At 55.1% G+C, this 121,896-nt stretch overlaps 7 protein-coding genes across 29 annotated transcripts in view; all 7 read right to left on the bottom strand.

Annotated features, from left to right (window-relative positions):
* Window positions 1-273: 273 nt before the first annotated feature.
* Window positions 274-14,725, bottom strand: RASGRP2 (RAS guanyl releasing protein 2). 4 transcript variants are annotated; one of them, XM_033119242.1, is made up of 17 exons: window positions 14,590-14,725; window positions 11,936-12,083; window positions 11,206-11,308; window positions 10,674-10,736; window positions 10,219-10,350; window positions 9,382-9,532; window positions 9,029-9,202; window positions 8,769-8,885; window positions 7,446-7,727; window positions 6,569-6,646; window positions 6,234-6,356; window positions 5,809-5,924; window positions 2,546-2,687; window positions 2,268-2,304; window positions 1,533-1,709; window positions 627-690; window positions 274-470 (listed from the first exon to the last, which is right to left on the bottom strand). In XM_033119242.1, exons 2-16 carry the CDS (start codon window positions 12,006-12,008, stop codon window positions 632-634), a joined length of 1,827 nt encoding a protein of 608 aa, XP_032975133.1. In that variant the 5' UTR covers window positions 12,009-12,083; window positions 14,590-14,725; the 3' UTR covers window positions 274-470; window positions 627-631. The 4 variants fall into 4 exon arrangements, with proteins under 4 accessions (XP_032975133.1, XP_032975132.1, XP_032975134.1 ...); XM_033119241.1 differs by lacking the exon at window positions 14,590-14,725 and adding an exon at window positions 13,873-14,009; XM_033119243.1 differs by lacking the exon at window positions 14,590-14,725 and adding an exon at window positions 13,433-13,456.
* Window positions 14,726-15,500: 775 nt separating this feature from the next.
* Window positions 15,501-26,890, bottom strand: PYGM (glycogen phosphorylase, muscle associated). Its single transcript, XM_033119240.1, has 20 exons — window positions 26,553-26,890; window positions 25,412-25,513; window positions 25,239-25,317; window positions 25,045-25,148; window positions 24,555-24,686; window positions 22,730-22,841; window positions 22,561-22,643; window positions 22,018-22,161; window positions 21,592-21,684; window positions 21,210-21,356; window positions 20,913-21,076; window positions 20,516-20,630; window positions 19,902-20,003; window positions 19,448-19,595; window positions 19,081-19,139; window positions 18,811-18,952; window positions 18,165-18,372; window positions 16,308-16,442; window positions 16,034-16,100; window positions 15,501-15,916 (listed from the first exon to the last, which is right to left on the bottom strand). The coding sequence occupies exons 1-20, from the start codon at window positions 26,793-26,795 to the stop codon at window positions 15,767-15,769; spliced, it is 2,529 nt and encodes an 842-aa protein (XP_032975131.1). The 5' UTR covers window positions 26,796-26,890; the 3' UTR covers window positions 15,501-15,766.
* Window positions 26,891-30,979: 4,089 nt separating this feature from the next.
* SF1 (splicing factor 1) lies at window positions 30,980-45,136 on the bottom strand. Of its 17 annotated transcripts, none has more exons than XM_033119223.1 (14): window positions 44,717-45,135; window positions 44,378-44,584; window positions 42,962-43,090; window positions 40,184-40,259; window positions 37,002-37,154; window positions 36,729-36,818; window positions 36,187-36,370; window positions 35,977-36,092; window positions 35,767-35,874; window positions 34,461-34,641; window positions 33,926-34,199; window positions 33,539-33,598; window positions 33,255-33,434; window positions 30,984-32,527 (listed from the first exon to the last, which is right to left on the bottom strand). In XM_033119223.1, the coding sequence occupies exons 1-14, from the start codon at window positions 44,745-44,747 to the stop codon at window positions 32,190-32,192; spliced, it is 2,127 nt and encodes a 708-aa protein (XP_032975114.1). In that variant the 5' UTR covers window positions 44,748-45,135; the 3' UTR covers window positions 30,984-32,189. The 17 variants fall into 17 exon arrangements, with proteins under 17 accessions (XP_032975120.1, XP_032975124.1, XP_032975127.1 ...); XM_033119238.1 differs by having other exon boundaries at window positions 30,987-31,888; window positions 32,323-32,527; window positions 44,378-45,136; XM_033119224.1 differs by having other exon boundaries at window positions 30,987-32,527; window positions 33,926-34,178; window positions 44,717-45,136.
* A 2,782-nt stretch (window positions 45,137-47,918) lies between these two features.
* Window positions 47,919-64,121, bottom strand: MAP4K2 (mitogen-activated protein kinase kinase kinase kinase 2). 2 transcript variants are annotated; one of them, XM_033119221.1, is made up of 32 exons: window positions 63,967-64,121; window positions 63,784-63,841; window positions 63,455-63,545; window positions 63,301-63,365; window positions 62,944-62,999; window positions 62,604-62,651; window positions 62,476-62,518; window positions 62,019-62,091; window positions 61,808-61,939; window positions 61,668-61,730; window positions 61,220-61,301; window positions 61,023-61,130; window positions 60,530-60,608; window positions 60,208-60,266; window positions 59,538-59,581; window positions 59,414-59,452; window positions 59,290-59,323; window positions 59,058-59,163; window positions 58,887-58,951; window positions 58,764-58,805; window positions 58,584-58,668; window positions 58,410-58,489; window positions 58,263-58,323; window positions 58,053-58,170; window positions 54,356-54,414; window positions 54,172-54,275; window positions 53,899-54,076; window positions 53,082-53,150; window positions 52,874-52,960; window positions 52,565-52,635; window positions 52,410-52,465; window positions 47,919-52,300 (listed from the first exon to the last, which is right to left on the bottom strand). In XM_033119221.1, exons 1-32 carry the CDS (start codon window positions 64,060-64,062, stop codon window positions 52,213-52,215), a joined length of 2,439 nt encoding a protein of 812 aa, XP_032975112.1. In that variant the 5' UTR covers window positions 64,063-64,121; the 3' UTR covers window positions 47,919-52,212. The 2 variants fall into 2 exon arrangements, with proteins under 2 accessions (XP_032975112.1, XP_032975110.1); XM_033119219.1 differs by having other exon boundaries at window positions 47,921-52,300; window positions 58,887-58,975.
* Window positions 64,122-64,441: 320 nt separating this feature from the next.
* On the bottom strand, window positions 64,442-70,933 carry MEN1 (menin 1). Of its 3 annotated transcripts, none has more exons than XM_033121265.1 (10): window positions 70,780-70,933; window positions 69,937-70,397; window positions 68,775-68,983; window positions 68,443-68,571; window positions 68,111-68,151; window positions 67,945-68,032; window positions 67,172-67,308; window positions 66,616-66,751; window positions 65,966-66,130; window positions 64,442-65,748 (listed from the first exon to the last, which is right to left on the bottom strand). In XM_033121265.1, exons 2-10 carry the CDS (start codon window positions 70,379-70,381, stop codon window positions 65,266-65,268), a joined length of 1,833 nt encoding a protein of 610 aa, XP_032977156.1. In that variant the 5' UTR covers window positions 70,382-70,397; window positions 70,780-70,933; the 3' UTR covers window positions 64,442-65,265. The 3 variants fall into 3 exon arrangements, with proteins under 3 accessions (XP_032977156.1, XP_032977155.1, XP_032977157.1); XM_033121264.1 differs by having other exon boundaries at window positions 70,792-70,928; XM_033121266.1 differs by having other exon boundaries at window positions 70,689-70,918.
* Window positions 70,934-76,994: 6,061 nt separating this feature from the next.
* On the bottom strand, window positions 76,995-96,408 carry CDC42BPG (CDC42 binding protein kinase gamma). Its single transcript, XM_033120627.1, is given in 39 exon segments — window positions 76,995-78,700; window positions 79,807-79,892; window positions 80,012-80,126; window positions 80,245-80,362; window positions 80,508-80,628; window positions 80,751-80,835; window positions 80,917-81,014; window positions 82,113-82,712; window positions 82,834-82,896; window positions 83,839-84,055; window positions 84,833-84,914; window positions 85,011-85,150; window positions 85,229-85,362; window positions 85,645-85,750; window positions 86,064-86,123; window positions 86,204-86,302; window positions 86,383-86,413; window positions 86,415-86,433; window positions 86,728-86,790; window positions 86,793-86,815; window positions 86,901-87,049; window positions 87,279-87,393; window positions 87,486-87,592; window positions 87,820-87,892; window positions 87,972-88,093; window positions 88,222-88,314; window positions 88,610-88,789; window positions 88,894-89,003; window positions 89,290-89,370; window positions 89,464-89,561; window positions 90,484-90,563; window positions 90,988-91,236; window positions 91,362-91,562; window positions 91,807-91,900; window positions 92,402-92,550; window positions 92,839-92,934; window positions 93,308-93,391; window positions 93,472-93,563; window positions 96,144-96,408. Coding segments are annotated over 39 exon segments (4,650 nt in total). The 5' UTR covers window positions 96,304-96,408; the 3' UTR covers window positions 76,995-78,643.
* A 6,665-nt stretch (window positions 96,409-103,073) lies between these two features.
* Window positions 103,074-121,896, bottom strand: part of EHD1 (EH domain containing 1) — a 19,716-nt gene continuing 893 nt past the window's right edge. Inside the window, exons 2-5 of the mRNA XM_033120260.1 lie at window positions 118,235-118,332; window positions 107,464-107,876; window positions 104,683-104,847; window positions 103,074-104,299 (exon numbers count right to left, since the gene is read on the bottom strand). Coding sequence (XP_032976151.1) covers window positions 103,775-104,299; window positions 104,683-104,847; window positions 107,464-107,876; window positions 118,235-118,332 — 1,201 coding nt within the window. The 3' untranslated portion in view covers window positions 103,074-103,774. The remainder of the gene's footprint in view (window positions 104,300-104,682; window positions 104,848-107,463; window positions 107,877-118,234; window positions 118,333-121,896) is intronic.

The raw sequence follows: 121,896 nt of genomic DNA, 5'->3' as shown, positions 1-121,896 counted from the left end.
CCACTGGGCCCAGCAATTCTGGGTGTAAAGACATGGTAGTTTCCAGTTTTAGACCCCCCAAGATTCTGGACTCGAGATTTCAGACCCTCTCCAAGGTGCTTATGTTCCAAGGTTTTCTGGTTCTAAGGTTCTATCCCCCAGGACTCTAGTCCCCACCAAGATTCCAGGGACAGATTCCAGGTCTCCCAAGACTCTCTGACTGCAAAGTTCTAGACTCCAGTCCCTGTAATTACAGCCCACTGCCCCCTCGAGGATTCTAGGCTCTGATGGTTCAGATTCATGACACGGGCCTTTTTATTCCATCTGGGAAATACAAATATTCACAAGAGTCTGTACAACCTTAGGGACACCAGCCCTAGCCCTGCCCTCAGATGCATGCCACCCTCACACCCCGCCCCCTAGCCCCAGGCTCCCTGCTCTGGTCCAGGTCTTTTCTCCAAGTCAGGCATGAGTGCTTGATCCAGTCACAACTGGGAAAAGAAAAACAGAGGTAGTGAGGAAGCTGCCCCCAAAAAGTAGGAGTCCACCTGGCCTGGGCCATTTGGACAGAGCACCCCTTTCCCTGATCCCCCAACTCTCCCACCCCTCAGCGGGGAGGTGCTGGAACAGGCTGGGGGAGGACTCACCGTCATTACAAGTGGATGTCAAACACGCCATCCTCAACCGTCTGTACCTCCTCCTCTCGGATCTCTGCACGGGGCGGGTGGCAGAACCAACTCCTGAATTCCCTTTGCCCTCAGCAACCCTTCCTCCCTCTCACAGGAGGCACTCTGCCCCATCCCAGAAGCAGACCCATCCACCAAAAATCAATTTCATTGGATTACCAAACGGCCCGATTTTTGAGGCTTTTTCTAGGTTTTCGTTTTGCTGCAGCTTTTTCACAGCCACAGATTTGTCAGTGCAGTTTGCTTAAATGTCAATTTTGTGTGTGTTTCATATTTTAGACCCCAGCACTTCTGGAAGGCTCGATGCAAATGGTTTTATCTTTTCTATTTTTGAGAACTTATGCCAGTCCAAACGGTTGTGGTCAACTGCCTTAGACCCCAGTTTAACATAGTTGTTTAGACTGCTCTCAGCAAAATAATCATTTGAGGAATTGTCATTCAGCAAACTGGCGTAAAACCACCAAAGACCCCAAGAAAGCTGCCAGGAGATTTGGGGAGCAAGGAACTTTTCTCAGAACAGCCTCCAGAAGAGCCAAAAAGGAAAGCAAATGACTCACATAACTCCCTCTCCAATCCATTGTCAATCCCCCTAACAAAATAAAAGTCTGACTGGAATCTTGAAGTCTCTTTCATTTTTACTTTTCTTTATATATTAAAGGTTCTCTTCTCCTCAGCCTCTGTGGGTCAAGGGGTCCCTGGCCACCTTCTGGCACCCTTACCTGTCTAACCCCTCTTCATATCCCCACCAAAATAAGAGAATTACAAACTCTGAAATGGTTTCCATCTGGATAAGACTTTGCCACAATGACCCTGCTTCCCTTGCCCCCCTCCCTCCACAGGCCAATACAAAATGAGACCCCCTCTTACCTGGAGGCCGGGAGCCTCGCCTGCCTGGGCGGGGCAGAGAGAAGCTGAAGGCTCGATGGTGGGTGTGTGTGGGTGAGGGTGAGGGAGCAGTCCCCTCCAGACTCACACTCTGGGCCCTGCGCCGGCACTCAACTGACAGACGATCCTTGCACTGCTTGTGGCAGTTCACACCACAGGCTGGAGGAGGCAGATGGGGAACCCAGCCAGGGCCACTGGTCAGAACAACCTCCCTCCCATTCTCCAGGCCTGCCCCTCTCTCCAGCTTCCTTTGCTCCTGAGCAGCTGCCCCACCAAAACAAGAGTCTCCTTCCAAAATGCTCTCCTCATCCTATTTGCCAGTCTATGCCCTTTCCAAAGTTCTTCATTCCTGGGCAGCTGCCTTGCCAAAATTAAAGCCCTCTGCAAGGCTACCCACTTCACATATAATCATCATGCCTCTCTGGCTCCAAGGTACATCACTCCTTTGCAATCACCCCACCAAAATAAGAGTTCCCACCCAGATAGTAACTCTTCCAAAAAAAACCTCAGCCCACAAATATATGGTGATGGAAGGAGAACTGACTCTGGGCAGTGAACTCATAATGTGAAATATAGATGACGTATTACAGAATTGTACACCTGAAATCTATGTAACTTTACTAACAATTGTCACCCCAATAAACTTTAATGAAAATAAAATATAAAATAAAATAAAATTAATAAACTCAGTCCAGTAGCCCTGCCTTTCCATCTCACCTCGGCATTTGAGGCCCTGCTTGTAGATGCCCAGGATCTGAAATAGAGGAGGGGCTGTGCTGGCGGGGAGGGATTTAGAGGTGATGATTCTACTTCTTCCTTTCAAGGGCAGGGACTGGGACTGACCTTCTCTGGGGCCCCCCAGGGTTATGTGCAGAACAGCAAGAGAGGCAGGCGGAATTAATGGCTGAGAAGGCTCTGGCAGGGGCGGGACCAAAAGGGAGGGCTGGGCGGGGTGGGGGTGGGACTGGAGGGGTGTGGCTTGGGCGGGGGCTCACCAGGGCCTTGCAGTGGCGGCAGGCAACCGGGCGCAAGGAGCTGCTCTCCTGGAAGTTGTGTACGAAGCCCATGCGGCCGCCCAGCATGGAGCTGGAGCGCAGGAAGTAGGAGACCATCTCCTCCCTGCTGATGCAGCCATCCCTGTCAGGGTAGGGGGAGCACCTAAGTTTGGGCCCTCCCCACCAACAACCAGCCTAACACATCCCACTGTAAAAACCCGCTGACAAATAAAGGGTCCTCACCACACTCCTGATTTTGGACCCCTGGTGCAGGGAGGAGAAAGAACACTAGACTTGGAGCCAGACAGATACAGTGGTTGCTACTAACTAGTTGTGTGTCTTGGGCAAGTGTCTTCCCCTGGGTTTCCTCCGCGGAAAAATGGAGTTGTAATTCCTGCCCTGCCCACTTCACAGAGTTGGTGTGTAAACTAAAAGGGCTGTGATTATCTTTCCCCCGGGATTATGAGTTCTGTTTCCCAAAGTGAGCTCTGCGGAACACCAGCTGGGAGTCCTGAGAATTCAGAGATAGGTCTCTGCTGACTTGTGGGCCAGGTAAGATTGGGGAAAGCTGCACTCGCCTCACTCTTGCATAATGCTGCCAGAAAGACGCCTGTAATCAGTGTTTGCCACCTTATCCAGGGCTCTACACACAGAATCCTTTTTTCACCTATTCCCATATTATAGGCAAAGAGTGAGCACGAGCTCTGGAGATAAACCTCAATTCAAATGCGGGTGGCACTACTGCCTGGCTGCGTGACCTCTGGCTGCTTAAACTCCCTGCGCCTCAGCTCCCTCCTCTGTAAGTGGGGATAATGGTAATCCCTACACCGCAGGCGGGCTTGTGAGGATTAAATGAGATAGTACACGTGGAGCATTTGCAACAGTATCTGTGTAGCTAATAGGTCCTGGGCTACCGAAAGCTATTTCTGTCAGGGCTGGTCCTTGCTGCAAATTCCCACGCATTTTATCTGGGTCTCCAGGATGTGATCCAGTGTGATCCTTCAAATCAACGGGGCATTGGGACAACTGGCCAGTTTGAGAAGAATACAGTCTGGATTCCTACGTCATACTGTGCATGAAAACGAAATTCCCACTGAATTGAAAACACCAATGTGAAAAACAAAACTTATTATCGAAGTATCTGAAAAGGTATAAGAGAATAGGGGCAAGGGCCTTTTTACATGTAACACAAATCCGAGAAGCCATAAAGGAAAAGACTGACATACTGAGAACACACATTTTTTAAAAAATTTTATATGGGAAAAGACAACATAAATGACAGACTGGGAGAAAATATTTGCAAACATATTCAACAGCAAAGGGTTAATATCCATTAACAGAGATTCTAAAAATCAATGAGAAAAAGACCAACAAACCCAGGGGAATAATGGACAAAGACCATGAACAGGCAATTAACAGAAGAAATATAAGTGGCCAATAAACATATGAAAAGATATCCTACCCCACAAGGATTAAAAAAATGCGAATTTCACCAAGACACCATTTGCCAATTAGGCTGGCAAAATTGTAAAGCTTATTATAGCATCCATTGTTGGCAAGGAAGTTGGGAAATGGGCACTCGTTTGCTGCTGATGGGGGTGCAAGCTGGCACAACCTTGCCTGAGGTCACTTTGGCAGTCTCTCTCCTAATTTAGAATGTGCCCATCGTTTGATCCAATTATCCCACTTCTAGGAATTTCTCCTACAGAAACAGTGGCCTGAGCGCATCGCTACAAAGACGTTCACAGCAGCCTGGTATGTATTAATAGCAAAAAACTGGGAACAGTCTACGTGTCCACCAGCAGGAGAACGGTGAGGTAAATGGCCCAGCCACACCGTGGAATATTCTGCAGCTGGTCTAAAGAACGAGGTAGTTCTGCAGAAATCGGCATGCACGGATGTCTATGATAAAGGTTTCAGTGAAAAACAAAAGCAAAAAAAGCAAGGTGTGCAGTTCCACCAAGACGGGACAAAAACAACAACAACAACAACAACAACAACAATTGAGAACCCTTCTGCTATAAATACCTGGGCGCTGGTTAACCTCTATCAATAATTGCATTACATGCATGGGGGAGTTAGCAAGAAAGAAATGAAAACCCCCAAGTTCCAGGAACAAGAGGGAGCTGCAAGCTGAGGCAGTTAGTTGGGGCTGGACACTGCAGCTGCCCCGGGAGGGGTTGCTGGTCTCTCTCCTGGTGAGCCAGGGGCTGGGTTCTGATACCCAACGAGTGGCCAGGCACAAGGCCTGGGGCCTGCAGGTGGTGGGGAGTTAAGGCTGGGACTCCTGCATGAAGCTGGGGCCTCAAAAGTCTCCAAGAGCTTCATCTTCATGGAAAGTGCAGCCTGGAAAAAAAATTCCCCCACCAACCCAAGGAGATAACTTGGAACTCTGTGTCAACTCTGGGTGGGAAAACAAAGCAACTACAATAAACACCACGGGCAGAGCTGCATGTACACTATAATCCTGTTTGTTTATGACACAGACACAGGCAAACAAAATCAATATTAAATTTGCACATACATGAAAAAAAAAGACTGGAAGGATACACGTACTGCCAAACCAGGAATATTGCTAGTGGGGTCACTGATGGTCACCTCTACCGAGCAGAAAGGAGGAAGGGAAATTTCCACTTCTTGCTTTATATACTTTGTTCACTACAAATCTAGTTTACTACCTGGATTTTTTTTTACCCATAGAATTTTGCAATATGGAAAAAAGCCCAGGTTTTGAAAATATGTATTAACATTAAAAAATAAGTCACCCTGAGATGGACTGTCAATTTTGATTGGAATTTTGTCTGTTCAGCAAAACGGGTATGAACATGGTTGCACATTTAACCTACTTCAGAGAACCAGCTGTTTGTCCAAATTGTCAGCTTGTGAATTGTTGATAAGCAAGTGGTGCTGCTAATTGCAGGCCTTTCTTATCTACTCATTAAAACAGGCTACCCAGGAGTTCAACTTGCCCACACTTTTTGCCAGCTGTGAACTCCACAAATAAAATGGCATTTGTGTAGCAACAGTCCCCAGGCCACAGTCTTTGTAAGATGCAGGTGGAGCTCCCATCTGTCTGAACGAGTGAGGTAACCCTGGGCCAGCCGGCAGCCTCCCCCCACCAAATAAGAGCCCCTCCCCACACTGGCGTCTTCCTCTGCTGAGATCATTCGGTCCAATGGCCCCTGACCTTGCACAGCAGGAAGCTGAAACCCAAGGGGAAGTGAGCCTGCTTTCCCTCTCCCCCAGCCCCCAGGCCTCCTCACTGGTTCTGGTCGAGGTCCCCAAAGGCGCTGAGGTAAGGGAAGTTCCCACGGATGATCTGGAACTCTTCCTGTGAGATGTGGCCATCCCCATCGACGTCAAAGTTCCGGAACACAGACTGGGGGACAGAGAGGTACACACAGGGGCAGGAGAATAGGGGCCCATCAGGCCCATTCTGCCCATACTCCCAGTCCCTGTTATGAGGGGTGTCTCGGATATGGGCGGCCGTCCCTCTCCCCGACCACCTCCCTTTTCCACACTCCCACCCCAAACCCACCCATGCCTTCGGGAGACTGAGTGCTGGCCGTTGAACATGGCACTGGTCATGGCTCCCAAGGTGGTGCCCTGGCAAAACCAGCCCGGATTGACCACTAAAGACCTGTGCCCTGCCCCTCAAGCTCCACAGCTGGCCACCATAGAATCTCACCTCCACCATTTTCTCGATGTGTTCCACCAGGAGTGCTTGATCCAGCTTTGGTTTGGCAGCTGAGGTCCACTCCTCCAGCACTGGGGCCCGGGGAGGTGGGGTGCAGCTTGTGGGGCTGGTTGGCTGTGGGAATGGTCAGGCCTGAGCGAGGGCCAGAGGCGAGGGAGCCCAGGGCCCAGGGAAGCAGAGAGGGGAAGCCCTGGGGATAAGGGAACCTGCACAACAAGTAGCCCCTAAGAGCTCCTCCTGCCCTCACATCCCAGGCTTCTCAGGTGGGGCAGAGGTCGGGGAGGAAGAGGATGGGCAGGGTGAGGAAGCAGGGTTCCCTCCCTCACCGAGGACTTGGAGCGCGGTTCTCTCTGAAGGGACAGCTGGTAGAGCTCATCCTCCGTCTGATATTGATCCAGCGACACCTGCAACACACAGGTCTGATCACACCCACTGGCCCCTGCTGCTCTCAGGAGCCCGCTGCTCTCAGGAGCCCACTGCCCAGAGCTTAAGGTCACAATGGCCACCTAGAGGCCACAGTGCAGCCCCAAGTCCAGTCCAGAAGCTAGACTCGGGACAAAGGCCAGCTTAGAACACACCCCAGCAACCACACACCAGCCTAGCACAGACCAGAACCCCGGCTTGGCCTTAAACCTTGAGCATAATGCACTGCCAAGATCTTAGCCAAGAATCTATGTCAGAACACAGCCAAGAGCTCTGAAATTCACCCCAACCTAAACCCCAATCCGGCAACCAGAACCAGCTCAGACTGCAATCCTGATCCCAGTCCAGAGCTTAGAGACAGCTAAGAATTCACTGCAAACCCAAAACCTAAGCCTCGGCCCCAAGTCTAGAACCTAGTCCAGATCTAGACTACAACGCAACTCTGACCCTAGACCTCAAAACCGAGTCCCAAGCCAAGCCCAGAACCTCAGAGCTCAGGACCTGAGGGTGAAAAAGCTCCCCTACACTCAGAATCCAGAGCTTGGCCCCAAACCTTGAACACAACCCACAGCTAGGAACTCAACTCAGGGCCCAGACCCAGGCTCAAGCCCACCACAGCCCCGTCGGGAGCATAGAACCCAACTCAAAGTTCTTGCCGAACTCTGGAGCCAGGATGGATCTCAGTCTCTTGACCAGAACCGAGCAGCCGAGGCCCAGCCGGCAGCCTTGTGTAACCCCAGGACCAGGTGTGGCTGTCCACTGTGGTACCTGGCCCCTCACCGTGAGCAGGCTCAGCAGGTCAGGGTTGGCCTGCACAGGTGGCCGAAGGCTGGTCACCATGGCTAGCTCCTCCAGGATGCTAAAGAGCTGCTTCATCTTGGCGCCATTAAGTCGGGTCCGGGCAGGGTCCAGCCAGTCAGGTAACGCCAGCTGCAGGGCCACCAGGTCCTTGAGGTGCACACCCAAGATAGGGAAGCGGAAGCCCACACAGGCTGCCAACCGGCGCCGGTAGTTGCCATAGTTGCCAGTGGCCGTCACTAATTCTGTCAGGCCTTCCCAGAGCTGGGGGACAAACGGCAGAAGGTCACACACACACACATCACTGACTCAACCATCCTTCCCCCTCAGCCCTGGAAATGTGGGAGAGGATGAAGATCAGAATCAGGGATGGGTGAAAGGTCAAAATCCTTCCTCACTGTCCCCCAACACTGACTCCCTTAGCCCCTGGGGGTCAGAGTTCATAGGTCATGAGTTCAAGGGAACACCCACTGCCAAACACCACACCTCTACACCAGGTCTGGCCCAGATTATCATCATTTAACGGGAGAAGAAACTGAGGCTCAGGGAGGCAAAGCAGCACAGGAAAATGATCTAGAAAAATGTTCTTAGATATGTCGTTCCTAACAGCCCACAGTGGAAAACCCCAAATGTTCCAAAGTACAGTAGATACATAAATTGGAGAGGGCTTACAATAAAATATTATATGGTAATGGAAATGAACGATTGTCCACATAACAGAATGCAAGAATGAAAGAAGCTATGTGTAAGTAACAGATACAACATGATTCTGTTCCTAGAAAGTTCAAACACAGGCAACAAGAAACCCATTGTTTTGGGATGCGTGCATAGGTGGTAAAGCTATAAAGAAAAGCAAGGTCTTCATTATTACGAAAGTCATGACATTGGTTACCTCTAATGGGAAGGGAGTTATGCTCTAAAGTTCTGGGAGCTTCAGGGGCTGGCAATGTTCTATTTCTTGACCTGGGTGGTGGTTACACAGGCGTTTTCTTTATAATTTTTCTTTAAACCATACATATATTTTATATACTTTTCTATATGTATGTCTCCCATATGTTAAACAAAATAAAAGGAGGAGAAAGCACAAGCTTTGGAGTCAGGCAGACCTGTGAGCCCCCCGCTCTGCCACTTTCGTGTGGAACCTGGGAAAAGCATTGAATCCCTCCGAGCCTCAGTTTCCTCATCTGTCAAATAAGGGCAGGAGTGCCCAGCGCTCACTGCTGGGAGTTTCCAGTGAGGCCAGACCTGGGAAGGCTGGCCCCGAGGCTTGCTAAGGCTGCTCTCCAGAACCCCAGTGCCAGGCACCTTGATAGTCTCGGGGCTGACGTGGCTATGGGTCTCCTTGAGGCGGGAGATAGAGCTGTGGCTCAGGCCCCCGACCACCGCCATCAGCGTGTTGAAGTTCTGCAGCTGCAGCAGCTTCTGGGAGACAAAGGGAGAGGGGGAGGCGGGGTCACTGAGTGGGCTCAGAATTTGGCCCAGCTTTTCTGGAGAGGAGGCAGTTGGTCCATGGAAAGGGGGGACTCGGCCAGACGGACAACTGGGGGCAGAGGAGGGGCAGGTACCTCTGCCACGTGGACGAAGTGTGTTATGACTAGGGCCCGCTGTGGGGCTGTGGGTTTGCTGAGAATCATGAGCTGCACCCACTGCGATACACTGTTGAAGAGGGAGATGAATCGCTCCAGGACAGGATTGTCCACGGTGCAGCCGTGAGTCACGAAACTGTGATAGTCCTGGAACTGGAGGTGAGAGTGGAGTCAGCCCCCTGCAGGCCCCTCTCCTCCCCAGGGCCACTCCTCACCCTCCAGCTGTCCTTTGGTGGTTACACTGAAACCACCCACCCACCCCAGGGACCCGGCCCCTCCTAGAACCTCCTCCCCAACCCAAACTCTACCAGACCAAAGGCCTCGGGCCGCACCAGGATTTTGCAGAATGAGCGATACTCCAGGTAGGTGAGATGTTCCGCCAGCTCCATTGGCTCCAGGTGGTCGAACAACAGGGACATCTTGCGCTTTTTCTGTGCCATGGGGTTCCGCTGGGTCACCTGCCGTTTCCACTTGTACGTAGGGCTGGGGGAGCAGGGGCAGTAAGCCCTTTGCTGGAAAAGCCCCACACTCACGCAGACACACCACGCAAGCTGCCTGAGGACCTCCACGAGGTCCCAGTCCCAGAACTCCTGCCATCTGCCCTCGTCATGTACTCCACACATGATCATGGAAGACGTACTCTGTGCCAGGCGCTAGGGGTACACAGATGAGCAAGACAGGGTTCCTTCCCCCAACCAGCTCACACGCTACTGACAGAGACAGACACAGAAACGAACAATCACCAAACCATGTGGCGTGTGTACAGGTCTTTGCACAAAGTGCCACGGGGGAACAGAGGAAGGAACAAATTCTACCCTGGAAGGGCCGGGACCTCAGAGCCCACAGACACTCCACACCCACACCCGAGCGGAGTGTGACAACAGAGGGACAAGGGGAACAACACGAGCAGATAAGTGGACCCGTGTAGCTGCAGGATGAGGGGCGTGGATGGGCTGGGCTGTGGAAGAGGAGACCACGCTGGCCCAAGAGTGTGAGAGGCCTTAATTCCCAGCTGAGACATTTTGAAGGTGACAGAGAACCACAGAAGACTTTTAAGCAACAGGGTGACATGACTCTCACTCATTCAACAAACATCTACTAAGCGCAGACGGTGTAGGATGCTGAGTGCCTCACCCCCCGCCCCCGCCCCCCGAGTTCCCCCCACACACACGCTCTCGATGTCGATGAGGCTGCTGTGCCTGCGGTTCCCTTCTTGGTCCAGCAGCGCCTTCAGCTCCTTGATCTGCTCAGCCAGCTCATGGTTCAAGTCAAACTCCGCCGGGAACGCTGAGATCCAGTACCTGGAGGAGGCTGGGAGTCACCCCGGCAGCCCTTCCCCCACCATCTCCTGGGGTTGTAGTTCCCCATAAAAGGGGGAAAGAGCCTCAAACCATGGTTCCCTGTCTCCTAGCTCTGTCCTCCCCCACCCCCATTAGGCAGACCCGAAAACCCAAGGAGGGGCTGGCCTGTGACAGCACACCCACCACGGGCAGAGCCTGGGGCAAAGCCACCTGACCACCTGACCAACTCCCAGAACCAGGTCTTTCCACTCCTTCAGGCCAGTGTGAAGCCTGAGAGAAGGGGAACGAGGAGGGAGGAGACAGCGCACCGGAGGAACACTCACCTGACCAGGTGGCATGTTTTCACCTGCAGCGAACTGGAGTTGTCCTTCCGAGATTGTTGGTAGGTGACGGAGAGTTAAGGAAAACCAAAATGCAGCCTAATTCTATACAGTGAGGCAGGGATGGGGTTCTAGGAGAAATGCTGGGGTCGGTCTAGGGCAAAGGCAGAGCTGAAGCTCTGGAAGGGGGTAAAGGAAAGGGTGAGGGGTGAGCTTTGGGAGGGCGTGTGAGTGGGAAGGGGGCTGGGTTCTGGGGGCTGCTGAGAGCAGCCGGGCCTTGGTTCTGGGAGGGAGGCAAGAAGTGGACTGAGCTGGGAGTAGGGACGGACCCTAGACAATAGGGAGGGAGAGGGCAAGGCCTAGGTTGGGGAGAGAGCCGGGTGGAGGATGAGTTTCCAGTGGAGGAAAAGGGTGGAGCCTAGGGCAGGAGGGGCCCACGCTCTAGGAGTGAAGCCCATTCTCGGCCTGGGCTGGGCAGCCGGGCTCGCTCTGGAACTAGGACTGAAGGGCCCCTGGCAAAGCCCGCAAAGGATATATGTGGAGCAGCTTTGCCGCCAGCTGAGAGGAAGGGATGTACCAGGGGTGCATCATAAGGAACATGCGCACCAGCTGCGGGTCCCGCACCTTTCCCGAGTCATCTAACTCCGAGGGGTCAAAGACAAGTCCGTTGACCCTTCGTCGCGCAGCCGTGGTCCCGAAACCCTACCCCGCTGCCCACCTCCTGCTTTCCCAGGACTCCCGAACCAGGAGGCGGATTAGAAAGATGAGGTAGGGTGGGAGAGAAATAAGGCAGGATGGGAGGATCTGGAGGAGGGGACCGTCTGAGTCGGGCCCATGGTCCGGAGGGGAACCAGCTGGGGCGGAAGGAGCCTGGGTTCCCCGGGGTCAAGAATCCAGAGGTCATTTCCTGAGTGCCTGGGGGAAGGAGCACCCCTTCACCAGATAAGCTGCCCCGCATCAGCCGGAAACAGCTCCCAGGCCGGAGACAGAGAGTTCCTCCGGATTCCCCGGGGGAACAGATAATGCTCCTCTTGTGTCAGAGTCTGGGGACCCTGTCCCTGCCTTCAACGCCGGCATACCAGGGAAGAGAAACATTTTATCTGAAGCATGGGGATCTCTCTACGATGAAGAGGAGGCTTTCACTAAAGAGGATGCAGGATGCGGAGCTGGGTGGGTCCAGACCTGAGGCCTGCCCTGGGAGGCGGGGACCCGGGTTCAGGCTCCAGGCTGGGCTCAGACTGGGTCTGTACTCCCGTGCCACTCACCGAAGGCTTCGATGCAGCCGCGGAGCAGCTCTTCCACTGTACAGCCCTTGTCCAGGTCTAGGGTGCCCGCCATAGCTGTCGGCGCGGGTAGGCTGGGTCAAACTGCACTCGGGGAGACACCCACGAGGCTCTGACCGAACCCCTGTCCCTGGAGAAGCAGAGTAAGAGTCTACGGAGGCGCTGGCCAGGGGAGCGGCTGACGGGCTGGAAAGGGGCGGGACGGGCACGCCCCCTACTGGGCAGGGGCGGAGTCGTCGACCGCGGCCACTCCCGGGGTTAAACGGTCTGGCCCGGGATGGTGCAACCCACCAGTTGGGAAACCGACCCGCCGAGAGGCTTCCGGCCCACCCTCGGAGTCGCGGGAGGGCTGAGGGACTCCCCGGGGATGGGGACGAGCCAGGACTCCGGGGGCTAGTTGGTGCCCCAGCCACCCGTAGACCCTCTTCTCCTCGAGCCCTCTTCCCAGAGGCACCTGCAGCACCCAGCAGCTCGGCTCGACGCCCCTCCCGCTTTCCTCCCTCCACAGCCTCCCTTCCCCCGCAGGGTTATTTTGGGAACCCAGAGCCTGAGGGGACCTCGGAGGAATTTCTCTCTGGGATGGGAGGGGGCAGGAACCCAGGCGTCCCGCCCGCTTTGCCCCCTCCCGGGAAGGGGAGGCGGGGCTGTGGCCGCCCCCAGAGGCCTGCCCCTGGGGAGGAGGGCTGGAGTGGAGAGGAACATTCCTGGGGCGGGGGTGGGGGTGGGGTGGGGGGAGCCCGCGGCAGCCGGGAGGCGTCAGCGGGAAGGCTGAGCCTGGGAACCGCGCGCTCCCTAGCCACCTCCTCCGTGAAGGCCCCAGGGGTCCCGGCTCAGCCCTTCCGCAGGCCATCTTCCTCCCCAGCCCGTCCTGTCCCAGGCTCCCATTCTGCACAGTCGAACTGTGAACGCACAAACAGGGGGACCACATTTGGGCACACAGAGTGGGGTGCCCAGAAGGGGGCGCCATTGCCGTAGGGGCTGGAGAGTGCCTATATGACTCCACCAGCAACTCCAGCGCGGGATCCTATGCACCAATGCAGGGACAGACGCTCATTCCATACCCAAGGCCAAGGGACCATAATTGGGTGCAAGATGCCCAGACTCAGACAGACCCAGTACTCAAGCATTCGCCTCTCATCCTCCGTGTCACACACAATGGCACCCACACCCTGCGCACACCTGCGCAAAGGAACCCTCGGGCACACACACCTAGCTCTCTACCCCATAATGCAAACCCATTGATGGGGCCAGCTCCCGGACCCTCTGCTCACTCCCGCCAAGCCAGCCTGGAATTCCTTGGCCACCGCAGCGCTGACATCTGCAAACGTGTGCACACACGCCAGACAGTGCACCTACACGCATGTACACTCCCACACATGCACACACCCTCGTGGGTGCGCACACATGCCCATCCCACCACCACCCCTTCATCCGCGGTCTAGGGCCAGCCCGGCGGCAAAGAGTCCTAACACCCCTTACCCCCGCCGCTGGCAGTGCCTTTGCACCACGGAGAGGTACCCCGCCCCTACACATACTCCTCCCGGCTAGGGAGTGGGGGCGAGGGCTTCTCCACGGAGTTCTCTGGCGGACTTTTCCTAGGAACCAACCAGAGCCATCCCCTGCTGACTCTGCCGCTTCCTTGTTGTGTGACCTTGAGAGTCACTTGGCCTCTAGGAGCCTCAATTTTCTCATCTGTCAAATGGGAGATCCGTGGGGGAAGGTCCCCTGAGACCCAGCTGGCAAGGGCCAAGTGCACCGAGATGTCGCCGCCTCCACCGCGCCTCAGCTCTCTGCAGTTCTCTCCTACCCCCGACCCGGGCTGCAGACTCCCCACCCACCAACCCACTCGCCGCCCTGGGTGGCTCCTAGGACCCAGGCCCTCCTCTGCGCAGCGCCCCGTACGCGCTCCCTCCACTTACTCTTGGGACCCGCGGCAAGGAGCCCGCACCCGGCCGGCCGGCGCCACCTCCGTGCGCTCTTGCCCGCAGGCCTCGCTGCGGCTGCGGCTCCCGCCCGCTCTCCGCGCTGCGGCCCCGCTCCCCGCCGCCCCGCCCCCGCGCCGCGGCCGCCCCCTCCCCTCCCCGCCCCTGCGCGGGGCTCCGCACCGCGGGCTGCGCCAACCCCCACCCGGGCTCCCTCTCGCCCCGCAAGCGGCGGTCCCTGCGGCAGCTTAACCCCTCCCCTGCCGCGCCGCCGGAAGGCCAGGGCCGCGGGCGGGGGGCTGCGCCACTGGCTACGCCGAGAATGGGCGAGCGGAGGTCTGGCCCCGCGGGACGTGGAGGGGGGAACTAAACCAAGGGCCCTTTCCTGCCACCCCAGACGGCCCTGTGCCCCCCGCCCTGCCTGGTGTTGGGCAGAGGAAGCCGGGAGGGGCAGGAAGCGGACTGCGGTGGGGAAGGGGCGCCCCGCCCAGCCCCCGGCCCGGGTTCCTGTTTTCGAGAAAAACCGTTCCCACGGGGCTACCCCGGCGCAGGGCCGGGGCGTCTTCCTGCGGGCAGCGGGGGGCAAAGGCTTAGTGGAGATCAGGGCCATGGAGGCAGAGGGTCCTGTGATAAGTGTGGGGGAGGGGCTAGAGCAAGATGGGAGCATTTTGGGGAGAGGGGCCTGTGGGAAGGGAGGAATGAAAACGCCGCTACCTGGAGACGAGACCTGGATGTCTGGGATGTGGGGAGAGCTCCAGCTCACACAGGCGGGACTGGGGCCCCGGAAGCCTGGCTCCCCAAGGGACCAGATGGAAAGGGACAGCTGCAAACTGCGGGTGGGTTCTCTGCAGCTTGGAAACTGGAGGCCTGGATGCCTGGGTCCCTGCTAGGGAGGAACTTGGGAGGAGCAGCCGGAGGCGGTGGGGGTCCCCACAAGCTGGGCCTAAGGGAGCCAGTAACCGTTTCCGGCCTTTGGGTTCAAACACAGTCACTGTGAAACCACCCACCCCAAACCTGCCTTCCGAGGCTTGCCCCTCCCTGCCTCGGGGCTGGGGAGGCAGGACCTCTCCCACACTTCAATCTTGGTAATGCGAGGCCTAGAAACAGGCCCTTTCTGGTCCCCCGTTTCCCAAAATGAGGCCACGGCCACATTGGCCTAGCTTAGACCACCTATGAAGGTCCCCGGCCCTAACACTCCCCAGACTTTGGACGAAGCAGAGCCACCTGCTTAGAGACCCCTAAACGCCGCAGTGGGGAGGGGCTAGGGGCGGAGTCAAGAAAGCGCCAACCATCCACAGGGCCCGCCCCCTCCTGATCCCGCCCCCGACAGTGGATCCTCGGTAGTCCCGGAGGCCTCGGTCCAAGTCCCGGCTCCCAGCTCCTGTGGGTCCCACCCCGGCGGACGCCCCGCCCCCGGCCAGCCTGGCAGGCCGCTGACCTAGTATGGACACAGCACTGGGAAGAGAGGCGTGGAGGGTGACGCCGGTAAGGGGGCTGAGAGTCCAGGGCCCCGCCCCTACGGGCCGCTCCCTACTACCGAGGGGACGCACCTGCTGCGGGTGGGGCTAAGGCAGCTGCGGTTGCGCTGGCCCAGAGCTAAAAATATTTCCCAACAGAAAGAGGCGTTAAGGGTGCTACCAAGGAGAATCAATTTATTGGCGAGGGGCGCAGTTGATCAGACCCATAAGTAGGAGGGGACAGGAAGCCCGAGGACAGGATGGGAGCGGTGTCCTCAGTCACTCTGGACACTGGGACCTCAAGGCTGGGGGGGAAATGAGGGTTTCAGGAAAAGGCTTAAAGATCTAACTCCAGTATCCCACTCTCTGGATGAGGAACCGGGGCTAAGCGATTGCAAACAGACTCGGGCTGTTTTGCGGTCTGGTCTGGAGGCTCACATCGTCTCATCAGGGGCTGGCAGACGCTGGCGGGTGGGCTCCACGCCCCAGATCTCCCGGGCATACTGCGCAATGGTGCGGTCGCTGGAGAACTTGCCGGAGGTGGCTATGTTCCGGATCACCATCCGCGTCCACTCTCTCGGGTTCTACAGACCAAAAGGGAGCTCTGGACTCACTCTGCCAGTGGGAACCCCCACCTTCTTCCTCATCCCAGCCAGAGCCACCAAAGCCCTGCCAGCCCCCGCCGGCCCAGGACCCTTTACCTTGTACAGGGCACTGACTTTTTCCTGGCATTTAATATAGTCTTCATAATCTGCAAAGACTTTAAACCTGGAGGGGAATGGAAAGGCAGGAAGCTCCATCAGGGGAAGGGCCAAGCCTATCCTTTCCCAGTGGACTTCTGGGGGCCTGGAGAGTGATGCTGCTTCCAAGGGAGCCAGTCCCAACTGCCCAGGACCCCTTTCCAGCCGCCCCACTGTGCCAAGCCCTGTTCAGCCCAGCAGCCCCAGCTGCACCAGCCCTGGGCAGCCAGCTCACCGGTCATGGTGCATGAGCATGTGGACAATGTCCTTGAATAGGTCGGGCTGTTTAGGGGAAAAGAAGCCACTGCTCAGCTGCTCGATGATCTGCCGAAGCTCAGGAATTCGGTCATAGTACTCCTGGGCGTTGTACCTGCAGGGAAGAGCTGTGGTCAGTGCCCAGAAAGGGAATCCTGGCTCCTCCTCCAGAAAAAGTCCTGGAAGTCCTAAGCCGCAGGGTCAGCCTGCATCAGCCCTCCCCACAGCTGCCATTGGAGTTCCTTCTCTGGAGGCTCTCTCCCTTCTCTGCTCGGCTTTTTATCCCCATTAGATGGATGAGGAAACTGAGGCCTGGAGAGGGCAGATAAGAAGTGTCAAAGCCAAGGCCCAAACCAACATGCCACTCCCACATGCCACTGTCTCCTAACTAGTGTGTTTCGTCCGTGAGTGGCTTTCTCCTCCACTATCCCAAGTTCAATCCTGGCCTCACCTTCGGGCTCCAGGAGGAGCCAACAGGTGTATCCTCAGGAATGTCCTTAAACTCAGACTGGGCTTGTAGCTGTGCTTGACACAAGCTTTCCTCCAGTGTTCCACTTTCCAAGGCAGCACAATCCATCCCTCAGCCACCCGGGTTCAAAACCGCCCCCAAGGCCAGTCTCATCTCTTTCCTTCCCTCCCCTCTTCCAACCAGAAACCAAGGCTACTTCCTCAACAATGTCCTTATTCCCTATCCCCAGCACTGGCCTGCTGCAGCATTATGGTGTCACCCCCCACACTGGTCCCCCACCTGCACTTTGTCTCCTCTAGTCCAGTCTCCATCCTACAGCCAAAATTGTTCTTCTGGAACCTAGTGCTGAACATGTTAGACCTTGCTCAAAACATTTCACGTCTCCCTCCTGTCCAAAAGACCAAGTCTGAACTTTCTAGTCAAGCCTCACAGGAGAAAGTCTTTCAATAATTAATGCCAGTTCTCATAAACTGTTGGTGGGGGTGTAAACTAGTACCAACTTCCTGGAAAGCAATTTGGCAATATATGGATCAAGAGCCTTAAGAACTCATACTGTTTGTCTCAGAAATAGTCCCTTCCAATAATTATCTTAAGGAAATAACAAGAGATGTGGACAGAGATGTAAAAGTTGATCATTACAGTAATATTTATGCTAATAGGAGAAATCAACCTCCTTGTCTAACCATATGGAGCTGGTTAAATAAGTTATAGGGTGTCCATAGGGTAGAACACTATACAAACATTTGAAATATTTTTGAAGACTAATGACATGAAAAATGCCTCTCCAATGTTAAATAAGATATCAGGATTCAAAATTGTACACATATTACTCCGAACTTTACTATCCACATGTACATATATATATGTAAACATATGTAGAAAAAAAGAATTGTCCCCTTTCAGTCTCGATAATGAAATATGGATGACAGTTATTTTATTCTCTGTGGTTTTGTATTTTTCCAATTAATGAGCATTACTGCTTTTATGATAAGAGAAATCATGATTTAAAATAAATGTTTAAGAATAGAGTGCCAGAAAAATGTCTCCTCATAATGCCAGAATTTTTGCCATGGCTGCCAGGGAGCTAAGAATTTAATTTTACTTCCAATTCCAGAAATAATATTATCTCTTAGGATTGATATAATATTCTCTTCCTCTTCCCTCAGTTCTGTGTTACTTCTTTCTTTCCCCATTTTATTAACCTTATTCCTCAAGAGTTTTCCAGAATCCCCATGGCATAACTATGGCCTTGTATCGCCTGGACCAGCCTTCCTAGGCACGCCTCTTGCTCCAAGCCCTACCCTCCAGCGACCACACCTTGGTGTGTCCTGCCCACAGACTGAACTTTGGAGCCCTTCCCCCCCATACCCTGTTTGGTCAAGCCTGTCCACGTCATCCACCCGCATGCCGAAGATAAAGAAGTTCTCCTCTCCTGCCTCTTCTGCCATCTCCACGTTGGCCCCGTCCATGGTGCCAATAGTCAGAGCTCCATTGAGCATAAACTTCATGTTGCCAGTGCCTGAGGCCTCAGTGCCCGCAGTGGAGATCTGCTCAGAGAGGTCAGCGGCCGGGATCACTACGGGGTGGCAGCAGAGGGACAAGTTTAGCGCTGGGAAGAGTCCCACCCAAGCTGGGGACTCTGGAGTTAGGCTGGCCCAAGGCATAGCCAGCTTCAGAGTCCCCTCCACCCCAACCCTCCAGTCTTCACCAAATGAGTCTCTCCCTCACCCCACCCCCACCTCTTGCTGATTCTTGAACAGCTGGGGTCTAACGCAGACTCCCCCGACCCTGCTCTATTGTGTGATTTGACGGACACCAACAAGGCCCATCTCCCCTGTAATTTCACCCATCCAGCCAGAAACTCCACCATTCCAGGGACAGCCTGGTGGCTTAAGCATCGCGCTCTCAAGATTCTTCTTTAAAGTGCAAGTACCCCAGGAAGAGGTGACTAACACCTCTTTCGGGCACTGAACTAATCAGAGCCTCTCTACTGTCCCCACTGGCAGCACCCCACCTTTCTCAGCCAGCGAGACTCGGTAGTTCTCCAGGAAGATCACGCGGAGTCGGTCTCCCACCACCGGGTCATGGTTGACCACATCCCCAATGGCCGTGATGAGTTTGATGATCATCTTGGCCATGTGGTACCCAGGGGCAGCCTATGGGGGCAGGGTCTGCAGTCAGCTCCATGGCCCGGCCCCCTACTCCCATCCTGCAACCCAGCCAAGGCTGACCTCAACCCAGATATCAAAGGACCAGAGCAACGGTCTGTGGCCCAGCCTCTCACCTTCCCCCCAATCATCACAGTCCGAGGCACGACAAACTTATTGGGTTCCTTCTTGATGCCTGTGGAGAAAGAGAAGGATGAAGGGAGCTGGGTTTTCTCTCCGGGCAGTAGCTCCTGACCGTACCATCCAGCCAGAGCCCAGGAGGGGAGACAATAGGTCTGACTTGGGTGATCACTTGCTATGTGACCTCAGATCTGTCCGTTCCCCCTCTCTGAGCCTCAGTTTGCCTATCTGTGAAATGGGGATAATTCCATGTCCCAAGAGTTGTCCTGAGGACAATGGAGGTGTTGACCAGGAGGCATGCAATATGCTGCGAGGTGCACGGTGGGAAGAACCAGGAGACAGAGGGGAGTCCCTGCCACTCACGGTTGTACAGGGTGATGATATGGAGGCAGTTGAGGAGCTGGCGTTTGTACTCATGAATCCGCTTCACCTGGACGTCGAAGAGTGAGTTGGGATTGATACGCACTTTGTATTCCTTCTCTAGATACGCAGAGAACTTCAACTTGTTTTCCTGAAGGCAGGGAAGAGGGGAGAGCTCACCAACAGGCCTCAGCCTCAGGAAATCCTACAGTCTCATTTCTTTCCCAGGAAGGTAGAGTACAGAGGGCTCATATGCCGTATTTATCCACTCCTGCATCAGGGCAGACATTGCTAATCAATGTCAGCACCTTTCCAGTGAAGTCTGCTGCTTTCCCACCATGGACTCCACACAACTTCTACCAGTGGACTGAAGTTGCAGGAGAGATGAGCTCTATCGGCCATTGCTGACCCAGACTCCAGGCCTGGCACAGGGGTCCCAGGTTAGGGTGCTCCTCACCTGCTTCACTTTGGCCACATCCCGAATAAAGCTTTCGTCATCTACGTAGGAGAGCAATTTGCGCAGCTGGTCCAGGTCTGAGATGTAGTCTTCCCCGATGCGCTGTGGGAAGAAGCTCTCAGGCCCATGCCCCTCTCTGTCCTCCCTCACAGAGGAGTCCCTTTCCAAGTCAGTCAAACCCCGTTCACTGCAGACAGCTCCTCCTTCTCCAGCTCTGGAAATGTCCATCTTCCTCCCCTCCCGACCTTGAGCTGACCCCGGGAGACCTACTTCCTGGCCTTTTCCTCATACAGGCAATGACCTCGAGCCCTGCTCCCAATCTCTGTCCCCTGCCAGTCTCACTTTAGATGTGACCTATTGATGACATCCTCCATTAGACTGTGAACTCCACCAAGTTGACCTTCCTAGGCAGAGGCTCAATTAGCTCATAGGACATCCTCATGCAAATAGAAAAATGGTTCCCTTCCTCCTGCATGCAAGGCTTGGGGAACAAAGTATAGCAAGGATTTCAGCCCTCACTGGGCACCCTACAGTGAACCAGCCACACAACCATACCCAGCGGATCCCTGCAGTGACCCATGTTGACCCCTACTGGCCAAACAGTGACCTCTTACCTCAGCAATGACCTCTGCCAGCCCAGGGTTACACATAACCAGCCAGCGCCGAGGTGTAATGCCGTTGGTCTTATTCTGGAACTTATGAGGCTCCAGCTCGTAGAAGTCCTTGAAGCTGCAGGATAGAGTTTTGGGGGTCACCACTCACCCCTGTAGGATGAAGGCCTCTTTCTGGAGGTCCCTATCTTGGTTTCTTGATGAAAGGGGCCTGGGGGTGAGGGGTGATGCTGGTATAACGGGTGTCATCTGGGGACTGGACTGGACATCAAGGCTCCGGTGCTTGTTAAAGTGATGCCACCTGAGGAAGTGGTCAGCGGTGCGGAGCAGTGAGGGGACGGGCCTACATGTGACAGAGGTTTGGAGTGGGCGGGGCCCAGCGGGAGGGGCGGGGTCTCACATGGTCTTCTTGAGGATCTCCGAGTGGATGCGAGCGACGCCATTGACAGCGTGCGACCCGGCGATGCATAGGTGGGCCATGTTGATGCGCTTCACAGCACCTTCCTCCACAAGGGACATGCGCCGCAGCCGGTCTATGTCCCCTGGGAACGCGGCTGCCACCCGCTGTGCCGGGAGAGCCGAGAGCTAGGACAAGGACGCAGGAAGCCGGTCCCCAGCCCCATGCCCTCAGAGCTCTGCCCAGAGCCCTCCGCACTAGCGTCTCAGGCCCCACGCTGCCCACGCCTCCTCCGCTCACGTTAAGGAAGCGCTGGTTGATCTCATATATGATCTGGAGGTGCCGCGGCAGCAGCGTCTCCAAGAGGTGCACAGGCCAGCGCTCCAGGGCCTCCGGCAGCACCGTGTGGTTGGTGTAGGCACAGGTCTTCACCGTCACGTCCCATGCCTGGCAGAGGAAAAGGGGTCAGGACCCCGGGCCCAAGCCCTATAGCTCTCCACACACACTCAGCAGCCAGGAGCAAAGGCCCTGCCTTTGCGGTGCCAAGTCCTAGGAGACGCGCCCTCTGGGCCTCCTCTGTCTGCTAAGTGGGGCGTCCACGCACATCTTTCCACTCCCCAGACTGGGAAGGGAACCCTGAGGCGGAGCGAGTCAGGCGGGGTAGAGGGGTCCTGGAGCCCACCTTGTCCCAATCCAGCCGCTCCAGGTCAACCAGAATCCTCATCAGCTCGGGGATGGCCAAGGAGGGGTGCGTGTCATTGAGCTGGATGGCCACCTGTTGTGGGGGCAGGCAGGCAGAGAATCAGTCTGGGCTCCAAACCAAGGCCATGGTTACTGTCCTTTGCTCCTTCAGAGTCCCCTCCAAGGGCCTGGCATGGTTGTAGGGCTGAGCTGGCGATGGAGGCTCTTATGGGGGCAGCTGTGGGGCACTGGCAAGAGGGAAGCCCAGGTCTTGTTGAGGATCCGGAGCAGGTCACCCTCACACCCCCACCCCGCTGTCAGCCTCCACTTCCCCATCTATAAAATGTGCGGGCAGGCTGAGGATGGAAGGGAAAGTGTGGCACATATCACAGCAGGCAGAGAGGGCAGCCTCCCTGAGGCCTGGTACCTTATCTGGGAAAGCATCAAAGCTGGTGCGCACAGGGTCCCGGCAGCCAAACTTGGAGGACTTGAAGCGGCGGATGATGTCCTGGAGAGTAGCAGCCACTACAAAGTACTCTTGCTTCAGCCGAAGCTCCTTCCCCTCGAAGAACTGGGGACAATGTAAGGTAGGGCGGAGTCAAGGTGGTGGGCGTGGTCTAACATGACTGTGGGTGTGGCCAGGAGAGACTCCAGCCACCCCAAGCCCCTCGAGTCCTCAACTGCCCCCATCTCCCACCAAGAAGTAGTGATTGGGATAGTGTCAGGAGAGGGGCATATACACACCAGGAGTATTGTGGGCATCCCCAGGGAACAGCTTCTCCAGGGTCCCCACCCTACCCTGCTGCCCCAGGACTCAGGCATCCTCCTACTTAACAAGGGGGACGAACAGGACACACAGGGGACAGCAATACACCCTGGGTGTGACTAGCACACCAGAGAATGTCCCTCCCCTCTCCTGCCTTCTCCCATGCACACAGGCTTCCTGCCCCAAGCCCCGGGGGTGACATACATTGTCGTTGGGGTACAGGACACGAGAGATGTTCTCCGCCAGGTTGCGGTCTAGCACAGCCTGGATGTAGCCACCAACATTGACTGAGGAACAGAAGTAGGGACAGGGTCAGGCTTGGCCTGAGCACGGCTTGGAGTGGGAGGGGCGGCTAACGACAGGCTGAACTCACAATCCTTGAGGTTGAAGTCGTTGGGGGCCTTGGCAGACCACAGGCGCATGGTGTTGACGAAGTTGTTGCGGTACCCAGGCACGGGAGTGTCGTAAGGCAGAGCCAGAACCACCTGCAGGGGCAGCGGGAATGGTGTAAGGAGCGGACATCTGCCGTGCCTGAGTTGTGGGGCCCCGAGAGCTGGAACTCCAGGCTTTGCCCTGCACTCCACCAACACCCAACCCCAGGGTCTAGGCCCAGTTCTGAGCTACCACAAGCAAACACCTCAGCCTCTCTTGGACCTCATCCATGCAGAGAGGACACCCCCATTGTGACAACATGGATGGACTTAGAGGGTATTATGCTAAGCGAAATAAGTCAGGCAGAGAAAGACAAATACCATATGATCTCACTTATATGTGGAATCTAAAAAACAAACAAAATAGAAACAGAATCATAGATACAGAGAACAAACTAATGGTTACTAGATCGGAGGGGGTTGGGGGGCTCAGTGAAAAAGGTGAAGGGATTGAGAAATACAAATTGGTAATTACAAAATAGTCACGTGGATATAACGTACAGCATAGGGAATATAGTCAATAATGTTGCAACAAATACGTATAGTGCCAAGTGGGTACTAGACTAATGGGGGGATCACCGCATAAATTACATAAATGTCTAACCACTATGCTGTACACCTCAAACTAATATAAAGTAATACTGAATGTCAACTATAACTAAAAAAAAAAAAAAAAAAAAGAGGACACCTCCAGTGTCTCCCATACCTCCAGCCCGCCCCCCACTTGCTGGGCTGTCGTGAGGATTACGGGAGGCGTCAATGACAAGCCCAGCGCCCCTGTTGGTGGCTACTCTGCAGTGATGCGGTGAGTGGCCCGCCTGGCCTGAGCACAACCTTGAGAACATTCTGGACTCATAAAAGGGCTGGGGGATCCCAGGGCCTGGGTAGAGGGGTCACAGAGGTCAAGTCCATCCAAGGGGCTTATGCCTGGTTGACCACAGGGCTAATTAGCAGTGACTACTGCTGGCCCCACCTTCCACAATTAGCAAACATCAATGATTGCTGCCAATAACTTCTTGCTACCACTGGGCCGGAGGCATATCCACTCCTCCCTCCCCAACACTAAGTAGCCCCAGTTGGAGCCAAGTGGAAGCTGCAGCTCGGAGAGGGGAGGGTCTGGCCCAAGAACCGACAGCTAGGCGGGCAGCCAGAGTCTCTGTTGGACCTTAGTGTGGATGACAGCAGAACAAATGCCCAATTCTGAAAGCCTAGAGGTTTCTGTGCAGCCATCTGGAGGCTGACGACCTGCAGCTACAGCAAGAGGACTGACTGAGCTAGGATTTGGACACCTAGATTGGCTTTAGGGCTCAGTCAGACTTGCTATGTGACCTTGAACAAGTCAATCCTCCTCTCCAGGCTTTGATTTTCTCCCCTCTCCCCTTTCTGGGCTGTTGCTTTGCTTCCTGTCAAGCCTCCAGTTCAGATGTGTGGGGAAGTCAAGTCACTATGATTATTCTTTGATGAATCTTGTGGGGTGAAGAGGAACCAGGTCAGGGGAGGGGAAACTGGTGGAGCAGGGCAGCCTCTCTCCTCCTCCCAGTCTCTGCACTTGGCCTGGCTCCCTTCTGATCCTGTCTCCTGGCTCCCGCTGTGTGACCTCAAGTAAGTCACTTAACCTCTCTGATCCTTGGTGTCCTCAATTGTAAAATAGCATTGGGTCCAGTAGCCTCCAGGCTTTTTCCCTGTATCTCCCTGTTTCCTCTAGATGCCTCCTCCTCTCCTCTCCCCTGGCTGGGTCCTCCTGGCATTCCCTGGCTTTGTCTTCACCTGTGTATCCACCCACTTGACCCCCTCGCTGGTGTGCTCCACTCGGCCGTAGAAGTGCACAGGCAACGTGAACTCAGGTCGGGCCTTCTCCCAGGCGTTGCCATAGCGAAGCCAGTCATCAGCCTCCTCCATCTGATCCCAAGGCAGGTCAGGGAAGAAAGGAAGGAAGCATTAGACCCAGACTCACACCAGCATGGGTGGCAGGGAGGGCAGGAGCAGTGTCCCTGGTGTGTCCTATACAGGGTGTAAATTAAAGGCTCTGGGGTGGGCCCCTGGTCTGGTGGGGTATCTGGTGGGACATGGTATGTGTATGTGAGTTCAAGAGGTTCCACAGGTATGAACCACCTGTTCCAGGAGTGACCAGCTGATTTGGGGGCCAGCAGAAAGGGGCAAGGATGCTTTTCATCACGGCTGGAGCTGGTTCTGGGTCTATCCAGAGATGGATGAGCAAATGAGGGTCCCCACAAAATCAGGGCCCAAGGCTGCTCACCTGCCAGCCCCCGCAGATCTTCTGGTTAAAAATTCCAAACTCATAGCGGATCCCGTAGCCATAGGCAGCCAGGCCCAGTGTTGCCATGGAGTCCAGAAAGCAGGCTAGGGGTGGGCAGGAGGGTGGGTGTCAGAGACCCAGCACAAAAGAACCCTCTTCTGCCCACCCTGTTCCCTGCCACCCTGTCTACTTACCTGCCAGCCGGCCCAGTCCCCCATTACCCAGCCCCGCGTCTTCCTCTATTTCCTCCAGCTCCTCCATGTCCAGGCCCAGCTAGAGGGGTCAGAGGATGGCAGCAGTCAGGGTCAAGGGCCAGCAGGCGAATCCCCCAATCCCTAAGGTTTGCCCCACCCCACCTTCCTCACACCTGGTAGACAGCCTCATCACAGGCATTCTCCAAGGCCAGGTTCACCATGGTGTTTTGCAGCGTCCGGCCCATGTAGAACTCGAGAGACAGGTAGTAGATCCTCTGCCAGAGAGACAGATGGCCAGAGGGAGGGCATCAGCGCTGCCAACCAGCACTCAGCTGGGCCCAGCTGGGCCTACACCTCTCACACCTTCTGCCCCACTCCAAGTTATCCAGCATCCCAGCTCTGTCTCCATTTTCTTTCTCTCCATCCCAAGCTTTGGGACCAACAGGTAAGGTTCTGGTCCCAGCATTTCCTCTGACTTTGGACAAATCACTTTTCTTCTCTGAGCCTGCTTCCTTATCTGGAAAACGGGGCTAGCCATATCTACATCAGGCATTGAGGTGCTTGGGCGAAGTGGGAACCCTTCCCATCGCACACAAGCCTTCCAACAGCCCAGCAGGGAGTCAGGACATAGATAAGTACCTCCAAGGACTCCCTGAAAGGGGAAGGCCAAACTCAGAAAAAAAGTCATTTGCTCAAGGTCATGCAATGACTCACAGCGAGAGTCAGCCACCTCCTGTCTTTGCAGTGCCCAGCTCCCCTTGGCCCTCATGCCTCAGCCCCAAGAAGGGGATGGAGAGGCGCCAGGACCCAGGATGTGGATGGGGCCTGGTCTCCTGGTTTCCTGGGTCCCCTCCCTGCCCCACCCATCTGCCCCTCCCCCACCCTGCCCAGGAGTGTCAGATTGCTGACATTTACTGATGACCCCAAAAGACACTTGATCCCACTGCCCCAGTGGAGCACCACCCGCTGCCCAGACACACCACACACATGTTCAGTGACGCGTTCTTCCACTTCTAGTCTAACCCACAAGTCTTCCTGCCCACCAGCAGCCCCTCCACGCTGAGTGGGAGCTGGGCCTTTGCAACCAGCCCTTCTGACCTGAGCCCCCCGATCTGCTTCTCTCCCCAGTCTCTTCCCCCTGGGTTGCCCCTGCATCCATTGCACCTAGCACCCCTAGATCCCCCAACCTCAGAAACCTGGAGTGACCCTTTATTTTGCTGCAGAAAACCCTGACCCTGGGAAGGGGCCGCCACTTGGTTAAGAACTCCCAGCTCCCTGGCAGGGCCCCCCCGCCCAGGGTATCCCAAGCAGCACCTTGGGGTCCTTCTCATAGTAGTACTGTTGCGTGCGGATCCAGCGGCCCACGAGGTGGTCACGGACAGTGTGGGCCAGTGCAAAGTAGTAGTCTCGCGGGGTGGCCACATTGCGGTCCTTTACGAGTGTAAAATGTAGGTGCCGGTTGAAGTTCTTCTTCAGGTCGGTCACATTCTCCACGCCGGCCAGGCCACGCACGCTGATTTGCTTCCTCTTCTCCTGGTCTGACAGGGGCCGAGACATGGCTGCGGGAGGGCGGGCCGGACTGACTGGTGGCTGGGCAGACAGACGGCCTGAGCGGTGCCTCCAGCTAGGGAGTGAAGATCCCCAGGCGCCTGGTGATTTAAAGCCCGGCTCTGGGCAGCATGCTCCGCCTCCCCCCTCCGTGGGAGGGTCTTGGCCTGACAGCTGAGAGCTATTTTAGGGGTGAGAGGAGAAGAGGGGAGAGGGCTGGGGAGTACAGGCCGAGCTCCATACAGGGCCTGGCCAAGCCCAGCCTGGCTCATTCACAGCCCTGTGCTGACCCATTTCCTCCAGGACTCACACAGTGGGGTCTTCTGTTTTCTGTCCCCGTCCCTGCCTTCTGCAGGATCAGAGACAGATGCAGCGGGGGGAGGAGAGTTGGTTTGATGGGGGTGTAAAGGGGGCAGATGTCAGGAGGCCCAGCCTTCATCAGAGCAGCTTGGTTGCTTTAGACATTTGCTCAGAGACTGCGAATCACAGGATGGGTGACTTCTGGTCAAGCTTCCATAGTGGCCCTACACTGGGGCGCTGTCATTAGCTGGACTCTACTGGGGAGGCCACATGTTGTGGCGAGAGGGGACAGGACCCCCCCGTAGGCTGAAGGGCTGAGAGTTGAGAGTCAGTGTGCCCCAAACAGAAGAGGTGCAACTAGCAGAGGACACTGGGCGTCTGAGAGAAGGGGGACCAGGACCCTGAGTCCCAGAGGGTGACATGGGATATGTCACCTGAGGCAGAGCAAGTGCCCCCACCCCACCCCCTACTAAAGCCGAGTAACTCTGAGCTCCCCCTGTTGCTGTCCCTCAAGGAGCTCTGAAGTGACCTTTCGAGAGGGATGGTCAGATTACAGGCCAACTTTGGCTCGGGGCGACAGCCTGGAGCAGGTGCCCCTGGGAACTGTAGTCCTGTGGGCCCACAGGGGCCGCAGAAACTGAAGCATCCCCACCCATAATATTGGCCAATGGTACTAGGTCTTCCTGTGATGCAGCTGCCAGGTGATTGTGGAGGCCTTCTCCCACTCACTCCTCCACCTGGGGCCACCAACTAGACAGGGACTTAGTGGGTCAGGGTTCACCGCTATGACATCACCTGTAAAATGGGAGACCCTGCACCCCAGGAAATTTACACCGTTCATCTTTATGGCCTGGCAGCTCTAGGCCCTTCTTTTGGAGGCTTTCGTGGCCCCCAACTCACTGCTCATGGACTGGCCCCAGCACCAATTTACCGTGTGACCTTAGGCTGGTTGCTATACTTTTCTGAGCTTTGGACTCCATCAAATTTATACTCTCAATAATATAAATCCGTCTCCTCCAGCTGCTGCCTCCTAATCTTGTGGAGGCCAACCCCTACTTTCTTCTCTGAGCGAATGAGCCCAGGGCCTTGTGTTATTTCAAAGGCTGCCTGGGCCTCCCAGGGCACTGGACCGGCGGAGGGCAAGAACTGGCTGTATTGGTCTGAGGGCCAAGGAAGCCAGTCAGAGGCCTGAACAACTGCAGGATGCAATTGAGAGCCTGGTTGAGAAGGCCAAGCTGTTCCCGAGGACTTTCCAAGCCACAGCAGACCCCGCCTGGGAACTACAGCTCAGTGCAGGGGCCAAGGTGCAAGTCCTACCCAGGCCTTCCGATTCCCAGGCCCTGTTCTGCCCATCCCAGCTGGCATCACTGCACAGATCCCAGGCTTCCAAGTGGAAGCAAAGAACAGGAAGAAAAGACCAAACTGCCTACACAGATGTAATGGGAATACGGAAGATCTTTTCATTTTTCTCGATTTCCAATTTCTTTTAAGTCTTCTAGATTTCCAAAAACGTTTGGTGGCACTCTGGTCTCTTCACAGCTTCCATCCTCAGCGCCCTCAGGCTGTACCTCTGCACAGCTTCACCCCATACCACACCCTGGTCCCGGCCGCCTGGCCTGGAGTTTCTGTGGAAGGCTGGCTGCTCCGAGCAGAGCTCAGGAGGCTCCTTGGCAGTTATCCCTTGACAAGGTTCACCATTTAGGGATGTGGTCCTGTCACACCCCAATTGTGGCAACACGAGCTAAACCTTCTTTGCGCTGACAGGGTCCTAAGACTCTTTTTCCCTGCCACTAAGGAAGGACCTGCTCCCAACAGACCACTCCCATCTTTTTATCCTGCCCCCGACCCCTCCCCCCATTAATCCTTTTCCAGCGGTTGGCCCTAAGGGCCGTCTTCCCATCAATTTAGTGCTCACTCTTCCTCTAACTAAAGGCACTTGAACTGGGACATGTCCTGTTTCTACTGGGAAACAGATGTACTTTGAACTTGAACTGCCTTTGTCATGTCAGTGTTCCCCAACTGTTTCCAGGCTTTTGTCTTCTGCATGCCCCAGCCTGGCAGGCTGAAACCTGGAAGGCTCCAACTGCCCTACTTCTCGTTTCCCCACGCCCTCTGGGCTCCCTCACCACCCCGTGTTGCATGTGCATTTTAGAGAACCCTGAAAACACCCGTTTCCAACCTGAACTAACTCAAGGCTGTTTGTCTGACTGCGTTTCTCACCAGAAATCCTGCCTCCTTCCCTGGACCAATGTTGGGTTTCTCCCCAGCACTTGGCTGGGTCTCAGTAACAGAGCCCTAGCACTGACCTTTCCCACCGGCGTTCCTTTCACTGAGCTTTGCAGGGGTGGGGACACTGCAGCAGCAGCAGCAACAGCAGACAGGAACAAGGGGCGCACAGTCCTCCATAACAGGGTCATGCAGAGCCCCTGCTCTCCACTCCAGGTGTCTCCAAGCAGGTGGGGAAGAGTTCCCCATCTCTTCCCATTCTACCACAAAAGCTGGTGCTTGCTACCCTTCCGAGGGCCATGACAGCCTGCTGTCTCTCCTCCATTTCAGGGCCTCGAGCTGCTTGGAGAAAGGCCCGAGACTGATGCTTTCGTCAGCCACTTTGTTACTCTCCAAAACCTTAACAAAAGCTGACGGCAGGGAGCAGAAAAGGAGCGAGCACAGGAATGGAGCTGGCCCCAGGGGAGAGAGACGGAGGAGATAGCAGGGCTGTGGTTAAGTCATTTATTGATTTTATTTCTAAAACCCACATAGCGCCACTTTGCCTCTTCCAGAGCTTCAAAGAGCTAATTAACCGCCCAATGAGCCCACCAGGGAAAGAGCTTGTGGGAGATGCAATGAGGTAAAGCCAAGGTCAAAGAGGGTAGCCAGGCCTGGGCCCTGCCTCTATTCCCTCAGTTAAGGACAAAGAGAAAGCTCTTTCCCCTCTCCTTCCAGTCAACAGAGACTTGGGGCTGAGTTAGGGAACCCACTGAACTTTCTGAGGCTTCCTTAACCTCTGCAGGCCTACAGCACAGAACAGGCACCCTGGACGAGGCCCAGACATGAGTTCTGCAGAAAACATTAGCTCCAGCTCAGAGCTGGAAAGCAGCCCAGGCCCGTGTCCCTGCTGGCGAGGTGCGGGGGAAAAGCAGAAGCTTGCTCTCCCTTAGCCTCCCTGAAGGCAGGCAAGGCAGCTGAGGAAGCGCCAGCTGTAGCACGGCTCTCCCCAAGGGCAGAGTAGCAGCAGCGAGGACCTCACTGCCTCGTGGAAAGAGACAGGGATTGTTCTGGTGCCACAATGGGCACTGTCCACGACCCCAGATACAAAAGAATCAAACAGCTTAAGACTCTGGCAAAGTGCTTACAAAGCACAAGGTGCGGCACTCACCCCCACCACTCCCCAAAGCCTGCAGCGCTGACAGGCCGCAAGTTACAAACAGAGAAAGAAAAGCCACTTGGCGGTTTTAATTTTAGCTGCTCTGTGCGCGACTGGCAGGATTAGTTGGCTTGACCTTTAGTGCTGATGCCTCCCTAAGCCCGGGGCCTTAGTCAGGTGGCAGCTTCCAGGCACAAATCACAACTGGAGCTCATCAAATGTGGGGGTTCTGAGACCCAGGGAAAGGCCTTCAAATGGACAGAGACCAGGGGGATGAGGGGTGACCATGGAGGGAGGAACCTGGTTCTCAGCAATTAACTAGTAAACAAGAGGGAGGTGGTGGGGCGCCCCCCACACACTCAGTTTCCACCAGCAAAACTACACTGGGAGGCAGGTAAGAAGTTTCCTTAGCAAACGCTCCACAGGTTTCCCAGGGAAAAGGGACGACTGGGGTCAGTGCTGAACGTAAGTGTAATAACTCTGGTGCTGCTGCTGATGGAGGTTGAGGGGGCTAAGAGAAAAAAACAGACCCAGAAAACCACACTGCTCTTTTATTCAATGGAACATTCCCCTTTAACGCAGTGTTGAATCATACACCGAAAAAAAAAAAAGCCCAGAGAAATTTCTGCAGTTAAACCAGTGAAGAGAACGCGCATTATACATTATTGTCAACATAATCACTCCATGAAGAGAGAAGCAGGGGAAAAAGGAAGCAGAACGAAAAACAGGGGGCTCTAACCCCTAGACACTGCAAAACAGACATTTGGGATTAAAAGAAAATTTAAAAGGAAGCCTTCCAGGAAGGAGAGGAACAAATGGAATCTGAGGCAGCTCAGGCGCTCAGGGAGCCTGGAAACTCTCTGGCCTGGCAGACAAGCCCACGGTGGCTTGGGTGGCCACACCTACTGCTGGCAGGGGTGGCAGGGTAGATGTGGACCCTGGAGATTACACCACTACTCTATGAGGGCAACAGAAACAAAACCCCACACTTAAAAATAAAAAAATCTCTGGGGTGACTATGGCACCTTGGAAATCTTAGAACCAAAGGAACACCCCTCTCAACTAGCCTGACATCAGTGGCCAAGGTTTTTGCCTAAAACCATTTCATTTGCTCCTCTCCTTGGAAAGAGAAGAGTGAGGAATGGAGAAAAGGGAAAGGAATCTGATTGCAGCAGAAGACCGGGGAGAGCGCCTCCTTGGATGGAGTCTGAAGAAAGAGATAAGGAAATAACAAAGGAAAAAGAAAAAAATTAATAAAAATTTCACAATATGGAGCCAGCGTGTTCCGATTCCGTCCACAAAAATAACTCAGGCTGCTTTGCCGAACCATCCTGTCCACCAGGGGCGCTGTTGAGGCTGTCTGCCTGGAAGGGTCACCAATGGGCGCGGAAAGTCCTCACTCTCATGGCTCGGGCCATCGCCGCCGCGGGGAGGGATCCTGGCGGCCCGGTTTGGGGAGAGGCAAAGGGAGTTGGGTGAGGAGAGAAAGAAGACAAAGAAGACACTCGATGCTACGGGGCGCCAGGAGAGCCCAAGCTGGCGCCCCTACTATCACCTGCCCGTACCCAAGCGAGTCCTCAGTCGCTTGGCCCAGCCCGGTGCGTGCACACACACACATGCGTGCACACAATCACATGCGTGCGTCCCAATGTCTGGCTCCATATGGTGAGGTTCGGCGTGTGTTTAAACGAGACCAATTCTCTCTCTATATAATATATATTTTCTTAAAAAAACCAAGTCTAGTTCTGTGGTGGAGGCGGTGGGGGAGCTGGAGGCATCCCGAAGGGCGGCATGCCCGCCACCCCCATGCCCATCATGGTGACAAAGTTAGAAGGGTCCATGGGAGGCGGAGGAGGGGGGGGCGGGGCATACATCATGCCGGCGGAACCAGGAGGCGGAGGCGGCGGAGGGGGAGGGGCCCCGGGCGGCAGAGGCGGCTGGACCCCGGGGGGCAGGGGCACCATAGTGGGGTTGCCTTGCATCTGAGGGGCTCCTGGAGAAGCTGCGGCAGCCGCCTGCTGCTGTTGCCATGGCGGGATGGACCCTGTGCCAGCGCTCGTGGTGGTAGTCGTCGTATCTGGGGTGGTAAAGAAGCCCAAGGTCACACGCGCGGGGGGCACACCGCGGCTCTCTGCGGCTGCTGCCTTGGGATGGGGGCGAGGGGCGCCTGCTCCTTGCTTGGCATGCGGTACGGTGGTGGGGGGCGGGCGGGCGGGGCTGTCCTGTGATGGGGGCTGGAGGGGTGGGCAGGACTACCCTGGGGTCAGCCTCGAGGTCTCTGGGCTTAACAGAGTAAGCCCTTTGTCACCAATGCCCCCAGAAGGGCTGAGGGGAAGGTACCAGACACAAGAACCGGCTCTGACATCCCTCCGCCCATCCGCCGCCACCACCGAACGGCACATTCAACCTCAAGGCCACAGCTCCTCTCCCCACGGCCAGGTCCCCCCTGCAATCTCTCAGGCCCAGTCACATCCCACTCCAGAGCGTGCATGCACCTCCCACCCCTGGCCATATGCACCGGCTCCTGGCTTACTCAGCCTTAGGGCCTGGACTTCTGGCACCCCAACTGCAGTGCTGGCCCCCCTCATGGCCCCACAGACCTCTCCCCAGACACAACCACACCAAACATCAGCTTTCCTCCCCAAGACCCCCGAGGGCCATGAGGCCCTTAGTACTGACACCCCCAGCAGAGACTAGAGTCTCATCCCGAGGTGTCACCTGCCTATGTGAGCTGTGACGTTCTCATTCCTCTCAGCCCCACCCCCATCCCACCCACCCCCACGAGCCCAAAATATGCCACTCACTTTGCTGCCATGGCAAGGGGGTACTGGAAGCCATACTGCTGCTGGGCGGAGGGGGTGGCGGAGGCTGCTGCTGCTGCTGCTGCCATGGGGGAAGAGGACCAGAGGGTGGGGGCGGGGGCTGCCCACTGGGCGGCGGCGGCGGCGGTGGCATCATGCCCATAGGCGGCGGCGGCATCATACCTGCAGGAGGCAGAGCCAAGGGTGAGGGGCCAGATTTGGGACAGACCCCCACGCCTGCCCAGGCCCAGCTGACCTCCCAGTGAGCAGACAGCAGGTTCCATTACCTTTTCCTTGATGCAGGCGATAGACCCCAGAGCCCACAGGCGTACTTCCCAGGTACTGATCTTGATGGAAGGAAAGAGCAGGGACTTAGCAGGACATTGGAACTGGCCCGAGAAGACGCCCCCACCAACAGCTTCCTCAGTCCCACAGCTGGCAGTCGCTACTCTTACCAGAGCAGTTCTGGAAGCTTGCCTGTGAGACACAGGCCTATGCCTACCCCACACAGAAACCCCTTCCTCAAGGAGTCTTGCTCCTTCCGGAACCCAAGCCTTGACAAGAGACCCACTGCAACCCTCAGCCCCTTTGAGAGCTGCTTCTGGTTTACAGCAACCTGATGTAACCCTTGCTCATCCCAAAGCCCCAAGGTTTCTGGTCTGACACTTACTTACCCATTGGAGGAGGGCCATGGTGCCCAGGTGGGTGGGGGCCCTGGTTCATTGGTGGTGGTGGCGGCTGCATCCACGGGGGTGGGGGTCCATTAGGGTTGTGCTGCATGGGATGTCCACCATGCCCACCTGTCAGGCTGGGCAATGGGTGTGGAAAACTGTGGGGGCCACCTCCAGGCCCACCAGGACCACCTCCATGCATGCCATGATAGGGCCGACTCTCTGAAGGGCCAGAATTCATCCAGGGTGGGCGGCTCTGGGTGGTGGACATAAGAGACTATGTGAGAGCATTTCCCGCCACCGTTCCTGCCTGCTCCCCCTGGTGGCAACACTGTTCCCTTGGATATCAGAGGACCACACACACAAGAGCAGAATCTTCCCGAAGTGAGAGGTCCCCAAACATCCTGACATCCCAGAAGAACAATGTTGCCACCCACATCCGTTAATCTGCTCTGCCCAAAGCACCTGGTCACAGCCCCTAGTCTCTGAGAAAGAGAATGGGGGGGCCAGACCCCGAGAAGCAGCTTCTGAAGCTCACCGGTGGAGGTGGGTTGTTGGCGGGAGCAGCAGGCCGTGGTGCACTGGCCAGAGGGGTGCTGGCAGGCCCAGAGGAGGAGCCCACTGATGCTGGCACGGGCGCTTCACCCAGTTCAGCCATGAGGGATAAATATTCTTTATCCATCCGCGCTTTATCCTGAGCTGATTGGGGGTCACCAGGCCTGAAGGTGGGGTGGGGCACAAAGAGAGAAGGGCACGAAAATCAGCAAGAAGGAAATGTTCACCTTGAGGAATTGACACAGAGAACATTTTGAGGAACTGAGTCATGCTTCCTAAAACCTTCCTCAAAAGTCTCATCAGCTCTCCAGTTCTGTGCCCAGCTCTGCTCCTGGGATTGCTACATGTACCTCTGCCACAACAGGGACCCTTGGGGCAAGCCCAGAGATAGTGAGCCCTAGACCACAGCCAGCCGTGCCAGCCAGGAAAGTGCAGGCTCTTCCGAAGAGCAAGTTTCATCAAATGCTGCCCTTCCAGGGGCAGCCAGATGGCTCAGTTGGTTGGAGCACGAGCTCTGAATGGCGGGGTTGCTGGTTCGATTCCCACATAGGCCAGTGAGCTGCGCCCCTCACAACTAGACTGAAGACAACGAGCTGCTGCTGAGCTTCTGGAAGGGCAGCCATTCGGAAGGCTCAGATAGTTAGAGCGCGAGCTCTCAACAACAAGGTTGCCGGTTCAACTCCCACATGGGATGGTGGGCTGTGCCCCCTGCAACTAAAGATTGAAAACAGCAACTGGACTTGGAGCTGAGTGGTGCCCTGCACAACTAGATTGAAGGACGACTTGGAGCTGATGGGCCCTGTTCCCCAATGTAAGTTTAAAAAAAAAAAAAAGCTGCATTTCCAATTTAAGGGAAGAATCTATGCAAGTCGGGAACACAACTGCCGTAGCTCCCTTACCAAAGCCACTCAAAGTAGAAAAATATTTCCCTCAAGTGCTTGTTTGCAACTGCTCAAAATCCATACATTGCTTTGTTTTCTCAAATCCATCTTAAGCAGCAAATACGTTACTTAATTTAATATTGAGCCACAATGAAAACACTTACACCCCGCACAGGAGCATAGGAGATTCCCAGTTTCCCTGGGCTCAAGATGAGCAGTAAAGCAGGCGTGTTCTGCACAGGCTGTTTTTAATCATCCTGGGCTCTAAATCACACCATTACAGATCACTTTCACAGAAAGGAAGTTTCTCTTGGGTCCATAGGTTAATTGCAAACCAACCAACCAATGTGATCAAGAGCTGTCCTGTGCACCACAGGCTACCAGGAAACCATGAATGCAGCCCCTCACCGTTGGAATTTGCAATCGGAAGCAATGTGGCCAGCCCCTCCACACTTGGTACACACTGTGGTATTGGTAATGCTGCGGGTCTCTGAGCTCTGCCAGGGCCTTAAGATCCTGTGGAGAGAGAAAAGTCAACTCAAGGGCTATGGCCAATCTCCCCTGACTGCCCCAGGCTCTGTAGGTCTCCACGCACTCCCTTCTCAACTGATCACATACCTGTTGTCGTCTTCCCGAAGGGTCCCATTCAAGCGAGCCAACTCCCGAAGCTGCATCTTCCGTAGATCATTCTGGTCCTCAGGGGTCTCGATACCCTGCTTCAGGATGTTTCTTATCTAACGGAGACACACACACAGTGGGCACGGTTAGATAAGCACTGCGAGTACCCCCTACATGTCTGGCAAGAGACTTCCTTTCCAGCTCCCTCACCTGTTCGACTGCTTTCTTCACATTCTCCATGGTATTGGCAGTAACCAGGGCATGAAGTGGCTCATCTTCTCCTGGCAACATCTGGCCATCTTTGCGCCCCACTTTCCCTTCTTTCACAGACCCTTTCCCCCGGATCATAATCTTCGCGTTACACTCCTTCTCTATGTTCTTCAACGTGTTCCCTCTATCACAGGCAGAAAGGAACAAGTTGTTATATACACGACATGCAAATTCACACACCAGAGGGGGCAGAAGGCAGGACAATGAGGCACCGGCAGAAAACTGAGTGCAGAGAACTGGATTTCCCCACCACAAGCTCCATGACCTAAGTTAAGGCCGGCCGCAGCAATCCTCAAGATTTGACTTCTCTGCAGTAAAACGAGGAAGTTAAGAGACACTTTCTCACAAAGCCATGAACTCAGCCAAAGTTAAGGTCCTACCAAAAACAGGAAGGTAAGCCGCTAACGGCATCCAATGAGGCACAATGCAGCCACATCTCACAGGTTCTTAGAAGTTCATCCCATAGGCTAGAAGTTACTCACCTGGGCCCAATGAGCAGCCCCACAAAGTTGATTTCTGGATACTCATCTTGTGGAATCATTACTTTATCGCTCACACGTGTTGCTGGTGGTCTAAGGAAGAAAAAACTCACTGCACATTTCTGAGAGGTGACAGAGATAATCAACAGCTCTTCTAGAACCCTTGGTGTTAATTACAGGTGATTTGGGGTCAAAGTGAATAGTACCAAAATTGTTCTACCAGGTCACACATAACCTGCACGTGATCCTTGTCCCAGATGACCTAGCCCCTCTTACTTGTAATCTGCAGGTGGCTTGAAATCAGGGTTGAGGGCAACCATTTCCGTGATGAGGTTATGGCGTTCCTCTTCAAGTTTTTTGCGGGTGCGGAACTCTCGGGTGTTAAGCCGCTTCCCCTCGCTATTGTAGATGGGCTCAGGGGAAGGGGACCTGTGGAGAACAAACCACCATTACTGCTCTGCCTTCACTTTTCTCTCATTCCCACATGGGCTATAATAAGTCTTCCCCAGCCCCTCTGCCTCTCAGACCCTAACACAACACTCTTCGGAGGAACCGACCATAACGTGTGCTATTCAAGATTGTGTGGGATGGGGAGCTGGAAGCTGGCTTAGCATTAGGGGGTCTGGGATGTGTGTGAGAGAGGAAAAAAGTGGTTTGGCTTCTAAAAGTGATGAGAGGAAAAAAAATCTGTTCTTCTAGGGGAAAATCTTTGGACTGTAAATGGCAAGGACAGTGTCCTCTGGAGTCTCCTTGCCAAACATGGATTTTCTACGATTTGCAAAAACTTTGTATTATAACTTCATGAACCACGGAAACCCAAAGTTTAGGTAAAATGTTAACTCTTGCAGAGCTCATGCCCTATCAGGAAGAGTGTCTGTACCCCTACCACATAGTAAGTATGAGCTCTTTAACCCAATGCAACTAGGACTTGAGGCCACTGCAGCTACTTGGCCCCCACATGGAGAGAGATGGTTCAAGGCTTCGTCTCTGCTTTTCCTTCAATGGCCTGGCTGGCTGTGTCCAAGGCCCAGGAGTCAACCTGTTTTCTGGCTGTTCGAAGTTGGGGAGACTGGGTAGAGAAAAACGTTAAGTGCTAAAGCAGCTTCTGACAGAGGCTGCAAATGCAGATTTGGTCAAGTACTTGTCTAGGGTCTGAACCTGCAAACATCAAGGGGAAAACCTATGATTCTCCACCATAGTTTACAAGTCCAGAAAGCAGATTTTCTCTCTCTCTTTTTTTAAGGAGTAAAATGCTGTAGCTACAAGTAAAAAATAGTAATGATAAAATGGTCAGTTTACCACAGCTGGATTTTGCGGTAATAAAAAAAGAGAAGTTACACTCCTAGAATTCTGAGTTAAGATTACAAAAAGGACCATAGCTTGATATTCTCAATGAAAATTTAGTAGCAGCTGCAAGAAGGGAAGAGACCATGTGGATCAGGTTATTAAAAAAACATCCTGAAAGTAGTCAAGACTCCTATACCCTTGGTTTACTTGAGAGAACCTTGCCTAGTTGGAGAGCAAGGACTGAACTCGGCTGCTCCCACTGTCTTCAGCCTAAAGGGAACCATGTCATACCACGTTACACACACGATGGAATAAAAGGTCAGGTTTGTTTATGGCTAATGACGGCTAAATGACACCTCCGTTTCTAGCATTTGTATAAACTGTTAACACAATCCAGTAATAGTGAACAAAAGCAAACATACCCCAGCTTATTTGACTATCATCTTACACATTTAAGTCTACAAGCACTTTTAAAACATTTTTAACTGTACAACTTAAGCAACATCAAAATGGCATAAAGTGGCTTAATATTGAAAATACACCTTCTTAAGAAATAATCTTATTAAGGTAAGAAACTCATGCATTTCCCTCCAACCTGGGCTCAAAAGCAAAACCAATCAGGCATTAGGGACTCTTTCAAACTGAATCCAAGGGAGAAAAACTGCTCTGGTTTTATTTCTAACATGCTTGACATTGCTAATTCCCACCCATAACTGTCTAGAATTCAGCATTTCTGGCTAATCACCAAAACAAGCTTTACCAGTACCAAGTAAATTGGTTATGTAAAGGCCTCACCACAGTGTTAACTTCTTCCCAAATTGTGAATGTGAAAGGCAAAAGCTGATATTCTAAGGTTAGAATGGCCCAACTTCTTCACTTCGAGTAGGCAGCATGTAGATCAACTAAATTCTAATCCCACTTCTCCAGGAAGCAAAGGTTTGTTAAAAATTCAACCTTTTGAGGAGTTGCCTGGTAACCTGTAGACATATTATTAAAGGGAAAAGGCCAAAAAGGCACTAAACAGTTGTGGTCTACAACCTACAATGCAAATCTTTGGGGGTGGGGAGAAGAGGTCAAGAAATGTAAAACATAACACAACCCTCCAACCAAAATCTACAGGTGAAAAAATAACAAATTAAATAAAATTAAAGTCAATATTGGGACGTAAGTTAATTTGTTTCTTGGCAAAGGGCAGCAGAAAGATGCATAAGAGGGCAGCTTCTAAAACCATTACAGCATCTTCCTGATTTAACGAGCTATTAATTGGGTAACAAAAGCCAAAAACACTACTTTTTAAAGCAAAGTGTTTTCAACTATGAAGCATGCATTAAGAAATTTCATTGAGAGGGAGGCATATTGCCCTTCAATTAAATGGACCAGATTTTAGCTGTTCAAAGACCACAATCAGCCAATAAAATTCCTGTTTAGAAAGTTCATTTCCTTCAGATACTTTTTTCTTTTCAAAGATGAAATTGTAAACTGAAATGACATGACCACAGCTGTTTGAGGACCACACTCCCCTTAAAAAGAAAAAAAAAAAAAAAAAGAAAAAAAAAGGTAATTTAGGGTTGGTTGCTTGCCTTCCCAAAACAGGTGAGAATATTCTGGCCCCTCCCAAAACCCCCAGGCAATGGCCAAGGCTGAAAATTAACTGGCAGTGAAGGAAGTTGGTTAGAAATTTCATCTATTTTAAAACCATCTCAAAACCATGAGCAGGAAGATTGTAGCAATGAGCCGACAAGAGTTTCTGGCCTGATCAAATTCAGTGATGCTCAAAAATATTAATCCCTGCATCGTGTACCTGTGAGAAAAACTCTATACCCTGGGCTTTCAGCCAAAGCAAGTACTGAAAAGGCTGGTTAACGGCCCATCTCCCTGTCCCTACAGGTGGGTAAATCAGGTTAAAATCTACATGCTTACCAATTGGAAACCAGTTGTCCATTTTCCTGTAACTTTTTATTCTGCTAATAATTAAGTTTCATTCCAATTTTCTAACTGATGACTGACCATGACCATACATATTGCTAATTAAACCCTAGTCCCCAGAATGGTCAGAGCACCAGTCGTCTTACTAGGATTTTATTGAACTGACACAATATGTTGCCACCAGTAAAACGTATTGAGAAAAAGGTAAAAGCGTTACTGTCAGCTGGTTAAAACTGTTTCCCAACCTGTCCTCAGGGTTAGGGGGGATGCCCAGGTCTCCTGTGCGCAGTTTACGAGTCAGGTCTTCTATCTGCAGTTGCACTGGAAGAAACCAGGTTAGGAAAGAAAAAAAAGGATGGAAAAAAGACAATGTTACCAAAAAACATCTCAAATCTCAACAACAAGCATGAAGAACTCGGAGACTTTGAAAGGGACGATTGATCAGTGAACACACTGAGGCAAAAACTCCCAACCACCTATCGGCAGGAGTCCATTTACATCTATAGGTATTTTTCACTTCAAAATGGTTATCACTTAAGGAAGCAAACAGTTTGCTGGAAGAGGGGTTAGCAGTATAGACTGTCTACTAAGGCTAACATCAAAGCAATTATTAGGAGGTGTCTCACCTCTCCCTCCCCACAAACGCTTGCTATTAATAATTGGCACCCAGAACCAAACCACGTATGTTATCACCGAAACCGTTCCCACATAATTACTCTCTCGAGGGCAAGACTCTTGAGAGTTAATTTTTCTTCATTAAATATTAAGCATAGCCCAAAATGAAACCCAATTAACATGGGACAAGGAAAAATACCAGTTGAGCAAAGATCATTTACATTGATACCAGGCTTAAAATTCCTTAAGACATTTAATAACCAATTCAATACCTCACAGAAATTTGTACATACTCTTTCTGTACAACCAGGTCCATACTAGTAGGGATCTCCCAATACCTGTTTTCATTCAAATTTTAGATGACAATCCAGATACCTTAATACACCAGTAACACTGAGATGCAAGAAGTCTGTTTTTAGTCTTGCTCCTTATGTGGAAGTAAGAGCGGGAGTGTAGAGGATGGAAAGTGTGGGTCAAGGAGAAAGTATGTGGCCCTCAGACATTGACACATGAGGCTGCACATGAAAGAGATGAGGGTTGCACAGAAGTTCAGTGACTGCAGGGAAATGTTATCTGGCTGATTTCTCATGATAATGGGACTTGCTGAGCCAGATCACTTTCTTCAGCGTGCTGAATAACCACCTGTTTCTTACCTGTAGCACCTGAGAGTTCTGAGCAGACATCTCTAATAAGGGCAAGTCTTACTGGGTTGGGTTAAAGTTGAACTGGTTCAAGACAGGATTAATGCATGTCTAATCCAAGATACCCTTCTAATTCTAACTACATCCCACAGGGCTGCACCACACACCCATTCAAACTGAAAATATGAAAACCCACATCGCTCTCAGAAGATATGGTGGGCACTCTGTACAAGACAGTGTGTACTGTGAGAGACAGAAGAGGAGTAAGACTCAGGGCTCCCTAAGCTCTTTTATGCCAGAGAAGTTCTGACACGGAGGGCAAGTACTAAGCTCAACAACGCAAGGTGAAAGTCACCTTCACGGTGGGTCAGCAGTCCTCTTAACCAGATTATAGGGGCTTGGAGTCTGATCTCAGGAAATAACTGGCACTTAAATCAAAAGGTTGCTCTCTTCCTTACAGCAGAGATCCATAGCAGCCTCCACTTTGATTCTTGCTACTTTTATTATAGATATAAATAGACCTTAGAGCTCAGGGCATTAACTCCTTCCACAAGAAGAGAAGTGGACATATAAAGAATGAATTTGTTTTCCCATTTTGTAAGTCGCTCCACTAGGGACATTTTCACAAGGTTGTGAAGACCCAGACCAATCTGAGACGTAAGGGGGTGGGTGGTAGTAGATAGAAATAATAGGGAAAGAAGAAATATTAGTACTGTGAACATTAGACAATTCCAGTATCTCAAATCCAATTCTTAGCAGTCTAAAACATGTAAGAGATTATGAGCCTCAAGAATAACATGCCAGCCTTAAAGCTTTTTGTGAAGGCCATGGACCCATAGGTCTAGGAGACCTTTGCCCTAATTTATTCCAAAGGGGATGTTTATTTGGTTAGTAAGAAAATATATATCAAGTGAACTTTTTTGAGACAGCCGCACAAGTACATAAATAAAAGTAAAACTTGTATTAATAACCTTGTATTTTAAAAAAGGAAATTTTAAGGTTAATTTCATTTCCACTGTGGACAGTCATTCTTAATTCTTAAAATTTCCCAACAGTTGAGATCTTTTATCCTAGTAACTTATTCCGTATCCAAGCAATATCCCTTTCCCAGCAGAATTCTTTGAATTCTTTCGTAGTAAATATAAGAGCCCTCATTTTAAGACAGCTCTCCAAAGACCAAACCAGGCAAGATGCTGAAGGAAAGGTTAAAACTCAACGAAATGGTAAGAAGGGGGTGCACTGTAAACACTTCCAGAACCACTTTTTGATTAAAGTGAGTTTTTTTCCTTTCAGAAAGCACCTATAAAAAGTAAAAGACCACATTTTAGGGGAAAGGAGGAATATGAAATTATGGTGCAAGGCCACGCTCTGAAGAAGGTACTTGGTTATGCAACACTTGCAGTGTTCTCCATTGGGGTCGTGTGCAGAGAAGCAGGAGACACTCACCTCATCAACTGGCAATGAACAGCAGCTGAAAAGAGTGGGGTGGGGTGCTGAACTGGGGACTATTCTCACTCCTAAGTGGGCCCCTCTACTTTCCTGGAACTCATGGAGAACACTGCTGTTATACATAGACCAAAACAAGGAGCTGCAAATGCAGGACTCACAGAGCAAAAACTGAAAAATTATGTCAAAATCGTGAAAGCATACCTGACCATATCTCATCTCAAAAAAGAAAACTTTAAAGCCTCCAACTTTCCACAGATAAAATGTTGCTCACAATAGTAACGATCTGAAATTGCACTTGGGTGCAGAACGTGTATTTACCTATATAAGCTCTTTCTTGTTCCCGAGTAAGTCCAGGGGGGATAACTGTAGGCATTCCTGGAATCACGGTCTTCTGTTCCATTGTGTCTTGGTTCCACCGGCTCCTCTTCCGCTTCTTACTTGGGAAGTCTGAAGGCAGATAAACTCCATCAGATGCAAACAAAAACCAGCAGAGTAGCTATCAACAGGCAATTTGGCATATTTGTGACATTAGTCTCAGCAGACTGGGAAACAGAGCTTGACCTACAATGGAAGTGGCGAAGAACAGAAGACCAAGACCAACCTAAAAAAATCAGACACATATGGCCACTACAAGGGGACCTGGACCTGGTTCCGAAAAGTTAACATTTCAGAGAAACTCTGTGAAGTATGTAAACAAGGTAATAAATCTTAATGCATGAAATTTCAGACAGAGAAATAAAAGTATTGACAAAATAAATACTACATCACCCACGAATGCTTTAAAAGCCCCAGGGAAGGTAAGAATAGAATGAATAACCAAACAAATTTGTCAAGTTATATTGGAGGATTGCTGGCCCCTCCCACCTCCACACCCCCACCAGTCACCTTTAGCACAACTAAACCTAGGGCTGGATTCTTCAACAAGATCACTTTTGTCTTCCGAAGTTTAGTCAAGATCAGCATTCAATTTTCCTGGCTATTTGGGAACTTAGTGTCTTGACTACCAAACGTTCAACAAAGAACAAAGTACACAACACTCAAAACCTCCTTCCTCAATACAAAGGCAGAAATCCCCTACATTTAACACACACAAGTTGTTCAGCGTCCCAGGTGGAAGCCCCAACGAGGGGGAGGTATACCAGAATCCTCTAAGGTACATGAAGGAAAGTCAGGCAAAAAACAGAAGCTCCCTCAACAGACACAACAGATTGGACCCCATTAGGCCCTGAAGACTTTCAACCTCTTTTGTTCTCTGTAGTGGAAAAACCCTGCTTTGCAGCCGAAATCGACGAGCTATTTTGGGTACTTTTCTCTCTTTCAGACTCCTCTACCACCAGGAAGAGGATGTTCCACGTCATCACTTGACCCTTTCACACCCTCCTGACCTGCACACCCAACAAACACCCTGTCCACCTACTCGAACCCTTCCACACCTCTCCCCTACACCTGGGGCTAGAGAGCAACAGCGGGCCCCCCAGGTTTGGTCGGGCCGCACACCGCGCCTGCGCACAGCAAACCTCCCGCCCTGATCCGCCCCCCCTTCTCCCAGAGCGCGTGCGCAACACTCTAGGCCCGAAAACCAGGCCGCGCGCCCTGTAGCGCCTCCGCCAGGGCCTCCCCGTGCGCGCGCGCGCCCCTGCCGCGTGCAGCCGCCGCCGTCACCGCTGCCGCGCGCCCCTCCGCCGGCCGGGCCCGTCCGCACGACGCCTCTCGCGCTCTCTCGGCCCGACTCACCTCCTCCGCCGCCGGCCGGGCCCGGCTGCTGGTCCTGACGCGGCGGCTGGGGTGGCAGCGGCGACACGCGCTGGTAGAGCGGCGGCGGAGAGGGCGGCTGCGGCGGCGGGTACGAGGAGCACGGGGAGGGCGGTGGCGGCGGTGGGGGGGGCGGCGGCGGAGGCAGCGCCGCGAACGGGAAGGCCGCGGTCAGGGCCCCCACCGAGCCTACGGGCGGGGGAAGTAGCGGCCTGGGTACCAGCAGTTCCGCCCCAGGTCTGGGGGCAGGCGGTGACCCCGGCTCGAAACCCCCTTTGGGCCCGGGAAGGGAGGGAAGGCCGGGGGGGGGGCCCAGCTTACCCAGCGGCGTGGCGTTTGCTCCGGTCGCCATGGCGCCCCGGGGGACCGGCACCGGCGGCTCCTCGGCGGCGGCTTTTCCTTAGCGAATCTTTCGGGGAGGGGGGGAGGGAGTCGCAGCGCTAGCGCGCGGAACCCGTCCTCTCACGCGGCGGGCGGCGGCGGCGCGAGACGCACAAAGAGGGAGGAGAGAGGCCGCCGCGGGGGCGGGCCGGGGGCGAAGGGGCAGAAGCCTGGATTGGGCCGGGCCGAGGCAAAGGGTCGGAATTGGCAGCCTCCAATTGGCGGAGCTTCAGTCCTTCTCGATGCGCGCTGGGATTGGCCGGACCGTTAGGCCAGGCGAGGAAATGGCGGCCGAGCCTGGCGAGCTGGGAGGTGTCGCAGCGCGCACTTCATTTGTTACTGCGCGAACTGAGCTCGGAGTCCAGAAAGGCGGGGTTAGGGTGGGGCAAACTATGACGTAGGCGCCAAGAGCGCTCTCATTGGCTGCAGTTGATGGAATCAGTCAAACTCGGTTGCATCGTAGTGTCATAGGATTGGCTGTCTCTTGTTCGAGTCTTTTTCCACTCCCCGTCCCTGGGGAGCAGTTTCGATGGGAGTAAGCGAAAGGTCGCTGCGGAAAAGCCACGGCGGTACGAAATTTACGGCGGGGAGGAGTGGAGTAGGAGCGCTCATGCGTAGATGGGTCAAAGCCGCCTCCGCCCCTACCTTCACGGTTGTTCACTGGGTCCGGAGCGGAAAGCCCAAAGTGACGTCAATCCTCGATTCCCATGGTAACACGGAACCGCGGGCTAGGGGTGGGGCCGGCGCGTGCCCGTAAACCGGATCCGTTGACGCCGCAGGTAAAAAAGGACTTCCTGTTTTCTTTGAACAAAAATAAAAAGGGGGGAAAAAGCTATAGTCTAATTGAAGGATTAAAAACACCTGAGCCGATGGAACAACACAATTTTATGTGGAAAAGAACATAAAGTCAATTCTAAAATTAGTTTACACATATGCAATTCCATTAAAGTCTCAGCGGGGTGGTGGTTAATTAAGTCATCTTAAAATCATATAAAATAACTGAAAATAGTGGGCAAACTTGTAAACAAGATTGAGGAGGAGCTGGCCTTTCCAGGTAACACAGTATGAAAGACACAAGAATGATGTAGGAAAGACAGATAAGTGGCACAGAATAAAGTCTGGATATAGATTACCAATATACTGGTAAGAATACCACAAAGGTGGTTTCAGTTCCGTAAGTTTTAGCTAATGGTATGGAATCTTGAATCTAAACCATAAAACAGACAATACAATTTATGAGGCGTAATCTAGGGGTAGAGTTTATGAAGACAGGCAACTCGAACTATAAAGAGAAGATATACTTGATTACCAAAGAAATTCAAAGTGATAAAATTCAAAAGAAAATGTCAGAAAAATATAATTGCCACACGTGATAGAGTTAATATCTTTAATATGAAAGGTCTTCAAAACTAATTTTAAAAAGACAAAATCAATAGGTAACGAGCAAAGACTGAATAGGGAAGTCTTAGAAAAGCAAGAACAAATAGCCAAAAACATGAAAGGATACCAACCCCCTTAGCAGGGAAATGCAAATTAAGGTGATAATGAGCAAACTCTTTATATAACCATTAAAAGAGCTAAAGACAAATGTGCTGACACCTACTACTGTGAAGTTCTTTTTTGGAAAGCATTCTGTTGTCTATTAAAATTGTACCCCTTTCAGGAAAAATAATAACCCTTTCAATGTAGCAATCCCTCTCGTGGGAATCTGCCCCAAAGTAAGGCCTGTGATTATATAATGTAATATATTCTCATGGCAAAAACCTGGAATCAGTTTCCATCCATATGTGAATGGTTGAACAAACTGTAATATCCATAACCTGGAATTAGGCAGCCTTGAAAAGCAGTTAGTTTATACCAACTGACCTACAGGGACTAATGTGCTGTATTTATTCTTAAATGAGGGAAAAAAAGCAAATACGCATTATATGATCTTGTTTTGGTAAAACAAACAAACCCCATATATATGCGTGTGCATGTTTGCAATGATTATATGAGTACAGACAAAGCTATGGTAGGATACACAGCACACGTTATCAGTGAAGACAATGGAGAGGGAAAAGGGTACCTGGAAGTTAATCTGAAACATTTTAAGAACCTAGTGTATTTTTAAAATGTGCTTCATACTTTTTAAAAATGTATGACATGATCCTATTTACATAACATATAAGGAAATGCATTTACAGGACAATCACCAAATTTCCAGTGGTGGTGGGATCTCAGGTAATTTTTCCTTTTTTCCTGTTATTTCTGTATATTATTCTAATTATACTGAACAAGTATTTATATAATAAAATACAAAGCTAATATTGTGGACAGGAAAGCAAAAATATAACGTTTAAATCATACTTTGAAGGAAAAATTAATTTATTTAGTAAATACAACAAATTTTACCGAGGAGCTGAGAAACTCAGTTTCTGCCTTCCAGAAAATCACTCAGGGCTTAAAATCAGATGCCTCCTGATTTTATACAAGGGTGCAGTATAACATATATATAAAACATGTATTATATGTAACATATGTAACATATATATGGAGCATTTGAAATCTTGCTTCCTGGCATGTTGTCAGTTGGCTCAAATAAACTCAGAAATTCTCTGCAGGTTTGGACATTGTTTTTTTCCATTGGGGAATATTGGGAAACTGTGTTTCTCCAGGGCCCATCTGCTCCAAGTCATTGTCCTTCAATCTAGTTGTGGAGGGCGCTGCTCAGCTCCAAGTCCAGTCGCTGTTTTCAATCTTAGTTGCAGGGGGCGTAGCCATCCCCACCATCCCATTGGGGGAATTGAACTGCAAGCTCACGCTCAACCAAGCCATCTGGTCCCGCCTCCGGCAGCTCAGAGGCAGCTCAGTTTCTTCAATCTAATTGTGGAGGGCACAGATCACTGGCCCATGTAGGAATTGAACTGGTAACCCTTTTCAGAGCTCATGCTCTAACCAACCGAGCAATTTGGCTGCCCCAGGTTTGGACATTCTTACATCGACACCAGGAAGCAAGATCTCAACAGACTGAGAAAATGCTCTGGAGAATGACAGTTTTGCAGTTTCTTTTATACATTGGGAATTAAGGAAGAAAGGTAAGGAAGAGTACGTGAAGGTGGGAGAAAGCAAAGCGGGCGTTGTTAAGATTATGTGCTCTCTTGAGGGTGATTACACCTCTGAGGGGTCTGGAAAAGAGGCATTTCAAAGATGTGTTAACCTCGATGCACAAGAATGATGGACAGGGCTGGCTTAAGGCAGAGAAAAACCTTTTAGTAAAGAAGTTATATGACTACCCACTGTGATCTTCCCAGTTAGGAATTTATGATCAGATCACCCTGTGATCAGGTTTGTTACCAAGCCCCTTTTTTGTCCATAGTATTTACTGAGAGAAGTGAAAGTATACAGCCACACAGACAGGTACACAAATGTTTATAGCTTTATTTATAATAGTCCAAAACTGGAAACAGCCCACATGTTCAACAGGTGACTAGCTAAACACTGTGGTACATACACACAGGAGAATACTACTTGGCAATAAAAAAGGAATGACTGTTACATGCAACAACATGAATGAATCTCAATAATGGTGCTCAGTGAAAGAAGCCAGACAAGAACAGAGGACATATTGTATGATTTTATTTATGTAAATTCTGAAAAATGCAAATGCATCTATGGTGACACAAAGCGGATCAATGGTTACGTGGGGATGGGGAGGTGAGGAGAAGCTGGAGGGTGTGATTACAAAGAGCAGAAGAAGCTTTTGGGGATGTCAGAGATGTTTGCTATCTTGATTGTGGTAATGGTTTCACAGGTGTATGTGTCAGTATATTTTTAATAGTACATTTTTAATATATGCAGTTTATTATATGCTGATTATACCTTGATGAAGCTGTTTTTAAAAAGAAACTATAGAAGAAAGCAACTACTGGGAAAGGGATCTGCCCACAGTTCTACACAGAATACTGATTTCACTATCTAGGAAAGGATTATCTTGGCATTATATTTTTTTGCTTTTTTTTTTTTAAGCCATTATCGAGCTTTCATTTTTGAGTGATTACTTTAAAATATTTAAACTTAAATGTTTTATTACATAGTATTTGATACAAACAAAAGGATGTGTGTACCTTATGTGAGTTAGGAATTGAATTATTAATTGAACACCTGTGAACCTACCACCCAGCCTGACAACCAAGATATTACCAATACCTCTGCAAATTCCTGGGGTCCTGTGTTACCCCACTCTCATTCTCCCCCCAGGGACCATCATTTTGAATTTTGTGCTGCTTCTGATCTAATGGAGTTTTTTCACATGTGCATCTATCACCAACTAGAAGTGGTTTAGACTTGCTATCATACTGTGTGTAATTTTATGTAACTTGCTGTTTTAATTTGGCATTACCCAAGATGCATCTGTGTTGTTGCATTTTGTATATTACCATTATTTTCAATCCTCCCAACAGCCCTGCAGGCAGACTTAGGATATGTACCTGGGAAAATGCAGCTCAGCAAGCTCGCCCAGTCCAGGGGCCTGACCCCAGGGCCTCCTCTTCACCACACCACGCTCATTCCTTCCCTCGGAAAGCAAGCCCAAGGGCCTGCTGTGCAGCAAGCAGTGTCCCACTGCTGGACATGCCAGTGAACATGGCCACATTCTCGTGGTGGTTCTCCTTTTGACCCTCACTTAACTGGTGTATGGGCCAGCTCCCCAAACACCCTGAGGTGCCCACGCCTCTTCCACTCACCCACAGGATGGCCGAGAGAAGCTGATATGACCCATCCCGGAAGCTTCCGCCCAGGGAGGGCAATTTGACAGTAGCTATCACAAGGACACACAGGGCCCCCTCTGACACAGCAATGCCACTCCAGGAATTGGCCCTAGAGGACACCTGAATATATAGAGGGGCATTGGCATAAGAATATTTATTGCAGTGTCATTTGTAATATCAAAGTAATAGAAACAACATAAAATTTCATCAATCGGGATCTAATGACAGTAAATTAACGTTATGGGAAATACATACAATGGAATACCACTGACTATAAAACAACAAAGGGGGAGGTACTGATCATGGAAAGCTCTCCAGGGTAGATTTTAAAGACCAAGATGCAAAGTGCGTGTGATTATGTTAGACCATGGTATAAAGAGGGAAGAATGAAACATACAGGACCGCTACATATGCATAAACACTTCAGAAGGCTTCAGAAGTAACTGGGACCTGAGTGGGAGACGTTTCATAGTACCTATTTTGCATTTTTTTAAAATTGTTTACCATACGCAAGGGCTACCTATTAAAAAATACATAAATAAAATAATTTTAGTCTCTCAGGGCATATTCCCTGGCTTCTTGATCTTTCTTTGGCTTCTGGCCAGCCTTTTCTGGCAGCCAATATTTTATCAGAGGCTCTTGCTTTTCTCAGATCCCAGATTTAGGCAAATTACTCTCTGACAACCCCACCACCACCTTTTCAGACAAGGGTGGCTGCTCAGAGCTGCGGCAGCCTGCCACAAGGTGGCGCTGTCTGCTGCTTGGTGCTCTGGGGGCCGATCAGTCCCTGGGTACCTGGGATCAGAGTCTCTGCTGATAGGGATCCCGCTCACCTCCCACTTCTATCAAGAAATCTGAAAAATTGGAATTTGGAAATCATATCCCTGTCACCCCGCCATTTGGCCTATGGAATGCCCTGCAGGTGGAGCAGACAAACCTTCAGAACTTGGAAGGTCCCTCCCAACCTCCATTGAGCCAGTGCACAGGGGCTGTCTCCTCCCCTGGCCTCACCCCCATTTCAGCTGAGAAACCCAGGCACTGGTAGTCAGAGCAGCTGGGGCTCTGCTGGAGTGTGGACGAGGGGACACTACGACAACCATGGAATTGCCTGGGGCCCTTGGGACGGGGATGCTGCTGCTGCTTCACGTAAGTCGCCATCTACCCACCACTCACCCACTTATCTTTTCGTTCACTTAAATGTGCTTTATATTTAAATGTGTCAAATATTTCCCAATGGCCAACCAGGTGTAGAGAAGTTCTTACTCAAACACTTGCCTTGAATATCAGAAGGGAGATTGGGCCAAACTCGAGAGCTGGCCCCTGGGCCTTTGCTCAGACTCTACCTAGATCCAGGGCCTTCCAGCCCTCTGCAGCCCTGGTCCTGCTGTGCACCGCACCCTCCTTCAAGGCCAGCTGCCATCCTGCCCCCTTGGCCTCACCTGCCCAAAGGCTCTGGTCAAGAGCAGCCTGGTCAGTGCCTGGGGCATGACGAGGCTCCCAGGGGTAGGGAGCCCCCTAAGAGGGAAACGTGGGAGAACGGCAATTCAAAGCACAAGGTCAGCCATGGGTGGATGCATGTGCCCTCAAGACTCAGGCTAAAGCAAGGACAGCTCCCCTCCCGGGGGGGCTGGTGCACACCTTGGTAGTGACCCCTCTGTGAGCCCAGGGCCTGCCACTGAGGAGTTCCTCTGGGAATACTTGTTAAATGGACACAGGCTAATCTTGCCAGAGTCTAGCCTGGTGATGGTGCCCACACTGAGTAGGCCTGGCCTGATCGAGCACACTGATACGTAGGCAGCAGGTGGGAGGCAGGGCGGCAGCCCCAGGCCTGGGTGGTACAGGTCATGGCCGGCTGTTTCCATAGGCCTCCCTGGGGCTGGGTGGAACAGCTCTTGGCTGGCCCCTCCTGGGCCCTGTTTGCCTGATGAGATCCTATATGGGGCAGGGCTGCCCTGGATGAGAGGCCCTTTGTTCAGGGGCCTCCCATCTACATGACTCCTTGGCCATACTGCCAAGCTGCGGGCTCATCCTGAGGGGAGCCCAGGAAGATACAGCACCCCGAGATGCTGTATGGGGCCACTGGCCTCCCCAGCACTGCTGCCTGGTACCCCCATGAGGGAGCCACCACAACACTGGTGGCCTGCACTTCCCCTGTGCTTCTATAGTACCTGGTGCCACAGAAAGATGTGTTGGAGGGAGGGAGGGAGGGAAGGAGGGAGGAGGAGGGAAGTGAGGCAGTGGACACAGTGCCCCCTGCCCCTGCCCCAGAGGAACCAGTGGAATAAATCAAACCAGCTTTCATATCAATATAGTTCTCTCTTTTAAATATGTTCCCAGGACAGGGTACAGGGGCAGGCTCTCGGCAGGAAGAGTGGAGAGGAAATGGGAACAAGATGGAATGGATCACCCAGGGCCTGCCCCCACCCTGCCATGGGGCACTAGGCCTGGGCTGCCCGAAGGGGAGGGGCAGGTGACAGCAGCTTCCTCTGGTCCAGTTATTGCAGGGCTGTGGGTGGACTCCCCTCCCCTCCACAGCCCCAGAACTTCTCAGGATTATTTCTGCCCTTCAGCCCAGCAGACCGGGGGCCTGGGCTTCTCTGATGCAGGAGGGGCCCCTCTGCCTAAAGTGGACTGCAGCTAAGGCATGGAGGTGGGGTGGGGGCATGCCACTGGCCAGGCCTGGCCCGCTCAGTAACTGCTCTGATGGCCCGTGAGAATGTAGAGGTTGCTGTGAGCCCCCGGGTTGTCGGTGGGAATACTCTCAAGGATGATGTCTCTGGAGGGGAGAGAGAACCGGAGGTGAGCAAGGCAGGAAGACACCTGGGCACGTCCGACTGGCCTCAGGGGCATCTGAAGGGGAGGCTGAGGCACCACGTCCTTCCTACCTGTGGGCCCCAAGCACTCGGAAGACCCTGGTCTCATCTGTGATCTCCTGGGTCACCTGGGAAGAAAAGGGATCCTGAGGCCACCCCAGCAGGTCCTCTCCTAATAGGTGGGGACAACTGGGTGGAGGGCAGCCAGGTTCCTGAGTCCCATTCACCTCGTTGGTATCCAGACTACGGCCTTGCATTCCATGGCTCCAGAAGGCCAGCACGCTGTCCTGCAGACACACTAGGAGGGGCGGACACACTAGGAGAGGCCTGTGCCTGTCCTGGGGACACTGGCTTCCCCAGCCATGCCCTGGGCCCGGGTCTGGGCCCCAGCAGTCCTCACGGACCACAGGTGACCAGGATGGCTCTTAAGAGGGACTGGGGGACCTGACTCCTTGTCCCACTGCCAGCCCCAGGCCCACATCATACGTTCCAGGCCGGGGATATTCCTGCCCCCCACCTGTGTCTGGCTTACTCACCCACAGTCTCAATGGGGAAGTCAAAGGTCAGCACAGGTGCCAGTGTGGCCGTGGGCTCACCCAGCAGGTTGACAATCCTCACGCAGCCTGCACAGGGAGTGGGCTGCTGGGCGGGGATGGGTGGCTCCCTTCTGGGGAGGTGACCTATAAGCTTCCCTCACCCCCCCCCCCCGCCGCTGCCCACAGCCCTGGCCCCAGGGGCACTCACGGTCAAAGCAGACTAGGACTGTGTCCCTGTCCACCTGGATCACTTGCTGGGCCGAGCCTGGGAGCCCCTCTGCAGGCAGAGAAGGGAGACATGGCCCGGCTGAGCCACCAGCCCTACTGTGGCCCCGAGAGGAAATGGCGGACGGACATGCAGGCAGCCCTTGGCCATAAGGGTATTTCGTTCTCACAACAGCCCGATACGGGGTCAGGATGCCTAATCTCATTTCACAGCTGGGGAATCGAGGCTCAGAGAAATGAAGGGACCCTTCCACGAGCGGGGTGAGTCCCAGGGAGCTGGGGGAGAGCAGGGGTTCCGGATTCAGGAGAACAGGGCTTTGTGACTCAGTTGCTGTGTGACCTCAAACCTCCGAGCCTCGGTTTCCTCATGCATAACACAGGCATGAGGGGGACGACCTTGCAGGGCCATTGTGAGGAATAAGATTGAAATCCTGTGGGAGACCCCTGGTTCGGGGCCTGGGACACAGCATGGCCTTCGTCCAGTGCACCTGCCCTCCTCCTTTCCCCACTGGCCCTCACTCTGCTCCTGAGCTGTCCCAACACCCAGGGTCCTGCTTCCTTGCTCAGAACGGAGCCTGCCTGGTCCAGTCTGGCTCTGTTCCTGCAGCCCCGGCAGTGTTGGTCAGTTTTTTTCTTAGCTGCTAAGCCCTTTGGTCTAATGAAATCTTTTATAGGAGCCCAGCTGAAGGGAGGCTGGGAGCTGGGGGCCCCCAAGGTCTCTCTAGAGCCATAAGCATGCATGTACACACACACACACACACACACACACACACACACACACGCCCAGCCTTTCTGCTTACCAGGTGGTATGAGGACGTCAGGTGTCAAGCCAGCCTCCAGGGGCAGGACATGGAACAGCACACGACAGCCAGGCCCCTCGGGGCCCTCGGCCCCCACGCACACCTGTGGCAGCTCCTTCCCATCCAACACCAGTGGCTCCAGCATCCCTGCTGGGCTGGGCAAGGGGCTGGAGAAGTTCTGGGGGCAGCAGGGGTGCTCAGGTCTCCATTTCCCTACCCAAGCCCCTGCCACCCGCCTGAGGGTCCCCTTGGCCTCACCCACCAGCCCCACACCTTCAGCAGCAGGAACTTCTGTAGCGGCTCATACCACTGCAGCAGGAGCAGGCTGGCAGGCAAGGCGGCCAGCAGGAACGTGCTGCCTGTGTAGGGGTTCCGCACTGCAAGAGAGGCGAGCAGTGGGTACCGGCCTAGGCTGGCACCCCATCCATTCCCTGCTCCTGTCCAGCCCAGCTCTTACCCACACGACACTGCAGGCAGCCTTTGGTGTCAGGAATCTTGGTGGACAGGGCAAAGCGCCTGTAGGGGTGACAACCAGGGCATGTGTCATGGATGCTATCCATGGGCGAGGCCCCCACAGAGCCCTAAGAGGTGGATACTATCATCTTCTCTGCCTTACAGGCTAAAGACTGAGGCTCAGAGAGGCAAAGCAACCTGCAATGAAACACAGCTGTGAAGGACACAGGCTCTGAAGCCAGTCTCTCAGCTCCAGCACCCACCTTTACAGCCTGGATGGGGAAGTCCAGTCCAGTCCAGGGGTCTGGATCACAGAATTACCTCTAACTGTGTAACTTTGGGCAAGTCACTTTACCTTTCCACACCTCAGTTTCCTCATCTGTAGAGTGGGATAACAGTGGCATTCCCCCTCATAGAGTCACAGAGGATTCAATGAGTTAGTACAGGGAAGGGCTTACAGCAGAGCCTGGCACATTGAGTGTACTCACGAAGGGCTAGCTTTTATCATCCTGTTGTTAATTTCACACCTATTTCCAGTCACTGAAAATCCTTTTTTTGGCAAAAGCAGGGTATAAATGAGAAATGAATGACGAGACAAGAGCATGGAGGGCCCGGAGCCGAGGTGGGCCTGGTGCTCCCAGCCTCGCCCCGCCCCACATGACCCATGTCATGGATGGGCAAACAGGCCGGAGCTTAAGACTTGAAGGAAACCGCGATGACCTGTCCCCAGCTGCTTCAGCTGAGACCACGACCATGTGCAGCCAGTGGCTAGCTCACCTTGGTGCCTGGGGAGAAGTGGGGTTCTTATCTTGGTTACTAACTGTCCCCCAAGCCCCCAAGGGACTGCCTAAGCCTGTTTCTTCTTCTGAGGACTAGGGCTACATGTCAGCAGCCTTGCCACCTCCTCCCAGCGAGCCAGGCCCTATCTGCACTCTGCCAGGATGTGGGCCCCACCGAGGAAGCCAACGCCTGCCGGCCTGTCTGTTTCTGCCCCTCTGTCCTCCCTATTCTCCCTCCCCTCGTTCCTCCCACTCTCTTCCCCAACTGGCCTTTCGGATGAGAGAGATTTTTGTGTTAGATTTTTTTTTCTCCAAACAATTCTGGTTCTCCGTTGTTTACATTTGAACTGGACACTGGGATTCCGTGATTTCCCAAGCACACGCCCAAAGCTGCCTGTGACTTGTTAGGGCTCCAATGGGCCTGTTTCCTATAGGTCCTGGGCCAAAGCAAAGACTGGTTTGGGGACTGAGCTTAGGAAGCCCTGATGCTGGGTGTCCAGATGAGGTCCTCAGGTGAGCACACTGCAGGAAGGGCCAGGGCCCCCATCTCCTCAGGTGGTGTGGCCTCTGGCCTGGCCTCCCCAGCCTGGCCCACGGCTTCCACCATCCACCTTGTCATAATGTCCAGTCCATAAGCCCATAGTCCGGCCACCCACCTTGGAACTCAGCCTCACCCAGCTGATGGCTGATGGAGGTCCTACGCGCGCATCTCAAACTCAATGTGACAACACTGAATTCTGCTCCACCCATAGGTGATGACAGCTCCATCCTTCCTGTTGCCTAGGCTAAAAAGCTTTGACTCATCCTTAACTCCTCTTTCTCTTCCATCTACCAATTGTCAGGAAATCCTGTTGGTTCAACTTGCAAAATAAAACCAAAATCCAACCACTGTCACTTCCCTCACTGCTACCCTGACCCAAGTCACCATCACCTCCCATCTGGTTATTGCTACAGCCTCCTGACAGGTCTCCTGCTTCCACCCTTATCCTCTCTAAGTCTATTCTCAACACAGCAGCTAGAGTGATCCCTCGATCCACATATCTCTTCCACAGTGACCCTCAGGCTGCTCTGAGTCAAAGCCAAAGGCCTCACTGTGGCCACAGAGCCCTCTCAGATTATCTCCCTCTCATTTCATCTCTCTGCCTACACCACCCTCCTTACTGGTCCTCAACCAGGCCAGGCCTGCTCCTGCCTCAGGGCCTTTGCACTGACGTTCCCCCTCCCTGGGATGCCTTTCCCCCAAGTATTCACGGGGTTTGTTCCATCACCTCCTCCAAGTCTTTGTTCAAACAAGTACCATCTCAGCGAGGTCCTTCCAGACCACCCTGTTTAAAACCACAGTCCATGCCCCACAGCTCCTGGCCCTCGTCTACATAGCACTTTCCCCTCGGTGTATCATCACAGAATATACTTTTTTATGGTGATTGTTTGCCTGTCTCAACAAAATCTAGAGAATATAAAGCCTTCTCAGTTCACAGATGTATAGTATGCCCCCAGAACAGTGCCTGGCACATACTAGGTGCTGAGTAGATACTGAATGAACGAGGGACTAACTTGGACACCTCCCCGGACACCTCATTCACACACAACACAATCTGCTCCTCTGGAGGTCTCCCAAGTCCTCCCTCTCCCTCATGCTCACTCTGACCAGTCCCCAAATCCTCTCAATCCCACTTCCCCAATATTGCTTGATTCTGTCCAGTTCTCACCGTACCATAGCCTAAACCCCACCTTCTCAGGTCACTAGGCTTGCCTCCTTTCCAGGTGTCCTCAGCCTCCCCCTGCAATCTCTCCTTCCCACTGTCACCATGGCCAGCCAGTGGATGCTTCTTATTTTCATCCGTCCAGTCAAACTTCTCTCCCTACGCCCAGCTCCAGAAAGGGGCACGTGATCCTGGCCTGGCGCTCCCCTCCCCTCAAATTCTTCATTGTCTGGCCATAGAGACTGGCTCAGGGGTGGGCATGGACCTAAGCTAGACCAATGAGAATTGGCCCCCGGACTTTTGTGCGAATTACTTGTAAATAGAAGTTCTAGTCCCACAAGGTTTTAGCCAGTGCCACACTGGTCTGGCACGGCAGGCACCCATCAGTTAACTGGAAAGCCCATGTGAGAATGAAGACGACAAGAGGAAAATAGAGCCAAGAGATGCAGAAAGGTTCCAGATGATACCATTTACGCCTGGGTCCAGCTGGGCCTGAAGCTAACACTCCTAGATTTTCAGTTACAGGTGCTTAAGCCAGTGAGTTGAACCACCTGCAACAGGAAGGATCCTGATTGACACACAGAGGGGTCCTTCTAAAATGCTCATTAGGGTGCTGCGGCCAGTTGGACAAAGCCCGAACCCTGGGCCTGGCATCAAAGAAGGCACTCTGCCACCTGTGCAGCTTGCTCTGCAAACACCTTATGACTCCCCAGGTGACCGACATGCATTCACACTTACTCTCCCTCTGCCTCATCTGCCTAGAGGACCTCTGTGCACTTCCAAACTCCATGAGCAAACCTGACCTCTCAGAGGCCTCCCGCCCCTCGCAGCTCACCTTCTAGTTCACCTCAGTACCAGGTGCTGACCCTCAAGGACTCATTTCACTCCTTGTCTCCAAGCCCAGCATAAGACATGGCGCATGCTAAGTGCTCAGTAAGCATTTAGCCCATATTCGAACAACCACAGCTCCCACAATTTGTGAAGCACTTTCACATCCACTATCTCCTTCTTGCGTCCCAACAGGCCTCAGGTCAGGTGGCGGGGGGAGGCTACGTATTGCACTGACAGATGAGGAAACCGGCTCAGAGAGGCAAACTGACATGTCCTAGATCTAAAGTCCCCAATTAGGGCCAAGGCCACATTCCAGCTCTGGCTCTGCACTTTGCCTCCCCCTACTCTCCTCTCCCCTGCACACCCAGGCTCCTCCAGGGCCCCCAACCTGGGGATGATGCGCTGGGTGAGGCGGTTGGTGGGGATGGAGAGGGGAACCTGCTGCTGTAGTCGCCGCTGCTCAAACAAGCCTGGGAGGTCATGGGCCCAGATGTGCGTGGATTTCCCTGCCAGGGAGGGAGAAAGGGGGGCTCAGAGAGTGTTGGGTGGCAGGGTGCACCCTCTGCCTGTCCCACCCCGTGCCTGCCCCCATTTGTACCTGAGAGTGACAGCAGCACGTTATTCACACAGTAGAGCCAGGCGCAGCGGTGTGAAATCAGCTGGAGGCCACAGAGTGACAGATGGACAGGGGTCAGCACCCCAGGCCCCCAAGGCCCTCTGCCCTCCACAGCCAGCTGGGCCTCACCTTCTCTAGTGTATCCTCGTGCAGCTCATGCAGGTTGAGGGTGTAGATGCCTTCCTCAGCCCCCACCACCAGGAACTGATCTGCAGGTTTGGGTGCAGGGTCAGAGGTCAGCCACACCCCCTGGCCCAAGCCGGGGATTCCCAGGCTCCTGCTTCCTCCTTGCCCTTGGCCTACCCCGGGTGACAGGGTGAATCCAAGTGACAGCAGCGTGGATCCGCAGGGGACAGCCATTGAAGACCTTGGAGAAGCAGGCGCCCATCTGGGGAGGATGCGAGAGGCTGGTAAAGAAGCGCAGGGGCAGCGGGCGGCGGGCTGCAGGGCCGCAGTGCGGCGGGGGGCGGGGCAAACACTTACGTGCACCTTGGGGGTTGGGGGAAGCCCGTGGCAAGAGGATCTCTGGGAGGGAAGGGAGGAGTCAGGGCTGGTGGGACACTCCTGGCCTGTCATACCCCCAGTCCCTCGGTAGCACCCCCTCACCTCAGAATCCTCCGGCTGCTTCATGGTGGCCCAGGCGGTGGGGAGAACCGGGGTGCTGTCAGGGCCTAGGGGAGGCAGGGGCGGGGTTCCTGCAGGCACAGATTCAACGTGAATTCTAGCCCCAGCCCTCACGTTGGGCCTGCCTTCTGGTCCCCCAAACCTAGGACTTACCTGGGGGGCTGGATAGAGGGTCCTCAGCTGGAGGCTCAGGTGGGGATGGCCCCAAGCATGGGGCCCGCTTGATGGTTCCCATAGCATCGTCTGGAGAGTCCAGTTCCTGGCAGGAGGATAGGTGGGCCCAGCCCAGCTATTAGCAGATCACCCTGTAACCTGGTCCCACCCTAACTGCACCCTCTGTAGCACTTTCCCCCACCCCCACCTCCAGCTTCCTTCCACTCCGAACCTGGAGTTCCACAGCTGGTCGGATGGTTAGGCTCCTATGGTGGATGAATAAGAGGGAAATGAGGTGAGACGTGACTGAGCCCAGGCCTGGCTGCCCTATTCCTCCTCCGGGCCCAGCCCCTCACCTTTCCTCCAGGGCCTCCTGGACTGATTGCAGCAGGCTCCTGAGCAGGGAGGGGATGGGGTCAGAGGTCAGCCTTTCCTGCTGTCCTCAACACCTCCCCTGCAGCTTCTCTCTCCCACACTCACCCACTCAGGTCCTCCTTTCCCAGCAGCGTCCACTCCTCTTCCCACTGTGGGGAAACCAAGTCAGAAAGACGGAGAGAGAGGCAGAGAGAAAGAAAGGAAATATGAGAAGGTGATCAAGAGATTGTGAGAGAGAAGACAGACAGATGGAAAATGAGATGGTAACAGGCAAGAGACTTGTGAGAGAAAGAATGAGAGGCAAAGAGGTAGTGAGAGAGACAGAGTACGGCAAGAGAGAATGAGACAGAGATAGCGAGAGAACAAGGTATAGAGAGACTGAGACCGTGGGAGTGAAGAGACGACGATAAAAAGACAGTGAGAGCAGAAAAATGGTGAGTCAGACAACCAGTGACAGGCGCAGATATTGAGGCAGAGAGAAACGCACTGAACAGGGGGAGGTGGGGGCTCGAGTGTGTGATAGGCCCACTTTTTAGAAAGGTGTGGTCACCTTGCCACCTTCCAGATGACTGTCCAGAGGAACCCGGCCCAGGAAGAAGCCCCCAGCCTTCCATGTCCCTGGGTGGGACAGGCCTGTTTAGACAGCTTTCCTAGGCTTAAGAGCCAGGCTGCCACTGCTTCAAACATCCTTGACTTGAGATGCTTGACTTCCAGTATAGCACGCTAGCCCACCCACCCCTGCAAACCACCCTTCCCACGCAGCCAGCCCCCTCACCGGCTCATTTAGCGGATCCGTTTCCTTCCTGCGTGGGGCACCAAATTTCACCTGGTGAACTGAGAGGCCCCGCATACAAGATTTGGGGGTTGGAATCTTAGGACGTACCCCCATATTCACACCAAATCCACACAGTCCCCCACCAAAACCACACACTTAGCTCCCCCAAATCCACATGCAGATCCCCAAAACCACGCTTAGCCCCCACCACCAAGTCCACACACCCCCCCCCCACCAAAACCACACACTTAGCCCCCCACCAAAACCACACTCAGCTTCCCCAAATCCACACACACAGCCACCCCACCCCCTGCCAACTCACACTGGATCTCTGAGGGGGTCCTCTCAGCCTGGCTGTGCTGACCCCGGGAATGAATGGTGTCTGGAAACATGTCATAAGTCTAAGAAAGAAGACAAACAGTGGACACACACCCGGCACTCACCTCATGCCGGGTACGTATCATTGGACGTGCTTTGCACACATCAACATGTTTTGTTTTCACAACCCTCTAAGGTTATTATGAGAGTAAATGGCACCCTCATTTCACAAATGAGAAAACCAGCACAGAGAGGCAAGTAAGACCACACAGAAAACAGAAGATGGTTGAGCGAAGTTCATGGTCAGCCTGGACCAAGGGCAGGAACCTACAGGGAGGCAAGACCGGCTGAAGGAAGATTCTTAATGGGTGGCTCACCTGGAGGGAAGCTCCCCACGCTGGAAATAGTCAACTTAAAGGGACCTTGACTAATATTATTTTTGCACTCCCTACAATCAGGCCAGGCCAAGACACGTTTCCCCAGCTCCCCTCCCTTACCTCCAGGTCACAGTCTTCTGGGGAGGGGGTGCCCAAGTGGGGGTCATTGGCCTTGTCCAACAGCTGTGTGAGGAGAGCCCGAGGGAGCTGCTGGGTTGTGAATGGGTGCTGTAGGATTGAGGGGGACTCGGGTTGGTCCCTGGCCCCGAGGACCCTGCTTCAAGCATCGAACCCCCACCCCATTCCCTTCCTCCCACCTGAAGGAGCTTCTCTGCTGTTGGCCTCTTCTTGGGGTTCTTGGTCAAGGCGAGCTTGAGGAAGTGGTGGAAATTCTGGGTCCTAGTGGGCATAAGAGCCCCCCGCCCCAGACCTAGGTTCAGCCCTCATGCAGAACAACCTGCCACCTGCTTCCTGCCACCACTCCAGAGGAGTCTGCTGGGCCTGCCCAGGAAGGAGCCAGCCCGAGGCCGAGTGCAAATGGCCTGAGCAATACCGCTGTTGCAACATGGAGGCTCCTCCATCATCAACCATCTGCCCTCCTTCCCTGTGCACACCATCCAGGGCCCCAGGGCTCCCACAGATGGTCTCTGGAGGCTCAGAGAGGACAGGGCTCTTGAGGCTGTACCCTAGCAATTGGCAGAAGTTCCTCCACCCCCATGCAGACTGGCTGAAAAGGGGGCCCCAGCAGGGGCCATAGGTCCTCACCAGCGCGTCTTGTCTCTCAGCTTAGGCGGCTGGAAGCTGCTCTTGGACATGAGCATCAAGGCCCTGTGGAGAGCACAAGGTCAGGAGTCAAGGGTCAGCAGGGCCCTATGGGTCAGGCAAGGGGCAGGTGTTCAGCTGACCTCATGGGGTGAAGGTGGAATAGAGGGGGCTGCAACTCTCCCAGCTCAATGGCGGTGATGCCCAGGGCCCAGACATCACACAGCTCGTTGTAGCCGCCTTTGCGCTCCACGGCAGCCACCTCCGGGGCCATCCTGGATGCGGGGTCACAGAGAGGATGACTGGGTGCCCCACCTGTGGCCCCCGCCCCCTCAGCCCATGATGCAGCCTCACCAGTATGGAGTCCCAATGAAAGACCTCCTCTTAGCCACAGATGCCGTCAGCTCGCCTGACACCCCAAAGTCAGCTGCAGGGAGAAAGAGCGACTCTCACCTTCCCTCTGGCTGCCACTCCCCACCCACCTCCAGGGCCCAGGCTCAGGATGCACCTGGCAGAACTCAGACAGCAGGCAGACCAAGTTCAACCACAACGGCCAAGGCCAGGTCCCCCTCCTGAGAGGGGTCAACTGCCTTCGATCTCTGACCAAGTGCTGGGTCACCTGTTGGACTCTATACAGACCCAATCATAACGAACTTCTAGCAGGGGGAATTGTTCCACTTTTTCAATAGGGAAACTGAGGCCCAAGTGGTAAAATGACTTGCCCAAGGACACCCAGCACTTGAATGCAGACTCTAAGACACCAGGAGCTCCCACAGAACCCTCACCCTGATTGTGTCCCAGGGGTACTGACCCAGCTTGACATCTCCCTGGAGGGTGAGGAGAAGGTTGGCTCCCTGTGGGAATGGAGGAGAGAGAATCCTATCTGGTGCTCCCAAGAGCCTCCTCCACCCTCCCCCGATGCCGGAGGCCAGACCCTACCTTGATGTCTCTGTGGATCTTCCCCTGAGAATGTAAGTGGTGCAGGCCCTGGGGACAGAGAGGAGCCCCTGAGGGCAGCTACCCAGCACCATCCCACCTCTCCTGAACCCCCTCTGAGGACTGGGGCCCCCCACCCAAGCCGCTTCCTCCTCCCCTCTCCCCAAACAGGAAGTGACTGAACCAAGAGGGAAATGGGCTGCTTCCGGCAACAGGGCTGGGGCCCCTTCCCCCAGGACCCACAGCCCCTCAGGCCAGCCCTGCCTGAGGCGCTCCACCCCCTCACCCCCACATTGGCCATCTGGGCTCCCTGCCCACAGCTCCTGGGGACTGGGGGTACTACCTTTAGTGCCTCTCGGCAGACATAGGCAATCTGCCGTTCCTCCAGGGGCCCAGTAGCTGAAATGAAGGGGCGAAGGCTGGTATGGCAATCTGGGGCATATGCTGACCCTCCCAGGCCACCCCGATTGGGGAAGCAGCAGGCACTGCTAGGTGAAAAAGGAGTTGTTGGCCACATCCCCTCCCTGCAGTCTGGGATACAGAGCCCAGAGAAGGATAGTATTTCTCTCAAGGTCACAGAGCCAGTGAAGAGTAGAGAGGGGACCAAGTCCAGGGTCCCACCTCTCCCCTCCTGCCCTATGTTGGGGTGGGGGTGGGAAGAAGGCTGTGGCCCTCTGGGGCCTGGAGTCCTGGGCCTCACCGTGATAAATCTCCTGCAGAGACCCCCCTCCACAGAACTCCATGCAGATCCACAAGCGGTCATTCCTGGGGCGGGGACACAGAGCTGGGGTGGGCACATGGCAGAGCCACATGGGGGCTGCCTGGGGGTGGGCAGGGGAATAAAGTGGCCTCACCTGAGATAGCTGCCAATGTAGGCCACCACATTGGGGTGGTGGCACTCACGCAGGATGGTGATTTCCTGCTGAAGGGAGCTGATGTCGTCCCCTGGGGAGCACAGGGTATCATGGGTGGGGGACATAGAGGGGTCGCCCTAACTCAGTGCCCTCATCTGCAAAGGGGCACAGAGTGCTTCTCCCCTCGGAGCCTGATAAGTGCCTGGAGACAGCTCCTCCAGGGGCCTGCCTCTCAGGAGGTCTCTGAAATGTCAACTCTGGCCCTCACACAGCGCAGCGAGGCTCTCTGCCCTCCCTCCAGCGCTGAGGCCCTGGCCCCGGGCCCTCACCTGGATCTAGCTTCACTATCTTGACCGCAGCCAATTCTGACGTGACCGTGTCGCGGGCCTGCAGGGGCGGAGGGGGACAAGCGGAATGAGGAGGGGGGCGGGGCTGGGGGCTGGATCCCGCGGCAGGGCGCGGAGCTGGCACCCTCCTCGCTGCTCTCCCGTCAGTCCAGCCGCCCGGCGCACCTTGTAGACGTCGCCATAGGTCCCGGCCCCCACGCGCTGCAGCAGCTCGAAGCGGTCCCGCGGATCCTGCAGCGACACGTCCCTCAGCAGCGCCATGGCCCGGCGCCGGGCGGGCCGGCTGGCAGGCGGGAGCTGCGGAGCCGGCGCTGGGCGGCGCGGGGCGGGACCGCCAGGGAGGGTGCCGGCCGCGTGGGCGGGGCCGGGGCCCGGGGCGGGGCCAGGCTGGGGATGTCCCGCCGCCCGGCCGGGAGGAGGCGCCCGCGGGACGGGCCCTCGGCTGGGAGGGGAAGCCCCGAGGCGCTACGGAGCTGGCAGCGCCGAGGCACTTCCGCCAACCACCGGTTCCCTCATTCTACAGGTGGGGCGCCCAAAGCCCAGAGGGTTGGAAGGCATGGAAAGAGGGTACCCCATCTCTTCCCCGTTCGCCCCCCACCCCCAATTGCCAGATGAAACACGGACATGTACTTTTTTCTTTTTTTTACAAAATGTATTCATCTTCCTTGGAACTGAAAAATAAATCTATGTACAAAACAGGAAGAGATCAGGCTCCCCTCACCCACTCACAAACCCCTGCAGATTTCCTCTGGGGTCCCCCGAGACATACTGGACCTAGGGGAGGTTCCCAGAGGGTCAGAAGAGGTCTGCTTTGATCTGGGGCCAGTTTGGTCAGGAAGGGGGCGGAGCTCAGGAGTCACACAGGCCTGGGCCGGAGTTTGGAGTTTCAGTGTCCCAGACTCGTGGAGTGGAGAGGGGAGGAAGCTAGAATTTCCAAATTCTGCAAGTGCCTCTTAAGTACTTTAGGGTAGGGGGCTTCGATTCCCAAGGGACGGAAATTTTTTTTTCTCCCCCAAGGGATGGAAATTTTAAGTGCGTAAATGTTCTCCTAGGGGCCACGCAGGATTCTAGGTTCCCAGACCGGAGACATGGAACCCTTGTGTGTCTAGGGTTTAGGGTGAAACCTCAGCCCCACAGGCTGGAAGCGACCCAAAACACTGTTCAGGCTTATGGTTAGAGCCTCAGTTCTGAGGTGGGGTCTGAGTTTCCGAGGTTGGACCTTTAAGGATTGGTGCTGGGGCCCAGGGTGCGGTTTCAATTGGCCAGCTGGGACTCTGGGTTTCAGAGCTATGTTTCAATGACAGGAGCTGGGGTAGAGACTGACTCTGCTGACCAGAGCCTCAGTTCTGGGTAGGAGTGGGGTCTGGAGGCCAGGCCTAGGCCCCCTTGGCCAGGGGCTGGAGTGGAGCCTTGATCAGGATCGAAGGCCGGCTCCCTCGGGCTGGCAGGGAGTCCCAGGGTAGTTCAGAGGCCCTTGCGCTGCCGCTTGAGGAAGGAAAGAGTGTAGTCACTGGGTGTAGACACCTTCTGCTTCTTCATCTGCACTTGAGATTGCGCGGTGAGCTGTAGCTTGATGGCACTTGAGTTGATCTTGGTGGCCACCAGTAGCTCCTTCATGCCCTTCATCTTCTCGCTCTGGAAAGTGAGCACCGGACCCTCTGGTGGTGGTGATGCGGCAGGTGGTGGCACTGGAGCGGCACTGCCACCATCAGGGCCGCGGGTAGTGCTCGGGACCGTCCCTGAGGGTTTCCGGGGGGGTCCTGGTATCGCACCCTGGCCCGTGCCTGGGCCCTTGTCCAGTGCTGGCTTCTTGGGTGGTGGAGGCTCCTCGGGCTTGGACTCCCGCCGTGGGCCCCGCCGCCGGCCTTCCCGGGCTTCCTCTCCCCAGGGCTCCTCCGCCTCGGCCGCCTCTGACTCCCGGCTCACTATGCGCACCTTTTGCCGCACCTAGGCCAGACGGGGAGACCAAGATGAGGGAAAGGTTGCAAGCCAGTGGCGGGATCCCCAGGACCCAGCCTCAGCTGTCCTGTGGTGAGGCCTCCATCTCATACGCACCCAGAGGGGATGGTGACCAGATCCCCTTCAGGGCCACAAAGGCTCTGGCTCCTCTGTAGCTGCTGTCACCACCTGTCCTCCCCAGTGCCCTTATGCAGCTGCCCCTTACCTGTCCTTCGAAACGGCCTAGGGACTGCACAAGGAAGGTGGCCCAGCCCACATGCAGCACAGGCGTGGGGCTGCCCTCTTCCCATTTGCAGATGCCATCGTAGAACCGCAGCAGATGGGCAAAGCACTCTGGGTCCTGGAGGGCAGACCCCTGGCTCTGGGGGCCCTGGACAAGGGTGAAAGGAGGGCACAGGTCAGAGCCCCTTACTGTGCCCTTACTGTGCCCTTATCAGAGGGCACAGGCCAGGTCCCTCATTTAGGCAAAAAGCCCCGGCTCCGGAAGAGGTGAGCACAGGGGGAGAAAATTCTTAGCACCTCCTTCCTTTTACAGAATCGGTCCTTAGCCAGGACTTGGGAGAAAAGGGGGAACTATCCCTGCCCTCCATCCCACCCCCTCAACTGAATGAGGAGCCCTGGCCTTGAAAGAGATGGATTTCCACACCCCATTTACTTGAAGGCACAAGGTAGAAACCCCTAACACACCCTCAGCTCCCTCAAACCCAGGCCCAGGACCTCGGCTACTGCTGAAGAGAACAGAGCTCTCTACACTGGGCCACCTTCCTCAGTCCACCTTCCACCAGTCCCCATGTCCTGTGACTGGGAGCCCTGATCAGGAAGAAAGGTTAACCCAGGTGAGCTCCAGCCCCTCACCTGGGTCTGCTCCCCTGGCCGCTCCTCGCCGGCCTCCAGCAGGCTGGCTGCCTCCTTCAGCAGATTGGGGATGACATCATTGGCTACCTCAAAGAACTCCTTGTAGATCTCCTCGTCCTCCCGGCAGTAGTTGTAGCTGTGAGAGCAGTAGGGCACAGTGGGGCCTCGGCCGTGGTGGGTACCCCCAGGGACGTGGTGGGGAATGGAGCCCAGGTTTCCTTTCCTGGGTCATCCAGGGACCGGGTGAGTGGTTGGGATCCTCACTCCGAAATGATGGTGTATGTGTCAGTTCCGAGCAAAAGTGAGGAGGCGGGGCATGGGGCTGGGGGTGCGGGCTCCACTGATGGATGATGGTGGTTGGAAATGAGGAGATGGGAGACAGGGAGGGAAAGGCCCTCATTAGGAGTCCCTACCTCCTGGGTGGTGGTGGCCTTGGCTGCCGAGGGACTAGAAGGGATGGGGCTTGGGACCCAGGCCTCACTCCTGGATGAGGGGGGTTGGGAATTTGGTAAAAGGGGAAGAAAGGGTGGGCTGAGCCCCTAGTGGGGGTCCTCACTCCTGGATGACAGTAGCTGTGTCGGCCCAGGCCTGTAGGGCTTCGCGCACATTGCGGTTGCGACAGTGGTAGCCAGCCAGGTACATGTACGGGTAGATGTGCTCATCCCGGTAGTAGGTCTTGGCTGAGGCAATGCCCTGGGGATAGAGCAGAGGGGCCTCAGGAAGGCAGCCCCCAGCTGCACCGATGACACGAATGTCCCATTGGATCACACCCAAAAGGGACAACAGGCAAGATCCCAGAGAGTGCCATCTCCGATGCCACCTCTACTTCCTGCTTTCGTCTCTATCAGGTGCCCCTCCCTGGTTCTGCAGGACTGCTTGATGAGACCTGGGCCAGAATGCAGGTGGTGGGGACCCTCACAGAACAAGGCTTAGGGAAGGGAAGGGTCCCGTCCTCCAAGCTCAGGGCATGTCCCTTCCCAGGCTTTGCCACACACTCCTACAGAAACACCAAAACCTTCCAAGCACAACCCAATATCCCTTCTATCTCCTCACCCCAAGTTAACACTCTGTCCTCAATACTCCCACATTTCACCTCTGTTATACTCCAGGAAGGACAATGAGAGGCAACAGAAAAGGGCTAAGGTGACAAATCACTCCCAGAGCACCTCCCAGCCATGACTGCACTGAATATGTACACGGTAAATACAAAGTGGGTGACAGACCACAGTATACCGAGTTCTTCTCTCACCAGCCCCTCTAGTCCCCAGGTAGAAGGGCACCCCAGCCACTGCTGGGTCTCCCTTCTGTACCCTCCAGAGACAGCCGCACCTTGTGGTAGAGGGTGAGTGGGTCTGGCCGGCCAGGGGTGGGCTCCAGTTCCTCCAAATCGGCCAAGTTCCCCAGTGCCATGGGGTACCTGGGAAACGGTCATGAGTCCAGGCTGCAACCTGGGCTCCAGCCCCGAGGCCCAGCCTGGCCACTTCCCCCTACTGACCTTTCCAGATGTCCCAGGTCATAGAGCAGCCAGAGCAGCTTCTAGGGGCCAAAAGAGAGGGTATGAGCTGTGGGGAGGGGAGGGGAATCCTCAGTCTACAGAGGCAGAGGTGGGGCCCATCACCAGCAGGGACCTCCCACCAGGTGGGAGGGACCAGAACCCAGGAACCAGCCCCTTATTGGAGTCAAAGCCCTTTCACATCTCAATTCCACTCTCCCAAGAGGCCCAGAAAAGGCCAGGCCAGAAATTGTTAACCATGTCAAAGAAGGGGATGGCGGAGCACAGGGAGGGAATGCATCCCCGCTGCCCAGGGTTCCACAGGTACACCGCACCTGCTGCAGCTGCAGTAGCTCCAGGGAGTCGGTGTGCAGATCAATGGAAGGGTTGATGGCACACACCATAAAGGCCACCTCCATCTTTCGGTCACAGCGCATGTACGATCCTTTCAAGTACAGCCAGCTCTTGGGAGAGGACAAGACCAGATGTCTTATGGCGGCCCACTTGTGCCTGCTCCAGGGAATGACAGCCAGGAAAGGGGCCCTTTTTCATCCCCTTCCTGACATATATAGGTGGTGATGATAAGAGGGGAGTGTGGCCCAGGAAAGCATGGCCCATTGGGTGGCCTGGGGTAGGAGTGTGAAGGGGGCAGGAGAGGAGGCAATACCCGTTCAGCCACACCCGCGTTGACTGTCTGGCCCCTGCGGTCCTCATTTCCCTTGCCATGCCAGGTGACCTCAGCTGTCTGTTCTCCATTGGGCCCAAACACTACCCAGGCATGGTCCTCAGACAGAGCCAGATGGACATCCCGGAGACCCAGAGCCTGGCAGGCCCCCACCACAGCAAAGGCCACACCAGAGCTGTCCAGTTTGGTGCCTGTGGAAGGGGGAGGTAATGAAATAGGATCCTCGGGGCTCTGGCCTGGGGGAAGGGGGTTAGGTAGTGAGGGGCCATGTTCCCTCCCGCCCTCAACTCCAAGCCTACACCCAGACCTCAGACACTCTTCCATCACCCTTCTATCCCCTCCCTCCTATGTGTTCAAAGACTCTCCCTCTCCCTTTCCATTCCCCATCCTTAACAGACCTTCTTAGATCTTCCATTAGCTCCACCCAGCCTTTGACCGTTCCTTCTCTTTCTTTGCAACCATGTTATATGTTTCTGTTAATTTAAGGATTTTATCATTTTATTGTGTCTATCATATAACAAAGCCAGCACAAATAGGACCTCTGGCAAACAGTCTTTTTTCACACACCCAATGGCAAATACTCCTGATTTATCTCTGCACTCTTTTCCCGCTAAGCTCAGAAGCAGCCTCAGATTCCTTCTCAATACAGCTCTCCAGGATGTGACTGCCAGTCAACTGGGCTTGGAGCAAAGAGAGATCTTTGCAAGCCTGAGCCTTAAGCCTTCAGCAGAGGTGAAGCCCTTGGTCTGTTCACTTTCAAAACATTTTCATAGGTATTTCATTTGTCTCAAATGTAGCCCGATTTTGGCTCCTCAGCTCCCACCTCCAATCTGCTGCCACCCTCTGTGCCTCATGCTGGGCTGTAGAACCCCCATAGCTGCTCAGTGGCAGGGATGGGGGGTTGCAGAAGGTAGGTTAACATATTTGGAACCAAGTGACTGGGGTCTAGTCCTAGCCCTGCCATTCTGTGTGACTTTGGCATATCACTTCCCCTCTCTGGGCTTCAGTTTCCCTAACTGCAAAGGGGGGATTAACACCTGCCCAACCTCACAAGGCGTGTAAACCATCCAGTGTTGTAAAGATGTAGGCCAGGGTTCTCAGGTGGGACAGGATTCTCCCCCCTTGCCACCTGTGAAGCTCCTACCTGTGATGAAGCTGAAGAGGGATTGGATGTGGGCCCGATCCTTGAAATAGGAGCGGCTAAGGCTATTCCAGATGACATCAGAGACCTTCTTCACCAGCTCGCGGCTAGAGACGCCCCCCTCTCGAGGGTAGAGTGACAGGTCCACGGCACCTCGGATCTGGGCGGTGAAGCGGGCATAAAGCGCAGCGATGATGGATAGGTCGGCAACGGGGAAGTAGGTGAGGCCGCCAGGAGGGTCAGGCGCGGGGCTGGGCTGGAAGGTGAGCTCCGGCACGTTGGTGGGGATGACACGGTTGACAGCTAGGAAATGCTCCACGAAGCCCAGTACCAAGGATAGGAGCACCAGGTCCGGCTCCTCTCGGCCCAGCTCGGCTGCGAACAGGCGCACCACGTCGTCGATGGAGCGCAGGGGGAAGAGCGTCTTCTGGGCGGCCTTCAGCCCCATGGCGGCGGGCCTCGGCCTGCGGGCGAGCCGGGGGAGGGAGGGTCGGGTGGGCACGGCCGGGGAGTCCCCTCCCTGGTTCGGCTAAGGTTCCACCCGCCCCCGCACCCACACGATCTCTTGCTTCCCCGCCCCCTTCACCCTCCGATCATCTGCTCCTCCTCTTGCGTCGAAGAGACCCCCTCAGCCGATGCTGTAGGGCCTCCTCGTTCCCCCACAGCCCCAAGAGCCCTGGCCCTGATGGGGGTGCGCCCCTAGAACCCCACTGAGGATCCCTAATGGCCGCCCCGCCCCCTCCCTGCAACTGTACCCCCGGACTCCTCGAGCTCGTCGGGAAGGCGACCCCAGGCCAAGCCCCCCAAATCCCAATACGAGTCCTGGCCTCAGTCCCCCGCGCCCACCTCCTCGCTTACATCCCACACAAGGCACCGCGGCGCCCGCCGCCTAGAGCCTGCTGGGAAATGGAGTTCCGCCCCTCGGGCCGCACTGCCTCCCGGGAAGTGGAGGCCAGGGCCCTCTCCTGCCCCTGCCGAGCCTGAAATGGTGGCCAGCCGGGCCAGTCCGCGGTTGCTTATGGGAGTAGTAGTCCGCTGCTTTCGGAGCCCCAGAAGTAGGTGAGTGGAGACAGCTCCACCTTCCTGAGGTCCTCAGGGATTGGTCGTTCCATTTCACGCAGATCAGGTAGCGGAGAAACGGCACTGCATTCTGGGATATGCAGTCCGGGGAGTGACCACGCACCCTCAGAGGAGGTCTCTGAGCCTCTAGGTTATCATGAGCCGGCAAGATGTGAGGAAAACGGGTATTTTTAAACGCTGCTGGAATGTAAATGTGTTCAGCCACTTTAGTTGGATATTTATCAGTATCCATGAACATGTAAATGTGCTCACTCTATGTCTAGCAATTTTTCCCCAGTTCTGCCCATGAGAAAATCTAACATGTGGAAAGAAGAGCATCTAAAGAAGCATTATAGTTATTTGTAGTAGAGTAAAAGAAGAATGAAGTAGCTCTATGCATCCTAAAATGGATCTTCAGGACACTGTTGAAGGAAAAAGGCTGCAGAACAATCATGTACGATAGGATAGTATTTATATCAACATTTTAAAACTTCAAAATAATACTAAACAATTTCTACAGTCATTCATTCATTTCCTTACTCATTCAACAGATTTTTGGTGTCTACAATAGGCCAGGCACTCAATTTTAGGCACTGGATATGTAGCAATAAATAAAACATCAGATTTCTGCCCTACTTCACGTCTTGTGGGTTTTCTTCCTCAAAATCCATAAGCCTTGTCTACTCACGAGAAAACATCCAGCAAATCCAAACTGAGGGATATTTAACAAAATAGATGACAGTACTCCTCAAAAGTGTCAAGGTCATGAAAGACAAGGAAAGACTGAGAAGCTGTTGAGACTAAGGAGAGACTTAGTAGAGACTAAGAAGACAACAGGACAACTAAATGCGTTGTGTTCTGGATTGAATCCCGGAACAAAAAAAGGGACACTAGTGGAAAATCTGGTGAATAGGGTGGACGACTGTCCCACTTTGCTAAGGACTAGGGGAACTTAGGGGTATGGGACCTTGCATTTGAAAACCAAACCAATCAAGTCTTAGGTTCCTCAGAGCCCTATTTGTGAAATTCAAATAAAGTCTGTCGCTGTGTTCATAGTTTTCATCAATCGAGTTTTGACAAATATACCTGGTTGTGTAAGATATTAACATTAAGGGAAGCTCGGTGAAGGGTGTATTGGGATGAGATCACCAAGGAAGTGCTGCCACGGGGCTACCGTGTCCCGCCCATGTGAGCATGTGAGTGGCCGGCAGTCGGGAGAGCCACTGTGAACTGCTGTGAGTGGAGGACTGACGACGGGGGGGGGGGGGGGGGGGGGGGGGGGGGGGGGGGAAGGGGGGGAGGGGGGAGCGCAAGGCTCATAATACAGCTTGGGCCAGGGAGCTGTGTCCTACACAACTAGACTGAGAAACAACGACTTGAACCAGAGTGGGGGGCGGGGAGGGAGGCAGAAAAAGGAGGGGGGAAAGAGTAGTTTGGGAGAAAAAGCCCAAAGTTCTTGGACTCAAGAAAAATGGGAGAAAAGAAATTGGATACAGTGACAATGCACAACTCTTTCAAGGAGCTTTGCGGCAAAGAGGAGAAAAATAAGATGGCATTTGGTGCGGGGCAAGAGGGTCAAAGAAAGCCGTTGTTGCTATTGTTTAATAGGAGAGAACTGCAGGACTGATGGCCTTGAATGGATGGAGAGAATGGGAGTTCCCAAGTGACAAGTCCAAGTGACAAGTTTGGTCTTTGCTAGGAGCACAATTTATGCACAATAATTGGAAAAGGCAGAGTACTCAGGCTTGTGTGGTGGGTACTTTAATTTTCTGAATGAACTAGCAAGCCTAGTGGGGCTCTCTTCCTCCCTCCTTGACATCCTTGCTCAAATGTCACTTCTCAGTAAGGTTGACCCCGCCCTGACCAGATGGACCAAAAAATCACACACTCCAACCCAAGTTTCTCTTTCAATTTCTCCACCCTGCTCTACTTTTTAAATTTTTCTAAAGCATTAACAATGTCTAGAGCAGATTTTCTCAACCTAGGTAGGCACTATTGACATTTGGGGCCAGATAATTCTTCGTCTTTGGGGCCGTCCTATGCAAGGCAGGATGTTTACCAGCATCCCTGGCTCCTACCAACTAGATGCCAGGAGCATCCCTCCGCCCTTGTGATAACTAGAAACGTCTTCAGACATTGCCAAATGTCCCTGGGGGACAAAATTGCTCCTAGTTGGGAACCACTATTCTGGCATACCATTTACTTGTTTGTTGTTTGTCTCCTACCACCAAAATATAAGCTCCACAAGGACAAGGAATGTGTTTTGTTCACCGATGTGTCCCATGTGCCTAGAATAGTGTCTGACGTGTAATTGGTGTTCAACAAATATTTGCTGAGTAAATAAATACATTCATGCAAAAAAAGTGACTCTAATGATTGACCTAGAATTGAGGTTGTGTGAGGAGGAACGTAAGGACACAAGAAGAATGAGGGAAAGCAAAGGTGTGGCAAAATTAATGGATTGTAAGTTCCAACGGGGTCAAAAGGTTTTGGAGTTGGAGTGCTGGAAAGATGGGGGTGTTGGTTGGAGAGTGGAATGCTTGAAGTTGAGATTATGGGGAGAGGGTGGTTGTTATTGGCAATAAAAAGACCGAAAGCTGTGCTTCCAGTAGAAACCTAACACAAGGTTGGTTCATAGGCAATTTGAACATTTCTAGTACCTCCATCAAAAAAAGTAAAAAGACATAAGTGAGGTTCACTTTAATTATATCCAAAATGTTTTGCAATTTGCAATCAATATAAAAATTATTAATAACATATTTTTTTTCCTCACCAAGTCTTTGAAATCTGGTATGTATTTGAAACTCAGAGCGCATCTCAGTTCCGACTATCCATATTTCAAGTGGCTCCCAATAGGACGGTGAGGCTCTCCAACATGGCTGTGTGAGCGAGTGGCTGGGGTGGGGCCGAGGACAAGATGGGAGGAGTCCAAGGAACCGAGAGACCTGGCAGTCGAATCACCCACGGACATATCGAAGTCCCTAAGAATTAAAGCAGGAGTAGGACAGAGAGACTAACAGCAAGCTAGGAGCTAAGATTATCTAGAAGTGTGTCGGAAAGTGGATGGTATAAGCTGATAACTTGAACTCAAACCTGAAAGGAGGGAGGAGTATGCATATAAGTTGAGATGAGGATTCAGGAGGACACCTACCCCACCTCCAGGCCCGGTGGCAGGAGAGGTGTGGAAAATCTGTGTGGATTGAGGAGGGAGCAGTAGTAACCTTGGGGAGGGCAAGGTTTTTGCTAGTGCAGGAGGGTTACGGACAGTTTGCAGAAGGGGAGGAGGATTTTGCTAAAAATGGGCCATCGACTCTCAAGGTCACAGGGGTTGAAGGTAGAGATGGGACAGGAAAGGGGATGGCCGGAACCATGGGGAACCTGGAGGCCTGAGTCCCTTGTGGTGAAACTCATCAACAGGGAAAAAAGGCAGGACCGGTTCTCTTGGTCTCAAGGCTGGGCTGGGCTGGGGGCCAGCTGTGAGTGTGAGGACTCTGAGGGCAGGGGTTCCTGCCAAGCTATGAAGCTATGAAGCGTCCTGACACTCACTTGATTCCTGCTAATGGAAGCAAGGAGGCCGGGGGACGGCTCTCCACCGACATATATGTACGGGCATGCACAGAGCACATTAACATAAACTGACCGTACAGGGGAGTGGGGGACTCAGAGGGGAATTCAGCCCCTAATTGTTTACCAAAACAATGTATTATTGGAATTAATTTAAAATAGCATCAGCTATGTAATTTTTTTTTAAAGTTTATTGGGGTGACAATTGTTAGTCAGATTTCAGGTGTACAATTCTATAATATGTCATCTATATCTCGCATTGTGTGTTCACCACCCAGAGTCAGTTCTCTTTCCATCACCATACATTGGAAGCTTGTACTATTCTTAACAAAAAAGTTAAATGTGAATCTAATGAGGACATAATCAGACAAATGCAAATTGCAGGTCATTCTACAAAATAACTGGATTGGACCCTTCAAAAATGTTAATTTATGGGCCGGCCTGGTGGCTCAGGAGGTTGGAGCTCCATGCTCCTAACTCCGAAGGCTGCCGGTTCGATTCCCACATGGGCCAGTGCGCGCTCAACCGCAAGGTTGCCAGTTCAATTCCTAGAGTCCCGCAAGGGATGGTGGGCAGTGCCCTCTGCAACTAAAGATTGAGCACAGCACCTTGAGCTGAGCTGCCACTGAGCTCCCAGATGGCTCGGTTGGTTGGAGCGCGTCCTCTCAACCACAAGGTTGCAGGTTGGACTCCCGCAAGGGATGGTGGGCTGTGCCCCCTGCAACTAGCAATGGCAACTGGACCTGGAGCTGAGCTGCGCCCTCCACAACTAAGACGAAGGGGACAACAACTTGGAGCTGAACTAAGACTGAAAGGACAACTTGATTTGGAAGAAAAAAGTCCTGGAAGTACACACTGTTCCCCAGTGGGGTCCTGTTCTCCTTCCCCAATAAAATCTTTAAAAAAAAAAAAGTTAATTTATGAAAGACAACAGAAAGAGTGTGTGTGTGTGAAAGAGAGAGAGAAATTGTTCCAGATTAAAGGAGACTAAAAAGACATGACACCAAATGCAACATGTGATCCAGAATTGGATACTCAAGTTTTTAAAATGTTGTAAAGAACATTCTTGACACAATTGCACCATACCCTGGGTGACTTAAACAACAGAAATGTATTGTCTCACAGTTCTGGAGGTTACAAGTCTGAGATCAAGGTGTCAGCGAGGTTGGTTCCTCCTGAGGCTGTGAGGCAGTCTGCTCCAGGCGGCTCCCCTAGCTGCTGGTGGTTTGCTGGCAGTCTGTGGCATTCTTTGGCTTCTAGAAGCATCACCCCGATCTCTGCCTTTACGTTTACATGGCCTTCTCCCTGTGTGTGTGTGTCTAAATTTCCCCCTTTTTAAAGGACACCCATTGTATTGGATGAGGGCCCACCCAAATGACCTAATTTCAACTAATTACATCTGCAAGGACTCTATTTCCAAATAAGGCCATATACTGAGAAATTTGGGGTTAGGATTTCAAGATATGAATTTCGGGGGGAGCCCAATTCAACCCATAACAGATTGTATGTTAGACAATATTGTTGTATTGATGTTAAATCTCTCGAAACAACAGTGGCTTCTGGTTGCTCCTTATTCTTGAGATGCCTGTGAAGTACTTAGGTGTGAGGTTCAAGATGTCTGCAACTTCCCTGCAAATGGTAGCAGAACGCATGCTCTGTAGGTATGTATGGATAGATACGGAGGTAACGTAAAGGCAGCTCAATATTAACAACAGGTCCATCTAGGTAAAGAGGACACAGAATTCATAGACTTTTGAAATTTCTGTAGGTGTGAGATTTGTCAACATAAAATGTTGGGAGAAAATTGTTAAAAAAATGTAAAAATGTGAAAATCTTTTGGCTAAATGATTGCTGGGTGCTGGAGAAGCAGCCATTCTGCAGTTTGGCGAGGCTTTAGTTTGCAAGAGGCCTCAGCATCCCTGGGCCCTTGCTTTGGGCTTCTGCATCTCAAGATGCAGAGCAAACATTTCTTGAGTGGGCACAAGGCCTTTTATATTCATTATCTCACCAAATCTCGCTAGAACTACCCATGGGATGTGTTTCATGATCCACACTTACTGAAGGGGAAACAGGCTTAGAGAGGTCAGGTACCTTGTCCACGAAGGCACAGCTAGACTAGAATCCAGTTTGTCTGACTCTCCAGGCTGGGCTCCTAACCAGGCCCTGGAATTCCATGGGCACCCTCCAACCCCCACCCCCCAATCAAACACGACACCGGATCCTTGGTACTTCTAGCTGTAGACCCTGCCATGAGCCTCAGGGCACAGGCCCTTACCCTCCCTCCAAATCCAGCTCTGCCTCAAGCTGGGTCCTGCCCAGTCACAGTACACCCCAGCTAAGAACAAGTGAGACCCCTCTTAGCCCTCCCCTCCTCCTCTCCTCTCAGCAGCCTCACCTGGATGGGGCAGCAGGACGGGCCCTCCAGATCCACTTCCACCCTCCCCCACACAGCTCAGTGGCCCCATGGCTGCCTTCTAGGCCCTGCAGTAAACTGAGTGCTAGGCTCCTCTGGCTGCTGCTTGGGTTTGGACAAAACAAGGCAGGAGATGGGCGGGAGCAATGAGGTGGAGGGCTTTATTTCCTGGGCTGCCTTCCTGAACCTTGGCCACGGCGAGGTTCTTTTACTGAGAGCCACAGCTCCCATCAGGTAACACCACTGCCTCTTCCTGCCCTGCTGGCCTGGGGGTGGCAAGAGCTCCCCACTGCTGCTAGGGCTCGGGGGCACTGCCACTTTTTGGTGGGTACCCTTAATGTTACCCACTTCTGAAAACCATCTCTTCGCTATTAAACTCGCCTTTACCCCCACTTGAATGTTTCACCTGCTTCTTGAAATTACAGGGACGATAACCTGGTCTTTAACTTTCCCTGATAACCCCACTCCTTCCTCCGTCTCTGATCCCTCCATTTTTCTGAACCTTCAGAAGAGAGATCCAGGCAGGGAGGCCAACCACTTACAAAGTTGTGTTTATTGGTTCCTTACTGCCTCACAGAGTATCAGAGTCCCCCCTCCCAGGAATAGGGCATTTGAGGAGATAAATACTTATTTTGCCCCCTACTCATTAGTAGGGGGAGGTTTAATAAAAATAGTAATATAATAATAATAATGACTGTGCTCAATAATAAAATGTTCCCTATCATCCCCTAATACATAGTTGGTTGAAGCTTTGAGAAAAAGGACCCCTCCCCCTTCCTGGGAAGGGCCAGAGTATGCCTGGAGACGGTCCAATGGCCGCGTTGGGTGCCCATCTCCCACCAAGTAGCCCTTATAAATACCCTCCCCATCCCATCCCTGTCTAGGAATTCTCTTCTCCTATGGACGGATTAGATAACAATGTCAGTTGGCTCACGGAGCCTCTCCCTGTTCCCAAACCCAACAAGCTCTTCCCCAGAGGGAAAGGACCCTGGATATATAGTCCCCCAGTCCCCTCTCCCCTCCTCTCCTCTCGTCTCGTCTCTCTCTCTCCCCGTCAGTGTCCTCCTGTATCCCTCTCTCCTTCTCCTCTGGATGGCTTTCCCTCCTTCCAATCACTATGACCGCCGCCTCCACTTCCTTTCTCCCAACTTCCCTCTCTTACCTCCTTCACCTACGTCCTTTCCCCTGCTTCTCTATCTGCCTTCCCTCTGGATTAGAGCCTGTCCTTCCTGATTTGACCCTTGCCTCACTGGAGCCTAGCAAGTCCGCGGCCAAGACCCCAGACTGCCCCAAGGGACCTGGCCCTTCTCTGTCCCTCATCCCGACTCTTGCTTACAAGCCTCCTAGGGCTTGGCACTGGAAACGAGAGCTTTGGCACAATCACCCCTGGACACCAGGACAGAGGGGCCCCTAGGGCAGAAGGGCGGCCATTCTATTCCCAGGGGCTAGTACAGGTTGGGCTGGGAGTAGAGGGGAAGGGTGGGATGAAGGCTGGGAGTCAGGCTCCCCAGGTCCTGGAAACCCAGACCAGTCTCCCAGTCGCTGCCCAGCCCGGGCTCTCCCTGAGTCCGAATTTCCACACGTCCCGGACCAGCCGGAGTATGGCATCCCTTAAGCTCTCTGCTCCCTCATGTCTCTTGGTCCTGGGGTTCGGGTGGGCCCTGCCAGAGGGTGTCAAGGGGAGCTCTCTGCTTCAGGGGCTAGGGGGAGACTCCGGGGCCTCTCTGAGACCTGTAGGGGAAAGAGAAGGATGTCAGCGTGGAAAGAGGAAGGCAGGACTCTTTCCCCACCAGGCCAGTGCCTCGAGAGGCCTTCCTAGGACCCATCGCCTGCTGCATGCAGCAGGGCCCTTGGAGGACGCCAGCTGGGAGGTGGGGGTGGGGGTTTATGAGAAGAAACTGGTGAACTCCTACTTAATGCCGGAGCCCGAATCAACGTCTCTTTGTTCATTCACTTCATTCTTCATTCAATCAACAAACATGCTTTACTTTGGGCAGAAGACAAACTTGACCCCCGCCATCAAAGAGCCCACAGTTGAGGGAAGAGGACTGGCACCCAGACAAAAACCACAGCACAGCAGGATCGACACGGAAGGCGGGGGAGGGAGGAGGCCTCTGAAGGTGGTACCAGCCCCAGGAAGGCAGTGACCACTTGATCAGGCAGCCAGGTGGTTTTTGGAGGTGATATTGGTGCCGAGTATTGAGGGTGGCCAGGGTATTAATCAGGTTGAGGATAAGAAAGGGCATTCAAAGCAGGGGGCACAGCAGGGCCAAGAGCCTGAAGGTGTGAAAGAATATGGCAAGCCCCAGGGCTCTGAGTGGCCTAGTGTGGTTGGAGTGGGGGTGCCAGTTGGAGACGAGGCTGGAAGGTGAGTGGGAGCCTTCCCATCTCCTCTTAGGTCTTCCACGGTCCCCAGCCAGAATGGGCTGTTCCCTCTCACGGACTGGGCCTCTGTTAGGAATCCCAATAGCTCCCCCTCTGTGGCACTGTCCCCATGTGCCAGGCACTATGCTGAGGTGTCATCACCTCATACAGGTCTCACAATAATAACCTCATTTTACAGGTGAGACAAGCTCAGGGAAGCTGGGCACCTAGGCTGGGGCCAAGATTCAGAGCCAAGTCAGAGCCAAGATTCCCCCTTCCAGCCCTCTGCTGCCCTCCCCCCGTCCCCGCCCGCCCGGCTGTGGGGTGAGGCAGGTAAAAAAGTCTGCATCTCTCTCTTAGGATCCAGGGAAGGGATGGGCTGTTTGTTCTCTGGCTTCAGGTCCCAGCAAAGACCCTAATACAGAACAGAACTGCCTGTCCTTTGAGTGGGGAGGGAAAAGCCACTTGGTCACCTGTGTCAGGGAGGCTGCGGGGCTCAGAGATCCCTGGGGACAGGACACGGACTCGCTGGACAGAGATGTCCAAGGCTTCCTCTTCACTGTCCCAGGAGCAGGATGAGGGGACAAAAAAATCCAAGGTCAGATATAAGGGGTCCAAAGGGGGTGGAAAGAAGGGGGAGGACCGTGGCGGTACAGGAGGTTGTGAGGCTGTCCTTACTGGGGTCTGCCTTCCCGTCGCTGCCCATGGAAGCTGGACGCCGCGAGGCCTCTGAGAAGCTGTGGGGCCGCTGTGGGCCGGAGCCGCGGGAACCTCGGCCCTTCCCTTCAGGAGCCTGTTGGGGGACCAGTCCCAGGTAAGCTGAGGCCTGCGACTGGCTCAAGCGCACTGGAGGGGCCTGTGATTGGCTCAGCCTCACCTGGGAGGCTTGTAATTGGCCCCGGAGTACTCACCCGGGTCTGGTCCTTGGCACTGGGCTTCCCGTCCGTAGGGCCCACGTGCACCAGGTGGTTGAAGTTTGTGGGCGGTGATATGAGCTTGGAGCGCACAAAGGGGTCTTTCAGCATCTCCCTGCGGGCAGGGGGCGTAAGGAACCCGGCCGCGAAGGCGAAGTCTCTCTGTCCTCCCTGCCCCGCTGGGGCGGGTCTGTGCTTCGCCCCGCCCCCAAGAGCGAGAGGCCCCACCCATCAAGTGCATCGCGCACGCGCACGCGCACCTGCGCTGCAGCTGTTTCTGCTCCTCAGACACTCGGAAAAAGAAGCGGCGCTTGCTCTTGGTGCGGAACAGCTGGCGCCGGCTGTTGTCGGTAAGGTCCGGGATGTCGAACTCGTCCTTCTCTGTGGGAGAGGCAGAGAGCTTGGCGGTACTCACAAGTCCCCAGGGTCCCAAACCCACACGTGTGCACAGGTGAGCGCACACATGCCCATACACGTACACATATGCACACACACTCCGTCACCTGCCAGCCGGTTCCTGAGGTAGGTCAGGCGGATCTTCTCGGTGCCATAGAGGAACAGGGAGCCCTCTGGGTTCAGAAGTCGCACCTGAGGCAGCAGACACTGAGGTCAGGCCATGCTACCCCGCCCCACCCCAGTCCCGCCCCAGGGGTCTTGGCAGGCCCTCACCTTCTTGAGTGGCACCGTCTGGACCCATTCTGCTTTCCTCACGTCAAACACATCGATGGAGTTCTCACTGAACAGTGTCAGGTAGGGGGCTGCATAACCTATAGGGTGGAAGCTGCCTGTGCTGTGCAGCCCTGGGCAAGTGGAGCACTTCTCTGGGCTTGTTTGCTCCTCAGTACCACGGGGAACACCCTGTGCCCTGTCACAGCACAATAACTTCCTGTCCTACCAAAGGCCCTTCTTCTGAAGACTCTCCCAGTCGCCCCACCCAACCTCCATAACAAATCAGAGATAACAATCATGGAACGCCACCCGGTTCAGCACCAGGCATAGTTCTAACCACTTCGCACATTTTCTCTCCTTTAATCCTCAAACAGCTCTGGGCAGGTAGTATTATCACCCCTAACTTCCAGATGAGACACCAGAAACCCCAGAGCTAAGTAATGGGCAAGGTCACCCCGTGGTGAATGAGAGCTGGGAACTGGCCCCGGGCTGTCTGGGTCCAACTCCTACATGGTGACTGTCTGTGCTACACCCAACCCACAGGCCCCACCCAGAAGTGCCATTGTTCATGAAGGGAGCTCCAGCCCTCTTTTTAAGCCTATACTCCATCCTACCAGTTACCTGTGAATGTGCCAGACTCCCCCACTCATTCATTCCTTCCTCCAGAAAGTACTAGCCCCTGGGGTGTGCTTGCCTGTGGTGGGTGCTGGATGTGATGATGAAACCAGACCCAGCCCACGTGCAGGCCCCCAGTGCACCAAACCAGTCATTACGAGAAGATGCTAAGAGCCAGGGCAGAGGTCTGGACAAAGAGGTGGGAGAGCAAAAGGACCAGTGATGGGGAAGCATAAGGCAGGGGGCCTGAAAGCAATAATGACAATGACAGCAGTCATGCTGGTCATTTATGGAGGGCCTATCAGCTCCGGGCCCTGAGCAGACATTGGGGCTGGACTTGTTTAAGAGTTTGCTGAGTATAAAAAGGAGAGCCGTTCAGTCAGTCAGGCAGGGGGAAGATGTGAGTGAAAGAATGGAAGAGTAAGACCTCCTGCAAGCCACCAAGGGGAACAGGACAGGAGGGTACACACTGGTTTCCAATGCCAAGCTCAGGAATTTGGGCAGGACACTGTCTTCTTCTGACGTGTGGGATACACCACAGGGGCCTGGCCCCACCCAGCCCGGCCCTCCACAAGCCTTACCCCAGCCCGTGGGCACTGCTGGCCATAGCAACTCATGGAAGCGAGACTTGCGGCCGGTGCTGTCCACGTAGACCCCGGCAGTGGTGAAGAGCAGCAGGAACTCACTAAGGCTGAGCTCCACGGCACCCAGTGCCTCGCCTAGGCCCCCACGGGATGGTGGCAGCTCCTCGTGCACCAGACCAGCCCCCAGTGCTAAGGGCGCAGCCTCGTTGAGCAGCGGGTAGAGCGCAAAGGCACCAGCTGCTCCTACACACAGCCGGTCACCCAGCAGCTCCAGGCTCTGCACAGGTGCTGGTGCCTGCAGCTCACGGATGCGGCGCTGCCAGGGCCCCGGGCCTGGACCCAGCTGGTAGCAGAGCACTTGGCGCTTGATGGCTATACACAGCACAGGGGTGCGGGCCTGCAGGATGCGCCCGGCTGCCAGCACCTGGCAGCCTCGAGACTCAGGGATCTTGGCACCTGCCACCTCTGTGCTCTCCAGCTCTGCCAGGGCGAAGAGGCGCACGCTGGGGCCGCGGCCACACAGCACGACCAGAAGGCCTGCAGTAGGGCTCACGGCCAGCTGCTGCACCCGCCGGCACTCACCCACTTGGAAGATGTCTGTGGGGTTGGCGAGGGAGAGTATCACCATCAGGTGTGTGCGGAGCAACCCACGGCCCATCCTCTTCTGTCCCCCGGGACTGAGCCCTACCCACGCAGGCCTTGGCCCACAGGCATATACCATTGCTGTGCAGGTGGATCACAAACAACCCCTCCTCAGTGCCCAGCGCGAGTCGGTCCTGGTCTGGTGGAAGGAAGGAGAGGGTCAGGGGTCAGAAGGCCTGTCCAGAGGCAGAGACTGGGCGATCTGCCTGCTCTCCGAGCCCCCGTTTCTCCTAAGGACATGGAGACGGCAATCCCACTATCCCTGTGTCACTGAACCCTTCTGTCCCAGAGTCTGGACTGGCTCTAATGGGTAAGGGCTGTGTGGACCGGGGTTGGGTGACAGGCCCCCCACCCCAAGCTGTGGGACTCTGGGTAAGTCATGTCACCTCTCGGAGCCTCAGTTTCCCCTAATGTAAAGCAGGGACATTCATGGTACCTTTCTCACAGAGCTGCTGTGAGGCTGTGCAGATGAAGCAATGCAGGGTGAGTGTTAAGCTCACGGCAATACCTGCTTGACAAATGCCCTTGTACTCCCGACTCATGACTGACACAGGGGACCTGGAGGACCCACACAGTCTCTCCTCTGGCTCCCGCCCCGAGTCCCAGCTTGCCAGGGGAGGGGCTGGCTCAGGGCCCCGGCTGCCGGGGAAGCCAGGGAGCACCGCTTCCTTGCTTTGCCCCCAGCTGTCTGTCATGGAGGCCGCAGGCTCCTGGCTGAACACAGCAGCTCCACAGGAGGTGGTGTGAAGCTCAGGTACACCCAGGTGCCCCCATGATCGCCCAGCTGCTAGTAAAAGAGCTTAACTTTCAGATTGAGATTCTTTTAGAAAAAGCAGAAATGAAGGCACAGAGAAGTGGAGCAACAGAAGCCAGGCCCCTCACTCTCTAGCCTCGCTCCTCACACAACCACTCCTAGGGACTGTCAAGGAGGACACGCGTGCAAGACAGAGCCCACAGCTCATGGCTGCAGGGACTGGACAGTGACAGCGGCCCTCGTGACTGTGGCGGGGCCAGCACCGTCTCTACAGGCCCTGACTCCTCCCCCCAGCCTGCCTGAGCAGGTGGCAGCCCCTAGGCTCACCGATGATGGCAGCACAGAGCGTGTGGGGCAGCAATGGCAGCCCATTGTCGTAGGCCTCCTTGAGTGTGTACACAGGCCGGGGTCTCGGTAGTGCGTCTAGCAGCAGCCGCTGCAGCTCGCCCAGCACTTGCAGCCAGCGCTCCCTCTCACCCTCAGTCTCTGCCAGCAGCAGTATGTTGCACGTGGCAGGGGGCACCGTCAGCTGGGAGGCCGTCACCTATGGGCAGGGACCCAGGCTGGAGGGCCGCAGGCCGAAGGAGGGCCAGCTGTCCTTCCTCCCTTCCCTCTCTCCGGGGGTTGGTGCATATTAGCCCTGATGTGAGCCTGCTGGGCGCAGAACTAGCTGCCGTCTTACAGCAGGTGAGGAGCCAGACAGGGGAGTCAGACAATCACACGGACAACTGCAGAGCCCTGACTGGTGCGACCATAGGGAGGATGGGGCATTGTGGGAACACAGAGCAGGGCCCCCAACCCAGGCTAAGCAGGGAAGGATGATGTCCCAGGGGAAGAGATATTTCTGCTGGAGCCTAGGGGATGAGTGGAGTAACCAGGATGGTCCAGGTGGGGGAGGGGCTGGCAGGGGGCCTCCAGAGGGAACAGATGTGAAGGGGGTCCATGGGCGCAGGGCACTTTCGGAACTGGAGAAAGCAGGGTGTAGTCAGAGCAGAGAGAGGCTCTGGAAAGAAGCTAGGGAGGCTTGCAGGATCAGAAATGTGGGGCCCTCAAGGCCACGGTCAGGAGTACACTGAGGGTGATACGGAGAAACAGGAGAGTCCTAAACAAGGCAGGACACAGCCAGCTTCATGTACGGAAAAGTCAGCGTGCTGCAGGATGGAGCATGGGTGCACGGATCAGAATGGACGCCAGGGTAGCCGTCCATGTGGAAGGGAGGGGCAGGATGAAGGGGGCAGCCATGGAGATGGAGAAAAGTAGCTAGAAGGGGGTCAGAGTGGAGGCAGAGGGTGGTCAGGCTCATCCCACCCCAACCTCTTACCCTAAAGATGCGTGGCAAGTCCTTGGATTGGGCGTGGATAACGTCAGGAGCCAGGACAGGGGTGGCTGAGAACTGGGGGTCCCTGGGAGGTCCATGGACAGGTCAGAGGTTGCACTGCCCCTGGCTGCACCTCACCCATCCACTCGTCCATTGTCCCACGCCACTGCCCGGCACCCACCTCAGATCCAGTGCCTGCAGGAGGGCCCCGCTGGCCGGGCTGAGACGAGGGTCTGGGGCGTCAAATAGCAGCAGGCGTGAGTCACTGAGGGCAGCATATACCCGCTGCCAGCCCCGCCGGACGCCCGAGGGCCGCGGCACCTGGGGAAGGCAGGCATGGCAGGGCCCGCCAGGCTGCAGCCACCGCGCCCATCCTCCCCCTCCCCGGCCCCAGCTTACCGACAGGAAGCCCTCATAGGCAGTGCCTGTGCCTGTTTCGGGGTGCACTCCCAGGGCTGTGCAGAGGAGGTCAGGGGGCACGGGGCAGGGTGGGGCTTGTGGGGCACAAGTCGAATGACAGAAGTAGCCGCAGGCTGTGGGGAAAGCAGGAGACAGATGGTTGAGGCTGGGTGGGACAGCCTGTAACCAGGATTCTGGGTGTTCCAAGCCCCAGCTTCCCTGAGACCATGGTGGCACCTGAACTGTCATCAATTCCCCAAGTGAGAAAGAAAAACCAAAACTGAGCAGAGGAAGACGGAGCCTGGGCTGAGAAAACAGCCTGGGTGTGTTAGGATCAGGGCCACTTTCATTCCCTCCACCTAAGGGCTGTGGCTGGTGTCTGGAGGCGGGTGCATGGGTGGGGTGGGGGGTCTCACCATCACAGCCCAGGCCCTGGCGGCTCAAGCCTAGCATCAGTGAGGTGCAGCGCAGACACTTGGTGGGGGATGGGAAGCTCCGGGGGCGCAGCAAGTGTGAGCCGTGCTGGGGAGAGGGAACGTGGCCATGACTCATGTCTGACCACAGCCTCCCAGGGCCCTGCGCTCCCCCCCCCCACCCAAGGCCACCCTTAAGTGTCAGGCGGGGCCAGGGAACAAGCCAGGTAGCAATGTGAACTCTGAGCCCCAGCGAGTCTGGTAGCACTCAAACTCACTGCCTCCACCGCTACCCGCAACATGGCATGCCAGCCATGATGCACATGGAGAAGCAAGAGGGTCCACTGGAAACCTGGCAGAATGGTTTCGGTTTCTACCCTTGGTTCTCGGTTCTACTCACTCCCCTCTCTCTAGGTACTGACCTTTGCAGGAGGACCTTCTGAAGGGGTCGTGGTTGCAGCAGATGCTCTGGGGAACACAGCCTGCAGTGGAGAGCGAGCAAATAGGTGAGAAGCGCACAGGGGGAGGGTCCCCCAACTGCGGGTCTCCGGCCAGTCCTTACCCCCAGGCGCAGGCTGCTGCGGCACTCCGGCCTCAGCTCTGGCTCCAGCACAGGCCTGGAGGCCTCTCCTGAGATACCAGGGTCCTTGGCAGAATCCTTCTGGGGATTGGGATGAGGGACAAAGTCAGCACCCCTGTGCCTCTCCCCTCCCCAAACCAGCCCCTGCACCCAGTTCTTACCTCTAAGCTCCGGAAAGACAGAAAGGAATCAGGAGTTTGAGGGCTTGGCATCTGTAAACAGAGGGCATGGGTCACTGGGGTCGGGGTCCCTGGCCTGAAACACTTATTCCTTTGGAACCAGAGGCCAGAGGGGCCTCAGTTTCTACCTCAGTAAAATGGGGCAATGACTGAAGGATGTGGTGGCCTGGCATACAGCAGGTGCTGGCTAACCGATGGTGGGGGAAGCAGCAGAGTCTGGAACAAACTCTTGTGTCCACGGCCCTGCAAGGCCGTGTGGGACCCCCTTGGTAACGTGAGGCTGAAGCTGGGGACTTCTCCAGGCCAGGCATGCAGGCAGCCACTCACCTGCCGGCCTGCGGGCCTGCAGCTCCTCCCGAAGTGCAACCAGCTCCTCCTGCAGGCTCCGTTCTGCTTCTCGGCCTCCTGCAGATGGCTGGGGGAGAGCAGGGTGAAGGCTCGCCACAGGCCTCGGCACGGGTCCCTGGCCCCCCTCTGAAGCAACCTGCCTCTCGTCTCACCGCTCGGCCTGCAGCTGGGCCTCCTGCGCCTGTGTCAGCTGCTCCTGCAGGCCCTGCTTGGCCCGGATCTCAGCTTCCAGTGCTGATTGCAGCTCCAGCCTGGCAGAGGCCTCCATCTTCTGCAGCCGCCTTGCCTTCCACTGGTGGTCCTGGTGGCCGGGGGGCACCCACGTAAGATGCCCCTGGGCTTGGCTGCCTCGGAGACCCCCTCCCACCTGAGCACACCACTGCCCAAGCCACTGGGCCAGGCTCAAAGGCCCGGCTCTGCCACTGACCCTCTGCGAGCTTAGGCAAGTCCACTGATCTTCTGTGAGTTGTGTCCTCACCTGAGGAGTGAGGTTACTGGCAACCCTCCCCTCAGGGCATCTCTGGGCTCACCAGCGGCCGGGCAGGGAGCAGCTGGGTGCCCACGTTCCTCAAGGACTCCAGCTCCTCGGCCATCTTGGTGGCCAGGGCCTGCAGGTAGCCTCTCGAGACCTTCTCATCATTCACCCTGATTGGGAAGGGGACTCGGGGTCATGCGCTGGGCCCTCAGCTCCCCCGGGGCCCCGCCCCCAGCCCCAGCCCCGAGCCTAGGGCACCCACCAGCTGAGGATGTCGGTGATCTGGGCCTCCCAGTTGCCCTCCGTCTCCCGCCGCTCACCCTCCAGCCGCTGCCTGTTCTGCTGCTCCCGCTCCAGCTCTTCAGTCAGCTGGGGGCCGGGTGGGAGGGGGGTCAGTCTCCAGGGGCCCCAGTCCCCTCTGAGCCCTGCCTGTGGCCCACCCTTGCTCACTCACTGTCTGTCTGCTGTGGGCACTGCAAGACGAGGGAGACAGTCAGCCCCGGGCCCTGGCAGTTCTGCCCCGCCCCAACCTCCCATGCAATCCCCTCAGACCTGCTGCCTGGCTGTCTGTCCTGCCTTCTGTCTGCCCTGCTTACCCGCTCCTGCTCCCGGCTCAGCCGCCGGTTCTCCTCCTGTAGCCGGCACAAGGCCTCCTCCTTCCCACTGGAGCTGGGGATTAGAGAACGACTCCATGACTCCCAGCTCGGGCCCTCACGCCGTCGACCCCCACCCCGGCTGCCCAGCTCACCCGGTGCCGCGGGCCTGCTCCAGCTGGACACGCAGGGCGGCCACCTCCTTCTTCAGCTGTGCTTCCTGGGGCCCGGCCTCAGGCAATCCCATACCATTGGTCTCAGAGGCAGTGTGGACGGTCTTGAAGACATGGAGGGTCAGGCCAGGGGCCTGAGAGCCACCGCCCACCCTACCCCTGGACACAGGCCTGGACCTGAGTGGGGCAGGCCAAGGGAAGTGACACTTGGCAGAGGGTAGGACGTCACTACCTGGACCCGGGAAGACTCCTTCTCAAGGCTTCGCTCCCGCTGTCTCTGAAGCTGTGTTACCTCCCGGCTCAGGGTGGCCACCTGGGCCTGCAGCTGCGATGGGGTACAGAGGCAGCCAGTGCTGACCTTGTCCACCCCAACCCTCTACCTGGCCTTGCTACACACTCTCAGGCTCTGGCAGCCCCAGGAGGAAGGGAGGCAGTGAACCCCCAGCCCGCTCCACCCGGCCGTCATCCCATTGCTCAGGCCTCTGCCAGCCACCGTGTGGGGTACAAAGGCACGTGGTGTTCCCAGAACCTGGAACCAAGCTCCCTGGGCTTCCTCCAGCCATGCCAGGGGTCCCGGGGGCAGGGACCTAGTGCTGTCCTCACGCACCCCCGTCACTCACCTCCCTCCGGGCAGCCTGGGCTTCCTCCAGCTGGGAGGTCAGGGCCTGGTTCTGGATGGCCGTGGCTGCCTCTCTCTCCTGCGCCTCCTGCAGCCTTCGGAGCAGCTCCTCCTGCCGCTCCTGGGCTCTGCAGAGCTCCTTCTCCTGCACCTGCAGCCCTGCCCGAGCCTCGGCCAGCTCCTGGGGCATCAGGGTGGGGGTGGGCAGGATAAAGCCTGGAGTCAGGGCAAGGACCTCTGTAGCATCAAGCCCGGGGCCACTCACCCACCTCACCTGGCACTCACCTGGAAGAGCTGGTTGTCTCTCTCCAGCCTTAGGTCACTGTCCTGGCCTGGGCTACCAGCAGGGGGCCCATCCGTCTGGGACAAGGGGGTCTTGTTGTCCCTCAGCATCTCTGCCAGGAATTGTCACTGAGACCCACACATACTGACAGCCCAGCCTCAGCCAGGCACGCCACGTGCAGTGTCTCATAGAACCCTCATCGCAGCCTGGGAGGTGGGTCTCCTTGGTCCATTTTCTACACGGAGGCTCAGAGAGTTTCAGATAATTCCCTAAGCTCATACAGCATGTACAGAGCAGGGGCACGTCCCAGGTTGGACTTAGCTGTACTGGGAAAGCAGGTCAGCCTCCAAGGTGAGGATAAGAGGAAGAGATGGGGCAAGGGGGGAGGGTAGGGATACCTAATAGCCTGTCCTGTAGAGTCTGCACTTCATTCCGTAGCTGCTCCAGCTCCCGATGGTTTGAGGGGCTCTGCAGGGCCTCTGAAGTGGGGGGATGCACTGTGAGTAGTTAGTCCTGCAGCAGTAGCCTCTGGGTCAGACCCACCCAGCCCTGGCCCAGTTGGCTCCCCATACCTTGGAGCTTCTGGCTCAGCTCCATCTTCTCCTGCTCTAGACAACGGAGCTTCCGCTCCAGGGCAGCCAACTGCTCAGAGCTGCTCTCAGGGCCCGGACTGGGGGAGCAGGGCAACAGAGGTTGGCAGAGACCCCCACCCCCCAAAGCTGCCTCCATTCTGCTGCAGCCAATCATTCATCTACCCAAGAAACACCCACTATGTGGCAGCTCTGTACCCCACCTTGGGCTCTATGTCGAAAAGAGAAACAAATCAGACCAGACCCTACACTTGGGAGGCTCCAGGCTAGTACCATGGAGAGCAGCCCAGGGCAGTGGCTCCAGGGTCCCCCAGGCTCAGGTTCCAGTCCCAACGCTGGCCCTTACAAGCTGTGTGACCATGACCAGTCACCTAATATATCTGAGCCTCAGTTTCCTTACAGGAAAATGGCAATGATAATAGGACTTCTTCTGAGGATTGTCAAGAGGACTCAGTGGTATGGGCCCTGCTGGACCCATGCCTGGCACACCGTGGGCACTCCATGAGTGCAGCACACAGTGGGAGCTCATGAGTGCGGCACACAGTGGGAGATCCTGAGTGCAGATCAGACATATTTGCTTACACCTCGGAGCACCTCCTCTCTCAAAACCTTGCTGCAGTTTCAGGCCAGCCCTACAGATGGAACTGAATCATCTCGCCCATTTTACAGAAGCACAAAGTAAGGCTCAGGGAGCAGTAGGGGCCCTTTCAATGCTAGGCCTTTGGCTCCGAGTCCAGTACACTCCCAGCTCGCCATGGAGGGTACTTTGAGGGCCAATTGCTGGGGTGGAACCCAGAGGGGGTATGGGCATGGCATCACCAGGACCCTGAGGACATGGAGAGCTATTCTCCTGAGGGCTCACAATGTACGTCCTGAGCACCTGTCACATGCAGGCACCGGGTGGGACATTCAGCCCCTTTCCCAGGGTCCTGATTACGCTCCCAGTGGCCTTCAGGCCAGGCAGCCCCCAGCTTCTCATAGGTATGTGGGGACTAGACTCACCAGCCCGAGGTATAGGTGAAGCCCACAAATGGCAGGTGGTGGCCTGAGAAGGTCCCATGGGAGGGTGGTGGCAGGGTTCCCTGCAGAAGGAGGGGAAGGAGAGTCAGTCAACAAGCGTAGCTCCAAGCTGAGACTTGAGACCCAGGAGACACTCTGGGACTAGCAGTGCCAACCTCCTCCTTCCAGGTGGGAACTTAGTGGGAGTAACACGGTCCCTACCTAAACAGACCACAATTCCTCTGAGTACTTGAGGTTATGACCTTCCAGGTACTAATGGGAATCTTCTTCCTTATACGACTTCTGGTTAATACGATGACACGAGATCAAAGGACCTTCACTTGGCACAACCCACCTCAGGGCAGGTGAACCGTAACTCCCATGAGCCTCTGGGGTCCAAAGGCTTCATCCCCAGCCTAGCAACTGCTTTGGGGAACTTCTAGGGGGTTTCCCATAGCCAGGGAAGGTCAAGGAAGCTTTTCTACTGTAGCGGCAGCTGCCACTCACCGGATGGTTGACGGTGTCATCGTCCACGTCGAAGTTGGAGGTGTCCATGGGCCCGCGAAGCTCAGGGATATAGGGGGCAGTGCTGGTTGCCAGCCGCTCCCAGTCCACGCCTTCGAAGAAGGGGTGGTTCCGGAAGTCATCCAGCCCTCCGCGGCCCAGACGCTCCTCCTGGCGGCACAGCAGCTGGCGGATCAGGTCTTGGGCACTGGCTGGCACATCAGGCACATCTGAGGGGAACTGGAGGTGGTCCTGCAAGCCCAGGGAAGGGGTCTGGGTGGGTATGTGGGATCCCACCCCCGCCTGTGGGCATTACCAACCTCTCGGACACAGGAGTCCCGTTGCCCTCCCAGAACCCTGGAGCCTGGCAGCCAGACCTCATGGTTCATGATCTTGCCATAGGTTTCCACCAGGGATTCAGCGTAGAAGGGGGTTTCTCCGAAGAGCAGTTCATAGGCGCAGACCCCCAGCGACCACCAGTCGCACTGCGGCCCATAGTGGCCCTTGCCCTCCTCCATGGCCTGCAGGATCTCAGGGGAGATGTAGTCGGGTGTCCCCACTGCCACCGACGAATCCACCTGTGGGTGGTGATGTTGACAATGCCTTAAGGACAATTTCGGGCTTGGCTGGGCCTGCGAGCCCCTCCCCATGGCCTGGGTCTGGGCCTAGAACCCCCACTCCTTAGGGCTTGGCGGGTCTGGGCCTAGCCCTTCCATGCCCTGGGAGCCTGATGCCCCCTGCACTAGGCCTGGTGCCTTCCAGGCCTCTGGGAGCTCTCTTGACGGGGTGTCTCCTGCCCCCACTATGGGGCGGGGTCTTTACCATGCCACTGTTGTTGAGACGTAGGCAGGAACCAAAGTCAGCCAGGCGGATGTGGCCATTCATGTCCAACAGGATATTGTCCGGCTTGACATCCCTGGGGGAGGCAGGGAGAGTGAGGGGCCTGACCCGTGCATGTGGATGTGGGTTTAGGCAAATGCCTGTGTGTGCACGCATGTGTGTAGGAGGGGTGGGGGATGGGAAGGCTGGTGGCCAGGCCTCCTGGCTCCCAGGAAGCAAGAAGGTGGTTAGACTGGGGAAAGGGATCCGCACGGACAACCTCTGGAGGCAGCAGGGTGTGCTATGGGGGACGCAGGGGTCAGATGTCCCCATGTAAACCACGGCTTGGCCACCCACTAGCTGAGTCACCTTGAGCCAGGCATGTGTTTACCTGTGCTAAGCCCTGACTTCCTCATCTGTAAAATGGGACAATAGCAGCCCCCCTCACATAGGTTTTTGGGGTGAGGATTCAAAAGCATCATGCATATGAAGCAGCCAGCACAGAGCCTGGCACGTGGTGAGGATTCAGCAAATGTCAGCTGTCCCCAGAGTTGTCAGGAGGGGCTAGATAGGGCAGTGGGGGCTTTGTGGGCCCCACCTGTGGACGTAACCCAGCTGGTGCAGTGAGTGAACAGCTAGCACCATCTCAGCCAGGTAGAACTGGGCCAGCTCAGGTGGGAGGCGGTCCTCAAAGCGGCTCAGCAGCGTGAGGAGGTCCCCACCGGCGTAGTAGTCCATCACCAGGTACTAGACGGTGGTGGGTGGGGGCAAGAATCAGACGGAAATGGGGGGCACCTGCCCCACAGCCCTACGTCCCAGTGGTCCCTCAGGGCTCTGGGAGGCAGGGCTGTGTCTCCCAGCAGCTCTGGAGCAGCTAGCTCCCAGCCAGAGCTCAGGCAGGAGGCTCCAGGCGCTCGAGCTAGCAGGGAGGGTAAGCTGGTTGGTCCCAGGAGGAGGGACCCAGTGCCTCTGGCCCCCAAGGGCCTCCTTCTTTGCCCCCAGGCAAACTCCTTCAACCTTGCCCAGTATTCTCACCAGGTACTCCTCGTCTTGGAAGGCATAATGCAGAGCAGTCACCCAACGGCTGTCTCCCTTCACCAGAACGTCTCGCTCTTCCCGGAAACAGGCCGTCTATAGCAGGTTTGGGGAGCAGGAGGTGGGGTGGGATCAGAGCCCAGGAAAGCCCCCCATTCCAGCTCAGGGGATGGAGTGAGACTCAGTAAGTCTCGAAGCTCAGATCGAAGTCGCCTGTGTGAGCCCAAGCCCATGCTCTATGGCTCTGGGCCTCAGTGTTATCATACGGGAAATGGTAACAACTCTGCTTGCTTCTAAGAAGGGCTAATTGTGAGGAAGGGATGGGGGAGTGGGCAGCTATTAGGGATGAATCCTCTGTCTGTTCGGCAGCCGTGCCCACCCCTTCCCCTGCATGCCCTGTAGCCTCACTGGCCACACCCGCCCCTGCCCATTTGTAGGGTGCCAAAGTCCCACCAGACCCCAAACTGACCTCGGCCCTCTTAAGCATCTCCCATTTATGCAGCATTTTCATGGCAAAAATCTGTCCACTGTCCCTCTGCCTCACCACGGCGACCTGAGGCCACAGAGAGCACTGGGGTCAGCCCAGCCTGGGTGCAAACACCATCCTCCCACCTCTCCAGGCCCTTTGCTCACCTCCCCAAAGGCGCCTCGGCCGATCACCTTCAAGATCTCAAAATCATCTCTCTGCAGCCGCAGCTCTTTCACCTTTGTTACGAAGGGGCTGGCTGAGGGGACATAGAGTGGGGCTCAACGAACCTGTGGGGAGGGCCTCAGCTCCCTCTCTCACCGGGAGAAAGCCAGGAGCTGCAACTCCCATGAGGCCAGGGCAAGGATGACCTCCCCAAGGACGGGGAGGGTTGACGGCCAAGGGGTTGACAGGCACTGCAGCCCATTCAGCCATGATCAGGGCATGCAAGGTGGGGTCCTGACCCTGCTGACTACCTGGCTCCCTGCCCTCCCTGAATCCATCACTCCCTGGACCCCTGTCCCCAGACTCCAGGCAGCCTGGATCCCAGGGGCTGATGAAACTTGTAGTCCTCCCCAGCCTGGTGGCTGACCCTGGCTGGCCAGGTCACCCTGGGGCCGACGGGGATACCATTCCCACCCCCAGCTCACAGTTCTTGGCCACCTAGCAAGACCAGGCCAGGGCCTGTCTTGGGAAACTGGACGGGCAACATTCCTTGTCCCCAGAGAGGATTTTCTGCCATTGAGAAGCTGTGGGCACGTCTTGGGACCCTCTAGGCACAGAGGTACCTGGCTGAGGATGAGGCCCGGGGCAGCCCCAGAGGACAGGGGTTCTGCAGGGCTCTGAAGGATAGGCTCCATCTACCCGAGTGGGGCCTCTTGGTTGGCAAGCATAGATAGGTCTGCCCAGGTTCTCACAAGACTCAAAGACAGGGCCAAAAACCCTCTCCCTGGAGCCTGACGCTGGCACTGGAGGGTGTGAGCACTTAGGATCTCCTCCAGGCCTGACCAGCCCTACCACTCTGAGCCCTGCCTCCCTCTCTGGACTTGGCCTTCACTGGGCTGAGAACCTCCTTCCTCACAATCCCTGACACTCCCACCAGGGGCCCCTCCAGCCACTCCCAAGCCCTTTCCAGGCCTGGAGGAGGGAACTGGAGCCTGGAAACTTAGGGAGGCAAGAGTGACCAGTAGGGGTTGGGGACAGCTGCAGTCTGGCTCCCTGCCTCAGTTTCCCCCACCAGGAGATAAACCCTGCCAGCTGGGCGGGTCTGTGTGTGGGACAGAGAGCTGCTCCACAGGTTTATCAGGCAGCACCCCCGCAGCAGGGGTGGAAACCTTATTACAGAAATTAATTGTCTCTTTCCCAGGTCTGTGTGTGCAGCTGAAAGGAGCGGCCACAGGCCTCCAAGGGGGAACCAAGGCCTGGGTGACTACCCATCAGCCAGACAGGGGCCAAAACCTGGGGCCTGTAGCCAGGAGGATCCAGGCCCCCAGGACAGGCTGCCCAGTCCCCTCGCCCTGCTCCAGGGGATGGGGGCTCTGGGCAGGAGTAGGGACAAGTTGGGGCAGGGAGTGAGTCACCGCCCTGCAAGTTACCTTGGGAGATGTCAACAGACAGGCCCCCACGCTGGGGTCCCAGGCAGAGGTGCTAGAGGCAGGCAGGGAGGAGCACATGTGTGTGCAAACACACACACGTGGGTGTGGGTGTCACAGGGAGTGATGACAACACAGTCAGACACACAAATAAGTTGCAGGAGTCTAGGAGGAGGGCAGGCAGCAGAAGCAGGAGCCTTCTGACTACCCTCACCCTGGAGGACAGGGCTAAGGTTGGGGGCCAACTCAGTGGCATGTCTCAGGCCCCCAACTGTGCCAGACTGGGCCATATGCCTGCCCAGAGCTCAGGAGTGCCAGGAACGATAAGTCGCCCACTGGGCAAACACCCGCCTTACCCACTCTCCAGGCCCGGCCCTGTGCCCTCCCCCCATGGCCGGGCGTGACCAGGGATCCCTGGGGTTGGCGCCAGTGCCCACAGTGAATTCAGGGTCACCCCGGGTCAGCCACTCCCAGTGACTCAGATGAGTCAACCAGGAAGGGGTGCAGACCCACCTCCAGCCAGGTTCTCCTCCCTGGCCCTGGGGAAAAGCCCTCAGGAAGCCTGGCCAGCAGCTTGCACAAAGGGGCTGAGGTTGGTTCCTATATCCAGCCTGGGGTGGTCTTCTATGCACAGAGACAGAAGTGTGGGGAAGTGTGCAATAACTACAGATCTGTGAGTGGAAACATGAATGTGTAACAGCCGGTGTGGTCTGCAGGGCAAAGTGTGCAGTTTCCTGGGTCTCTCCATTAGCTGTATATGAGTGCCTCCGTGCATCCATGTGGTATGTGGGAGACCGAGAGACCATGTGTGTCAGTGGGTGCCATGCCTGGGAGTCTGCGTGTGAGAGTGTGTGTTCTCATGGGTCATGAGGTGTGATGTGTGAGAGAGGAATCCTGGATGTGACTGTGTCAAGCATGTATTGTGTACCTGCATCAAGTAGGATCTATACCTGGGACCAAGCTTCTGTGAGTCTGTGTGATACGTGTGTACACTTGCCAGGTTCTGTGAGTGGGAAGGAGAGTGTGTGTGCGAACGTGAGTGAGGGTAAGGTGTGCAGGTGACTGAGAGACCCACGGGGTCCGGGGGCACATGTCAGGGCCAGTTCCAGGCATCTTTGTGTGTGTGTGAAAATGTGTGGGGGTGTGGCTCCCAGCGGGAGGGTCTGTGGGCGTGGAGCGCAGAGGGAGAGGGTCCCAGCACAGTGCCCTTGGGTCCGCCCCACCTCAGTCCCGCCTGTGCCACTCACCCCAGCTCAGGAACTGCGCCACGTTGCGCTCCCGCCGCAGGGGGGCGCTGCTGAGCTCGTGGTGCAGCCCCAGCAGCAGATCCAGGAGGCCGTCGAGCCCCGGGCCGCCGCCGGCCTCGCCCCGCGCCAGCCGGTCCAGCGCACGCAGTCGCCGCTCCATAGCTGCGGCCGGAGCCCCACGCCCAGGCTAGAGCCTGGCCGCCCGCATTCCCGTCCGTCGGTCCGTCCGTCGGTCCGTCCGTCTGTCAATATGCCGGTCCTCCGTGCGTCCTCCCCCCACCCTCCCGCCCTCCCCGCTGTCACCTTCCTCCGCCGCCGCCTGCGCGCCCTCACCTGGGCGCCCCGCCCCGCCCTCCGCCCCGCCCCCGACAGACGGGCAGGTGCGCGCCGGCCAATGGGAAACACGACTGTAGGTGAAGGTGGGAGGGCGGAGACGCGCTGGGGCGGGGCCAACCCTTGGCCAGGAAGTGGGGGGGCGGGTCCCGAACAGCACTATCTCCTGGGCGGGGAGGGGGAAGGCAGGGTGGTCCCAGGGAGACCAGAAAGGCCACCTAGACCCCCGCGCGGTCCCAAACACAACCCTATCTGGGTCCTCGCCAGCCCCTAACCTGGGGAGGGGGGATGCCCAGGGTACTGCAACTTCCCTTGCCCGGTGGCCGCCCTCTCCCCCAGCTCAGGGAGAGGGGCTGGGTACGCCCGCGGCCCCGGAGCCAGATGGGAATTGTAGTCCACTCCCTTCCCGGGACATTGACTGCGCTTAGCACCCTTCTCCAAAAAACTCGCTAGTTTCTGATTTCATTTTATTTGTATCATGCAGCCGACCTGGGAGACAAGTAGGTGAGCCAGGGATGGTTACACCCATTTGGCAGATGGATACACTGAGACTTGGGGAAAAACAAAGATAAACTGGGGAGGGGGGCCGAGGGTGAGGAGGCCCTGCAGCTAGACCCTGCAATGGGGTTGGATTGGTAACTGCACTACAGGCTTTTAAAGCCTGGGCGGGAGCAGGGCCTGAGGCTGGCCAGGATCTTAAAAGACAAGGAAAGGTCCGAGCTGGGCTGGAAGAGGTCGGGGGAGGGGAGGGGCTGGCTCTGTCCAATAGTATTTCTGATTTCTGCCCAGCTGTCTCCAGCTGGAGTGGATCAGATACCATGGGACTGTGGTTCTATCCAAGAGGAAGGATCAAAAGGTGGGGTTTTTAGTGGCCTTAGACAACAAGTTCTTCCATTAAGAAAGATCTCTTTGGGGATTTCCTTCCTCCCTCCGCGGGGACCTCCTTGGGTCCCGACAGGGTCACCTTGAAGGAGGAGGCGCCCTGTGGATGTCCGTGAAGCTGAACTGAGCATCCCTAGCCGCCCTGGGGCTTCCTCACGGGTCTCCCATTTGATCTCTCCTCTGAGACTTGCCCACGGTCTGTGAAATGAGGAAACCGAGACGGGCTGTCTCACCCAAATCAGATGAGGGAAGGGAGCCAGGATTCAAACCCAAATCTGGGGATCCCATCGCCACCTCTGTGTCTCTTGTGAGGGGGTTGGAATGGTGTGGTTGAGCCCTCGTGGTTCTCACCTGATGCATTCTGGGTCCTCCTTTCGGGGGCGGGGCAGGGGTGGGGCCCACAGGAGGGTTCGTGCCCTCGGAGGCCACAAGAGGGCGCCAGAGACCAGAGGAGGGCCCGGTACTCAGGACAAGCCCAAGCCCCTCTCCTAGGAAACTAGGGGTAGGGAGAGGCTTCTGGGTGGGAAGATGGGCCATTCCTTGCTGCCCCTCTTGGACACCCTGATTCCCCCACACACACCACGGGCTCCAGGAGTCAGCAATCAAGGACCAACTGATGAGGCCTCTGGGTCCTGGCTTACTCTCTGTGTGACCTTAGGCAAGTCCCTTAGCCTCTCTGAACGCTGAGTTCTCAGACAAGTCCACCCCTGGCCTTTCAGACTCCATCCCCACATAATACAGCAGGGGGGAAACTGAGTCCCAGACAGCAAAATCTGAGACCCACCGTGGTCTGCATGGGCAGAACATGTTTGGCCCTAGGCACTGCCCAGCCATCTGGTACTTGATTCTATTTGGTCCTGTATTCATTTTTGTCACATCCTGTTCCAAGCCTCGGTTTCCTTGTCTGTAAAAGGAGGTCGGTTCCCTGCATACTCATTTGCAACTCCAAGGTCAGAAAGCCCTTCAAGATTCAGGCTGTACCTGAACCCCTGTTTCAGCCTCAACAAGCAGCCAGTCCACCAGCCCTGCCCTCAGAAACAGCTCCCACACTTGGCCCTACTTTGCCCCCGCAGATCTGTTCTCTGATCCCGTGTGAGTTAGACCGCCAGGGATGCACAGGCCTCATCCCAGGGAGCCCTGCATGTGGCAGAGATCCTGGCCCAGCTTGGGGGCTGCTCAGCACCTCAGTGAGTCTGAGCACACCTCCACCATCCATCTTCCCATTGCCTCCCCATTCACAGTCCTCTGTTCACTGCTTCCTGGAGGCCCACCCAAGTGCAGGGGCACCAGCCCCTCCCTCCCAGCCCCTTTGGTATTGAGGTGCTGGCACCAGCTCTCACTGAGCCCTGGGGGTAGTGGATCATGGTGAGTGCACCTTCATTCCTGTGGTCCTTCGCATTTCAAAGTGACTGCAGATCTGCCATCTTCACAAGGGCCCTGCCAGAGGGAGTTATTATTACCCTCCCTTAACAGATTAATACTTTCAGGCTGGGGAGGTGGGAGGTGGGTAGTACGAGCCTGGAGCTCCTTCCCCAGGTTCCAGACGTAGGCCAGTGCCTGGCAGCAGAAGGGCAGTGTGTGGCTCCAGACACTGGGGCCAGGGGCCAGAGAAAGGCCAGGCTGTGGTGGCCTTGATGTAGGCTTCTGCGAAGGGCCTTGGATGGTGAGAAAAAGAAACTGTCAGTTCAACGACCCAGGCCTAGCAGACAGAGGGTGGTTCAGATAAGTGGGGGACCCCAAAAAGGGGAAGGTGAGAGCCCAGTGCAAGGGAATGGCAGGGACCCTGTTTTTTTTGACCCCCAGAGCATAGCTCTCTGGGCCTGGGTGTGGCCCACACAGAGGCAGGCTCAGGGGTCTGTCACATCCACAGCCACATCTTAGGCCTTCGGAGCGCGCCTGTGGTTCCTCTGCCCCAAGGTGGAGATTCAGCCCCAATGCTCTCCCAGTCCTGCCTCGGGAAGCCACTCTCAGCAGCGCTACTTAGAATGGCCAGCCACCCTGACCTTGGCCACATGAGAAGTTCCATGCCCTACTCCTGCCTCACGGAGCCAGGGAATGAGGACAGGCTGGCTGTGGGGTCATACAGCCCTGCCTGCTGCCGACCAGGTGTGTGGCCTTGGGCAGGTCACTTCTTTCTGGGCTGCTGTCAGTACACAATGGAGAACTGCCCCAGCTCAGGTGTGAAGGGCAAATGGTACATGGGACGGCCACCAGCAGTCGCTGGAGCTGTCTCTATGAAGAGCATGTTGTTGGAGGTTGGGGGAGTTGCATTGCTGCTCAGGTTCCAGGTTTTATTTAAGTGTGTGTCTATTGGGCTGGCTTTGGGGGAGGGCTGGTGGACGTGGTGGGGGTGAGGGTCCTCACTCCCCAAACTAGTCGTGGGCAGCCCCACAGGCCCACTTCCCCGCCCACCCCAGCACACCAGTGTTGTGTCCTCTAAAAAGTCCAAAGCCCCAAATGAGTGGACATATGGTGATTTCATCATCCTGGCTTTTCTTCCAAAAACCTTCTCTGTACTGCTCCAACACGCCATAGGGGCTCCCACGCTCCACAGAGGCTGCAGCCCCATGTGGTTTTATCATTAGCAATCCCTCTGGGCGCACAGGAAGCCAGGCCCAAGCCCCCTGGACACCACCCCTCTGGCCCGTGGGCGCCACCAAGTCTGTGAGCTGCTTTAGGGAAGGGTGGGTCCTGCTTTTTTGTTCTGGGAATTGGGTGGGGTGCTGGGCTCCCCTCACCGACCCTTACCCCTACCCTGACCAATTGCCCTGGGGTGCTCGGCAAAGGTGGCCTCTCGAATCAGGCACCCTAGGGGCCCTGCCCCTATGAAGCAGGGATTCCTGTCTGCATTTGGCGCTTGAGGAAACAGATTCAGGAGGAGAGAGGACAGCAGTCCCAGTGAGTGGCAGAGGTAGGATTCGAACCCCTGCCTACCTGAGACCTGTGCTGTGTGGTTCGAATGCTGAGGGGCAGAACTGGTGGCTGGGTGTCCTAACCCTGTCACAGACTGGTGGCCTTGGGCAAGTTCTTTGACCACCCCATTTGACATAATAGACCAGATTCGTGGTAACATTTTTGGTTACTAAGGAGCAAAAGAAATGCTTATTCTGACGAGATCTCACATGGCACCTCAGAGCTGCTGTGTTGGGGCTCAGAAGCACTGGCTGGGCCCCTTGCTTCCTGTGTCCTGGACTCTGAGGTGCCACATGGGCAGATGGCCCCAGGGGCCTCATCCTGAAGGAGCTCTGGGTACTGGGTGGAATCAGCCACCTTGTGCCCAGCCTCTGAAGGGGGTGCCTTTCACCCAGCATCCCAGCCAACTAGGGAGCTGGGGAGGGGGTGAGGAGCGGGTGCTGTCCCAAGGGTGGCCACACCTTTGTCCACAGACACTGGCCCTCCCTGAGTTCCCATCACAGCCGGGAGATTCCCCAGCCTGTAAAACTCAAACCAGAGGCCTGAGCTCCGGGGCCGCAGCGGGGCAGACACCTGTCGTCGGCCCCTCCTTCAAGCCTGAGATCAGCCCTCACTTCCTGGGGCAGGCAGCCTTAGGGAGTTCACCCCCCACCCTGCCACCCCGGCTGTGGGGTGTGCAGCAAAGCCCCCGTGTGGTGGACTCAGTGAAGGAGGCAGAGCCGGCCAGGCAGTGCTTCTCTCACCTTCCATGAGAACCCCGAAGTTCTGTTTTCTTTGTGCTCTCACAGCTTGAACAGGCATACTCCACCTCTTGGGTGACCCCTGGAAATTTGAGGGGCTGCGCCAAGCCTTCAGGGCTCCTGCCTGGAGTGACAGCATTTAATCTTCCACGTGAGTTTCTCAAATCTGAATCTACAGCTGCAGACTTTGGTGGTGGGGGTGTGAGCTGTGCTTTGCTTTTCCTTTGAAGGCTTACTTTGGATTAGAGACCCGGTGGGCCTCACACCCTGGAGTCAGGCAGACCGGGTTTGAATCTCATCCTGAGCACCTGTTCTTCAAGCCGACTTGAGTCTCAGGTTCTCGGCTGTGAAGTGGGAAGAACACTGACTCGCCTGGTCATAAGGGTCAAGGTAAACCCAGCAGGGAAAACCGTGAGCTGGTACCTCCTCGTGGTACCAGGAAGGCTGGCGATCAAATACCGGCCATCAGACCAGACGCCTGCCATGCGAGCTTGCACACACAACCTGGCCCTCAGAACCCACAAGCACCTGTTCATGTACTGTCTTCTGCCACAAGTGTGCCCGGAGCACACTCCACCCTGATTACACACGGCTGATCCCTTCCATGGCACACCAGCTCCCAGTTTGTCACCCTCCCCTCTGCTGGTACAAAGTATCCCTTCCCGTATCTGTGACGTTTAGCCCCACCTTTAGTAATTGTACTTTGGCTGGTCTGTACAATCTGAGTACCAGCTTCGCTGTCTCTAAACCGCCCTGGGGCTAGCTAGCACCCAGCCCAGTCCACCCCTCCCAGTGCCAGGAGCCCCGTGGGCGCCCACCTGTCTGTCCACGGTAAGGGTGGGGCCCAGGTTGGGAGATGCTGTGAAGATCCTACAAGGCAGGATCCCTGACCCAGGGCAGGTAGCATAGTCGTGTCATCAGAGGTTCTCCCAACTTCTTCACCCCACCCTGTCCTCAAACAAACTACTGTTCAGCTCCCACCGAGCGCAAAGGGTTTGTCAGCCCCGTTTGCAGGCTTCACTCTATTGCGAGGAAGTCGTAGCTGCCACAGAGCTGAGTGTGACCAGGCAGGGACTGCCACCTCACCCCAGCAGGCTTGCCACTGTCCCTGCTGGCATCTTGGCCCCCACAAGGCTCTGCCAGCTCCCCAGCAGGCACTGTGGGGAGCAGGCCCCTGGGAGACAACGAAGCACCAGAAGCCAGCTTCAGCACAATGACTTTTTTTAATGCAAGAAAAATTCTTGTCTTGGTTGCTTTTTCTTCCCATAGGTGCGCATGGATAAGCCACTGGCACCTGAAACTGAATTCACAACGAAGCGCCCCCATCCTCACCTAATACCATATGGAACATTGGGCAGAGGCCGGCTGAATGTCACCAGGCCAGTTCCTGCCTCTCAGACCCAATGGACTAAGGCCCGGAGAGCAGCACTGGGAGCGGGCACAGGGGTCGAAGAGGTCAGTGGAGCCTCTGAGACCTCTGTGGGGGTGCTTGGTGGGAAGCCTGCTGCCCCTGCTGCAGTGGCTCTGCGATATGGCTCCAGGCCTTGGCGGGAACCACTGGGCAGCAGGCACGTCCAAGCTCCCGAGGCTGTCCTTGGACAGCCTGGCCAAGGCAAAACAGTAAGGCGGCCTGAACTGGCTGCTCGCTGGCTCAGGTTTATTGCTCAGCCTGGGGAGGGGCTTGTTTGAAGGGCATCCAAGTCACGTGCCGCCCTCCTTTGCTCAGGGGAAGAAGGTAGGGAAGGGCTTCCATGGGAAGTGAGGGGCGACGACAGAGGGTAGGGACGGGTGACAGAGGGTAGGGTCTCTGCCTGGCCACTAGACTGGGGCTGGAGCACCGAGCCATACCAGGTTCGTGAGGACCCACCACCCACCCACTCAAGGGTGGCGCAGGGAGGTATACCACAATGTTCCCGGAAAGTGAGAGGGTGCAGCAGAAAACACACCTCTGGGTCCCTGGCGGGGTGAGCTCTGTATGCACCGTCTAATGGCTCCTGGGTAGAGCTGCTTCCTGGTTGGAGTGTGGACGGGAGACAAAAATCACAGCTTCTGAACAAGTGGTTAGGAAGTTACTGAAAAATTCGGTCAAGTATAAAAGGTGTCACTTACAGAACCAAAAGTAGCTTATGTTTTTCTGGAAGGCGATTCTCACACACACCTATCCCCCACCGCCGCCCCCAAAAAGGGAGCTGGCCTTGCTTCTGTGACTGCCGAGTGAAGGGTGGGAGGATATGAGAGCAAAGAGTAGGGTCTGTGCACAGGGCGGGTCGCAGGGCGGAGGGAAGCACAAGAACCTGAATCTGGGAGCACGGAGGAAGCCAACGGCCCAGAGAAGCAACAGTCAGCTCAGAAACCAATGCGATCGGGTCGTTTCTGTCTACACACGGCCCAAGGGCCCAGCAATGCCAGAAGGGGTGTGCTGGGAGCGGCCACAGTGGCAGTACACGCTGCACAGCCAGAGCAGGGGGGCAAGGATGCAGGAGGCAGAGACTGTGTGCGTGTGGGCGTGGGCCTGTCAGACGGAGGAGGAGGCAAGAAAGAAGGCTGCCTCTAACATTATATATTAAAAATATCCATAGTTCTTGTGCATAAAATTCCATCATTCACATACGAGTATGACCCTTGCCTCCCCTGCTGGGCCCAGGAACAGCCTGAAAAGAAAGATGGTGGTTTTCCTTTTCAAGAGCTGAGGAAACAGCCACTCAGTCTTTATGGACCTTGAGAACCGGTGCCCCTTCCCCGCCCCCCAGTGTCTGCTGGGTGTCACTCGAGCCTCCGCTTGGAGGGCGGGACGAGATGTGGGGGCAGGTCGCTGGGCAGCTCGTGGCCCTCCAGCTTGACTCTGATGAGGTGGTTGGCCAGGGCGAACTCCTCGTCGTCCAGCAGCCCGTCCTTGTCCACGTCGGCCAGCTTCCAGATCTTGCCCAGCACCGTGTTGGGCAGCTTGGACTTCACCATCTCCCTCTTGGCGTTGGCGCCCGTGATCTTGCCGTTGACGGGCGACAGCGTGTAGAAGATCTCGTCATAGGTGGGCTTGTCCTTACCCACCACCCACTCGATGTCGTCAATGCCCTCGCCGGCCCCCTCGCCGTAGCCGTGCCCGAAGGGCCCGTTCATGGTGCCGTCGAAGGCGCCCCCCTTCACGACCTGGGAGGGCATCAGGGACTCCTCCTGGCGCACCATCACCATCAGCCGGGCGATGTCGTTGGCCAGCATGTCGTCCACTGTGTCCAGCAGCTTGGGCTTCAAGGCCTGGAACTTGCTGAAGTCCTGGGTCTGTAGGAGTTCCTGTGGCGGGCGGGCAGGAAGGCGAAGCAGGGTCAGGCCCCTCTGGACTCCAGGCGGAGTGGGCAAAGCAAGGGTTCCCAAGAGAAAGCGGGTTCCGAGTCACAGCTGCTTAACAGCTCGCGCAACTCAGTTAACCCACTGGGCCTTGGCTCCCCAATCTGTGCCTCGGAGGCAAAAGCAGTCCTCCCTTGCAGGGCTGTGGGATGAGGCCAGCGTGCCGGGCAACCCCGTCCTGTCCCCGCCACCCAGGCTGACTCACCACATTACCCTCCCGGTGTCAGGACCCGGGTCAACGTGTCCAATTTGGGTGGCGTGCAGCTGCTTCCCTTTTGGGAAGCCTTGCCCCCGGAGAACCACTGGGGCCACCAGCTGGGTGGCTGTACCTGCATCTTGCGGAGGCTGGGGAAGTCGCCGGCGGAGATCTGATGCTCCCGCTCGATCTTCGCGTAGATCTCTCCCAGGTTGTTCACCAGCTCTTTCTTTTTGCTCTCTTTACCGAACACGTTGGGCATCTCCTTCTTGAGGGAGCTGATGATGTAGGCGTGGACCTGTGGAGACAGGAGGGGCAGGCGTCAGGGGCTTCCTGGTCACCTTGTCAGGAGTGTAGCCCCAGAAAGCTGGGATTATAGCCCGGGAGGCCAGGAAAACTCCACAGCCCATGTTCTTAGTTTCTGCACACGGCCCCCCACCCCCACAGCAGAGGTGCAGGGCCCCACCATCCTGCATATGCAAATGTGTGGACACTGAGGTCCAGGTGACAAATCTCCAACATGGCCTGAGTTATGCTCCACTTTATCATCATGACAGTCCCAGGGATGACTAAGGATTAGAAAAATTCCACAAGGCTTTCCCCAGATGTTTCGAGCTTTATCTTAGCTTTAATACCTTGCTGAGACACTTGCCAATTCAAGGCGGCACACCCTTCATTTCCCCCACAGCCGGCCAGTAATGCTGGCAACCCTCCAAGGGCAGCAGCCCTCCAAAGCCTCTGCCTTGCCAAGCAATGTCCAGTCATGGAGGGCTGCAGCCAGCCAGCCTGCCTCGCCCCCCAGCCCCAGACTCCACCCCATCAAATCCCTTCCACTGGCTGCCCCGTCAGCCCTGGGCCAGGGCCTAGCTGAGAACCGCCTGAGGGAAGCAGGCCTGTCACAGAGTGCAGTCACCACTCTGCCCATCACACGCCAGCATGAACTGGCGCAGAGAGAGCCACTCACTCCAGGAAAAGGAAACGGTCTCGGACCAGCAGGTGGGGGGCAAGTTGGGAGACCACGGGGTTTCCCAAGCATGGTGACTCAATGTGCCCAAGGGCCAGGCGATTACACACAACTTCTGTAAATGAACAGGCAGGGACCGAAGTCTGCCCTTTGTTCTGTCCTGGAAGGAGGCTGGGCCAGAGCACTGGCGACCCTGCCAGGAGAGGGGCTGGGCAGGGAGAGAGGGGAGCTGCCCCTCCCTGTGGCCTGAGCAGGGGCTGGAATGGAGTAAATCTTCTCCATTTACTACCTGTCCCTTTTGGGCTCAGGATATCCCTCAGTCTTTCCCTCAGGCCAGGAGCCAGTTACTCGGGTATCCTCATGGGTTCCTTTCTTCGAACCAGTTCCACTCACCAGGAAGGTACTAGAGGTGAAATATCTAGAAAAAAGTGCAGCCCTGTAGTCTCCAGAGCAGGCTTCTGCAACCTCGTTATGCATACAGAGCATTGGGATTACGTACAAATGCAGACTCTGGTTCAGCAGGGCAGACGTGGGGCCTGAGAACCTACCTTCTAGCAAGCTCCGACCTGCTGGTCCATGAGCATTCTGGATAACCAGGTGGAGACACAGCCCGGTGGGAAAGGATGAAGGGTCCGTTCTCATTAGTCAGGCTACATGCTCCCTGACCCCAGGCTTCAAGATGGTGTGGGGTGCCGTGGGCCCCTGTGTTCTGTCCATAGTAGAGTCTCCCCGGAGGCATGGCCCTCAGGGTCTCCCTTGGCTCCCAGGACAGAGCCTGTCTCCCACAGAGGAAGCACCACTCATTCCTCAGTTCTACGATACTCAGGAGTCTGCGGTGGCTGTTTCACTGGCCTTCACCGAAGCCATAACACTCACAGAACGCCTTCCCACTCCTCTGCGTAACCTCTGCTGTCCGTGGCCGTTTTGCACAAGGGACTCTGCTGGCTGCCATCACTGACCAGCCCGGGCTGACAGCCGAGCTCTGTGCCATGATGGTGCGTGAGCCTCACGTGCGCACTGACCTGGCCTGAAAACTCACCTGGGCAGGTTCAAGACTTGGCAGTATTCAAAGTCAGATGTCCTCAGGGAACAGATTGTGTTCCTCGGTGCCTGAAGGCGTTAACCTTCGTTTCCAGCCCCAACCACCCCAGGGTCTCATTGAAGGGCTTGGCCAGGCACTCAGAGTCCAAACTCTTGAGCAATTCAGATGCTGCCTGCAGATGCCAGGGGGCGCCATGCTTCCATGGAGAGGTAGGGATAGTTCTACAAGGCCTCTGGGGGCTGAAGCCACCCAGAGTTCTCTCTGGGCCCACAGGCTCGCACCCTATCTCTCCACTAGCTTCCTATCCTGGCTTAAGCATCAGCTCCCACCAGAGCTCCCCACCCCCCCAGCCTGGCCCACCCACCAGGATAGCTCCCCAGTTGTCTGCTTCTGCAGCAGGCTGTGTTCTCCCCAAGGCACTACCAATAAATCGTGATTTGTTTTTCCTTCTGTGTTCTGCTTTCCCCCATATGCTGGCCAGTGCTAGAAGGCTGTGGACCTGTCGGTCCCCACTGTGTCCTCAGCGCCCAGCACGTGCTGAGTGTACATAGGTGCTCAACAGAGCTGGGAGGGAAGCCCAGGAGGCTTTGAACTACACCTTCAGCCACTCCCACTCCCCAGGGTGTCCGATGGTACAGTGGTACCTTCCAGTTTGGGGTTTATATGCATTAAGAATCTCAGTTAAGAAAAGGCTGCGCCCCCAGGCGCAAAGAGAGGGCTGGTTCAGACACAGTACAGTGCAGGTGTGGCCAGGGGTCTGCAGGGGTCTTGGGCATTCCAAAAGGCCGACCAACCCTGGGGCCCCCGGCAGTCAGCCCAGCAGCAGGCCCCGCCCCCTGGGTCTACCTTAGCCAGTCCCAGCGCCCCCTACGCGGAGCCCAGCAGCAGGCCCCGCCCCCCCCGCCTACCTTAGCCAGCCGCGCCCTCTTGATCAGGTCGTTAAGCTTCCTGAGGGCAGCGTTCCGGGGCAGAGACTGGATGTCTTTGAAGAGGTCCTGCTCCTCGGCCTCGAAGAGCTTGCGGTTGTCAGGGATAAGGAGCGGGTGGGACCAGAAGGAGCCGATGTAGACCCTGACCACCTCGGGGGTGTTGATGATCTTCCCCAGGGACCACATGAGGGCCCCGTACACCCGCATCAGCTGCTGCGTCTCGATCTGGTCGGCCTTGTTCAGCACCACGCGGATCTTGTCCTCGTGGTTCTTGAGGGCCTTGATGACTTCTGAGAACTCGTCTGAGATGTCCAGCTTGTGGGCGTCAAAGAGCAGGATGATGCGGTCCACCCGCTCGGCGAACCACTCCAGGACCGCCGCGAAGTCGTACCCTGCGGGAAGACAAGGGTGAGCTCGGGGCCCCAGGGGCCCGGCGGCTCTGGCTTGGCCTGGTACCTCTCCACCTGGGGTCATTTAAATTTCCAGAACGTATTCACGTGCACAGCACAGCACCCTGAGGGCAGGATCATCTCCATTTCTGTACCCACCATGGGAGCGCCCTCACCCATGCAGCACCTGGCATTTAAGAGATGCTTAGAAAATAAATAATGCAAAGGAAGTCACAGAGCCCAGGCTCTAAAGTGGGTCAGACTACGGCAGGAGTAAGGAGGAGACCCCAGCAACGTGGCTCAGCACCATGCGGTAAGGGCAGACTCAGGTGCGGCTGTCAGCTGCCACCCAGGTGCCCGGGCACAGCAGAAATAACCAATAATGGCAACACTACCTGTGGTTGCTATCTGTCCAGTGCTGACACACCAAGCTCCCCGTTCTGCAGGAATCTCATTTATTTTCTACAACAGGGGCTGAAAACTACAGCTCAGGGGGCAAATCTGGCCCACCACCGGCTTCTATAAATAGACTTATACTGGAATAGCCACCCTCAGCTGTACTGCCTATGGCTGCTTCTATCTACAACAGCAGAGTTCAGTTGTTGCGACAGAAACCATAAGGCTTGCAAGCCGAAAATATTACCTCTCTGACCCCTCAGAAAGAGTTTGCTAACCTCTGCTCTACAAAGAGCCTATGAAGTGCGACAAACCACCACTTCCTTCTCTAGGTCTTAAATGCAGCTGTACTGAACGCCAGCTCTCTGCTGCATTCAGTACTGGTTCCCACCAACCAGTTAAGGTCCTCTGGTGAACAGTGCCACTTGTGGCAGAGACTGCCGACTGGAATTCTCCCTTTGATAACAGAACTGTCTAGTTTCAGCTGGATTCACCTCCCTCCCCCCAGCCTTCGGGCAGCTGAAATGAACAGGAAAAGGAGTATGAGCCCCCCTTTGTCCTTCTCGCTTTCCTGAGGACTGGAATACACATGGGACCAACAGGAGCTGGAGTAGCTACCTTGGGTTCAGAGATGAAGGCTGCACGTCCAGGATGGCCTTGGACGGCTATTTTTTACAGAAACTATCGGCTGTCTTATTTAAGCCAGTGGATCTTGGGGTTTCTGTAATGGTGGTTTAATTTGTATTGTTTTACAATTACGCCTCTTCAAAATGTTTCCATTTCTTCCGCTGCCCCCAGAGAAATGAAAACTGTTTCTCACCTTTCAGGAATCCTAAGAAGAGGTAGGAACCCATGTGGAAACAATGGCCTAAGAGTCTTTGGAAATCCTCGGTCCCAGCCCCTGCGCTGCCATTTCCTGCCTGGGTGATTCTGGGCAAGCCTCCCTGTCCCTGGGCTCTGTCTCCTTGGTCTTCACACACTACCCACAGGACACCCAAATATAGGCTGGCCTTCTCAGGCACCACTGAGTACTTTCCAGAGATCAGTCAATCTCTGGAGAATAAGCAGAGAAACCACTCTATAGAGAGGAGCTGAGGACGTGGCCCAGAGACAGGACCAACCAACTCCTCGCCTCACAGCCTGCTCCTGTACCCCCAACCTGGGGCCACGTGGGGATCCAGACATGCATTCTCTAGACTGCGAGAACAGAAAAGTAGTAGGTAGAGGTGAAGACCAAAGAAAAGGACAAAGTGTCGAGAAAAGGCCCAGAGCGACCTACAGTGCCACACGGAGGGCAGCCCTCTCCATCCCTCTTGAAAGGAACCTGCGGAATCACTCATCACAGCGATGGTACTTGGCTGCTCCCTGGCCTGCCAAGCCCCTGAGCTGAATGAAAGTCCACAGCCCGGGCACCTGAGCCCCTCACCAGGGTTTTAAGATAAACAGTGAACACCAGGGGCTGTGCCTGGGGATAAAGCCCTGCCTGGTTAGATAAACATTCTGGCTGACAGGCGCCCCCAGGTTCAAGTTTGTTTCAGGGTTGTTGTGTGCCTAACGCGCAGTGTTCTCAGCCTCTCCCCACACTCGGACACTCAGAGAGAACACGGGCTTTTAAATAAGATAGCTCTGGATTCAGCTCCCAGCTCTAGCCACTGCCTGTGACCTTACGTTCTTAACTTCTGAGTTACACATTCTTCATCTGTAAAATTTAAAAACCCATTCCTCCTGCTAAGACCATGGGAGGGTCACATGAGGTGACGTCGGGCTCCCAGCACAGGGCCGGGCACTGGAATGACTCCCGTGAGTCAGACGAAGCACAAGCGAGGGGAGAGGTGACAAGGCCCACTGGAACAAGGGACAAGCAGCCTGAGATTGCATCACTGCTCAGGAAATAAGAGCAACAAATGTTGGGCCTGGCTCTGAGGCCAGACGCCAGCTTTCACCCTTATGGCAAGACACCGAAACTTAAGGAAGACCCCAAATCCACGGCTTCTGTCCACTGAGCATGGCAGCCTCTCCAGGGCAGAAATGTGCAACCTTCTCCCACCCTTGCACACCGGGGTTTCTTAACAGGGTGGAGGTGAGGTGGAGCTGGGGACAGCACAGCCACTGTGACTCTGAACTTGAGGCCTGGGCAGGGGAGCAGTCAGCCTTCTGGTAGTCCCATGGCAGGGCTACCAGATTCCCCATGCTCAGTGTGGCAGGGCATGGAGCAAGTGCCAGGCCACTGCTGTGATCGTTGTCAGCCACTCTCATAGGGTGCTGGTTCCAAAGTTCAAGCCCCCGGGGACCCCAGACACCATGCACTGGCTTCCAGAGCCACGAAGGGGCCATCCAGAGGAAGCAGTCAGCAGAAAACCAGAAAGGAAGGATCAGGCTGAGGGAAGCGGGGCAGGGAACGGCGGCCTGCGCCCATCTGGGAGGCAGCAAAGCCTGCCTGGGCCACCCCGCCACCGCCTTATATGGCCGGCTCTGGGAATGGCAGGTCAGCGCTGCACAGCGATGACTCAGTGCTGAACCGTGGCTCCCTCTCTGCAAAAATGAAGCCCAACATCTCCCCTCAAACTGTCTGTCCCAGACCAACACAAGTTCATACGACTACAGAGTCACACAGCTGGGAAAGCGGTGATGCCAAAGCAAAGCGCTGGGAACAGGGGCGCCCTGATGGGCTGGGCTCGAGCCCAAGTTAGCTTTGGCCCAGGAGTGAGGACAGAGCAGGGAGCTGAGGTCATCCCCACACTCCACCCATGTGGCCTTACTCCCCCTCCCCCAATGGTGGGGGGCCAAGAGCACAATGGGGAAAGAGATAGAACGGAGGAGGAAGGAGAAGTGAGGCACCAGTCACTGCCTACAGGTCCCCAAGCCCCCAGCCAGAGCTGAGTGCCCCCCCACTGCACACACAATTACTCACTAACACCTCAACGGAGCCAACAGAGCTAAGTTCATTATTTTGCAGGTGAATAAAATTTCCTGTTTATTATGGAAAACGCTCACACTTTTGGTGAGGGAGACACAATGGCTGGCCAAATCCACCCACAGGTCACGAAAAGGTCTCAACACTCAGGCTTGTGTGATGTCGTCATAGGTGTATAACCATGGACAACCAGGTGGCGGCAGCCACCGCCAGGCCCACCCAGGGCCCCGCAGCCCACCAACGCCTCACTCGGCCTCAACTGGCACTAAGGGCTAGACCCAAGCTGCAGCGTCGAGCGCATCAAGTCCACGCAACTGGCCCGGCGGCCCCAGCCACCATTCTGCCTGGAGATCTGAGGCAGGTGACAAGCACAGGGATGAGCTTGCCTGCGCCCCACCTCCACGCACCCAGCACTGCCCAAGGCAGTGAGCCTTCAGGCTTTGGGACACACGAGAGGTCAGCCTCAGTGACAGGATACAGTCAGTCACTGAGTCAGGCATCAGCCACCATCTGATGCCCAACAATTCCGCAGCAAAAGTGGGAAGTCCCGGTGTCCTTGGTGAAAGAGAAAACTGTCCTCACCCCCAGAGATGGGGGAGCCGAGCTAGAGCTTCATCTGCAGGAGTGACAGCGCCAACACCAGTAACCCATGAAGGACACAGGCACCATGGAAAGAAAAGGCTGACCCTGCAGCCAGTAAGCGCCAGGCCATCTCTGAGAAGGGACATGCTCTGGCTCAGAAAGTTCTGGGGCCTTGAAGACATTATGAAATAAGGAAATAAGCCACTCACAAAGGACAAATACTGCAGGATTCCACGTACAGGAGGTCCCTAGAGAAGTCAAACCCATAGAGACGGAAAGCAGAATGCTGGTTGTCAGGAACTAGGGGAAGGGGGAATGGGGGTTAGCGTTTAAAGGGGACAGTTTCAGTTGTAAATGATGAAAAAGTCATGGAGATGGCAGTGACATTGATACAACGTGAATGTACTTAATGCCACAGAAATGTACACTTAAAAATGGTTAAGTCTTATGTTCTGTGCATTTTAACACCCCCACCCCAATGCACAGAGTCCTGGGGGTGGGGGAAGAGAACAGAAAGGCTGAGCCGATCCGGCTGTGTTCGGTCTCAGGGAAGGGAGCACGCTGGCCGCGTGGACAGGAGGCCGAAGCGTGCCTCTCACCTCGGCTCCGTTCCCACGGAGCCCCCTCCGGGCCCTTCCGCTCTCTCGGTGCCTCCTCACTGGGTCTGCCTTCCTGACAAGTCACACTTCGCGCCGTCCGGCACCGAGGTGCAGAGGCAGCAGCTGACGCATCCTTGCCCTACGCTAGCACCCTCCAGACACAGGTAGTTCCAGCAGCTGGGGGAAAAGCTGCTTCATACATTCCAAGTTTCTAGAACACGAACAATAGAGGGTTTGTCTCCAATCAACTTCTGTTTCCTGCCATTCAAGCTGCGTGGGCCTGGATATTTCTTGCCATAGCTCTTCATCACACACGTTTCCAACTCGGTCGTGCTGGGCCCAGGAGAGCAAAACAGAGATTAAAGGGCTGAGAGTCGACACTGTGAGGACTTGTGCCTGCGCTTCCTTAAGCTAGAGACAGGACTTATCCAGTCCAGCCCAGGGGTTAGGAGACAGGGGCCTCCCCATGCCTAGGTAGTTCCAAGAGAATTAGGCGTCTATCTAAGAGAAATTAAAATCAAAATTCGCATTGTACACAAATGTTTATAGCAGCTTTATTCAAAACTGCCTCCAACTGGAAACCCAAATACTCTTCAACAGGTGAACGGATAACAAATGTCAGTGCGCCCACAGGACGGGACAACACAGCAACAGAAGGAGCAAACCGCTGACACTCGAATACATGACGAAGCTCCAAAGCACAGGCTAAGGGAAAGCAGACAGACCCAACTTCATACTGCACGATTCCATTTACAACATTCTGGAAAAGGCAAAACTTTAGGGACAAGTATCACCTCCGCGGGTTGCCTGGGACCGGGAGTGACTATAAGGGGACACAGGGAACTTTCTGGGGTGACAGAATGACTGTATCTTGGTTGTGGAGGTGGTTCATGACTGCTTCAGAGAGCTGTACACCGAAAAAGGGGGAATTTTACTATGTACAATGTAGACCTCAATAAATCTGACCTAACAAGGAACAAAACAAGAGACTGGGGGGCCCAAGGGGATGACGGATGGACTTGAATCAGGCCCATTTGAATCCCGAATCTTCTACTCAAGCAGCGGTGTGACCCTAGCAAGCCAGGCTCCCTCTCTGCGGCTGTTTGTCCTCACAGGGCTGCTATGAGCATGGAGTGGGTGCCTGGCACACTGTAAGCACTCGGGAAAGGTTTGCTAGTATTTACTCACAGGATTTGTGTTTTGGACTCAAGAAGCTCCGATTCAGATGGGTGTGTGGGCAACGACCACCTCTAACGCTGTGAAGAATGCCTCATACCCCAAATATAAACCGAACGTGCAGGCGCTCGGGCCAGCTGCTACCCAGCCGGCTGCCAGGCTCGCAGCCTCGGACAGGTGCCCGCGCCCGCACCGGCTGGTACCACTCCTCCGCGGGCTGAGCGGCCCACGCCCGCGGCAGGCAGAGCCGGCAGCATTCCCAAAGTGGGCCCGGGGCCAAAAGCTGTCAGGCTGGACTGGGGGGGGGCTGGCAGGGGGTGCTGGCGAGAGGAAGGCTTCCAGTAGGTTGCTGTGTGGGGCCACGGGGACCTGGGGGTGGGGGGCCAGAGGACCTGGAATCTGAAGGGAAACCCCGCTGAGTCAGTGCTTCCCAAACCTCAGCTCCTCGGGATGTTACTCAGAAAAAGGTCTTCCTCATCAAAGCCTGGAAACTCCTGTATTTTCCAGTGTCTTTATTTTCAACAGCTGACAGTTGTAAAACATTTTATCTGGGCACCAGGCACCAGGGAGGGAGCTTTCCACATGGACATCCCTGCACCCCTGACAAGAACAAGTGACTGGACTGCTATCCCGTTTTACTAGTGCAACTCCCAGGGGCTGCAGCAACTCCCGAGGGCCCCTGGCCCCTAAAGTACTGACCTGGGACTGAAACCTTCTGTCATTAGCTGTGTTGTGGGTGCTGGGAAGCCAGGAGGCACACAGCACTCAGCCCTGAACAAGGCTTTTGGACAACTTCATGGAACATTAGATGGGCTGAAAAACCCTGGTGAAACACTGGCCTGGAGGGCTTTTAGGGGTGGGGCATCTCAGGAAGTGGTCAGCATGAGGGTCAGCAGGAAGGGACACCTCTGGTCAGAGAGCTCCAGGTCCGGGCCGGGGAGGCCGTACGTGACTACTAAGGAGCAGGCCCGCTCTGGGTCTTGGATGGAGCCTGGGAACCAGGGACCGTCAGCTGGAGGGTAAGTGAGAATCCAGGAGACCAGCTAGCCTTGGCCAGGGCTCTTAGTACCAATCCATGAGGGGAATTTCTGGTTGGAAGCAGAGAAAAGGGGAAAGGAAGAAGATTCCAGCATTGCTGTTCAAACAACAGCGGACCTCAGGTCCAATTCTGATCTCAGGCCAGGAGAGAAGCATTTGAGGAGCGCTCAGAAGCCCTGCACAGTAATGACCTAAGAGGGTCAGGACTAGTCTGATCCAAGCTCCCAGGGGCTCCTTCACCCCAGAGCACCCTTTCTCAGACAGTGCGGGGTGAGCACAGCCTCTGCTGGGTTCCAATCCTAGCACCGACGCAAGCTAGCCTGTGTGTCATCTTGGGCTAATTACTCAACTTTGCTAAGCCTCTATTTCCTCATCTGAAGGGCAGTAGCTTCCTCAGAGGTGCAGCTGCTGCGACAACTATGTGGAGTGGGTCCATGGAGCAATGGTCAGCAGAAAGCCAGGCACACGGCTGGCTGGGCTCCAACCTCCTCCTCCAAGTTCAAACAACACTTCCCTGCTGACATGACTTCCAAGGGGGAAACTGAGACACAAAAGTTACGGCTCAGCTCGCAGCCACACAGTGACAACGGCAGGGGCGTGCACTGGCCGGGTCTCTGACTCCCGCGGTGGGGCTTCCACTGAGGACCTGCTGTGGGAAGCCCCTGACGTGACTGTGGGCAGCCAGCAGCCTGGGAGCCAGGGCACCAGCCTGGCTGGCCCCAGATGCCCTTTGGAATGCCCTTTGTCTGTCACACAGGCAGGAATGAACATTGTGTTGGCAGGTCACCTTCTCTGCTGACACAGGAGAACGCTATCTTTACAATCATTCAGGAGATTAACACAACAAAGAAGGGCAGCCCGACACCCCCGGAGTGATTCTTAGGGGGTCTGTGGCAGAGCCTGGACTGTGTCCTGACTTCCCTGGGCCTGCACGGGCCCTCCTTTATCTTTCCTGCACACATTGAGGATCGTGGGGAAAAGCGGGGAAAGTCAGGAGGGGTCCAGCAGATAGGGCGGGAAATGGAAGCAAAGGTAATTAGCAACTCTAATGTACCTGCAACTTCCAGAAGGGTGTTCCATTCCCAGGGAGTGAGGCTGGTGGACCACAGACATGCATGCTGCTTGCCCGGGCCCCAAGGTTTCTGTTGGTTCTATCTTTCTGAGAGGGAAACACCTGCTTTCCATGCCATCAGCAAAGGGAACAGAGAGGCGGTGGCTGGGGAGCCTGGAAGGCGCTGCCCTGCTCTGACTTCCCCTGCTGGACAGGGCAACATGGGACCTTGGCAATGTCTGATGGGTGGGGCTGCAAGGAGGAGACATCCTCTCCTTTTCCATCCAACCAGTGGTCACCACCCCTGGAGCCCACACCCAGGACATCGAAGAGGCACCGCACGATGGCCCTTCTCCTGCTGGCAACATGCTGACACCAAACATATTCCACAGCAAATCCCAACTTATAACTTTTAGTAAAACTTTAAACCCAGACCTCCAGGGTTATGGAGGGAAAGACACGGTCTAGGTAAAGTTACTTTGATGTCTTGCTGTGTCGTAGGAGAAGCCCTCGCCAATCAGAGCAATGCACTCCTCTCTAAGCCACCCTCCTTCTTCCTGCCCCTGATGGGGCGGGAGGTGGGGCTGCCTTCTGTGGCTGCCCAGGGACCCAGAGGGGCTACACTTGGAGAGGCACAGGCAGAGCACCAGCGGAGCGCCGTGTCTTCCGCTCGCCTCTGCCTTCAGGTATCTGCCATCTGCTCAGGCAACCTGAAGGCCCGCAAACGCATCCTACCTGGCCCCGTCAAATGCACCCTGTCTGCCTGGTGGGCACGCGGAGACACTGCTCTGGTGCCTGTCACAGACAGCAAGCTTAGACACCACTGCCTGCCTTTTTGCTAACATGGAAAGGAAGCAGAGGGAAGGGGAGGCAGGGGAGGGCAACATCCCAGCAGGCAGGGCCTGCGTACCTAATGTATCAGACACACACTCCCAACTTCTCAGATGGCTAGCTTCTAAGGACACAAGCTAAAGGGTCAAAGACAGCCCAGAGGGGAACTTCCCAGTACCGGTGGAAAACAGCTATTTCTGAGTTTCCTTTCATGGGACAACCGGGCCACAAGAACCCTAAACCCTTTCCCTCAAATACCTTCACTCCCATCCAGCTCTGAAGGCCATACTGAGCTCGGCATTCTGGGAAGTTAAGCCTCTTTTTCGTAAGCTAATGTCCCTCATTCAAAGATGTGTACGTATCAACTGGGGCTGGGAGCACTGGGCAAAGCCCCTTTGCCTACTCCTCTGGGTCATTCCAAAGACAGCTCTATAGAGATTCCCTCCAGGAAAGCTCCGCCCTGGAGGCAGATTGAGAATCAATGACCTTTTGCTGGTCTTTCCCTTTAAGAGTAACTGATTTGGTTTTCTAGCCTGGCTTTGGCAAATGACCAGACTTGCTTATTAGGCGGTTTCTTAAAACCAGGTAGGAACAATAATAGCAGTAAGAAAGGAAAACCTGGCCCTGGCCTTTGTAGAAAGGGTCCTCAAATTCACTCCGTTGAACTCCTAGAAGTGTCATTATCAACAGGCAGACAACCTAAAAGTTTAAGGCAGATCTAAAGACAGATAAAGCAGGCTCAGTATGCTTTCATGCCATCCTATATAGACAGGGGCCCATAGGCCTGGAAAAGAAGAGAAGCAAAGTTTGTCGGCACCAAGAACAGCCCCCCCAGCCACAGCAGACACACTGCCCACATCTCAAGTTGAAGGCTGCTGGCTTCAACTGCAAAGCTCACCAACGCTGGACAACCCAGAGGTCAAGTGGAGCTGGGAAGATCTGCAAGCTGATGATAAACAAACAGGTCACTTGTCCTCAACGCCTCTCTGAGTCTGATTTTCCCATTTGCACATTTGCAGCTACAGGCTCCACTCCTGGTCTGCCACATATCACTCTCCTGCCCTCAAGTTCCTCCAGGTCCCGAGCTTCCCTCCCTTCTACAAACGGGGGAGGGGGCAGTTACAGCAAAATTAGAACCCAGTTCAGGCACGTCCTGAACCAGATCTTCAGAAAATCTTGGCAAAATCGAGCCAGGAGTTTATACAAGTGGAATGGGCCTGGTGCGCTAATAAGCACAAAAACCTTCCGCCACGCCCAGCACCCAGGGCGGCTGCTACTGACCACCATTTAAGCAAACTGAAACACATTCCGAGGCAAACTGTTCTCTCACAGGCCTGCAAGCCTCACCAGGAACGTATATGGCTTTGGGAGGCAAAGCTTTTAAACACCAACTAAGGTGTGAGCTCCCGGGTGTGAAGAGCCCCTGGGGGACACAGGCTCGTTCAGTCAGCAGTACTGGCTGAGGTTTCTTGGGCCCAGATACTGAGCAATTTCCTGTGACCTCCCAGGCAGCCCCAGGCACCATCTCCCAATCCTGTCCTTCCCAGCATGCCCCAGGGGCTAAAAACCACAAAAGCCACAGAACACGGGCTGTGGACGGCTCCTGCAACCTTAGCAAAGGGAGCCAAGGAAGGAAGCAGCCCCTGCCTCGCAGGGCTCCACACACGAGGCCAGTGGAGAATGGGTTCCCATTTGGGCGGGGCCAGACTTCACGGGCTGCATGTGTCACAGACATCAGATGAAAGTAGCCCTGGGCTGTGTCAGAGCCGGTTACCTCTGCTGATGCGCTGCTTCTCCCCAGACAGGATCCCAGGAGTGTCAATGATGCTTATGCTGTCCAAGACGGGGTTGGGCAGCTGGGCGCACATGAACCTGCACGAGAGCAAGAGCCGGAAGAGAGAGAGGTCAGGACGCGGCCATCGCTGCTGTCCATGCTCCACGGTCACCTCTGCTTCCTTTCCAGAAGCAAGGAATTTACAGGAGGCTTTCTATCGTCTTGTTTCCCGGGGTGGCCAGAAAACCGTACATGTTCTCTTAACTGGAATCCAACCAGCAGGCTCAAACCGACCCGCATCAGCACTTTCCTCATGTTAGCTTTTCCCCCGGAGTTCAAGAGTTCAGCTTTCAAGTTGCTGACATGTTAGTGAAAACTGCAAGGAGCCTAGGTCACCGTTCCAATCCAGTAGGGAAGCAAAAGGGTGACACTGGAACCATGGGGTTCCATGTTAAAATTTGCAACCACTTGTCTACATTTCCACACACCAAAGACAGATGGTCCTTTCCCACTGCTGCTGGGCCCGGCCCTTGCCGTCCACCCAGCTGCTCAGGGGAAGGGACTGCAGTGGGTGGCCAGTGAAAGCTGGGGGACCACACAGGCTAGGTGGTGGAGCAGACAAGTACAGACACCATTCTCTGACTGTCCAAGCTGGTCCAGGCAGAATGAGGCTACAGACAGGCTGGCAACCCCTGAGTGAGGGCTTAGCTGTGTGTGCCTAAGTTCTCCCTGGATTTAGAACAGCCCAGGACAGCAAGGGGCTGTCCCAACTGATAGCAGAGATTCTTGACTGGACACAGAAAAGGCTCCTTTCAAAACTTCTCTGAAAAAGGTATTGTGAGCAAAGAAAATACTGACCCATTGTCTATAGGACTCAGGCTTAAAGCTGCCTTTCCAACAGGGGGAGGAATCTGAGCTGATTAGCTTCCCCTTTTGGCACCACCCCCCAAGTGACCAGTGGCCCACAGGCCAGGGGCAGCTGGCCAGGGGTGAGAGGTGGCCTGCAAACACAACAGAGCAAATCCAGCTGACCCTCACGGTGCACTAAATTGGACCTCATCTTCCCCCATGGCGCAGCAGAGCTGTGCGTGGGTAAATAAGTGCGTGCCAGACCTGGGGTTCCTGCTAGGGGAGGGAGTCCCTGGAGAGAACACCGAACTAAAAAGATTTGAAGCAGAATTGGCTCTGGGTGGTAACATACATAAAAATATTTTGCGAATGAGCCTGGTGAGTAAGTTCACATCTGTAGGACTCAGAAATAATTGCGCTGCAAAGCCCAGGGCGTGTGGTGGAAAACATAAAGTACAAGCAGTACAGATGCATCCCATCCCATGTTCTCACCAGCAAGGATGCACAGATTTCACCTCGAACTACAAGGGGGCGGTACCGGTTTCGCAATGAGTTTTCACAGCACGATCTTTGGACACCCTGACTGTGTCCTGCCTCCCTCTGCTCCATCTGATTTTAATCTTAGAGCAGCCATTTAGGGGAAAAAGGCCGGAAAGGCAAGTTCATGACTCAATGGGTCTCTTCAAGGGCGCTGGGAGAGGCTGTGTCAGCCAGAGAAGAGCCCCCTTTGTGTGCCCTGGCTAGTGGGGAGGCACAGGCTGACACAGCTCCAGGCCTCAGTTCCCGTGCAAACCCGTGCCCCACCCCATCTTTGGCTGACAAGGCCCCTTTCAGCAGGGCCATTAAAATTTGGGGGGCCTCTGGGGATGAGGCGGTGGCAAAAAGGAAACAAGTGTGGTTGTCGCATCCTGTGGCACCAATGTCATCAAAGTGCCTGTCTGGGACCCAGCACACCTGACTTTTTCTTTGTATTGCATAGAAGCCATGCTGGCTGCACACATAATCAGAGCTGCATCCACCTGCTGGGTGAGCTAGACAGGCAAATCAGCCGGGCGCAGGGACCGTGGTTTCCTGAACCCACGAGGTGGGGGTTGCCTAGATGGCTAAGATCCTTTCCAGCTCTGAAACTTTAGGTCTCCAAATCCAGAAAACAGGCCATATGCCCGTTTTTCCTTTCAGAAAAGGTCTTCTCTCACGAGCAGAAGTGGAGACCTAAGGACCGTCAAGGGAGCTATAGCTACACTTCCTTCTAGCTCCCCAAAGTTCTGCATAAAAGTAGAGAACTAATAATGCTTGGAATTCCCAGCATAGCAGCCAAACTTTCCACAAGATCGCACCACGCCCACCAGCCAACAGTCTGAGCCAATCCCCTATGTACATTCACAATAATTCTAAAACACCAGCATCCTCTTCCAGAGGAAGGCTCCAGGCTAAAGGGGCCACGCCTCTTCAGGAGTCTCCCCAAAGAGCTTTACTCAACTCTGGCCCTAACACACAAATGCTATCAGCTAAAAACACAGGAGAATGGGGTGGTCCGGTGGATCAGGCAGTTGGAGCACTGTGCTCCAAACGCTGAGGTCGCCGGTTCGATTCCCACATGGGCCAGTGAGCTGCGCCCTCTACAGCTAAGATTGTGAACAACGGCTCTCCCTGGAGCTGGGCTGCCGTGAGCAGCCGGAGGTCGGCGTGAACCGCTGTGGGCTGTCGCGGGCTGCTGTGTGCTGCCATGGACTACCATGTGCTGCCATGAGCGGCCGGTGGCCAGCGTGAGCGGCCGGCAGCCGGCAAGAGCTGCCGTGAGTGGCTGACCAATGACTGGCGACAGACTATCTCAGCCGGGGGGAGCGCAGGGCTCATAACACCAGCATGGGCGGGGGAGCTGTGTCCTATACAACTAGACTGAGAAACAACAGCCTGAACAGGAGTGGGGGTGGGGGAGGAGGAAAAAGGGGGAAAAAAACACCAGGAGAATGAGTTTAAAAGCCTGAAAAGGGCAAGAAGACAACAGTAGCCTGCACGTCTTCTGTTAAAGGTCAACTCTGTTCCTGGAGGTGGGGGCAAGCTGGTCCTCCCTGGGCAGAGCAGCTGGACAGTGTCCGAAAAGGAATGTGATCATACAGGGCAGAGACCTAGAAGGCAAGCGTCAAGGATTCTTTCCTAGGCTCTTACCCAGACCCACTCCTTGAATGGGAGGTGGCAGAGAGGGCAGATCTGTGAAGTCCTCGTATGCTCCATGGGGGTGGGGGGAGGGATTTTAAGAACACTGACTAGCACTTCCCAGTTCCTTTAGAGGAAAGTGAGCTTTGGCTGTTGCACTCCTGAGAGAGGAGGCCAATGGGTTTCATTCCGAGCATCACAGAATCTTGGAGGATTATCTTCATCATGAGACGTCAGATTTCACCCATTTTACTGGGGAAACTGAGGCCCAAACAGATGAAGGAACCTCCTATGGAGTTTACAGAGGAACTCAGGGCCCGAATCGTGTTTCATTTCAGGGGGCCCAGGGCCACCGCCTGAGGCTGCTTCATGAAACCCACAGACTTTGGGAGGAGAGTTCCAACCTCATCTGTCTGCTGCCCCAAACTCAGCAGGCCACAGCACATCCTCCCCGTTCCTCCTACACAAAACCACAGGTCCCAGGGGAGGCACAGCACAGCACACATCACATTAGCAAAGGGAATGGCTAAAAGTTTCACCGTATTTTCCCAGACACTTAAGAAAAACCCTTGAAGGAAGAGGGGTGGTAGTTTGAATGAATTAGGTGTATCCAGTCTGGAAGAAAGAGATGCCAAACAAGACTAATCCTTGGTTCT

The sequence above is a fragment of the Rhinolophus ferrumequinum genome, chromosome 11, assembly GCF_004115265.2.
Source record: "Rhinolophus ferrumequinum isolate MPI-CBG mRhiFer1 chromosome 11, mRhiFer1_v1.p, whole genome shotgun sequence".
NCBI classification, from domain to species: domain Eukaryota; kingdom Metazoa; phylum Chordata; class Mammalia; order Chiroptera; family Rhinolophidae; genus Rhinolophus; species Rhinolophus ferrumequinum.
The sequence above is the reverse complement of the archived record's forward strand: the minus strand, read 5'-3'. Positions and strand labels throughout refer to the sequence as shown.

Coding starts and splice junctions, on each gene's coding strand:
- MEN1 (XM_033121264.1), bottom strand. Junction 68,152..68,442: donor AGCTACTGCAGCTGCAGCAG/GTGCGGTGTACC, acceptor TTTGGCCCCTAG/AAGCTGCTCTGGCTGCTCTA. Junction 66,131..66,615: donor GGCCAGGGGAGCAGACCCAG/GTGAGGGGCTGG, acceptor ACCCTTGTCCAG/GGCCCCCAGAGCCAGGGGTC.
- RASGRP2 (XM_033119242.1), bottom strand. CDS start 12,008: ATGGCGGGCACCCTAGACCTGGACAAGGGCTGTACAGTGGAAGAGCTG. Junction 7,728..8,768: donor TCAGCCCCGAGACTATCAAG/GTGCCTGGCACT, acceptor TTTGTCCCCCAG/CTCTGGGAAGGCCTGACAGA. Junction 2,305..2,545: donor GCCGCCACTGCAAGGCCCTG/GTGAGCCCCCGC, acceptor CCTCTATTTCAG/ATCCTGGGCATCTACAAGCA.
- PYGM (XM_033119240.1), bottom strand. CDS start 26,795: ATGTCTCGGCCCCTGTCAGACCAGGAGAAGAGGAAGCAAATCAGCGTG. Junction 21,685..22,017: donor TTGATGCTTTCCCAGATAAG/GTACCAGGCCTC, acceptor CCCCCACAACAG/GTGGCCATCCAGCTCAATGA. Junction 20,004..20,515: donor TGGCAGAGGTCATTGCTGAG/GTAAGAGGTCAC, acceptor TTCTTCCCACAG/CGCATCGGGGAAGACTACAT.
- MAP4K2 (XM_033119219.1), bottom strand. CDS start 64,062: ATGGCGCTGCTGAGGGACGTGTCGCTGCAGGATCCGCGGGACCGCTTC. Junction 61,302..61,667: donor CTGAGAGACAAGACGCGCTG/GTGAGGACCTAT, acceptor TATGCCCACTAG/GACCCAGAATTTCCACCACT. Junction 52,466..52,564: donor GTAGTCTGGATACCAACGAG/GTGAATGGGACT, acceptor TTTTCTTCCCAG/GTGACCCAGGAGATCACAGA.
- SF1 (XM_033119222.1), bottom strand. CDS start 44,747: ATGGCGACCGGAGCAAACGCCACGCCGCTGGGTAAGCTGGGCCCCCCC. Junction 43,091..44,377: donor CCCGGCCGGCGGCGGAGGAG/GTGAGTCGGGCC, acceptor ATCTGCCTTCAG/ACTTCCCAAGTAAGAAGCGG. Junction 37,155..40,183: donor CCCCCTAACCCTGAGGACAG/GTTGGGAAACAG, acceptor TGTTCTCCACAG/GTCCCCTTCCCCTGAGCCCA.